The sequence below is a fragment of the Rhinolophus ferrumequinum genome, chromosome 13, assembly GCF_004115265.2.
Source record: "Rhinolophus ferrumequinum isolate MPI-CBG mRhiFer1 chromosome 13, mRhiFer1_v1.p, whole genome shotgun sequence".
Lineage (NCBI taxonomy): Eukaryota > Metazoa > Chordata > Mammalia > Chiroptera > Rhinolophidae > Rhinolophus > Rhinolophus ferrumequinum.
The window spans coordinates 66,841,162-66,985,340 of record NC_046296.1 but is presented as its reverse complement, the minus strand read 5'-3'; positions in this window follow the sequence as shown (position 1 = coordinate 66,985,340).

Genomic DNA, 144,179 nt, shown 5'->3' with positions numbered 1-144,179 from the left:
AGCCACATCTGGAGTGCTGGATTCTGCACTGAGAGCCACATTTGAAGAAGAAAATTTGCAAATTGAAGCATATCCAACAGAGGAAATTGTGATGGTGAAGGTCCTAGAAACCATTCCAGATGAGGAAAAAGTGAAAGAATGGGAGGCGTTCCCCCTGAAAAAGGGAAGTCTTGGGAGGTATAAGGGAACTGTTGTTAAATCTGCAAAAAGCTCTCGTGAAAGAATAATTCAATTCACTCTGTTGTTTCAAGGAGTAAATCTGAGGTCAGTAGGAGGAGATGCTATAAGCTGTAATGCCACCGAGAACGGTGTTGGTCAGTTATTCTTGCCAGCCCACCTCTCCCACTGTGCTCACCTACATGTGCCCCGGCCCTCTGTCACAGACGAGTCACTCTGTGAACCCCTTGGACCTGCATCATTCTGGCCCTTCCCCTGGAATGGCCTCCATTAACTGTCTGCCTGATAACACCTACTCCTTACTGTGGGCTGGATCACCTCTGCTGTGAAATCCTGGCCCTCACACCTCCTGCAGTGTCAAGACTCCAACACCAAGGCACTGCTCTCTGCCCCCCAGGACCCCGTGTAATTTGCCATCACAGCGTCCTCACTGGGGGGTTAACACCTGTGCAGGTCTCTGCTTTATTCACTGAGTATGACTAGGTCTTCCTGATTTTCTTATCCCCCAGCAACAAACAGGTCCTTAAGAAATGCAGAGAGGGAGAGAGATAGAGAAAGACAGAAAAAAAGAGTTAGGCTAGGGTCCGTAGCTGATTTAGTTACACCTCCCAGTTGTGAATTAAATCAGGGGTGAGACCCAAACTAGAAGATTCACTCTTAGAAAAGGCTTTCACGGCACGACTAATGAAATGTGTTGGAAGAGATCAATCTAAAGAGATGAGAACTCAGTCTTGAAACTCTGCCATGACCTCTCTCTCTATGAAAACCACATGGCAAATTGGCAGGGATCTTGGTAAGAGATCTCCAAAGAGAAAGAATTTTAATGGTGCTCCTTTGAATTCAGCAGTGGCCCCTAACGCAGAAGAAACACAATCTCGATCATTCATATTCCTTCAATTCTCTAATTTGATCACTAGTATTTCTAAGAGAAACTAGGATCTTTATAATTAAAGCTGACTTGTCCTGAACCAGTAGTGTTGTATTATATATAAAGACAGTATTAGGAAAACCAAAATTACTCCAATCAAGTATTATAAAATGAAAACATTAAAGTTGAAAATCTGAATTGTATTGTGTTGCCCTGCGTATGTGTAATGACAAAGAACGCTTTCTCATAAAAGTAGTTACATATCACTTATTTTTAAAAAATAGAGTCAGGGAGTAATAAAACTGGCCTGTCGTTAATCGTACTGCATTGTACTTCCCCAAATCTCCAGACTTGAAATGATTTGCCGATTGTCCTACCCTGGAAGGCCACCAGACAACAGGAGACAAATGGAATTGTGGTGTGACTATGACATGTATCCCAGCAGAAGAAGCTTAAGAGAGAGGCAGAGCTCTCCAAAGAAGACACACAAAGAGCCAGCGAGCACGTGAAAAGACGCTCAACGTCATTAGTCATGAGGAGAATACAAATCAAAACCTCGATTATATACCACTTCATACCTTACTAGGATGGCTCTAATCAAAAATAAAGATGATAACAAGTGCTGGTGAGGACATATTAGATAAACCAGACCCCTCAGACGCTGCTGGTAGGAATGTAATATGGTGTCGCCACCTTAGAGAACCGTCTGACAGTTCACCAAATTATTTTACATACAGTTACCAGTTGACCCAGAAATTTATATACCACTCCTAGGTATATACCCAAGAGAAATAAAAATATGCCCACACACAAAAAAAACTTGTAAACAAGTGTTCATAGCAGCATTATTTATATTAGTGGTGGAAAGTGTTCCCAAAGGTGGAAGAAACCTAGTTGACCATGACCATCAATGATGAATGGATAAACAAATTATGTCGTATCCACACAATGGAATACCATTCAGCCATAAAAAGGATTGTTCTGACACACGCTTCAACATGAATGAACCTTGAAAACGTGATGCTGAGTGAAAGAAGCCAGACACAAAAGACCACATATTGTATGATTCCATTTATACAAAATGTCCACAATAGGCAAATCAGTAAGACAGAAAGTAGATTAATGGTCACCTTGAGTTGGAGACAGGAATGGAATGACTTGGGGAGTGATAGCTAAAGGGGACAGGTTTCTTTTGGGACTCATGCAAAGGTTCTCATATGGTTTTTGACAGAGTTTTCATAACTCTGTGAAAAATTAAAAACCATTGAACCATACATGTTAAATGGGCAGATTAAATGGTATGCAAATTTTACCTTGCCAAAACTTTTATAAAAAAATAATCAGAAAACTACAGGCCAGAAGAAATATATGAAGATATTTTTCAAATATTGCAATTTCCTGATTTTTAGAGAAACTATTGGAGAGATATGATTCTACACAGAAGACTCTCAACAACTTTGCTGAGAGTTTATCTTAGTGTCTAAGAAATAGGGCAAGTGCTCCCATTGGAAAATATCCAGTGCACCAGATAAGTTTTCAAACTTCATTCAAAAGCTAAAAATAAATCTGAAATTCAAATATTTAGGAGAAAATGTAAATTACCTGGTAAACGATTAATACTAATGTTCCTAGAGAACACACAAATTACACAACCATCCCAGAAAGCCTCAGAGTGAGATCGCTGTAACAAGAAACTCCATCTGTGCCCACCCAGGTGAAGTCTCCTGGATTAAAAATATTTGTAAAACTACTAAAGCCACGTGAAGAGAGAGATGATCTTTTTATCCTTCTAAGAATCACAGGATTTGGGGATGGAGAACCGTCTCCATCAACCGCATATTTTCTAAAGCAGGATCCTGAGGCCCGCACAAAGAGCTACCACTGCTGTTGGTACCACCCGTTAGGGCACAGCTAAGATTCGGTCCAGATCTCCACCTTTCACTTCCACTTCCTCTCGGTCTGAGCCAGGACTTGTGAAATACCTGTCTGCCACATCTGTCTGCAAAGAGAGTACTTCTGGTCTTTGCAGCATTTGCTCTCCACTCTGAGAGCTCTGGGCCTGCTGGGATGGGAGACAACTGGCCCAGACTTTACCAATTCCCAGAGATGTCCATCTCAGGTTTCCCATAAGCAGGACCCTTCTCTCCCTTCCCTGGGGCTGTTTCTTCATCTCTGCTCTGTGAAAACATTTATCCAAGGCTGCAGAGTCCCCATCCATCATGCACTTTGTTTCTAAGAGGGAACAGACCACAGCATGGAAGCGTAGGCGCTGATGTCCTGCCCTCCCCTGGTTCCTCCCCACCCACACATATTTAGCATCTTCTGTTTAGCTTGTTTTCCACAGACAGCCAGGCATGCGTGACGGATGAGCAGGTCTGCTATCTGTCTGCCGTGGGACACAGGAACTCACCTGCCCGCTCTCGTCTGTCTCCACCTCGGCACCAGTCAGCATCCTGAACTGCTCCCCAGTTCTTGGTTACATGGATTGAAAGAAACACTTGCTCACAGCGATGGACGAGAGAGACACTTCACTTGCGTAAACGTTTCATTTGTTTTTCCAGCCGCTGTGTGAAGCTGCTCATTTCATAGTTAAGCAGCACTGCCCTGGTAGTACAGATGGCTCTGCCTTCTGGCCCGCCCCCAGCCCACCCCACCCCACCCGCTGCTTACTTGTGTGTTGCCTATACCACAGTCCTCCCAGGAACTCTGACCAGGACCATGAATACCACATTCCCTACATGAAATTCCCTGGTTCCTAGTGTTTGCTGGATCTCCCATGACTCTTCATCACCATGGACATAAAAGTGCCCCTTGCCATGCCTGTCCCTTAAGATAGAGACTCTGGTGCTGATGGGACAGCACCCCTGTGCCATGTTGTACCCACAGAGCTGGCGACGAGTCTGTGTCTTGTTTATGACAAAGAGCTACCTTGCTTCTCACCTGAGACTTTCCACTAGCATGGAGATTGGTGATATAATGAGTCTGTGACTAAGATGGTCAGGTTTGGAAACCAAAAATTCCTAAGGACATGCAAGCTGACTCCAGCAAAGAACAGGTTGTGCCGGTGTCCCAGTCTATCCTCTTGGGAATATGCTCCCATCCTGCTGGAAACATCCACAAGCTACAATGTGCTAAGGATAGTCACGGGTTCCGTCAACAGCCAGGTTTGATTTCAGGATTTCTAAGTCCCTTTGACCTCTAGAACCAATGACATTACAATGACATTACAATGTCTAGCAATGACATTACAATCAGAATTATGGATTGCCCATATGACAATTTTAAACAAAATGTTAAACTTACACCCACAACATCACAGAAGTCTATAATCAAGCCAAAAACTTAAAAGAAAATAATGATTTTTCTATGAATTCAATTAAGCTACTGTTAAATAGCTGCCTTTTCCCAGATTTTTGTGCTCAGCAAAGGAAATACAAAACTGAATGAAGACATGGTCTCACCCCTAAAGGGCTCACAGTCTAGCAGAAGAAACAGTACACACACACACACACACAATCTAAACATGATGCCCTCTGGCAGTTAGGCGGATGTACACAGTATAATGGACGTGGAAATGGGAGATCACTTCTCGGAGATGCTCCCAAAGGAAGTGACATTTGAGCAGGTAGGAAATAACAAGAAAGTCTTGGTCTGTACCGTCTGCTCCTACAGCAATGCTCCCACAGCCCGCTGCACTGTCAGCTCCACTGACAAATTTTTAGAACTCCCAGGACTCCCGCACAAGCCACGTCCTTATGCCCAGCCTGCTTTTGTGAACACAATCAAAAGAACACTCCCTTTTCTGACAAGAAGAGAATCGGGAGTTTTCAAATCTCCACATGGCCCTTCAAAGCCCATTAGATAAAAACGGCCCATCAATGACATACAGTGCCTTTCTACGTATTCAGATATGTCTTATACACTTCATTAAATGTCTAGCATATTTTTGTTTAAATTATCATCAGTAGATTTGCTATTGTGAATACAATTAGTATCTTTTATTAAGTTTTCCAGTTGGTAGTTGCTGGTGAATAAACATAGTACTGATTTTACTGATCTTGTATCTGGATACCTAGAAAACTCTTTTATTAGCTTTGGTAGTTCCTTTATTCTCTTTTTCCTTGTTTGTCTAGGTCTATGATCATGCCAACTACAAATAATTACAGTTTTAATTTTATTTACACCATTTTTTCTTATCTAACAGCACTGACCATCACCTCTAATACTGTGTTAAACAGGGTTGGTACCAGTTAGCATTTTATTCTTTTTTCTGTGTATTAGTTTCTAGTATTGAATAGTTTCTAATATTAGTGCTTCCTTCGTAATTCAAGCACTGATTTGAGCGGAGGGTATCAGAAGTCTCTGTCGGTCATGAACTTGACAGCTCTCTCTTGCTATTTGCGCTTCTTCACACTGGCCTTTTTATTTCCTTCCGTTCCTTGAAATCCCCTAGCTTCTTTCTACCTCTAATAATTTGCATGTATGGTTTTTCCCCCTTTCTGTGTCATACTCCTTATTTTTATCTTTTAGAACTTATTTCAAATGACACATTTTTTAAAAAGACTTTCCTGATCTGCCCTTGGCAACACCAAACTGCCTCTCTTCCACAGCTATGCTCTCTCAACACTCCATTGCTGTATAAGTTGAATCAGTTTTAATTAAGTAATAATTTCCATTAAGTTAAAATTCAATTAACTAACAATAATAGTTTAATAATAGCTTAATATTGTCTTTCCTACTAGATTGTGAGGTCCATAAAAGTGGGAACATGTTTCACTATGATTTCAATATTTCTGGTTTCTAGCGTAGTACCATTTACGTAGTACTTAATAAACATGTATTTAATAAGAAAACAAGGGAATAGTTTAATAGAAACTTAAAATACAAATAATTTTTATAATTTAATATGTTTTACTAATTTAGTTCTTTTTAATATGTCATTCCCACATTGAGTGACTTCTCTGAATTTTTAAAGTCCTGAATTAAGTTTTACTATACATAAATGTAAGTCTTACCTATGAGTTTTCCAAAGGCACACTCCACTTGCAAATGGCAAAGTTGGGGTGCTCTACACCAACCTGCCCGTACTCAGACGCATGCATCATACCTGCGTACCTATTTCCACAAACTTGTATTTTGAAACATTAAAAACAACGCTTTCTTAGTTAAAAGAATAATAATAAGATTTCCAGTCAAGATGGCGGAGTACGTAAACGCCGTGCTCACCTCCTCCCATGACCACATCAATTACAACTAAAGCACAGAACAACCATCATTAAGAACCGCTTGAAGTTTAGCTGAACTGAAGCCCTACAACTAAGGACATAGAAAAGAAGCCACCTCCAGACTGGGAGGAGGGGCAGAGACACGGAATGGGCTGGTCCCACACCCACGTGTGACCATTAAAAACTGGGAGGGATGTCTCGGCTGTGGAGGTTCCCCCCCACCCCTGCCCCGAGGAGTAAGGGCTCCCAGCCCCTCCCCAGCCCAGGGTTCCAGCGCCAGGAGAGAGGTCCCCATAACTTCTGGCTGTGAAAACCACTGGAGATAGTGGCTGAGTGAAATGAAGGCAGCTGGAGCTCCCCCACCCCCCAGGTGCTCCTCCTAACAGGCCCGCGCACGGACTCACCTGCTGACGGACTCACTCGGCCAGAGCTCCACTGCTGGGGCAGCGGCTCCAAAGGCGCCAGGGACATAGGGTGTGGAACTCAATGGTCTGGCTTCAGGGTGACGGCTGGAGTGGCAGCTTTGTCCCAGGAGGCGCGGGCGGGAGCCACTGTTTCTCTGTTGAGCCCTCCCCCTCCCTGCACGCCGACGCAGCACGCACGCAGACGTCACACCTGAGTCTCCATCACACTGGCTATCACCTGTCTCCTGTCCCTGCCTGATTCCCTGAGACCACGCCCCACCCAGCTTATGGGCGCACCCAGGCCGCTTCCAGTGGCTTCTACATACAAACCGCCTGCCTCGGTTCATGCTGCAGACTTTCCTAAAGTCTCTCAAAGGTTCCCCAAACCCAGACAAGCAGCATCTGACTTTGGTGTGTCCTGTATCTCAGGCTGAGCAGCCCCAAGCCCGGCACCAGCGGCAGCTGGCCTTGATGGGGTCTGGGCCTCTCGAGACACCTCCAAGCACAGTGCAGGTGGCGGCCATCTATGGATTGCTTTGTGGCTCATGCCAGGTGGCCCGGGGCATGGCACAGACTGGGGCTGAACTTGGCCTGCAGCAGGTCGTTTCCCAGAAGGCTCCGGGGCTGGTAGGCCCAGTGGCCATGTTTGGATGGGGCCAGAGCATCACCCGGCCACCTCCAAGCATGATACACCCCCAAAGGGCACACTGGGCAGGCACCAGAGCCCCACTAAAACGAAGCCTGCTCTGTAGAGTCAGCCCCTGCACCACAGCTCCTCCACTGTGGTCACGGCCAGTCCTCGCAACAAATCAGCCTAAGGGTCCATTCCTCCCATTGATGTGCCAACAGCAATTATGTCTCAACTACGGCAGGTGGGTTCATATAACACACGCAGGGGCACAGCTGGAACAACCAGCTCTGGTGCCCAGGGAGACTGTGCCACTGGACCCCACAGCACACCTACTACATAAGGCCACTCTACTAAGACCAGGAGACATAGAAGCCCTACCTAATACATAGAAATAAACACAGGGAGGCAGCCAAAATGGGGAGGGAAAAAAAAAAACATGTCCCAAATAAAAGAACAGAACAAAGCTCCAGAAAAAGAACTAAACAAAATGGAGACAAGCAATCAACCAGATGCAGAGTTCCAAACACTGGTTATAAGGATGCTCAGTGATCTCAGGGGGAACTTCAACAAAGAGATAGGACATGTGAAAATGAAGATAGAACACATAAAAAAAGAACCAGTCAGAAAAAAAGAATACAATAACCAAAGTGAAGAACACATTACAGGGAATAAACAGTAGACGAGATGAAGCGGAGGATCGAATCAGTGATTCAGAAGATAAGGTAGCAGAAAACACCCAATCAGAGCAGCAAAAGAAAAAGAATCCGAAAAAGTGAGGAGACTTTAAGGGGCCTCTGGGACAACATCAAGCGTAACAACATTCGCATCATAGGGGTACCAGAAGGAGAAAAGCAAGAGCAAGGAATTGAAAACCTATTTGAAGGAATAATGACAGAAAATTCACTAACCTCGTGAAGGAAATAAACACACAAGCCCAAGAATAGCAGAGGGTCCCAAACAAGATGAACCCAAACAGGCCCACAGCAAGACACATTATCATTAAAATGACAAAGGTTAAAGACAGAGAGAGAATCTTAAAAGCAACAAGAAAAAGCAGTTAGTTACCTACAAGGGAGCCCCCAAAAGACTGTCAGCTGATTTCTCAACAGAAACTTTGTAGACCAGAAGGGACTGGCAGCAAATATTCAAAACGATGAAAAGCAAGGACCTAAAACCAAAATTACCCAGCAAAGCTATCATTTAGAATTGAAGGACAGATAAAGAGCTTCCCAGACAAGAAAAGCTAAACAAGTTCATCACCACCAAACCAGTATTACAAGGAATCTTAGAAGGACTTCTTTAAGATGAAAAGAAAATAAGATAAAAAAAAAAATTGTGAATAACAAAATGGCAATAACTACATATCTATCAACAATTACTTTCAATGTAAGTGAATTCAATGCTTCAATAAAAAAATAGTGCGGCTGAATGGATAAGAAAACAAGACCCTTACAGCTGCTGCCTATAAGAGAGTTACTTTGGATCAAAAGATACACACACACTGAAAGTAAAGGGATGGGAAAAAGATATTTCATGAAAATGGAAATGAAAGGAAAAAAAAAAAAAGAAGGCTGGGCTAGCAATACTTATACCAGACAAAATAGACTTTAAAACAACTGCTGTAATAAGAGACAAAGAATGACCCAATAATCCCACATCTGGGTAATTATCCAAAGAAATCCAAAATGCTACTTCAGTGAGGACATGTACATCCGTATGTTCATTGCAGCATTGTTTACTATGGCCAAGCTGTGGAGGCAGCCTGGGTGTCCATCAACGGAAAAATGGATAAAGAGGAGGTGGTACATATACAATGGAATATTGTTCAACCAGGGAAGGGAATGGGTTCTTTCCATCTGCAGCAGCATGGATGGACCTGGAGGGCATTGTGCTAAGCGGAGTGTCAGACAGAGAAAGACAGATGCAATGTGATTTCACCTATGTGTGGAATTTAAAAAGCAAAATTAACAAACAAAACAGAACCAAACTCATAGATACAGAGAACGTTTTGATGGTTGCCAGATGGGTTGGGGTTTGGAGGTGAGTCAAAAAGGGCAAGGGATTAAGAGGTACAAATTAGTTATTACACAGTAGTCATGGGCAGGGGGGGGACAGCATAAGGAACACAGTCAATAATATGGTAATAACTACGTATGGTGCCAGATGGGCACCGGATGTGTTGGGGTGATCACTCCCTAAGGTATATAAATGTCTAATCGTTATACTCCTAAAACCAATATAATATTGTATGTCAACTGTAACTGAAAAATAAATTGAAAAAAGTAAAAAAGAACAATGATACGTCATGAACAATTTTTTGACGACAGCACGTCTATTATAAACAGTTGCTTGTCTCTTAGCTTGAAAGCCCTCAGTAGACAGGAACTTGCCCAGATAACACGGAATTTGCCCATCTTTGTTATTCTTCATTGCGGTAGCAATGTCATTTGCCCTCATTTATATTGTCAGGGCAATCAAATATGTCACTGACAGTGTCGGTCACCATTGGTGTCCATGGTTCTTTGCTGTGTTTCTCAGAACCTGTGTCCTTGCTGCTGTTCCTCCCACCTCCCCGGAGCAGGGAGGGCAGACGGGCAGCGCCTGCTCACCCAGCGCCAGGGTCGCCTCTGTCCTCGACATGGCTCCTCAGGGGTAACTCTAAGCGCTTCTCATGCATTTACTCGTTTAATCCTCCCAGTGACCCATTTTGCTACTGAGAAAATGGAAGTAGAATGAAATTAAGTGACTCAATTAAGAGACTGCATTCTTACGTGCTATCCTAAATTAAATAGGATAGTTATATAGAGAGCCCCTAAATAGCACTCTATAACAACTTCAAATACCCATCCTTTTAGAAACACATAAATTAACCCAACATTTTAAGAGTGGTTAAATAAATAAGTAAGCTCTATAGAAGAAATACACACACACACACTCGATACTTTACAAAGCATCCTTCTCTCCATACAGCACAAAAGACAACTTTTTTTTTTCATTATTATCTTTAACTCTAAGAAAAATGTTTTAGGCACAAACCAAATTGTAGACAATTTGAAGAAGAAAGTTTAGATCTAACTCACTCTCTACTTATTACCCACAAGAAATCTCACCTAAGTTCCTCAATAAACAAGGAGGCCTGAGAGATTCAGGAGTCGATAGAGTTTGCAGAAAGTGAGTGAATTCAAAAACCCAGAAGCTAGCCCAATTATCTCCCTCTACCCTCTCCCTCCTCTGCCTCTCATTAACTGAACATACAACCTGTAGATAAACAGAAAAAATTATGGTAGCAAACCTGAGATCATGGCCACGTCTATTCTTTTGATATAGAGATTAATCATATGTGAATGTCAGATGCATATTGTATTTTGGTTATGATACCAGCATGATAAAAATTTTAGGTTTTTTCTGGACTCCTGGCCTAATTATGAGGATGTACGAATATATAACACATTTACTGAAATTCAAACACACTCACTTATTTCCACCAGCAGTTTAAGTCCAAGAAAGCCCTACTTAAAAGATTAAACCTGACACTTCACCAGGTACACAGGTCAGGGACATGTTCCTTATTCTTCCTTGTTGAGGACATTAGCCAGCATCTCACTGGAGAGTCTGTTTAGCGTAATGTCTATTGAATCTTTAAATTAGCAAGTGCTCAGCCATTAGTTATGACTCTGACACACCCAGAGGCACACGGCATAGATGTAAGCAGAGGTCATTTCTGAGACTAAATCAATGCAGTTAGTTAGCTGGAAGTCATTAGGGCTGGGCAGTTGGCTGACTCTGCAAAATTCCTAAGGTTTCGCCTAGTTCTATACCAGCTTTCAGCTGTGCTGGGTACAACTGTTTGTGCACTAATTTTATTTTGTTGGTTATTTGTTTATTTGTTTTTGATAAATGTTGCTAAAAAGATTTTGGTGTTTCAGCCTTTGTACACACAGCTAGCAGGCAAAGTCTTCCGTAAACGTGTTCTAAGCTTTTGGCAAACGTTCGTCAGGAGCAAATATTAACTCCAGATAATGTTTATTAGCTTTTATAAAACAATCACCGTAATATTGGCATGTAATTGTGAGACGTAAATGTGTATCTAGGCCATAAATTGATGGTCAAGTTTGAGCTCTTTAATAGAATCTGGTCAGAAGTAATTCATTTCTTGCACAGTTTACATGTTTAAATAACCACTTGATTCTCCTCTGATTTTGCTTTGCTCTCGTAACAGTGACTTCACAGAGATGCATTTCATCCTGCCTGTGCTGTCAATGCAGAAAGACAGAAAGTGAATTCTGCATTATAGGACACAGATAAAGCTGGGGGAGGCGCCATATTGGCTTCTCACCCTACATCTCCAGGGCTGACTTAAAACTCATATTCTCCCAATTTAAACACTAATTTATGTTTTCCTATTTTTGAAGTATTGTTGCTACTTTCCTGAATATTAAGAAGTGCATCCTTATATGAAACCACTGCTCTCTACAAGTCAATCCTGCTATAAATACCCATGCTCAGGTTCTTGCGTGGACATAAGTTTTCAGCTCCTTTGGACGGATAGCAGGGAGGGCAATTGCTGCATCAAGTGCATGTTGAGTTTTGTGGGAAACTGCCAAGCTATCTTCCCAAATGGCTCTGCCATTTTGCGTTCCACCAGCCTTGTTTCAGTTCAAGTCCAAAGAAGACCAATGTCTCAGTTCAAGCAGGCAGGCAGGAGCGCCTTCTTCCTCAGATTTTCCTTGTGCTCTCATCTTCAGCGGATGAGATAAGCCACATCCACATTGGGGAGGGTGATCTGCTCTAGTTACTCTGCTGTTAATATCATCCAGAAACTCCCTCACAGCACACCTAGAATAATGTTTGACCAAATGCCTGGGCATCTGGTGGCCCAGTCAAGTTGACGTAAAACTAACCAAACACAGATACTGAATATCTCTTGTTTGATTCTCAGGACAAGCTCTCCCTCTTCCAACACCACTTCCACCTTTGGATCAAGTTCTAGACAAGCGGTACCCCTCAAACCATTCACCCAATCAGAAGCCACCTACTGAGTGCTCACAAGGCACCCAGATCATGAATGAGCCTCATGGCATTTTTAAGGAGGTGGCACTTTCCTCTTTGGACAGACGAAACCTGTCGTACACAAATTGGGCTGCCATGACAGAATATCACAGCCTAGGCAGCTTTATTGTCTCACCTTTCTGGAGGCTGGAAGTCCGAGGTCAGCATTCCAGCACAGTCAGGCCTAGTGAGAGTCCTCTTTCTAGCTTGAAGACGGCCACCTCCCCACTCTGTCCCCACATGGTGAAGAGGCACTAATTCTAGGCTCTTCTTACAAGGGCTCTAACCCCATCATGAGGGCGCCACCCTCATGACCCTGTCTAACCCTAATCACCTCCCAAATACCATCACACTGACTGCTGGGTTTTCAACATATGAATTTGGGGGAGGACACAGTTCAGTTCAGAGCAGAACCTATGGGGACTTAAGTCAAAGATGCATGAACAGTGGGTTTCAGAGAAGTCACTCGGTGTCAATGTGGAGGAGCTTGGGAGACGGGAAGCCTGGAGGCAGGACTTGGGGTGGGGAGCAGAAGAGTTGGAGAGGGAATCACAAAGAAATTTAGGAAAAAAACATTCAGGGCACTTAGTGGCCAATTGGAAGATTGACATATGAATGTATGTGGGGCAGGGGTGGTTAACTGTGTGAAGATAAGTAACATAATCAAGGCCAACATCTCACAGAATTTGACTGGATGCAAATTAGGAGTGTTGCACTGTTTTGTTTTTTTTCTTTTTCAGTTTCATGGAAGTATAAAGTTAGTACAAAGTGTAGATTCTGATTCCATAGGATGGGGCCAGAGCCTGAGACTCTGCATTTGTGACAAGCTTCTAGATCATAAGAGGCTGGTCCATACACTAGGTACTTTGAGCAGGAAAGACATCGTGTGTGTTGGGGGTATGGGACTCCACATGGTTGTCACCCTACCTAGTTATGCTGTGTGTCATGGAACAAAATGCTAACCCTCTCTGGACCTCGTTTTCTTCATTTGCATGTTTAAGGTGTTGCTTGCAGGTGTATAACTGCATAACCTCAAATATAGTAACACATATGTGTACGTTCTGGGAAGAAAGGGAAGGAAAGTCAACTGGAGTCAGTCAGCCCATGGCATCAGGTCCCAGGAGCATGGTGTGTCTCCTTAGGCTTATAAAATGACTTCTTTGTAAAGGGATATTGGTATCAAAAGTAACTTTCAAAATGGGCCAGTGACAACCTAGGTTAACACAACTAAGTCAATTTCAAAATCAACCTTGACTTTGCAATCATCCTTGTCTGTAGGTCCGTGGCGCGGGCAGAGCAGAGGCTGGCCCTGGAGAGTGGGTCACTGAGGGCTGCATTGACCAGCGCCTCCTTCAGGAGCCCAAACATGGGATGGCTGGGGGCTGTGGTGCTTCCACTGCAGAGGGTAGGCTTCGTGTTGCGCAAATTAGGTGAGTTTCTATATCTGCAAGGACCTCTAGGAATGGCAAGACCCTTTGGTTCAGAAGAGCTACTTCGACTCTTCACTTCTTTAAAAATGAGGGTTGCTAAATGGGATGGGGTGGGGATTTGGGAGAAGGTAAAGGGCTTAGAAAGTACAAATTGGTAGTCACAATATAGCCACAGAGATATGAAGTACGCTTTGGGGAATATAATCAATAATGTTGTAAAGATTGTGTAGAGCATCCGATGGACACTTGTCTCATTAGGGAGAACACTTCATGGACCGTGTAGGTGCCTGACCTCTGCACTGTACACCTGAAGCTGCCGCTGAATAATATGGAATGTCGACTATAATTAAATATGTATAGTCATGGGATGTGGAGTACAGCATAAGGAATAGAGTCAGTGGAACTGTAACAGCTCTATACGATGTCAGAGGGTAGTAGATTGGGGGAGGGGGTTACCACTTTGTGAGGGGTGTAAATGTCTGACTAGTACATTGTTTGGTACACCTGAAACGAATAAAATGAAAAAGCAAACAAGTTGCTCACAGGGTCCAAATTACGGGGTCCTCATCACCCACTAAATGAGTTGTCATTCTAATCAATTCCCTTTGTGTTATCCCAGGATCCATAGGTGAGGTGGTATACGATGTAGGCCAAAGTCACTGTGTGTAATTTATTTGGTGTCAAGAAAAGAAATCATCACATAGCAGAATTTACATCGAGGGTGTGATTTACATGCAAACTTGTGCTTTTCACTGGCAATGTGCTGTGGGCCATGCAAAATGTGGGGACTCGGTTTCTAATACTACTTTCCGACCCGGGCTGGAAGGCGGGGTAACTCCACGTGGTTCAGAGCATGTGCCGAGACAACATTCCTAGAGGTCCTTGCAGATACAGAAACTCACCTATTCCTGCCACCACCGATCACCAGGTCTCAGGTGATGCTCACATCCCCAGCGCCAGGAGACGTAAAGACGGGCAGGGTGGTTGCAGTTTACATGAACCCCACCCTGCACAGGCCGTCCTTCCTACCCCAGTCTTTATTGGTGTGGTCTCTCTCTTCGGGTGATGGCAAACTGCTCTCGTGAGCAATTTAGCCGTAGTGTGCAGGTAAGCATTCTCAGAGTACGTGAGACTTTCAGAAGGTTCTGGAAGCCCCTGAGAATGAAATCTTGAACCTGGAATTATAGATGGAGCTGGTCAGCCCGTAAGACACAGTCTCCCAAGGGGCAGCAGACAGCAGGAGGGAGAAGATTCTTGTTCCCTCCCAGACGGGCTCTGGCCACGCCAGTTAGCCTGATGCCATTCCAGACAGAAATAATCACAGTAATAGATGTCGTGAGTGCTGAAACCAAGGAAGTTTTGTAGGTGGGACCTCACCTAATTTAATCCTCACAACACGCTTGTTCAAGGGTTAGAAAGTGGTGGAGAGGGAACTCAAACCAGTGCTGGACTGCGATCCCCTCGCCATTCCCACCAGGCTGCAATACCCCTCCCCCCACGGCTGCTCAGAGTCTTCCCTCGAAGGCTGTGTCCTCGGCTGAATGGCACATGGCGAACTCCCGTGGTGCCCTCCCTGCTTGGAGCCATTTCCATGGCTTGGCTCAGCTCCAAGGACCACTACCCACCTTCCTAACTGGGCAGGGAAGAAAATCAGCTAGATCACAGTAGATTTCTCACAATTTCTGGTTCAGCTTGTCTTAACAGTGTAAGGATTAATAACAAAACAGGAATTCATAAAGGCATTTTCAAGAGAAAGCAATGAGGAGAGTCATCCAGTATGACAGGTGTCTTGAGGTATTTTACGGTAATCACACAAGATATTCCTGATACTCCCCCAAACACATACGTCTTAAAACAATCCCTACGTGAAAACACAATAGTTGTTAACCATGCTTTGCACTCCCCGATGCCAGATGGCAAAAAGAACAGAAAGATGATAAAGAAAAAAAAAATTAATGTGTCTTTAAAATTTCTCCAGCCTGAAAAGCAGTGTCTCTCTGATATTACAGACAGCAGCTCCAAGCGTCATCAGAGGAGAAATTCATTTGCAGCAGCTGTGGGCGGCTATGTAAGGGCATGGGGCCAGACCTACGCTCACTAAGTGACAAAATTTGGATTGTAAATTCCCAAGGTTTCCTAGTGTCCCCTCTATGCGTCTGCGGGAAGTGCATCCTCTATATTGACTGGCTTCTTTCTGTTTTCAATTTTTGGAAAGGAGATGTCTTGACAGAGTGAAGTCACATCTAGCTCCCTTTTGCCCCAACAGGGAAAAGAGTGCCATTCCAACCTGGAACAGGATGCAGCAAGGAAGAGAGTTGAGATGTGGAAGGAGCATATCTTGCCTTCATGTGGCTTGTGCCCCAGACATAGCTTGTAAGATGTGGACAAAGCGGGGAATATGCTTGTGCCACGTTTGCAATGTACCTGCTTTTCCAGAGTAGACACGGTAAGCCCACGAGCTTCTCTGAGGCTGTGGCTGCCCTGCTTTGTTGCCGGGCGGCTCGTCTCACTGACCCCCCGGGGGTCTGGAGCAGTCTGTAGCCTCCCTCACAGAACAACCTGTGTTTGCTGACTGCCTGCTCTTTGATAAACCTGCTGGGCAACAAAAGAAAAGGGAAAGACACAAAATCATCTCTGAAATTCTACTACACACAGCTTCCATCAGAGACACAAAGAGGTCTTCCAGGCTGGATGAGGAAGAATCGAGAAAGAGGACGGACAGGACCGGGGAAAACAGTCTGTCGGGATGGTCAGCCATGGAGACGGCTTCCTGTACAGTTTATCCCGTGAGCCCAGAGTGACCGCAATAGTACAGCACAGGGCCCAGAGAAATGGATGAAAACGAAGCCAACGAGCCAACAAGTAAACCAGCAAACAAAACAACAGCCCTGCCTCATTGTGTCTGAGATTACTCGCAGAGGAGGGGGACAGTGAGAAGGATGCTGACACTTATGTCGGCCCCCTCCCTTCCCGCTTTGCGCGTGGTGCACCAAACATTGTGCTGTGTGCGTATTATCTCGTCTCTCCCTTCAGGTAACCCTTATTTAATGAACTTACAAGACTGGGTATGGGTGGGGTACTATCCCCAATTTCCAGATGAGGAAACCAGAACTCAAGAGATGAAATAGAGGAGGCCACGGTTCGAGACCAGCCATGAGCTCTCTGTGCCTTTGTCCCAGCTTCTGTGTGTGGACGATCTTTCCCTCCTTTGCAAGCCCCTGTCAATCTTCCAACACTTCCTGTCCGCACCACCAACTCAGGAAGGCTCAGCTCTCCACACCCCCAGCAGATGTCTATCTCTGCACCCAGAGCCTCTACAGCTCAGTCTGACCTGCAAGGTCGTCCCCTCCCCTAGTCTACCAGCTGCTACAGAGCAGGGCTGTGAGTGTGTTTATGCCCCAACTCCAGCAGGACGCCCTGGAAGTCTGAATCAAATACCCTTTCCACCGCACCATTCCTCCCCATGACATGGGACAAGGAGAAAATGACACAGCGAAACAGGGGTCACTGAGGGGTACTTGAAAGCAGGCTAAACAAGTTTTCAGTTCTGCCTAGAGCTGGTTCCCTATCTGAGCTTTTCCAACAGTTCTCTCAGCAGGGGAGCATTTGGTTCCTTGTTCCTGAATTGCTGCTTCTCAAATCTATGTGAGTTCACTTGGGTGAACTGAACGGGATAAAAGAAAGCTGAGTCCTTCCCTGATCTGGGGAAATTCAGAAGCTTTTTTTGTTGATAATAAGAATGACTGGCTGTATTTGTACTGGTTGAAAACATTTTGCTCAGATTAGCCCTAAAGATTTCAACACCAACTGCATCATTGATCAGAGATAGGAAATGTAAGGCAGCTCTGCAAATCAGCCAGGATCTGAGCCTTGGGAAGATTAAACAAAGGGAGTGTCACAACGTTTCCTTAGCCCCAGACCCACGCGCCACTGTCTAGTTAAAAACTATATTCAGAATAGCCCTGATCTGCACCTTTGGACGCACCTTTCCTGTAAACTGTTCCGATCATGAACTTAAAGACAGATCCACAACTGTGACTAATCGTTTTCAGTTCTCACGGATTGTCAAGACTCCTGACAAAATGCTCAGAAATAGAAACCAAAATGGCTGCATTCGCAAGGCTCTCTCAGTGAGTATGGATCGTTTGCAATACAAGCCCCTTTCCGTCTGGTTGGGGAACCCCTGAGAGAAGGCACGGTGGTAAAGGAGCACCAGGATGAGAGCAATAACGACTTCCTCCAGGATTAAAGATTTCCTTGGTTGAGGTGAGGCCAGAGGTAAATATATGCCCATGTGAGTGCATTTGGAGGAAAACTGGAGTCAACCAGGTAAAGCTGGTTTTTGAAAGAATATAATTCACTCGGCCAGCTGCAAAATGAATCTGAGAATGTGATTACACCACTCCGAAACAGCTGAGACTGTTAAAGTTCAAATTGGCAGACTTCTCCTTCTTACTGAGGGAAGAAAGCGAGCCAGGTTTTAAACAATTACAGTTTATCACTTTAGAAGGTGTGCAGGTCTGCCGTGAGGTACCTGTGTGAATTCAAGTAGAAAGATCGCCCTCCGGTGCCTTCCTAAGCTCTCTAAACATTGATCACAGGAAGGCAGGAATGGAGACCAAGTGGAAATCAGTTTGTCCTTTCAAAAGTCCAGTTATCCTTTCCTGGATCGAGGGGAACTCCCACTCTATTCCAGAAGCTACACGTAAGAACTCTGAACCTAAGCTTTTGTAAGAGCAACCAATTCAGATGTTAGGATTCACAAACGTACAACCTTTTGAATTTGCAACAAAGCCTTGGTTTCAGTTCTGAAAGCAGTTGGGACCCTAGGTTGTTAATTGTTGGTGGTCATTAGTAAAAGGAAAAAAAAGTACATACACATACACACACATACATATATACATACATGTAAATATATATACACACACACACACACACACACATATCTGCAGTCACACTCAAATTCGCAAATAATCTGTTTTAATAGCAGTGTTTTCCTTGTTATGTGAACATGTTCATATAGGAGGGAAATACTAGGGAGGAAATTGAGCCTCAAGTTGATCTTTGTAGGCCAGAAGCAAAGAGGAAGGTAAATTAATAGGTGAGAAGTTCACTTCCATTCCTGATGCCTGGAATTCAACTAGAGCATTTTGTGATTATTTGGGAATTTTCATGTATGGACCAGGGACTGAATTTGCTAAAAACATGTGCTGAAAATGTATACCTGGAATTCTATGAAGATATTTATGGGTCACATGTTTCACTACAACACGTAGTTCTAGAAATCCATTCTTTAGGATGTTCATTCCCATCATATCATCGTGGATGGAGCAGTCTGGACATGGGGTGTTCCTGGCTGACACCTCTCAGGTGGACCTTTAGATACCTCGATGGGGCCCCACAAGCTCCAGGTCTACCCATCAGGGGCACTGGGTCAGGGCAGAGGGTGGGAGTTGGGTGCCTGAAAGGTAGACAGAAGAGAGGAGAGTGGGGGTGTCCACTGTTCCCGGAGCAGCTGAACTTGTGTTTATTTTACATATAAGGCTTTCCAATGGCAAGTCTTTTGAAAATGAGTTTCACAGTTTAACCAGAGGGAATTTGGGAATCCAATGGGCGAGGTGGCTTTATAAGCATTCAAGCTTAAAACATTCTTACAGTTTCCATCTTACTGTTTCCTCTAGATAGTCTGGCTTTCTTAAAGCATCAGAGAGAGAGAGAGAGAGAGACAGAGAGAGAGACAGAGAGAGACAGAGAGAGACAGAGAGAGACAGAGAGAGACAGAGAGAGAACTCTTTATAACTACAATGGCCACAAAGTATGAAATTTTTTAAAGCATCTGAAGGTCCTTTGAGAGGCAAAGTCTTAATTGGGATTGAGTTCTGTCATCCAGAAGAGCTACTGTTGTGGTGATAACATTTTGAACCTACTGACCAATGTCAACACTCAAGTGGAAGATATACTTGTCACTTTTTAAGGTCTCCTTTCCCATTGGCACTTGCCAGAAATTTCTAGAATGAATCATTTTTTTAATCACCAAGTTTCATCATTTTCTCCCCAGATGTCCCTATGTTTCTGATGGTCATTTGACAAAGTGGACAGTCATACACAGCTTATCAAATATATTTACACATATTATCTCATTTAACTTTCCATATTATCAAAGGAAGTATCAACCACGTTTACCACTTCTCCAAAATTATCTCAAGTCTGAAAAAAATAAATTAAGAGACAAGAAAAATTGTTGGAACAAGTATTAGACTTCTTCTCCACGTCTTATTATCTTTACTAACCAGCTGTCTGGGACCTGCTCCAACCTGACTGTGAGGGTCCCTTTGACAAAGTGGTTTCCAGGCAACATTCCTGGGCAAGCCGTGTGTTCGAGTGGTCAGCTACCACCTTGGGACTTCAAACAACACATTTATTTTGCCGCGCATGCATCACAACTGATGCTTGTTTTGTTTAATATCCATTTTTACAGCAGATTTTTCAAAGAGTACAACTGAAAATGATGCAAATTCACAATCCCTCCTGATTGACATTGCCATCTGTCCGTCATACGTCCTTGACCCGACAATACAATAAGTCTCATGATTTCCCTTTAAACACACGAATAGCTAACTTGTCAGGCATTCACGGCTCATTTTCAAAAGCACTCTTCCATGAGATGCTGCCCAAACCTCATGTAGTGGGGATTCACTAGGTCTTTTTTCTGAGGGTCCTTCCTGAGAGTCTGAAACCACACACCATGGAGGCGTCGGTCATTTCTGCTCAACAGTTGCTGTTTCTGGACAAATCTCGTTGGGCACCCAGTGCCATATATGGCGTCCAGCAGCTCATCCTCTACCCAGAGCAAGTCTGGAGGGTCTGGGGTCCTGGGATTTTCTTTAACATCAAAGCCAGCCATTGATAATAATGGTGATTTCGGTTTTTATGGCATTTACTAAATATCTACTCTGTACCGAGCACTGTGAGGCTTATTTCTTTTAATATTCACAGCGGTTATAAGCCTTGAGATGGCTTTGAGACAAATATCATCATTTCTATTTTAAAGACAAGATAAATGAGCTTAGAGGAACTAAATAATTTGACCAAGGTCTCATAGCAAGCAGTCAGACCCGGGGGTTGAATTCAGAGATGCATGACCCCAAACCATTGTTCTAGTCACCCCCTAGACTTTTGGATCCTCTCCATGGGACTCATTGCACTGACAGCTAAACCATGAGAACATTCACGAAGGCCCTTCTCGTGCACTGCTGATACCGAGTGTGCTTTTGGACTTAGAGCTCTAATAAAATCATCTACAGTGCTGCCCTCCCTTTAAGGAGGAGAGAAAAACCTCCTGTACATAGGTTTTTTGGTTATATTGACTTGTTCTACTTTTCTATAAAGTCATTTGTCTTTTTTATGGGTAGAGTTTGCAAACAAATCCTTCCCTGAAAAAATCCTTTTATCATTTTACATTCTCAGGTCCTGAAGGCACCTGCATTTCAACTCTTTAGGGAAGGTGGGCGGGAACTCAGTGCATTCTTTCCAGCTGAACGAACCCTCCCTGAACATTCAAGAGAAGAATCCATGTCGGAGCAATTTACTAGGTCTCCCAAATAGTCTACCATCTTGGTATTTTGACAGACTCGATCCCCTCTAAACGGGAACTTCTGGGTATTGTATTTTTATTTTCAAATTTGTATACATGATTTTCTTATTTATTATAAAATTCCCACTATATCCAGGAAATCGCTACCTTCTATTTTCCCCTTCTTTTCAAAATACCCTTCTCATCCCAGAATCCTGTAACAGTGTTTTTCAAATGGCAAAGCAGGAACTGTTAGTGGCTCAGGAGATCAATTTACTACGTTGCAACCTCCTCTTTTTTAAAAAAGATAAATAGAATAGCATATATTAGGTTGGTGAAAAAGTAATTGAGATTTAAAAGGTTAAAAATAATTGCAAAAACCGCAATTACTTTTGCACCCACCTAATAGAAAAGTATAGAAAATGTGAGTGTGTCATCTATGGCATTAGTTCTCAACCAGGGCTGGTGTTACCCCAAGAGAACATTAACAATTTCTGGAGACATTTTTTGGTTGTCACAACTGTGGTGGGGGGTGTTACTGGCATCTAGTGGGTAGAGGCCACGGGCACTGCCCACGTCCCACGGTGCCCAGGACAGCCCCACAACCAGACGATTATCCATCCCACATGTCAGTTGTGCTGAGACTGAGAAACCCTGATCTATTGTCAGCGTGAGTATTGTTTCATGAAACTTTTATGATTGTGTGTGTGTGAGCAAGCAAGCACATACTGAGTTGCAATGAAACATTTAGAATGAATTCTTACTATGTGATGAACTCTAAAAAGTTTGACAAATACTATTTTAGAAACACATGCAGATGCTCGTCTGTCTCGCTAGGAGAAAGGCTTGAGGCAGCTGGGGGCGGGAGGAAGAACGAGGGCTCCACACACATAGGTGCGGTAGGCGGCCGCCCTCCTCCACGTGCGAGGATGCTTACCTCCAATCGTTTCCTGACAGGCTGCTTGTGAGAATGGAATGAGGCCACACGGGGCTTCGCTCCATGCTCAGGAAATGCCAGCTACTGGCGTGAATATCTTTTGGACCCTGTACCTTCAAAACAAAACCAGCCACAGGCTGAAGTCAGTAGGCTCCCGTGGGAAGGGCTAGGATTCGGGAATCAGGAGAACCTGTTCTCAGATGTTGCCACTGACCACTTCCTTCTTTATCAGGCTGGCCGGGGTCACTTCAGTGATCTGCGGCTTATCCGTTTATTCAATGGTGAGTGACCGAAAAGAACACCTAACCTCAGGTAATTTTAGGGAGAGCTATGTGAAAAAAAGTCCTGTGACAACGCAACACACACACACACACACACACTCTCTCTCACCCAATAAATATTAATTCCCACCCCTCTTCTTTGAGTAGTGAGCACCAAACCAAGTAATTGACACCTGGAAGTTGTTCAAGAAGTAAATACCTTGTCTGAAACTTCTAAATTGTAATCTATCCTTTCACCATAACGTGTAAGTTATGACTACAAGTGAGGGATGAAAAGGCACCACAAGGGTAGGAGAAGGACGTGAGAAACAAGAGGTCCCCTCTCCTGTGTGGTCCTTTTACATGCAGGGCAGTGAAGTTAGGTTCCTAATGTGCTTCTCTACCTCCAGCTTATTTGACCTTCACCATAACCAGTGTGGCAGGCAGGGAAGGAGCTGCTGCACCCTTTTTACAGATAAGGAGACTGAGATGAATCGGGCAGGAGAGAATGAGGGGAGCCCCTGGTGGCCCCGGGACTCGGGTCCAGGCCCAGGTTACTCTCACCTCACCCAGCATCTCGTCTGTCTCTTCCACCTTTGAGTGTCTCCTCCATACGATAAAGGAGCAGACTAAATTATTTCCAAGTTTGCTTTAATTTTAAAAATCATAATCAAAGCAGGTCTGAGACTTTCCACAAGCAAGATGGCTAGGGAATGGCAGAGCCAGACCTGGAACTTGGACCGGCAGCCAAAGCCACATTCTTTCCTGGACATTCATGCACGCCCCACTCACCTAAAAGCCTCCTGCAAAACACTTAAGTAAAAGTCATTCAAATTTTTACTCTTAAAAGAGACAAATGTGAGTGAGATGGCGCTTTGAAAAGAGGCAGCAGCGTCCACGAAACCCCACCATGTGCTTCCTGATTGAAAGCTCGAGGCTGCTGGCCACAGACCACGCGTGGCTCAGCCCACCCTGTAAGAATCGAATTACAGCTGTATCAGCAAGCTCTTGTCTGTGTCATTTTACAAGAGCGCGTTCTTAATTTTTGAGAGAGCGGCCGACTTCATGATTATACTTCTGATAAGATGTAAACCAATTGAATTCTGAAATTTTTCTGTCGCGCAGGAGGACCCAGCAGCACGGGGCCGTGGTTTTGATGATGACTTTGCCTTCTTCTCAAAGAGCACATCACAAAATCGCCAAGGCCAGACACTTTCCTGCGAGTGACTTCCTCAGGAAGTCACTTTCCTGAGGAACCATCTCCCCAAGAGGTCGCTGGTCTAAAGAGTCCAGCCCCTCTGGAAAATCCGCAGGAAGCACACATACTAAACTTGACTTCAGCAGTAGCGGTGTCCCTCCCATATTTTACATCTTAAAATTCCCCAACACACGCAGCGCAAGAACAAACCCCTTGGCTGGGCCTGCAGGTCCCCTCCCGTCTCACCGTTTTGTGCCGCGGTTGTCCTGGACCCCCTGCCCTCTGTCTACCACATGTGCATTTTCATAGCTTCCACTTCAACCATGATATTCCCTCCACTAGGAAGACCCGCTCTTCTGCCTTCTGACCCCTGTAGTCTCCTTTCAATAGGCTCTTCTCCTCACCCCACCGTGCGAAATGAATGTCGTGGCTCATGGGAGATCATAGCAACCTTGTTATGTGTCTTAGAAATGCCACACTGCACTGTGACTTTCAACGTACAATTCTGTCTTCTCCATGGAGCTGTGACTTCCAAGAGGGAGGGACCGTGTCTGTTTTGCTCAGCACTCTGGTCCCAGGACTCAGCTGACCTGCACCATAGTTACTCGCTTGATGCTGTCTTTTCTGCTAGACCATGGGCTCCCTAAAAGCCAGGGTCCGATGGAGCGTGTTTTCCTGCTTGGCACACAGTCGGCGCCTAATAAGTATCTATGGGTTTTTATGAATCAACAAGGAGTTTCTCGAGCGCAAGAGAATTTCTCGATTGTATGTGTGTCCACCAGCGCTCAGCACAAGGCCTGGCACCTGAAAGTGCCCTCGGCATCGGGACTCACAGACTGCAGGCAGGGCGAGCCCTCTGATGACCTGGCCCGGTCCTGGCTGGACCTCGTCTACCTTGGCTGGGTCGGGCCTCTCAAGTACTCCTCACTAAAGAATTCATCGAGGCCTCTTGGCGGACTCCGAGCTCAACAAACAGCTCGGCTTGGCTTGACTAATGCTCTAGTCTATTAAGAATTCCTTCTGCACAAACGTCATGTCTCTGGGGTGAACCCAGGGCCTGATGGAGAGGGCAGGCGACCAACGGCCTGTCCTTCTAGAACACGCTTCAGGCCCTTGCCAGGAGTGATACAATCTTCGCATCTTTGTTTTGCCACCACCACGCAAAGTTACAAACCCTAACCGTTCCAGAAGAGATGAGGCTCCGTTGGGGACATCTCAGGTTGTCTCTGTCCCCTCCTTGCAGCAAACCCACCAGCACTGGTATCTTCAAAAGCTGACTTCCTATAAGTTGTGACTTCTGCCTGTCCTTTTCTCTTTCAGATTTCAACTGGGAGACATGCCTGGGTATTAAAATTCTTACATCAGCATTTCTCACAGAAAAATCTTGGGCCATGTGTCCTTAAGGTGATCCGTGCAGAAGGAGCTCTGAGGTCAAATAGATTTGGGGAATTTAGGGCCGTTTGGGGCCCTGCGGGAACAGCACAGCTCTCTGTCTCACGTCGCTCAGCCCAGCGTTCCCCAACCCACTGGCTTCCTGTTGACGCCCTTTCTGTAGACGCACGTGGGAAGCATGCTCCAAGGTGCAGGTGGACAGAGTGCATCTGCTCAGGGTCGGGGGGGAGACTTTAGGCTTCGTGGGGACAGGGTCTCCGTCTCACAGTCTTCCTCTTGTTTTGCTTTGCTTTACTTTTTATTTTCTTTTTACAACCCTTTAAAAATGTGAAACCCACTCTTAGCTCACGGTTCGTATAAAAGCAGGCGAGGGCTGGATTTGGCTGCAGGTAGCGTTTTGCCCATCCCTGCTCTAGAATATTTTTCTCTGACAACCAGTTGCCAGGGTGAATTTGAGTCCAATACGCCTCTAAAAGAACCCAGTTTGAATTACCCTTGATGATCTCGTACTCTTTCCCTTCTGGAATTCTATGGCAATTGCTGGTTCTCATAAAAGCATTGCCTTGCCACAAACTGACTAACAATAAGCATTATTGTGAGACTCCAAACAGCATTTCCGTCTCTCCTGAGTGTCCATCGCCGTCCCTGTGTGACCACAACCACCCTGCGGGGCGGAGGCTGATGAAGGTGGTTTTCGAAACCCGCTCTCTCGCTGCAGACTGCATACCCTGCCTGCTGCACAGGCCGCTCTCATCACTACAGGGCCAACTGGCTGCAGACCGTGGCCGATTCGCCCCAGCTTGGCAGGAACCCTGGCGTCCAGGGCGGGGCCACCTGCTCAGAGCACCACCCCTGGCTGCAGGCCAGCTGCTCCTGCCGGTCCTGGCTGTGGGTTGTTCCCATGGACTCACGTCCAATCAAGGGCTCTGGAATCAAAACCACCTGGGTTCAAATGTTGTTTCCATCATCACACAGTTTGTGTGATCTTGAACATGTTAATAAATCTCTTTAAACCTCAGTTTCTTGACCCCAAGTGTGGCCGCATTGCTGGGAAGGGCCTCCCGAGGCCAGGTGGGAAAGGTGTGCACCAGCTGGACACAGATAGGACACGAGTGCCGCTCTCCCTTCCCCTCACAGGCCCTCTTGGGACACCTCCCGTACTCTCTGCTGATGGGTACGGGAACCCCTGCCTGCCCTGTCTTCTCAGACAGCTGCATTTAAAGAGGACATTTCAATAAAAATGTATGTGCAAGGCTGGGGGAGCCCCTGGGTAGGAATGCTTAGTTCTAGCCAAAGTGCTGTGGAAGACTTCACAGATACCTCCGACCTAGAACCCTGCGGAGAAAGTACGATTTGACCCATTGGAGACTGGAGGCAAACTGATCCCCCGCAGAGAACAGCTGGCCCGTTTGGGGATGGCAGGTGCCAGCAGGAGACTGGTCTGTGAGGCTTGGGTGATCAAGTGGCAGGAAGGCAGGCCGGACGTGTGCCTGGAAGTACATTCCCTACAAGGCTCCAGTGTGATTTGATCGGAAGAAGTCAATCGCAGCTTTCTTTCCATGTTTCTTCCTAAGGAGACATGGCTGGTGCCCGATGGAGGATCCCGCTGAGACCCCATCACCTTTCTCTGCACGCTCCTCTCACTGTGCCTCAGTGGGCTGCTGGAGTCACTGGACAAAGCCCATTCCGCCAAAAAGTACCACTTTCTGGTGTGCAAGGTCTGTCTGTCCTTGAAAACGTAAGGCCCCAAGGACGCGTCACGGCTTCCTCATCTCCGTGCCGCACAATGGGTAGAACACGGTACGCCTTCTGTGCGTGCTACCTTCAGACTTGTGTGGTGAAAATCAGTGCAACTGCAGGTGAAACTCTTATAACAGAATATTTTGGATTTTCTCATCGAAGAAATCTTAGATCCTTCTGCTGAATCTCACATTTCTGAACTGTACTAAGAATAGTTGCTGGCACTCCACTGGACTCTGTCATAAAACCTTATTTTATTTAAAGCTCAAGGTAATCGTTTTTTCCTCATTTTATAGGTTAAAAAATAAATCAACCTCACATTGGTTAACGTGCCCAACGGCATACCGCTCGCTCAGGGAAGTGACACCCAAATTTCAGTGGACCGTTTACTTTCCTGCAATGAACACATATAATAGAGAATTTGATTCCAAAGCAACAAAGCAGATACGAATTCAAACTTTGTTCTCCCTATGACCCCACCCACAGGTTGGTGTATTTCTGTCCCGCCTTCAGACACACACACACACACACACACACACACACACACACACATGCTCACGCAATTCAGAATAGTAACGATGTCTCCAATTAAGGTGGGTTCTTTTGTTATGAGGAAGCAGAAGAAAAAGCAAGATAACTTCCCAGTGTTTGTTTTCTGTCATTAACACAGAGGAATAGACCCATTCGTGCTAATAATTCCAAGTACAGTTCATTTCCTGCTTGTAAAGGCACCAGGGAGAAAACAAGCCCCTGCAGACCCAGTCCTCCCATCGCCCTCCCTGACCTTCCACGAGTCTGTCATTCCCACTCATTTTCCTGGAATTGATGTGGCCTTAAACATTTCCAATTACAAAGCATCATACGGAACTAGGACATCCCAGGAGTCTGTGGGTCCCGGCTATCCTTGAGCGTCCTGAAGTGCACTGAGGTGGGAAGGGGTTCAATTAGGATTCTTGGTTTTGCCCCGTATTTTTTAACCTGATTCTTTGTGCAAACTGTCCAAGAACCCTCCCCCAGACGGACCTCGTCTGAACTGAGGAAAGGCCATGGGCTCTCTCTCCAAGACAAGGTTCCTCTCGATGATGGGGCACAGGGCACAGGTTATTAAAAGCACGACTCTGCGGTCCCATGCATTCTCAGAAATGCCCCTGTCATTTGTTTACCCGCAGTAGACGCTAACCAACGTTCAGATAAATGAAGTCGGCGCCTGCAAGATTTATGACCCACTCCTGCGCTTAGCACTGCTTAATCAGGAAGTTAACATATTACGGTGTAAAATCCTTTACGAGCATGTACAAACAGACAGCCCCCATTAGCACTGTGCCAGGCCCGGGGTCACACAGCCCCTGCCTCTCAGGAAACGCAGCCGTGAACCCACACAAGGAACCACTCAAACGGCACTAGCAAACAACGTCAGCGTTAACTGTATTTTCCTTCTGCTTTTTCTTTTTTTTATTTTTATTTAATTTTTTCCTTCAAGGATTCTCATTTCTGAAGAGGCAAGGTGATAAGCAAGCACCCATGTGACTGTCTCCAGCCCCCGCTCCCACCCCCTGCCCCCCCACAGCCAGGACTCAAGGAAGGTAAATGAGTGTCAGCAGGGGCGGAGAGGCCGGTGTGGAGTGCGGAGTGTTTGGACAAGGCCAGCCTGCGTGTGTGTGTGGGGGGGGGGCAGCATGAGGCATCACACCTGGACGAGGAGACCCCGGCCGCAGCCCCAGTGCCATAAGCCTGGCTCCACGAAGTCTAGCCAACATCTGGAATGGATATCAGGAGACACAGGCGGTCTTGCTGGCGCGCAACTCTACCTTTGTACTTTTTGCTGCAAATTGAAAAGCAAAACAGACATCAAGGATATATTTATATAACTGTCTTCAAGTTGCATTTTCTACTCCCATCTGCTGCACATGATAAGTTTCAAGTGTTTTCTAATAAAAAAAAAAAAGTGGGAGGGCGGGTGGAGTGGAAGGGAGTTCTGGGTGTGCACACGTGTGTACGCCCGAGGGCACGCTCCCTTTTTGGGGTGGAAATGGTCTTTTAAGACGGCTTCATTTAAAAGGAGAAGTTAAAACATGCAGGGTCTGAAGGCATCACTGTTTTAAGATGTTCCGACGTTTTTTGCATGTCACACATATTCAAAAATGTGCATTGAATCACTTTAAAGAAAAAAAGAGGGTATATTTCTGAAACCCTTACGCTCATGGCTTGGGTGGAGACTGTTGAAGGGGCAGGGGAAGAAGCACATGTTTCTGTTGTTCAGTCTTTGGAGAAAAGAGAAACGTGAAGGCAGGAGATGGCGGGGCGAGATGTTTGGGGAAAGTAAGACCGCATCAGATAGAAACACATCAGGCGGATCCAAGACCATTCGGGTTTGTCTACATTTAGGTAAATATGTGAATCCAGATGTGACTGCTGATTATTCATGAGCAAAGCTGGAACACCATCAGCCAAGTTTAGTGCAGAGCCGGACAGCTCGGTTACCAGCCAGGACTGAGCCCAGCCTTCCTCTTTTATTTTTCCACTAACGGGGTATGGGAGGGGACACTAGCATAGAGGGATTCTGTAAGTTTTCCTTTACCACTGGACCATGCTTAAACATTTAGAATGAAGTAATGACACACGAGGCAATGATCCTAGTAATTTAGGATTTATTGAAACAGACACACACTGAGACCATGGGTCTCGGGGTGTATTGGGTAAAAGTAAGGTGTTCTCCATGTCTCGATTAGCTGAACATTTTTCCTCGCTTTTGTCACTTTGAAGAAGACAGTCCATGCCAAATATTGTCAGAGGGAAGGCAGGATGTCCATGCATTGATTGTTCCCAGATCCATATTTCTGCTGGAGACTTCCTCTAAGTCCAAATGAGAAGGAGCTCTGCTGATCAGGAAATGGTATGCCCCGGGTCAACCCTGCACAAAACGCCCATCAGTAACGTGGGCTGGACTTCTCAGCAGAAACAACAGCTGACCCCTGACTGCTGCCAGCAGAGAGTGTTGGAGAGAACAAGACTTTGAAACAAGACAGATTGAGGTCAAGCCGAGGCCCTGCCACTGAACTACCATGTAACTTGGAAAAGGCACTTAAACATTTTTTAAATATATTTTTTTATTAGTTTCAGGTGTACAAAGCAACATAATAGTTAGACATTTAAAATCCCTCCTAAGTGCTAACCCACGCCCCGAGCTACTACCCCTCTGACATCTTATATAGCTGTTACAGTACCATCGACTATCTTCCTGTGTTGTACTCCACATCCTGTGACTATATGTTTAGTTATAGTTGACCTTCACTATTACTCTACTTCAGCTTCAGGTGTATAGCGCATTGGTCAGGCATCTACAGTGTATGACGTGATCCCCCTGATAAGTCCAGTGCCCATCTGACTCCTTATATGATCTTTACAACATTGTTGATTATCTTCCCCAGACTGTATTAACTACCAATTTGTTTTTCTTAATACCTTCACCTTTTTTCACCCTGTCCCCAATCCATTCCCATCTATCATCCTGATAGATCTAGCACCTATCTGGCACCACACCTAGTTATTACAATATTACTGACTATATTCCTTATGCTATAACCCACATCCCCATGACTGCTGTGTAACAACCAATTTGTACTTCTAAGCCCCTTCCCCTTTTACCCATCCTTAACCCCCCTCCTATCCTAAAGAAATCCCTCTAAGATTCCTTGTAATACTGGTTTGGTGGTGATGAACTCCTTCAGCTTTTTCTTGTCTGGGAAGCTCCTTATCTGTCCTTCAATTCTAAATGACAGCTTTGCTGGGTAGAGCAATCTTGATTGTATGTCGTGGCTTTTCATTACTTTGAATATTTCCTGCCACTCCTTTCTTGTCTGCAAAGTTTCTTTTGAGAAATCAGCTGCCAGTCTTATGGAGGCTCCCTTGTAGGTAACTAACTGCTTTTCTCTTGCTGCTTTTTAAAGATTCTCTCTTTGTCTTTAACCTTTGGCATTTTAATTATGATGTGTCTTGGTATGGGCCTCTTTGGGTTTATCTTGTTTGGGACTCTCTGCATCCTGGACTTTTATGTCTATTTCCTTCACCAGGTTAGGGAAGTTTTCTGTCATTATTTCTTCAAATAGGTTTTCAATTCCTTGCTCTCTCTCCTCTCCTTCTGGTACCCCTGTAATGTAAATGTTGGTACGCTTGATATTGTCCCTGAGGTCCCTCAAATTCTCCTCAATTTTTTGAATTCTTCTTTCTTTTTGCTGTTCTGGTTGGGTGTTTCCTGCTACCTTATCTTCCACATTGCTGGTTGGATCCTCTGCTTCATCTAATCTACTGTTGATTCCCTGTAATATATTCTTCATTTCTGTTATTGTATCCTTTATTTCTGACTGGTTCTTTTTCATCGTTTCCATCTCGATTTTTATGCTTCCTGTCTCTCTTTTGAAGTTCTCTCTGAGATCACTGAGCATTCTCATAACCAGTGCTTGGAACTCTGCGTCTGATAGATTACTTATTTCCATTTTGGTTAGTTCTTTTTCTGGAGTTTTGTTCTGTTCTTTTATTTGGATATGTTTCTTTGTCTCCCCATTTGGCTGCTTCCCTGTGTTTGTTTCTGTGTATTAGGTAGGGCTGCTATGTCTTCTGGTCTTAGTAGAATGGTCTCACGTAGTAGGTGTGCTGTGGGGCCCAATGGCACAGTCTTTCTGGTCACCTGAGCCACATGCTCCAGGTGCATCACTTATGTGGGTTGTGTGTGCCCTCCTCTCGCTGAGCCTTGGTTGATAATTGCACATTATGGGAGGGACTGACCCTTGGGCTCACTGGTTGTAAGGACTGGCCTTGACCACAGTGGAAGAGTTGTTGTGCAGGGGCTGACCCTATAGAGCAGGATCTGCCTCAGCAGGATTCTGGTGCCTGCCCAACCTGCCCCTTGGGTGTGTTGTATTTGGAGGTGGCTGAGTGATGCTCCAGCTCACTTTGAAGCTGCCCACTGTGGGCACTAGCCCCAGGATCACCTTAGACGGGATCCACTGTAGGTCAAGTTCAGCCACAGCTCTGCCCCAACTGGGGCCACCCGACAGGAGCCACAAAGAAATCTGCAGATGCCTGCTTCCCGTGCAGTACTTAGAAGCACCTTGAGAGGCCAAGCCATGAACCAAGGCTGGCTGCTGCCAGTGCCAGTTTAGGGCTGCTCAGCCAGAGGTACAGGACGTGCTCCAGCCAGATGCTGCTTGTCTGGGTTCTGTGAACCTTTGAGAGACCCCAGGAAAGTCTGCAACTTGAGCCAAAGCAGGTAGTCTGCACATAAAAGCCACTGAAAGTGACCTGGGTGTGCCCGAAAGTTGGGCGGGGTGGGCTCTTGAATCCTCAGGGCATGAGGAACATAGGGCAGAGACTCAGATATAGTGGCCACTTGCATCTGCAAGCAGGGAAGGGGGAGGGCTCAGCAAAGAAACAATGGCCTCCACCAGCTCCCCGTTCAGGAGAAAGCCGCCTCTCCAGCCCCCTTCCAAAGCCGGACAATCCAATTCCCCACCGTTTGTCCCTGCCACCTTTCCAGCTGCTGCCCCAGCACTGGAGCTCAGAGCGAGTGTTTGTTGGTGGGTAGGTCTGCGCGGTCCCTTTAAGAGGAGCACCTGGGAATGCCGCCACACTCAGTCTGTCACAATGTCCACTGGTTTTCACAACCAGAAATTATGGGGACTTCTCTCGTCAGTACTGGAACCCCGGGCTGGGCTGGGGCTGGGATCTGTCACTTCTCTGGGGGACGAGGGGGATCCCCACAGCCGAAGTACCCCTCCTGATCTTTAATGGTCACACGTGGGTGTGGGACCAGCGTTTTCCACGTCTCTCTCCCTCCTACCAGTCGGGAGGTGGCTTCTCTTGCATGTCCTTAGTTGAAAGGCTTCAGTTCAGCTTGATTTTAGGCGATTCTCCATAATGGTCGTTTGGGAGATTAGTTGTCATTTTGCTGTGGTTGTGAGAGGTCAGTACAGCGCTTACCTGTTGCGCCATCTTGGTTCTCTCCGGTACTTAAGCGTTTTAGTTCTCAATGACCACATCTGGAAAATGAACCCTATAACACGTATGTCACTGGCTGGTATAAACAAGTCATGGGTTAATATTTGTAAAGTATCGAGTGTGCACTTTGACTGGGACTTAATAAATGACATCCGTTTTTACTATCCCGCATCACTTGTCACATGTGCCCTCTGCATGCTGCCTTGTAGCCCCCGCTTAGCCACGGAGACACCCGAAGCCACCCTGACCGCCTCCCCACTGAAGTCGCAGCCTTAGCATCCTTGTGACCATAGCCCTCCACGCAACCACTACCAAGTGGGGAGACTTTCATACCAAGCGGAATCTCTCTGTTGTCTTGGTCTTACCCGGATCAGATCCTCACGTCAGCAAGAAGATGGAAGTGAGCAGTATTTGTTGAACAGCTACTACACACCTCACACTATGACAAGTGCTTCCCATTTGCTGGGGCTACATTTCTCTTCTACTGTTCCTATCCGAGAGGCAACTGGATGCCTGTGTTCTTCCTCTTACTGTTCTTTCCCTACTGCATTTCTTCAACTTTACTTCCTCATATAAGAGCCCTGACTTGGGCATAAAAGCAGACAGCAGGGTGGAAGATGATAGACAGAAGTGATGACAACTCAGTATTAGCCCTCGTCACTGAAGACACCAAGCCATACATTTGCACAAAGTATTTAAACTGGGGAACTGTCATCATCAGGCCACATGTGTACTGTTTGACTAAAATAACGCGTGCTCTCACGACATTAGAGCTAATGGAGTGACATTTCTTTGACAAGGCATAGAATTCTACTTCTACACTTCTCCTTACAAAGTGAAAAGAAAACCTCAGTCCCAAAGTAGGACTTAACATCTCCTTGTGCTTGTAAGGTACAAACCAACAGCATAAACAAGTCTATGGCTTCGCAGGGTCATCTAAAGCCCTGGCCTCCCTGAGGCCCCGTCCCCATGCAAGGCCCTGCACAGCGGACACAGAGGCTGGAGAGAAGGACCCCTCCCAGCTCTGTTCATGGAGACTAAGCAGAGGCTCTAGCAGGAGACCCTGTGTTCATTTCCTTGGGTTTCACTTTTCTGAATAGAAGGAAACCCAATGGTAAAGAGGGAGAGTGACATCTACGTTGCCAGTGCCAGCAATGAAACCAAAATCCACTCTCAAACCTCCTGACTGGTGTGCCGTGCCTCAGTTTCCCCCTCCATAAGGCAAGGATGATAAGAGCCTGGACTCTGTGGGTTTGTGCTGAGGATTAGAGGAGACCAAACGTGTGGGGCCCTTAGCACAGCGCCTGCCACGTAGGGAGAACATGTGTGCTCACATTACGATGATCACCTTTGTCACTTGAGGGGCCTCAAGGAGGAACGTGGGCCTGGGAGCTCGCTCTGATAGCTGGACCGACACACAGACAACAGGACACTGCCAGCTGCTCACCTCGTAAGCAAACGTGGGACAAAACCTAAACCCCACTCAGAACCGTAATGATCTTTAATAATTCTATTTAAAAAGCTACTTTTGTTTTATGAGAACAAAAATTATTCCTGTTGGACAAATCAATAAAAACAGTAAGTCCCATGACTCTGAAATATGAAAAGAGCTAGGTCTATGCATTTATAAGAAGCATGTATATGTGTTTATAGTAAAATAAAGTTATATTTGTATTAATGTATTTGTATTTATACACACACAAAACATTTTCAGCCCTGGGTCCTATCCTGTTTTCTGTTGCCTTTTTAGCTGGGGGGCGGGGAAGAGGGTGGAGGGTTACAATTATATCAAATTTATAACCAAAAAAAAATCTTTTTTCCCCAAGGTTAAGCAAACATATTGCTACTTGGCCATGAACTTTGGTTATTTCTCACTGACAAAATTTCCACTTTTGCTCAACTTCCAAAAGAATGTTGCGAAGCATTTAGACTCTTACCTAAACCCTGTTTGTCCAAAGAGGTCAGGATGAAACCTAAGAGATGCTTTGGTCCAAACAATAGTGGTCATGTCTTCAGTCATTCTGAGATAATCATGGAAAATCACAGCACGGATGTTACTATGGGCTGTCTCCTCTGTTGCCCAAGGCCTCGAAAGCTCCAGGACAAAACCGGAAGGAGAAGGGGAAAACTGAAAAGCCTCATGTGGTCCACGAGAAAAGAGGGCAGTATCACCGTGGCTAAGCCATGGCCCAAAGAGGGGCAGGACAGCCAGGAGCAGCGTCGGAACAGAACACACTGGACGAGAACTGGCCAAGTGTGTGAAGAGCACAGATTCCAGAAGGGCCAGAATGTGTCAGACAGAATCCTCGCTCTGCCGTTCACCAGCTGTGTGACAGTGACAGAGCCCCACTGCCTCAGTCTCTTCACCTGCAAAGTGGGAATAAAAGTACTAACTCTTTTATAGTGTTGCTGTGAGTTAATACCAAGCATGACGAGTGTTAATACATTTTTGTAAATAAAATAAAATAAAAGGACTGAAAGGAATTTTTTCCAACATCCACCATGTTAAGACACAAAAGCCAACAGTAGCGTGAGAGTGGCTGCCAGGGGCTGGGAAGGGGACCTGGGGAGCGATTGCTTAGGGGGTATAGGGCTTCCTTTTGGGGTGATGAGAATGTATTGGAACTAGATAGTGGTGACGGTTGAACAACATTGTGAGTATCCTAAATGCCACTGAACTGTGCAATTGTGCACTTTAAAGTGGTTAATGGCTAATTATATGTCATGTGAACTTTACGTCAATGGAGAGAGGGAAGGGAGGAAGGAAGGGAGGGAGGAAGGAAGAAGGGAGAGAGGGAAGGAGGGAGGGAGGGAGAAAGGAAAGAGGAAAGGAAGGAAGAATAGAAGGAAGGAAAGAAGGGGTGGAGGGAAGAAGAGAGGGAGGGAGGGAGGAAGGAAAGAATGAAAAACGGGAGGGCGGAGGGAAGAAGGAAGGAAAGGAGGGAAGGAGAGAGGGAAAAAGGGAGAAAGGAAGAAAGGGGAAAGGAAGGGAGAAAGGAAGAAACTAATGGTAGCTGTGGGCCTAAATGGACCAAGGAAAACAGGGCTTCTGAGAAGAACCCCAACACTCAAGATTAACCCTAAACTGACTTAAGGGTCAAAGCCAGTGGCTCAGCCATTGTCGGCTGTTCCTCGGCCCCTGGCCCGTCTATGGGTGACAGGGAGTCTCGCCAGGTCAAGTCAATGTTTCTTCGCTGCTGTTCATTTGGGTCCCCTCAGAATCATAAAATATTCCATCTGGAGTAAAGATGCTCACAGATCTGGTCTGTCTGCCTCAGGGCAAGACGTAGGACCCAGGACAAATGATTGTTTTGGTACGTCCTGCAGGGGGTGGAAGAACAGAACCCTACAGGTTCCTTCCTCTAGAGCATATTGTCTTCAGATTCAGATGAGATGCCTTAGACCGCCCTGTGCTGCTGGTAGAAGACCCACAACTCAGCTCAGAGAAGCAGTGGAGGCCCCCTGGCCCCCTGAACACCTTTTCTCCAAAGGAGAAGAGGCAGCAGCAGATGACAGTGCACCTGGTGGTGACAGGGGCCTCCCCAGATGGGGAGTGAGGCCCGGATCCAACAGGCAACCAGCAGTGAGAGCCTGCAAGTGCTTTCTACAGCCCTGAGCCCTCACAGGAGCAGCAGACAGTACGTGCCTTTCAGCTGACGCCCCGCCCTCTGAATGGCGCCCTCAGGGCACAGCCTGCTCAGCGCGGGTCCCACTGCGAGTCGATGGGCGGGGCCAAGCAGGGAGCTCCCAGCAGGCAGACGTCCATATCCGAGACCGCCACTAAAGCATCCTGCCTCTTTTTAAAACTGTTCTGAGGTAGGTTCCCCTTTTACTTTGGTTGTATTTCCCCAAATCATTTTTGTTGTTAGCACAGTAGCTCATTTAATATATGTTTGCTGAGGACTGCCTATGCATCAGTAAGTAGCAAGGTAAACTTAGACTGTGAAAAGAAATTACAAGTGGTCATGAACCAGTTTGGAGGGGAGGAGCTTCGTAAAAATATTTGTTTGTATTATAGTGTGACAGCTGTGCTGCCACCAGGCTCTAGAGGAGGCTAGGCCCAAGATCTGGAAAGGAGGGCTTGCATTGTCTTGAGATTTAGTAGAACAACAATAAACAGGAAAGGTGTCTCCTAACATGATTTCCAATAGAGGTGGTCACCAATATTAAATGATTTGAAAAGGATGCATTCTAGAATATTTAAACGATTTTCTCATTGCTGAATTTTATCCATCCTTTAGATGGGTAAATTATTCATGGAAAAAGAAAATAAGGAGAGAGTGAAAGAGAGCAAAAGGAGAGGGAGGAGAGGAGGAAAAGGAGACTAATTTATGACTCTGTTCTAATATTATATACAGAGGGGTCAGCAAGCAAAGAAATGTAGGAACGACCTTATTGTTAGTGTAAGTGAGATAAATAGGGATAGAAAAATTAACTTTCAGGATCTAACCACATAATTTCGGGTCAGTTAATGGCCAGGACATTGAGACTGTGTGTGTGTGTGTGTGTGTGTCTGTGTGTGTGTATATGTGTGTATGGATGTGTGTATCTGTGTGTATGTGTGTTGTGTGTTGTCTGTGTGTATATGTGTTATACGTGTATATATGTGTGTGCATCTGTATGTATGTGTATGTGTTGTGTGTTGTCTCCGTGTGTGTACGTGTGTGCACGCGTGCATGTCTGTGTAAATGGAATTGATTGTGACTCACACGATGATCTCCTTCCAAAATGTGTCTTCTTATGCTATTTTGCAGCTACATAAGGTTCTAGATAGTATTTTCTCCAAAGCTGCAAAGCATAGGAGTGATAAGGAGTCTAAAACGAAGCCACAACAAGATAATTGAGAGAATGATGTGTTTAGGATGGAGAAGAAAACACCCATGGGAGGCATGATGGCTGACCCCTAACCTCTACCAAAAGAACTCCCAATAGATATTTAACCCCAACAATAAGACCAGATAAGTGGAGTGAATGCCTTTTGGAAGACTAAGCTTTATGTTCATCTGAAGGTGATCAAAAAGGGGTCAGGGGTCACCCACCGTAGAAGGCAGTTTTATGCTGGGGGAAGTTGAACTCCAGCTCTAAGATCACTTTTAATTCTTAACACTATAATTCTTAGATAGCCATCGTACAGGAACCTTTATAGCCTCAGTTTACACCAGAAATGAGAGGCTAGAAGCGAATGCCGTTTTCAGATGATGGGGGCTGCTGATTTCATTCAGGAGGTGAGTCTTGGGGTTACCGCAGACGCGGACGAGTCCTCACTGCCAGAAGGCATCCATGATGAAAGGGAGCATCTGCACGGACTTGATTAAAATTCCAGTAAGGTTTGGAAACCCTTAAAATATGTTGGTTGGGTTGAGAGTCTGTCTTCCCTCCACCTCCAAGTTTCTACTGGTCTACAGTTCGGACAGAACCCTCACCCCCACACATCCCTCTGAAAAAACTGCCCACATATCCCTCTGCAAAAACATCCTGCCTCAGTCACAATGTCACACAGACGGTGCCATGGGAAAAAGTTCTCACTTTAGAAGAACAATAGTCTGCTGCAGAAATAAAGTGATGCCATTCCTACGAAATCTATAAACTCGAAACAGGGACACAGAACTAGTGGTTGCCAATAACTGTAACTTCATTTATCTATATTTGGCAAAAATTGTGCTGCAGCTGGAGATGAAATGCTGAGCTAAATAACTGCAGAGACGTGAGCTCCAAAACAGCAATTATTGAGCTGTGCTGCCTTGTGTGAGATTTCACTTTTATTTATTATATTTAAAGCAACTCTCCAACTGTGGACAGCGCAGACAGCATTGTCTATCCAAGCAACAGCTTCGAATGAGGGCAGCACCACCTTCTATTTGTCCAAAAACATGCCTTGACAGAGGCGTAAGATCTGTCTTGTGGCCACATGAACGCAACCGAGGTGGCAGCTCGGCCACCAAACGTACCTCTCTTTTGTCCATAATTGGAAGAAACCATTCTTGTCTTCAGCTCCAACTTGGCTTATCACATACTGTGCACAACTCTGATTATGCCTGTTTTTGTTTTGTTTTTTGTTATCAGTGGAGATATTGATAATTATAATTGGCAGGCTGAGGAAGGGAGCTATAAATATCTCATCAGCTGCCACAGAGTAGAGAAATGGGGGGAGAGGTGGCAACCTACGCCGATGGAGGAAGATGGATCCTCACAGCCATTGTCTACCAACCAACATCTGTTTCTTATAGTGGGTGATGATTTTCATAGAATCATAGAAATTAGAGATAAAAAGGCCTATTAGGTCATCTCGTACAGCTCTCTGCCAGTGTGGAATTATTCTCCATGAGAAAGACTACCTCTGTTCTCATAAAAAACTCTGATATTCACAAATGGCTTCCCAACGGAGGATAGCTTTAAGTGGACTCCAGAGGTAAAGGAGTTGAAAAATTATTAAAAACCTAACTCTGTGCAATAGCCTTTTATGTGTTTATAAAACATGGCAAGATGGAATGTTAGCAATTTACAGAGCCCCGGACGAATTCCACCAGGAATGTTCAAACTCAATTCAGAGGAAACTTGAATTTTTTTTTTTTATTCAAATAAAAGAAAGGATAAAGAACTGGCCAGGCTATTATTGAAGTTACTTTTTAATTTAGTTCTAAAATTATTTCCAAAATTTGAACTCCTTGGGATTGAACACATTGTGCGTATATGAGTGAATATCATTCAATTTTGTCATGTAATGACAACCTAGTTCATCTTTTGACTTACTAATAAGTTCATTTCTATTTTTGAAGCAAGTTTTCTGGGATGTGTCTGATACTGCTTTTGCTCTCAATCTTTCCTTGCAAACACTTGCCTGAGTTTCCCCCTTATACGTCTTAGTTTATCAACACCACCAGGAAACACACTTGTCTTTGTGTTGACTTGATTTCTAATTCAGATTCATGCTCTTTTCTTTGATGGAAACTTTACCTTGAGAAACTCTCCAATGCTTAGTCCTCAATCTGTGCTTTCTAATCAATCGGAGGCAATATAAAGATTCCTGTGAGTGAGTACCGTCTTGGAAGGGTCTAATTTTAGAGGAGGAGTTTATGATTAATTAAGATAATTCTTTTTGATGATTTGGATTGGTTCTGTATCTAATTCTGCAAAGTTTCTTATGGGCACCTAGTCAGAACAAACCAAGTGGCCTTACAAGGACCTCTCTAGCCAGGCACGGCATCAATGTCCTTTCTCACCTAGGAGGAAACTGCCATGTGTTCTGCTGTGACTGGGGTGGTTCTCTGGGGTGGCCTCAGTAACATACCCCTAACCCAGATGACCAAGAAGCTTTGTTGGCTGCTTCTAAGAGAGTCTGTGAAAGAAGCCACTACATTCAACTTCCAAATGGATTTCCCATCCCAAATCAATTTGGTCCCAACACGTTTTCCACCTGGGAGGTCATATATAGCCCACAAACAGATTCTCTTGGCCTCTGAAAGAGTCTTACATACGAGGGTCTTCCTGCTCTCCTTTTCTCCCTACAGAAAATGCAGTCCAACCTGAAGAACTCTGGAGCATGCCCCAGTAACATTCTCTCGTTCACTTCCCACTTCATTGGCTTGGGAATAGTGCTTCTGGGCTCTTTCCTGATGTTTCCTGATTTTCAAGATGGAATCCTCAACTCATTTGCGTTTCAATGGAAAACTACTGCAAGGATACCAAATGGTTGTGACCTATTTGCAGAACAAGCAAAACTGAACCCTGGCTGAGGTCATGGAGACACTGCCCTACCATTTTGGGGACAAGAGCCAGAAATTGGGCCATTTTGCCAACTGCTTTCTATGGTTATTTCACTCTTTTCCTGGTCCTGTTTCTTGTGTTCATGCTACTTTGCCAATTGACTTTGAGTCCCACAAAGGCAAGAACCGTGTCTGATTCATCTCCTAGCATTCCTTAAAGTAGAGCTGTTCTGGAAAACGCCCACTACATGCTTGAGGGTGATTTTGCACTGATCCAGCTGCACTCCCACCATTGATCTTTTGGGTTATGAGCAGGTGAGCATGCAATTCATCACCAAGGGACAGATGGAAGCCAACTCATCCATGAGGGAATTGAACCAAGGATCTTTATCTTATCAGCACCACTCTCTAAATGACAGAGAAGACAGCCACAGACAAATGAATAGACCACATCTGAAAACACACAATTCTAGACACTTGCAGTATCACTATGTTTCGTAGGCTATAAAGCTTTGGGAGGTCATTACTGATGAGCCAAGCTACGTGGTACTCTGGGGCAAATTTCTCAACACTTCAGTATCTTCAGCTCCATGAGAAGATGGGTGAATAGCCGCTATCCAATGGCTTTTTTAGATCTGAAATTCTTTCATTGCGTTTCTGTCAACAATCACTAAACATTGATTGATTGGCTTGAATGAGCTGAAATACACAGGTTTATAGTTTAATTCATTTCTGCAAGGCTGTATTTTATGCAAACCACAATACAATGTGGTAGAGGAGTTCTGAGAAAGAGCATGACAATGCTTGTGTCTCCAAGCAACTGGTGTTCCTACTCTGGATGGCATCATAAAATTATCATAAAATTCAGTAAAAGACACGGGCTAGGGTAAGAGCAGTTGTTAGCAATTATGCTACTGCTTTCTCATAATGACATGAATCATGCATAATTGCAAGTGGGTTTGATGTAGAAGAACTAGCTTGAGTTGGACAGGTCTCACATCCTTTATCTCATGCTACTCCCCTCCCACTCCCAGGACACAGAGACCTGCAGGACACCAAACTTCCCCTGCTTCCTCCATGCCCAGCAAGGCTCCCTCAGGCTCTGCCCTCTTTCTGGGGGGCTTTCTTCCTCTGCTTCTCCCAGAACTCTTATTTATCCACAGAATCTGCACTGTCTTCCCTGCCACCCATTAGCTCTGGTCCTTCCCTGCCCTGTGCCCCCATCACCCTGGCACGGACCTCCAGTCCAGAAAGGTGATGGCAATGAAATTGGTTTTTAGGTGACGATTTCCCTCCCTAGGTGCTTGGTCTCGCCGGTTCACATGTGTCTGTGCCCAGCTGACTACAGATGGGCACATACACCTGCTATGAAAACGCTGGCTCTTCACTGAGCCAGACCGAGTGCCACAGATCCCTTTGTAGTCACACCTCTTGTGACTCCGTTATTGAATATGCATCAGCTTCTCTGTGCAAAAGCCAGTCTCACATCTGGGAGGCAGACATACCCTTAAACTCACCCCTCTTACGACACTAGAAGGACCTAGATAAAGGCACTGACTTTGAGTGGCAGGTCAAGGTGCCAGAGAGCGCACACGGTCAGCCCACTATCAGCACTCTTCCTTTTCTAGGTCTCTTTGTCCTCAGTGTGTTACAATTGCCATGTGCACGCCCGTCCCTCCCACTGGACTGTCCTCTTCCCGAGGGCAAAGCGTGTGCCGGTCTCAACCTCATGTCCCCCGTGCCCTCGCCTCTCAGAGCGCGCATGCGGAGCGCATCAGTTAGAACTGGATTTAACGTAATCGCTAACACGTTGACCGCTTACTCTGCGTGAGGCTCTGCTCTATGAGCCGCAGATGTAATAACTCACTTAATCCTCAAAGCAAGCCAATGAAATGCATAGCAGTGTAGTAGTAAGGCTTCTCCAAACAGAACCAATAAGATCTATAAGCTATTAATATATCCAAGAAAGAGAGAGAAGGGATATTTTAAGGAATTGCCTCATGTAATTGTGGGGACGGGCAGTCTGAAATCCATAGGGGAGGCCAGCAGGCTGAGGTCCAGGAAGCGTCAATGTTGCATGTGGAGTCCAAAGCCTGTCTGTGGGCAGAGTTCCCTGTTCCTCTGGGGAGGTCAGTCTTTTCTAGTAAGACCGTCAGCTGATTGGGTGAGGCCCACCCACCTGATGGAGCGTCCTCTGCTTTACTCAAAGTCTCCTATTTTAAATGTGAATCTCATCTTTATGTGAAGGTAACAAAATACCTTCACAGCAATATCCAGACTAATGTTTGACCAAATATGGGGCAGCATTGCCGAACCAAGTTAACATATAAAATTAACCACCACAGGAAGGTACCAGCATTACCCTCATTTTATGGACAAGGAAAGGAAGGTGTAGATTTAGCCCCAATTGCATGGCGATGTGTGGCACAATTGGGATTTGAAAAGGACAGTTGTTCCACGAGCTTATGTTCTGAAGCCCCAATCTCTGCCACCTTCCCATGAATCACAGTGTGGTATTCGATTTTTCGCCATGAGGCTGTGTGAGAACAGTGAAAGTGAACCCCCTCTGTCTCCTATTGTCAAAGAGGTAATGCCGTAGGACACCTGTCCCACTGAGCCAGAAATGCAATCCAGAAACAGAGTCCAAGATGGCTGCAGAGTTTGGGCACACGGGTCTAAGCCCACCATCACCCTGAACTAATTCCTGGGTCCCGCGTGACTCACAGAAAGATGCTGCCCCTGGAGGTTCCTGGTTCAGCTGCCTGTTCTTGGTTTTCCTTTTGGGTTCCCTGGGGACACTGATGATGGATTTCTGTATTTCATCATCTATTAATATAACTAGTTCCTGCTGCATAGGACTGAATCCTAAAAGGGTCCTGCTGTTGTCCCAAACCCCCAAAGCAGTGTCAATTCACTGTCATGGTTAAAAGCACTGGCTCTGGATTCAAAGAAAACTAGGTTAGAATCCCGCCTCTATTAGCGTGAGAGCCTTGGGGAGAGTATTGAGTGTTTCCACGCTCCAGTTCCATCCATATAGTGGGCTAAGCAGGACTCCCACCTGGGAGGTCACTGTGGGACTAGAAGCACTGAGACATGTCAGGAACGCAGCCCAGCACCTGGCATGGGGGCCTCCTCCGTGGGTGTCAGCCATTGTTTTGAAGGATGGTTAATGCTTTATCATCAATAATTCCTCACTAAAAATCTTTTCAATAGAAAAAAGTGCCTAACCACAGCAATCTCTTCATTACAACTTTCCGTACGCCTCATGGACCGCAAGAGTCAGAAGGGTCACTCTGGCGGAGAAGCTGTCTAGCAGCACCTCCCTTGCTCTTCCCACGGCCGGCTTTTGGTGGCTGACCTCACCCCAGGCCATGGAATAGGTGAAGCCCTTCACATCCTCTGTCCGTGCAGTGGCCATTCACCTGCAGTGGTTCATTCTTGCAGTGCGACAGCGTGGCCCCAGCTGGCGCCCCGCGTGCAGCTTCGCAGGGACCCCGCAGACTGTGGTCAATGTCGCAGTCGTCCTGGAAGAGACATCTGAACCCCACTTGCCCCGCGTTTGTTCCAGGATGCAAACATTGTAAGTGATCTTCCACGGGCACTCACGCGACTCAATCTTCGGTAAGAGATGAAGAGACTTTGTCTTCTCCGCTCTGACATCGTTCCAAATGGATGAACATCGGCCCGAAGCTCAATGCATTTCAGCCATCGTGCAGCCTCAGCGTTTGCTTGGGCTTCAGTTCCTAACAGAAAAACAGTCACGGGCCAGATGAAAGCAGTTTTCCCATGAGGCACCTTCGTTTTATTTTGCAGCCTCTCAGTACAAGACTGCACCTCTCACCTCCAGTGATCTTGGAACACAGGGAAACGTGGCCGTCTCCGTGGACCTCACAGGAAATCACATACATTCCCCACATTCCTCGCAGGAGAAAGGGCCTCCCTGTGTCTGCCCCACATTGCGCAAACACAGGACATGTGCAGCCGCAGAGAGGGAGAGCAGAGACTGCTACGCGAGTCTGTGTCGCTGGGGTCAGACGCCTTCGGGGTTTGACTACTAGGAAATTGAGCACCTACTACGTGTTGGGAAATGTGCTAAGTGCTGGGTTTACAACCATCTCTCGTGGGTCTTACATTTTTTTCAGGGCTACACAAGCACTGTAATTGCAGTTGTGATACACGCTGCTAAGCAGAAGGGCAGGGTGGGAGAGAATCCAGAGCATGGGGGCTGGGCCTGGTCTGCGGGGTCAGACCTGGAAAGTGAGGTGTTCGTTGGAATGTGAAGCATGATTAAGAGTGAGCTCAGTAAAGAGGAATCCAGAAGAGCTTTGTAGGCTGCACTACAAATGCTGGGGACTGATCCGTCGCACAGTGCTGTGTTCCAGGGACTAAAAGAAGTGCTGAGTGGCTGAAGTGCACAAACAAGGACAGAAACGCGGGCCCATGCAATGGGCAAAGGCCGGAACACCCCGGGCCTTGCAGGCCACGGTCATGACTTTTGATTTCATCCTACAAGGCAAGGGAAGCCACCAAAGGTTTAAGGAAGGGGGTAAGAAGACCAGGTTTGTCTTCTGCAAGATGACCTTGGCCATCTGCAGAATGAAATAGTGGGATGGGATTGCCGATGAGATTCAAACAACAGCTTGCATACCAGCATTCCCAGCAGCATTACTCGTAATAGTCCAAAGGTGGAAAGAGCCCAAGTGTCCATCAACTGGCGGATGGACAAACAAAATGGGACATGCCCACACCATGGAACAGAACTCAGGCCTAATGAGGAAGGATGCGTGGACATGTGCTGTAACACGGATGAACCTCAAACCAGTTATGCTCAATGACAGAAGCCAGACACCCAAGGCCGCACATTGCATGATTCTGCTATAGGAAATGTCCAGAACAGGCAGCTCCTCAGAGACAGAAAGCAGAGTTGTAGCTGCCAGGGGCTGGGGAGAGGGAGGAATGGGGAGTGGTTTAACGGGGACGCCTTAACAGGTGTGGTTTTTGCATGTGGGGTGATGAACAATTCTGGAACTAGATAATGACACCAGATGTACAGCAGTGTGATTGGATGTAATGCCACCAAATTCCACACTGCTCCAGCTATGGTCACCGTTCCCTGAGGCTGCACCATCAATACTTCAGCCACACTGACCGCCCTCCCCCAGCTCAGGCCTGGCCGCTCATCAGCAACAGCAGTGGGAACGCCAGCGTGTCCAGATGATCCCACATCTGGACATTCAGGTTCGTTATGGACATTCACGCGTCCACGTCATTATGATAATAACCTCTTACCGCATACAGCACTTCAGTGGTTACAGAATAGACTCACAACTATCACTGTATTTCTTCTACTCAGCAATCCTCAAAGTAGGTATTATTAACTTCATCTTACAGAAGAGCAAATGGGGTTCAGAGAGGGTAATTAACTTGCTTAAGATCCCACTATGAACAAATATCAGACCAAAAATTGGAATACACATCTTTGACCTGCAAGAGCAATATTCTTTGCACAGTATCCCCAGTTCCATCCTAGAGAAACAGATCTCCACACCTCGGCCCAGCCCCACCCAATAACGTGGAAATTCTGTCTCCCCTCAGTCAGAGGGACACAGTGGTCCCAATTATTCACAAAAAGCTGTGCTTTTGGCTGACAAATCATCCAGCATTTGACCATATGTTTCATTGGGTTCTTAATGGGAAAACATCACAGACATTTCCCAATGATTTCCTTTGTAAGTTCTCCAAGCTAGAAGCAAATATCCTTGAGTTCATTATACGAGACAATGTCTGTGTACACATGTGTGTGTGTGTATTGGTTCCTTTAATCCCCAAAATATCTGTCCTATTGATAAGCACATCACAGACCTATGATAAATGCTTGTTCAAGTGAAAATAAAATGAGTATGAATTCACTTGAACTTCACAAACAACACTCGTATAAGCCACGTAACACTTTAGAAAGAGCCAAATGCCCTAAGCGCAAAATGAATGCCTGTAAGCTAGCCACCAACCTCAGGAAATGTTCCGATTCACTCAGGAAAATACTCACCTCCCACTTAGACGACACTCAGCTCCTCGCTGAGCACCGTGTGCAGCGTGAGTGCAGGCTGCGCTGCGATAACTGGACTCAGCTTTCACATTTTATATCAATTGCTCCCCCCCCCGGATTCATGGAAGATAAAGGGGGAGGTCAGTGCCAGCAGGAGCAAGGGAAGCTAAACCGGTTCCCCCTCTGACCCTAACATCTTGTCTCCGCAGACTTGGTTCTCAGGGACCATCTAAAGGGACGAGTCTAAAGGGTCAAGGGGAGATTGGTTACCGGAGCTGGACATGCCTACTCTACCCCTGCCACCGCCACCAAGGGTTATCCCAACAAGAGCCACCATTGAAGAGCATGAAAAGAAAGAGCATCGTAGAGACACAACGAAAAGAAAGGGACGCAAGTGTCCCCACAGACAAGCTCAGAGGTATGGGAGTAGACACGAGGTGAGCTGCAGGGTCAGTCGATAAGCTTCACGCGCGTGGGTCTCTCATTGCCAAGGTCACGCCACTGACCATTGTGGAAAGAAAAACTGATGGACGTGGTTTGGGGTTTCAACTCTGTCCACCAGTAATAAACCACATGGCACTGAGCCAGTCATACTGGTTCTGTGACTCAGTTCTCTCATCTGCATCGTGCAAATACATAGGTATTGCATAAGATTTTATAGAGATTCAGTAAGATGGTATGTGCTAAGTAAGGCGGAAGTGCTTAGAATATTAATTGAATAAGAATGTGGCTGAAAGAGGTGTGTTCATTGAATGAAAATAGTAATAATTACCATGTTTTTAACACCTTCCTACATGCCCAGCTTCCAGGAAGAGCTCACATGCATTTTCTAGTTCATCCTTCACACAATAACTCCATGAAGAAGGAATTATCATTACGCCCTTCTTAGAGGCAAAAACACTTACAGAGATTCAGTAACACACCAGGTCCCACAGCTAAGGGGTCCTGGAGAACAGCTCTCACACAGGCAGTGGGATTAAGTCCTCATTATTAACTACATAGTAATAAAGAGGAGGAGGAGCAGTAAGCCTCAGGATGGTCTAGTTCGCTCCCCATACTGAGCCCATGAGGTAGCTACTGCCATAGCCCCATTTCACAGATGAGAACATTGAGGGGAGGGAATCGGTGGATCAACTTGTGTGAGAGGCACAGAGGAGAAAAAGGAGGTATATTTGGAGACCACAAATAGTTTGTTATACATGTTTGAAAAGCAGCACAGGGACGTGGACAAGAAAATGGACCTTTAAGCCAGATTCCCTGCGTTCAAATACCAGCTCTGTCACCATCCTGTGCCTCAGTTTCCTCATCTGAAGAGTAGGGATAACAATAACACCAACCACACAGGTTGTGAGGAGTAAGTTAGCATGTGCTCAGTGCCTGGTCTGCAAAGTGTGACCTACGCATGAGCAGAGCATTAGAAATACAGAGCTTTGGGGCCGCTTCAGACACTGAACTAGAACCTGATCCCAGGCACTTGTCTGCACCCTGGCTTTTGGGAAGAGCCTAGAGCAGTGCATGGTAAGGGCTATGGTAGCCCATGTCTCTACTGTCATTATAACTAATGACACAGAGCATGGGGGAGCAGGCACAGGTAGGAAGTGAGCCTCAAGGAGTAAGTTGGGGTAAACTGTGAAAGGCCAGGAAACTGAGTGCTGTGCGGCAGGTGACGGAGGACAGAGGAGGCCCTGAGGGCTGGCAGGGGATGCCGGCAGGACTGCCTTTGAGAATTCTTCCCCAAATGAAGCCAACCAAACCAATGACCAAGCACTAAACAAGCAAGCACTGCAAGATTCTCTGGCTGCAAACCAAGCTCCTGGGATTCTTCCAGAACCCAGGGAGACCCTGAGCACTTACCTGGAAACTGGGGGATGGAGCCTTGCACTGGCCCCGCCCGTGTCTCACGCAGGCTCACAGAAGGACCAAGGAACCAATGAAAGTTGCTCCTTTTTCTTCCCCACTAGTGGGTCAGGACCTAAAATTAGGCAAATGAGACGATTCGTGTTAAAGTATAAACGGGGAAACACTATACAAAACTGAGGATTTCTTACTGGAAAAGCAATTACCTTGTAAATGGAAGAAACATCAGACTCACTGTAAGATAACCTAGGCATCAGACTCAGAACTTATGTCGAGCAATACCGGTGAGATTCCGATTGAATAAACCCAGGGTGACAGGGGTGGGGGGAGAAAATGGTAATTGCTAGAAAGAGAGTCCAGAAGTTCGTTTTTAAAGAAAACACCCCCAGATTATTCTAGTTGGATCTAATGATTGGGAGCAATATTTCTCTAACTTGAATTTGCAGCAGAATCTCCTGGGGCATTTTTCAAACAGATAACTGGGCGCTACTCTCAAAGTTTATGAATCAATAGGTCTGAGTTGTATCACTTTGCCAGGGCCGCTTGGCAAGGCACCGCACACTGGGTGACTTAACAGAAATTAACTGTCTCGGTTCTGGAGGACGTAAGCCCAAGATCAAGGTGTCGGCAGGGTTGGTCCTTCTGGGGCTGTGAGGGAGAATCTGCTCCTGACCTGCTGGTGGTTTGCTAGCAATTCTGGCAACACCTGGTTTGCAGGTACATCACCCTCATTTCTGTCTTCATCTTCACCTGGCTTCTCCCTGTTTGTGGCTGGGTCCAAATCCCCCTTTTTTACTAGGACGCCAGCCACAGTGGATCAGGGGCTCACCCTACCCCAGTGTGACCTCATCTGAAGTAATGATACCTGCAATGCCCCTATTTCCACATAAGGCCACTATCTGTGGTCCTGGGCCTTAGGACCCCAACACAGAAAATTTGGAGGGATACGAGTCAACCCGTAACACCTTCCTCAGCCTGCACATAACTCACAGCCCCCAAATCCGGATGGAGCCACATCATATTGGTGACAAGTGAGCCATCATCCATAACTTTCTTTCTTCACTCTGTTCAGCTCCCCTAAATACAGGTTTCCCTGCCCTTGTGTCTTCCTTCCTGGACTTTCAAATTCTCTGGAAAGAAAGCCCTAGGCCTGCACCACAAGCCGTCTCGGAACAGCAGCCATGGATCCCACTTCCACGATGGCTGCACGCAGCAGCTTGGTGGCACTTTGTCCCTGCAAAGCCCTGCTCCCTCCCAGGACTCCAGTGAGGCCCACAGAGCAACCGCCTCCCGTCACATCCTGCGTAGAACTGAGACCTGCGGTTACCATGGCTAATATTTCCGACTTGATTGGCCCCAGCAGTAACTGAACTGCGGCCTCTCTAGTGCAACACGCTCTGTTCATTAGATGCCATTGTGTGGAGCCACTGCCTCCAACCGCACGATTGCTCTGCTTACAAAAAGGAAAGAATGAAAGGAAGACCGAAAAAGAAGGAAAGAAACTGAAAAGAAGAAAGGAGAGGCAGTCATAAATACAACGCTATGTTGCCATGTGAGATGTTGGTGCAGTTTTACGGCGAGGCAGAAATCATTCTAGAAGGAATGTAATGTTGTACCAGCTCTGGCCCCATCAAGAATGGTGAGATGTAAAGTGAGAAATCTTAATTTCGGTGGCACAGTCGCACAGAATCAGAGCTGGAAATCAAAACTAGCCAAGTCCCAATGTTTGTTCACGGAGGCAACTGCTCACTTGTTTACCATGCTGTCAGCACGCTCGGAACAGTCTCAATGCATGGCTCCCTCACGGCTACGTACACCCCGCCCGATGCCCCACGTCCGTTCGAAAACCTCTTGTGAGCTCTGGGAGTTTTTCTTAGGCGAATTAAGGAAGAGTGCATGGATGTGCAAAATCCTGGGGCTTTTATCTCAGGTTTCTACTTTGAATAATCATGACAACGTTTTGTTTGTTTTTAAGCTAGAGACACTTCACTTTTCTTCACTGTAATTCCACTTTTTCTTTCTCTCTTTTCTTTCTCATGTACCTCACCACGGATCCTGGGGACATACTGATATCAGACTGTCTATCTGTGCACACAGTGACATTATTCATAACAACAAAGACAATGCAAAACAAAAAGTAAAGGTAGGTTTTTTTGGTTTAGTTCGGATTTTTCACATTCCAGCATTGATTTGTAAAGCTACCCTGTCTCCCCGAAAATAAGACCTAGCCAGACAATGAGCTCTAATGAGTCTTTTGGAGCAAAAATTAATATAAGACCCAGTCTCATATTACAGTAAAATAAGACCCAGACTTATATAAGACCCAGGCTTATATTATAGTAAAACAAGACCGGGTCTTATATTAATTTTTGCTCCAAAAGACACATTAGAGCTGATTGTCCGGCTAGGTCTTATTTTCGGGGAAACATGGTGTTTTGGTTTTATTATTTCCAGCTGAGGAGATGGGAAATTGTCAGACTCCAAAAACCGAGTGTGACCATCCTGACTCACCTGCTTTCGGGGCCCACATCACTGAGTGCTGAGAAAAAGCTCTGCTAGATGGATTGGCATCCCGTCCAACCTCCTTTCCCTCAAAAGTGGCCCTGGTGGGTGCTGGTGAATAACGTGCGGCTCTCACGGAGCCTGTCTTCACTTCCTGCCTCAGTTTGAGCTGCCATTGCGTTTCCCCGATGTCTCTCATTACCTCTTACGTGCCTTCCTGTGGACTCCCTTCCCCCGCATCCATACTTGTGCCTTCGTGCCTGGAGTCCCTGAGCCTCCCCTCCTTAGGTAGCTGCCTCTGCTCCCCCTCTTGCCTCAGAACCAGGCTAACTTCCTACAACCACTTTTACTTCATTTCCTGAGAAAGTTTACAATAGGACAATGCTCTCCTTACTCTTCCCCGTCCCCCCAAAAATAGAGTCGACCAATTCAAAGTCCACTGGCCACAACCGCCACAGTTTGCTTTTCCAGCACTGTGAAAAGTGAGTGTGCCCTCTCCAGGCTTGCTCTCTTGTTCCAACACCGCAGGCGTCACCGCTCCCTACCGCCCCACACGGCCTGCTTCTCGGGCTAGGACAGCCTCCCGATCCTGCAGGCACGGACGCATTTGTGCTCCCCGCTCTGCCCAGCTCAGCATATTGAAACGTGCGTGTCTCACTCCTCAGTCACCTGAACGTCGATGATGCCCTGTCCCACCTCCCTTCCAGCCAGGCTGCACTGGATTTACTCTCTTCTGGCAAGGCTGACCTCCAAAGCTATTACAGAGACAGAGAAAGACAAATACATACAAGCATGATCTCATTTATGTGTGGAATCTAAAGAACAGAATAAATGAGCAAACAAAACAGAAACAGACCCATAGATACAGAGAACTGATGGCTACAAGATAGAAGGAGTTTTGGGGAGGCTGGGTGAAAAAGATGAAGGGATTAAGACGTACAACTTGGTAATTATAAAATAGTCAAGGGGATATAAAGTACAGCGTAGGGAATATAGTCAATAATATAGTAATAACTATGTGTAGTGCCCAGTGGGTACCAGACTAATTGGTGGACAACTTCATAAACTATATAAATGTGTAACCACTATGCTGTACTCCTGAAACTAATATAAAGTAATGTTGAATGTCAACTGTAATCAAAAAATAAAGGAGGGGGGCAGAGATTACCCTGGGTGGGCCTGCCCTAATCAGGCAAAGGCCTTTAAAAGAGGATTTAGAGATTGACTATGGAGGAAGTCAGAAACACTTCTGCTGGCCCTACAGAAGCAACACTCATGTGAACTACCTGTGGAGAGGGTCATATGGCCGGCCTCCGCCGGCGTCCTCCAGCTGCTGAGAGTCTGAGTCCTATGGCCACAGAGAGCTAACTAATCGGGACAAGGATTGACTGAACTCTATGAAATTGCCAGTAGTTTGCATGTCAAAAGTGGTCACACATGAGAAATTTCATATGGCCCTACCTGTGCATCCAGTGTATTCCAAAGAATGTGGCTGGGGGTCTGTATCAGCCATTTGTTGCCGCATAACAAATTAAAACACACTTAGTCCAGCACCATGTCTTACCTCACTGTCTCTGTAGGTCAGAATTGAAGGCACAGGCCCATGGGTTCTGGGCCCGGGGTCTCACAGGCTGACACCTAGCGTTGAGGGGCCTGAGGTCCTCCCCTGGGGCTCAGGCTTCTCTCCAGCCCCCATGAATCTGTCTATGACAACTACCCCAGCAATTTTAACAGTGCTTTTCATTAGCTATAACTTAAAGAAGTACTTCAAATAGAAGCACAGATAGAAAGGTCTTTATATGATTATAATAGATGCTGCCTTATTTAGCCACATAGGCCAGGCAAACAGCATTCAGTAATGAGAGGCACCCTAAGATGTAGTCCAGCAGAAAATAAATTACTTTTTGTTTAATTACATTGGATATTTAGTGAAGATATTGAGAAAAATAAAAAAAGAAATATCAAAAACTCAATAAAATAATCTAGAATATGGTGGGTGTCTATAAAATGCTAATTGTTCTCCTCTCTGTAGGAAATATGAACTCTGATACGATGACTTTCCAGGTATTTTAAATAATAATAAAGTATTTCCAGCCAAGGAGATATTTAAACGTGTTAGATTCCGAGATCAGTTGTCACTGGCGTTCAGTGTTGGGACCTCTCGGGCTTCCGCTGTGTGCACTCTGATGAGCCCGGCTGGCACTGAGCCCCCAATGAGGTGAAGGTCGAGGCGTTACTTACATCCTTGACTCCCTCCCTCTGCAGCCAGCAGTGGCCCCAGCCCAGTAACTGTCCTGTGCACCTGCCCAAAGGATCGCCGTTCCACTTTCCATCCAGGCTGGCAGCTCCGCATCAGGCCATCAGGTGCTCACTGTCCACGGCACATACAGCAGGGGCACAGGGGTAGAGGGCGTGGTGGGGGACAGGAATGATTAGGTCCCAGCACAGTGGGCAAACCCGCCTGTGGTGCGTGCTGCCCGCCTTTCCTTGCCTGGCCAATTCCACAGGCCTGGCTCGTCTGACCTGGGCACCACTTCCTGTCGGAGCTCGCTCTGGAATTGTGTTCCATAGAAAGTTTGGTCCTGTGTTCTAAATCTTCCCTTTTCTCTCACATATGACTACATCGTGTAATTGCACACACACACATGCATGTGTACACACACACGCACGCAAATGCACCCCTATCTTCCCCATCTAAGCACAAATGCTCTTTTACGTTCTTATTTTGGAGCCCGAACACAGGTTGTCTAACGCAGCCCTCCAGGTAGTCATCATTTCAAGAATAATAGATGTAAATCTATTATAATTTAAATAACTTCAGCAGTATTTTTGACTCATCAGACCAGATTTTATCAAAGCCCAGAAAGACTTCGATTTTTTTTAATTATTAATATATGTGCTACTTCAAATACTACGTGTAGCCATTCAGCATTAGTGTAACGCCTGGCGGTAAGACCACCGAGCTGCTTTCAAACCAGGGGGCAGCTGCAGGACTTAGCAGCAGGTAACTCAGTGAGCAGCCGACGGACAGCCCGTTCTCCACTCTCCTGCTGCAAGGATCCCTTGTAAATGTTCTAATTCCCAGGCCGTCACTCTGGGCGCTTTCAATATCTACATAGTTCAGACTGAAGAATTTAATTATTTTTAACTTTATTCAAAGATTTAATGTAATGTTCAGTTTACAATTAAGAGTATGTATAGATCATTATTTATAATGCTTCTAAAGCAAATTATAACCTGGGAGGTGTTATTGAATAAGCCCCTTTGGTCAAATTTACATTCTGGGGGAGGAAATGCGCCTCCAGGCGCAGCCAGCTGGGAGCCGGACACTGGGAGGCCTGTGCCTAGCCTTCGCCTCTTTGTCAGGGGTCGGCCTCACTGAAGTCATTTGGGACCTTGTGGTCATCTGGATGTTGTGCTCGCACCCAAATGTCCCCCAGACATTTTCGTCAGTCTGTGTTTCCCGTGTCTTCAGTGAGAAGCGCGGATGACGGTGGACATGCTGAGAAGAGTGGGGCGGCTGTCTCTGCGCTTTAAGGGCTTCCCGAGATAGGCCGTGAGGTGTTTCCCTCTGCCTGTCCTCCTGTACATGCACCCAGGAGTCTGGAGTCAACGTCCGCTTGGCCCTGGGGCACCTGGGGTGGACAGGCAGGTGGCTGGGCAGTCACCCCACCCAGTGTACAGCTTGCACACACACACACACACACACACACACACACAAACACACACACACACCCGGCCCGCTCCACCTGGGGAATGGACAATCCCAGGATACCCAATGCCTCTTCTTTTTTACTAAAAGCATACTTAGAGTTTCCAGGATACCAACTTCTGGAGAACCTTCTAACCTCCCCACTTTCAGTTTCTTGGAAAGAACTATTTACCTATATTCTTCAAGCCTCTTGCTCTCCACAAATGCCTCTCCCAAGCACTCCTGTTAAGGATTTTATCATTTTTCCAGAAGAAAAACATAATGTAAACAAATTTTAAACAGAGAATTCTAGCTTGGTTATTTCTCATCTGTCTCCAAGTGTGTGGAGGGGGGAGAAGGGGGGAGTGTGACTATCTCAGGAAGCCATAAAACAGCCCCTTGCTGTTCTTCCCCACCCCTAGGCCCTTCCAGAGTCCCTTGGGGTGCCAGGAGCTCAGGTCCAGTTGTTTCCTGACCTTAAGCTTTCCTTCTCATTGGCCAATATTCCCAATACACAAACAGTTGCATTTTAAGAATAGAGCAAAATCCCTGTCCTGGTTTTGATATTCTCAACTTCTGGCAGAGATATATTCCCGGGACAGCTTTTTAAAGTCTGTCTGCAAACGGCACTGAGATTAAATGCGTCTCGGGAGCGCGAATGGGGGCGGCGTTTCTTGACAGCAGGTCAGGAGGAGCACAGCTCGAGCTGCATCCCTGTCAGGAGGTCTAGACAGCGGCCCTTCTAATTCTGGACATGCAGGCGATGAGTAAACCAACAAATAGTATGACGGTGGACCATCTATTGTGGACACGCTTAGGTAAGTGTGATGCATTTATGAATTCTGAATGGCTTAGTCATTCTGTAACATCAGAGCTAAAAGGCCAAACCAGAAATATTCCTACTGCTTCCCCTTTGAAGTTATAGGGTGTAGATGATGTATTACGAATGAAATATGTTTCTAGAAAGTGAGACACATTCTTCGTGTTTAATTAGCACATGACAACGCTGTTGTTCTTCAATAGCCTACATAGATACGTGAGGTCTAATGGAATTCCTTGCTGCACAGCCTTTGCTGTGTGTCCCGGTCTCTTGCCTGTACTCCCGCTGCTCTGTTCATTACAGTGCTTCTGTCTTGGCCCCACACTCGCTTCCAGCCGCATGATGGGTGTGATCTAAGAACAGTTAAGGAGGAGAAAGGCTTCTCTCCCCACGCTTGTGCTTATGGCGACAGCACATATGTTAACTCTTTCTAGTTTTGGACAAGAGTGGGTGAACGCGATACTTACCATTGGCAAGACTGTGCAGATTTTTTTTTTTTGCAATTGATCTGACAAATATCTCCTTATAGTTGCACAATGTTTCTGCAGGTGGAAATAGTAACAGCCTCTGGTTTTACACCAGAAGGGAATATTTGCATGAAAAAAACTATTGTGAATGTAGACTGGAATATCATACAGCCAATGAAATAAAGTTTGTAAAAGTAGGTATATAAATGCATATTTAAAGTAAGAAAAATTCTTATGGCATAACAGTAGAAAAATACAAAATAGTCTGTAAAAATAGAGTTGAGATTATATCATACATAGAAAAAATTATACAATTTTTATATCTGAAACTATATATATATGTGTATGTGTGCGTATGTATGTATGTATCTATCTATCTATCTACCTATCTATCTGCATATATAAACAGTGATTATGTCCAGTGGGAAGATCAGGGTGACTTTTAAATGTGTTTAAAAGTAAATTTATATGTACTAATATGTTCTTATAGTTTCTGAGCTTTTTCAAGGACATCTTATTTTTCTAAGCAAAAATATCTTAACTATCACATTTCAAATAAAATATATTTATTTCTTCAGTCCCATTAGCAATAAAGAAACAAAGCAGGATTGCCTACATCTCTAATTTAGAGGATATTTTAGCCGTCCAGTTACTCTAAATAACATCCACATTGTACTAGAAGTGAGAGAGACTTCCCAAGAGGCTTAGGAAACCTAGTCTTCCCACCACTTACGATTTTTAAAATTACAAGATACAGTGCAGGGGGAACAATGGAAGCTCTGTTGTGTGAACATTTTCCTTTTCCACATTCTACCATACTTTAGTATGTTGTAAGCAGCCACTATAAATAAATCGATGCTATATTTTCTTGTTGCCATCACAGTTCGTCGAAAAGCAAGAGGCTCAGTCAACTCAACACACAACAAATACCTCTCGGCTGTCACCCCGGAGCCCTGCACCTGGCAAAGTGAAGGTGCAAAGATGCAAAAGTGGGGACCCACCAGATGGTCCAAAGGCCAGTTGGCTGAAGGGCACCACTTTTGCATTTCCTTTAGAAGGTAGATGTTGTTCCCTAAGGATCTGAACAAATTAACTAGCTGCATGACTGTGCATATCTTGACTTAACAAGCAAATCTCCTAGCTTGCTTTCTCTGGTTCCCAGATAACAATCCAAAGCAAACAAGCCCCAAATCCTTGACCTGTATGTGTTGTTTTGTTTCGCTTTTCATTCTTGGGAAAGTCTACTCAGTGCAAAGTCCGCAATAGAAAATATCCCAAATATGTCCCAGTAGAATCTGACCGAACCCTCCCTTTGTCCCCACGTGTGACAGCTAAGGTTGGGATCCTGCCCTCTTCTCCCTGTGTCTGTTTTAATTCCCCATCAGCTGGAAGGAAGGAAATTAGTACAGGGAGAGGGAACAATGAACACACTGTAATTTTTACAATACACCAACAGTAATATTGTGACAAACAGTTCAACAGTGTAATTCAGTGCCTCCAAACATTCAGTTTAGTGGAGAACAAGATCCGTATTTCAAGAGCTAACAAATGGTTTAGGGCGCCCAAGGCTTCGAGCAGCCTAAATACTCAACAGTTATGCGTTGAATGAACAAACAAAGGAATGCATGAATGTGTGAATGAATGAAAGCAGATATTATCTGAGAAAAATTCTGGGAATTTTTTCTGATATATTTTTTAACGAAACTCTTTGTATACCTGTTGTAAACATTTTTTTTTTCAAAAGTCTTTTATTCCCCATCATGAGCAATAAAGAAATCTCAAATGGATACAACACAGTAATAGGGTCTTATATCAGGAGAAACCCTGTAAAAATCAAAGTGCATTTCCCCAAATACATTTTACTAAAGACAGTGGAGTAAAGCATTTATAAGCTTGTTGAGCAATTCCAAATTTAGATGCCAGTTCCTGAGAAACAAAAAAATACCTCTTACTGACCCATGTTTTGCATATATTTTCTGGAGTAACGTAACCCAGTGAATTCAGCATTTACAATGAAAGTAATAATGGTTATGAAAAATAGAGACCTAATGAGGAATTTGTTGCACTCTAAGTTCTTCCTTTTTAAAGTAGCAAAGATGAAATAATAAGAGCTAAAACAAGCTGTGTAGCAAGTAAGCTATAAAGCAAGAGACCGTCAACCAAGTTCAGAGTACATTTTTAAGTAGCATTTAAAGTATTTAAATATTAATTCCTCTTATCAAATTATTTACATGTACAGAAAGATGGTCTAGAATCAACTAGAACAATAACAAAACTAACACAAACGCTCTTTCCTACAGACTGAACAGTACTTTTTAAATACATTTGACATTCGGGTACTTGCTAATTTTGTCTAAAACAAGATAAACAATTAAGTGCACTTCCTTAAAAACGGCACCCCGAGCAGGAAAACCCTGGCTTTGTTTAGATAGAAAATGTACTTGAATGTTAGCCTTCCCTAACTATTGCAGTTTGAATCAGTATATATTATGATTATATTTCATAATATAATTCCCTGAAAATATCTGAAACAACATTAAAACAGAAGTCATAAATCAGAGCTAGCATAACTCCTGCAGCAGCAGTAGTAACATTTCAAAAAGCCCAAATTTCCTCTGTCATCACAGGCATGATACACACCACTGAGGAATTAAGGACCACACAGGTCCCAGATACCTATGTGAAAAAACAGCGTCCTCGCTAAGCTTAACGGCGTTGAAGTTTTCTCTTGTTTCAAAAGTCTATTCCTGTCATTATAAAAATAACACCTGCTGATGTAAAGCTTTACCAAAAATACAAAAAGAGTAAAGAAGGAAGAAAAGCCACCTTTGATACTGTCATCCTTTCCTTTTTAAAACCACACAGGGATCATACGTATATAATTTGGTATTTAGTTTATCTTTTAATTGAACATATTTTAGCACGTCCCAGAACAGTCAATGTTCTTGAAGGACATAAATTACAATTATTTAACTGCCTCTGTACTCTTGGACATCTAGGTGGTTACCACTCTTTTGAGATAATAAATAACATTGTAGTAAATGGTTGTGAAACTTTTGTTATCCTATTAAATTATAAGCAACTGGACACAATTGAATTTGAATTGATTTGAATTGATTTTAAGTATTTAGCGAGAGTATTATAAATCCTAGTTCTATCCATTCCATATTTAATGATCCAAAAACTTAGTAAGCATGGCTTTGAATGCCTTCCCGATGACAGTGATCAAATCACGGACCCCATGACGCTTCACCAGGAGTTGCACTCAAGTTCGTTTTAATCAATGTGTGACAACTACACTTAAGTCCTGTAACACCGAACCCTCTTGTATACGAGAATTTAATAAAGTCTCTAAAAGGTAATGACAATGAATATCGTTGCTCCAGTTTGCTAATCTAACAACACTATCCAAAGAATAGCCTCAGACCGGGGGTGCCAAAAACATGTATACAAGTGGACACTTTGGTCAGCGACGCTCAAGCAATGGTGCTTCATAATCAGAAGTGTCTGGACGCTGATGGGAACCACTTTGGGCACCTCTTGTCATTGCAGAAGTCAAACGTCACTTGTATTCATTTTTTGTTATTTGGTATATATTGAGTATTACCATTTTAATACAGTTTTTTTCCTTTCTTAAAATGTGTCTACATTTTTTTGGCAGCCTCTGTATTTAGCACAGATAGAAAATGTATGTGAATTCCTAGCGGTCACTTTTTTGTTTGTACATATTCATTTACAAACTACATATTCATTTACAAACTATATAAGTCAAGACAAACTACTTTATACTTCAGTTAAAAAGAGAAAAAAATGCAGAAGAAAAGATCAAGACAAAAATGACAGTGGCTCAACCAAGAGAGGTTTTGTCACTCTCCAGGGCGGCAGTCCTCCGTGCATTAATAGCTCAGAATTCCAGAATAGTTTGCTCTCGTGGCCCTTCCACATCGACATGTATGTCTGCCATGGGTAGCAGGGCAGAGTGGGCTCAGCTTTGTCCCCCAGAAAGTGCTTCCTCCCAGAACTGACATGTGTCACCTCACACTGCACACCCATACTGAACTCCTACGAGGCAGAGCTCAGTTCTCTGTCCACTTGTTGGGAGAACCAGATATTGGTGACAACTATTCATGCCTACCACACAGATCTTCTAGAACCTTGTCTGGAATCAACATCGCCTCTCCCTGTCTATAGATACTGAGGTGTCCTTTTTCCCCTTGATAACGCGGAAGTCACCTCCTCTGCGCTGGTAGGAGCTACATTCAGCTACATGACTGCTCAGATACTCTCAACAGTGGTCCAAGCCAGGCCTTATGACATTGTGTTGAGCTTGATTGATAAATCAAGTCCTGGAGACAAGGAGTCAGTTAATCAATTAGGTTTTACCTTGGTTGCATAGCAATGGAGGTCTTAGGAGCAGGGACTGTAGTGTGATGGTATTCAGACCCAGCTCTGCATCACAACTGGATGGATGGTGTTAGAAAGCATGCAGCTCTGTCAGGTAGAAATGAACTAACGCAAGGTCATCTTACACTATAACGTGAAGATAGGTACCGATTCTCTGTCAAGCAGTCTTCCCAAAACTCTGATTGCCCTACACAATATTCTCTCAGGACTATCTAGTTCCTCAAGGCCTGATAATAAAATAGGCCTAATCACAGCAATTACACATGCTTACATAGTAATGTAATGTTATTAGATGCCACGTGCTGTTCTAAGCTTACAGTGTTCTAATGGTACGTATATTACTTATTTGCTTTTCACGTCAACACTTTGAGGTAAGTAGTATTACTTGCCACATTCCAGATGAGGAAACTGAGGCACAGGAAAGTAAAAGAGCTTGCCCCAAATCGCTCCACCACTAAGTAGTGGAGACGAAACCCAGACCATGGCAGTTTGGCTCCAGAGACCCGGCTGTCTCTCACTGAACACTTGCAATGGATCGAGATGCTTGAGGTTGGTTATCGCATGAAAGGGTCATTATTGCCATTTACAAGTGCACATCTAGCCCCAGTCGGCACATGTGAGCACCCAAGTGGGGATTTGAACCGAACATGACTACGCTCCCAAGGGCATTGCCACTCTGTCACGGTGCTGTTTGCTTTACGGTCCTAATACACACCAAGCTGTCTTCTCCAGCTGTATTTCTGCCAGTAGAAACACTGTTTCTTCCCACACAGCTCTCTTTTCATTTCATTTCACTCTCCAACTTCTTATAGAGAACATGCCATCCCCATACAAGCACTTCCTGGGGTCGTGCAAATGCTGCTTACTGCCCTTGACCTTCTTTTCAAGACATCATTGTCCACCGAGGAGTCTTAGCGCTCCTGGGGGAAGCTATTTAATTCAGACCCTCTCCCGTAAAGAAGCCTGAATTCCTGAAAGCTGACACTCAGATTCCTGTGATTCACTGGATTCTATGTCCTCTGAATGCTAAAGTGCCCTTGAGATTCCCCAAGGGGCAGTTGGGTGGTGGCCTGGGCAGAAGGAACAGCACAAAAACCGTCTCTGCAGGACAGAAACTCTCAGGCAGCCCATGTCAGTGCGCTAAGGGGAACTTCGATGAGCCTCCCATTAGCTGGTTGGCTTTCAAACCCCAGTTTTACCTAGTATGCCCTTTTCCTTGTAGAAATGTGGAGCTATTACCGTCACTGGCAAATCAGCTTTTGATGAAATATGCAGGATAGCTAGAAGCTAAGCAGCATAATTGAATTCACAACTATTTGCTATAGGACCATAATTTAATGGGAGCATTATAATTTACTAAATACCATCACAGTGGCATCAGATCCTGCTAATCAAAAAAAAAAAGAAGAAAGAAAAAGCTGTAGGGAGCAATTTGTCTTTACTATTTGTAGTAGTTTATTACCGGGTGCTTATCTCCAGAGTAAAATCGATACTACTTTTTTAGCTTCCATATTTAAATATCCCAAAGTCAAACTAGAATACCTCAAAATTTAGTTCCTCTAAAATCTAGTTAGCACCTCAGAATTGAAGTCCAAATTCCAAATGTCTCATTTAAAACATCATATTCACCCAGAGGTGGCAGCTCCCAAACGAGCCTTTAGTTTTTATAAACCAATAAACAATAAGAATTATACATTGAGGTTCAACTATGCAACAGACTGGATGCATTATATCCACGTGGAAGGGACAGTGGGAGTGAAAGTTTGTGTGTATATGTTCTAAAGGGAACAATGGTCCTGCAATAAAGGTATTATTACGTCTGCTTTAGAGATGAGGAAGTTGGAGTTCAGAGAGGTACAAGGTCATCTAGTTAGCTCGGTGGGGAAGCCAAACCTGGGGCCCAGGGCTCTCTTACACGGCATTACCTGTTCTGTCTTCATCTACTTGGGTGTCATAACAAAATGTCATTGACTGAGGGGCTTAAACCACAGCCATTTTTTCTGGGGGTTGGAAAGTCCACGAACAAGGTGCTCACAGGTTTGGGACTTGGTGAGGGCCCCCTTTCTGGACACAGAGGTGGGCTTCACGTGGGGGAGAGAGGAAACTCTGGCTTCTCCCTCTCTTTATAAGGACATTGTCCTATCACGGCGCCCTATGATGACCTCATCTAAACCCGAGCACCCCCAAAAAGCCCACTCCTAATACCATTATACTGGGAGGCAGGGATTCAACACAGTAATTTAGGGAGCGGAGGGAGAAGCAAGCATTTAGTTCATAACAGCCTGCTTCTGTGGGGCTTCTCTGATCCCACTGTAAAGAAAACAGCTAGTGTTTCTCAAGGTGCTTCATGAACCCCCGCAATGGGAGACTTCCTGCCGACATCACTGATTAATGACCAAAATGGAGGCGGTCCACAGACCAAATGGTAAAGCAGCCAACAGCAGCTGGACACCCTGCCCCTGGAAGCACCTGGACAGGGCTGAATTTCTGCTTCCTCCGTTCCAAGGGAAGAGTCCTCAGATTTCTACAGGAGAGCCACTTACTGTGAGAATTAACTATTTTAGTCAACACCCCCATCTGTTAATATTTACATGGCAATGTACTCTTTAGGCAGAATTACTGAGATTTTGTAATTTGTGATTCGTTTTGGACTTGTGAACCTTCTAAATACCTGCTCCTTGGTTTTATTAAAAACCCACCACGATTTCCGTGGGGACCTGAGCAAGACCATGTGTAGCGGGATTCTCTCTTCCTTCCCAGCTCTTATCATGCTTTCCCACAGCCCTGCTCCACTTCCTTTTCTGACAGGCCACAGCCCTGGAACAGCGCAGGCACACACGTGGGGGCAAAGGCAGCACATTCTGAACAGTGCTCGTCTTGATACAGTCACAGCTCCAGTAACACACGCTGTGCGTCCAACGTGGGACAATGCATGGAACCCAAGGATTTTCAGGCCACCTCAACTTGGTATTGAAAATGGGGCCAAGAGAAGAAGAATCGGGTGACATTATCGATGAAATTTACATTGCCTGGGCTGTTGCCCTACTGCACAAAGCAGGGATTACATCCCCAGAAAAGTTCTCTCTGTTATTTCTGGAAGAGCTCAGAGGGTCCTACATAAGCTTTCAGAGAAGTACGTAGGTTTCAGCCACCCTGTCTTCCTGTCCGGTACCAAGCAGCCTTTATGACAAAGCTGCTGACACCAGCCGGCAAACCATGTGAAGCAGCATATTATGGCTTTTGGTGTCACTGAGCCCAAAAGTGTATCCCAGCTAAGGCCGAGATGTCAGGTACCAGGGGAAGCACACAGAGGACGTGTTTCCACGAATCCCTGATATGCAGCATTAGAAGCAGCATTTCCCCCCACTGCCAGGAAGGACCCACATTTCCCTGCAGCAATTCCCACTCCCCGTGCTGTTCTCCCAGCACCCCCAGCATTCACAGATACCCCCTTCTTGCCACGCTGCTTGAATCTCTTGTCTCACAAGAGATCATCACACACTCACGATCATCCTTACTCATCCTGCCCTCCTACCTGGAACTTCAGCCTCACCGCTCACAGAGCAGCCAGTGAGTCTTGTCTTCCAGGAACCTCCCTGGCTGGTCTGTTGTCTCTGCCCCATTTCCACCACCTTCAGCATTGGCCACTGCTTCCTGGGCCTGGTGCCTGCCCTCGAATCTGCCAACATGTTCTGAGCCAGCTGGTGTCCCTGGGGCTTTGCACCAGGAGTGAGAGAGTGCCCCTCCCACCTCACGTCACACCTGGTCAGCAAGCCTCCGGAGCCAAGCCCCAAGCAAGCCCTAAGGTGGCCCTGACTTCACGGTCTTCTTACTCATGAGGCCGTGACACAGTAGAATTTTCCACACAGACAGCATGCTGTCCTCTGTCTTCTCTTGTGCAGCTCTGCTTTACCAAGCTCATTCTAGAAGGTGTATGTAGCATGCACAGGGGTGGAAAAATGGGGACCAGAACAGCTTGAAAAGGGAAATCACAAAGCCACAGATATGTGTGGTGCTCTAGAAATGATGATGAAGGGGAGAGGCAGGGTGCATTTTAAAGACGCATAAACTTGACTTAAGTCCTGGTCTGGTTGCTGACTCCCTGCCTGTCAACATCCAAGGGGCTTAATGTTGTTGTCCTCAGTTTCCCCATCTGCGAGAGGACGGGACTGGACCCAGATGGCTCTCAGATTCCACAGAATTCTGACAGTCTAGGTCCTTAAACCCCAGGACAAGGCCTTTAGAATAACCGGGACAAAATGAAGTCATGATTGGAGGTGAGGGCGCAGATATTCTCCTTTTTCAATAATCAGACGTTATGAAGGGTGTTGTTGGTAAGGCGTTCACAAAACGGCGGCCCACAGAGACACAGGATGGGAGGTGAGGGTGTTCAGATGAGAACTTAATATTCAACTGGAATCCTGATAAAAACTCAGCTATACATAGAAATTTAGTATGTGAAGATGTTTACGTGGTGTTTTCTAACCTTTACGCAAAGAAGCATTTTCTAAATAAGTCTGAATAATAAACATACACAAAGGAAAAATTATATATTCAACTTCAAATACAGCTTTTCTGTATATAAATATTCTTATAGAGCAGGATAAAACAACAAACATTTTAAGACGAAGGGCAAACTAGAAAATGCGTTCTCAGGCCTACGCTAACAGTCAAAGCGCTAATGTCTGTACTACATAAAGACATCAGTACACCTGGCTTCCACATCCGTCAAATCCGAGACCTGCTCATAGGATATTTTCCGTGAAAGTGTGGAAGGTGCCCCCTGGAGTTTTGCAATGTATAAGCCTAAAGATTGAACTCTTTTTTTTTTTCTTTCCGGTAAAGTATCTTTGGAAGATGTTTGGTGAGAAAGAAGCTGGGCTGCCGTGAGGTGATGGAGCATAGGTGTTGTACGTGAGATGAACCGGAATTTCGAGGAGGAAACTGGAGGAAAGAGAGATCAAGAAGTTGAGGAGAAAGGGTTGAGTGCCATGGCAGAATGCGTGAGCCCGAACAGAAGAGTCCCCCAGTACTGGGACTAGCCAAAAGATTGCTGAGAAGAGGGAAATCTAATGTGTGGTTTCAAATTGCCGGCTGGGCTCTGGTGTGAGTTGCTATTGCGCTAACCTACACCTCACTCCTCCCAACTTTTGGAAGAGTTCTCTTCTTCCTATCATTGAGCAGTCATGCTCTGTGAGACCAAATGTAGCAACTATCCTCCATCTATATAGGAAGTGCAGAAAAACCCAACACACACAGGAGGTGACACAGAAATTAGGCTCTGAGAACCCCAAGGTAGCAGGAACACAGCACAAGAAGAGCCCAGGGGAAATGACAACCTCTCCGGCCCAGCCTCAAGATTCCCACGGATATTGGGGGGAATCAGTAAAAGGGATGTGAAAGCCAAAACGTATGTAAACTTAAAGCACCAGACGATGCTTAAAGCACAAGGAAAAACTACAGGAATTGAGGAGCAGATACATAGTTTTCATAGGAAAGAAAATCTCCAACAATAGTAATAACAAGAATATCAAATTAAAGCAAAGATAGTCTCAGCTAATATTATTGTCAAATCCAGCTGTGTTTGGGGAAAATTTTATATCCCCACCAGTTGAAGAGGAAAGACTTTGTAATACATGGAAACTTCAAGACAGTAAGGCACTGGTAATGGGCCTAAATGAAGCCCAGAAGAAAGTCTGCTTATATTCACCTTAAAAATAAGCACCGTGGGATTTTTTTTTTCCCTCAGGAAGAGGGAGTACACATCCTTTTCCCTATTCCTCTCACTAAGTCCAACTAAAACCCTGAACATTATATATAAAACAAACATAAGAAGACTGAAACGTGGAGCGATGGAGGCAGACCAGGTAGGAAGCTTGGGACTCAAAAACCAACACTGCAGGGAGCTCCTTGGGTTTTCGTGTGGCCTCATATGAACCAGACTGAGAGAAGGTGAAGTCAGCAAAACAGAAATGTCAACAGGTGCAGGTTTCCAAAAAGACGCAAAGCCCAGAAGAGGCCCCAGGAAGAGGCAGCCTAGAAAGACAGAAAACTGTAGACACTACCTGCTCTATTGCAGGCAAACACCACAGAGAAAATGGCGATCCCACACCAGCAAAGGCGAAGTAAAGGGGCTCGACCTCCATCTCTGCAGGCTGTAACCGGGCCCCCACAAACCCTCACTGGGAGTGCTGAGAAGAGAGTAGGGAGCCAGGACTCTCATCCCACCAGAGGTAACGAGCCCCAGCCCCAGCCCCAGCGTCCTCAAAGTCAGACAGCAGGGACCACATGGGAGTCAACATGCCCACCAGCCTGGCAGTAACCAGCTGCCCCTCTCCCTTACCACACGTGTGGCGTCACAGGAGGCCTAGAACAGTGTTAGGAGTTTTACAAATGCTCACTGGTCAACCCCTCATGGTGGCAGATGAGGCCACAAAAGGAGTAGGAGTGAGGCGTTCCTAAGCCTGCCGTCCTGGATGCTATCAGGGGAGCCCAGGGGAGGGCCAGAAATCCCACCCACATTCAGCAGGACTGAGAGGCCCCTCCCCCACTCATGAGTCATTAGAGGCTGAGTGGGGATCCTGAACTTCTATCCCCACCCAACATGAATGAGCTGTTTTCACCCCGCTTCCCCTAGAGGAATGGTGTTAGAGGAAGCCAGATATAACAGAAGGTTTATATAAGATCCAGGGTCTCAAAACACAATATTCAAAATGTCCAGGTTTCCTTTGAAATGATTTGTCATACTAAGAAGCAGGAAGATCTCTGAGTAAGGGGGGGAAAAGTCAATAGACTTGAACACCAACGTGACAGAAAAATTAGAATTATCTGACAAAGATATTTAAGTGGTCATAAAAATGCTTCAAAAAGCAGTTATAAACGTGCTTGAAGTGAATTAAAAAATAGAAAGACTCTGCAAAGAAATAGAAGATATAAAAATGAACCAAATAGAAACATTCTAACTAAAAATTACGGTAACAAAAATAAAAATTCAATAGATGGTCTCAATCACAGAACAGAGGGGTAAGTGGAAAAGAAATTAGTGAACATGAAAAAAGTAGAACATTAGAAACCACTCAACCTGAACAAGAGAGAAGATAGACATATAAGACGAAGGAGGAAGAGGAGAAGGAGAAGGAGGAAGAGACAGAGCTGCAGCGGCCTAAGGGACTACAAAATAACATTCAATATTCATGTCATCATTAAAAAATGGGCCAAAGATCTTAACAGACATGTCACCAAAGAAGATACACAGATGGTATATAAGCTGATGAAAAGACTCTCCACATCGTATGTCATCAAGACAAGGCAAGTTAAGCAATGGGACGCCACTGCACAGCTATTAGAATGGTCCAAATCCAAAACACTGACAACACCAAATGGCAGTTTGGGGGCTTCTTACAAAACTAAACGTACTTTTACTACACAATCTAGCAGTTGTGCTCCTTCATATTTACCCAAAGGAGTTAAAAATTTAATCCACACAAAAACCTACACACAGATTTTTGTAGCAGCTTTATTCATAATCGCCAAAATTTGGAAGCAACCAAGACGCCCTTTAGTAAGTGAATAGGTAAATAAATTGTGATCCATCCAGACAATGAAATATTACATAGCATTAAAATGTGAGCTGTCAAGCCATGGAAAGACACGGAGGAATCTTAAATCAACACACATATATAAGTGCATATACAAACTAAGTAAAAGAAGCCAATCTGAAAGGGCTACATATGTATGATTCCAACTATATGCCGTTCTGGAAGAGGCAAAACTATGGAGACATTAAGAAGATCACTGGTTGGTGGTGTGTGTGGGGAGAGGGATGAATAGGCAGAGCTCAGAGGATTTCAAAACTCAAAGGCAGTGAAAATACTTTGTATGATACTAAAATTATGTATGTATGTCATTGTACATTTGTCCACCCATGGAATATACAACAAGTATGAACACTAAGATAAACAACCTGTGTACTTTGGTGGTTATGATGTATCTATGTAAGTTCATCCTTTGTAAAAAAAAAAAAAAAAAAAAAAAAAAGGTACCAGTCTGGTGCGTGTTGTTGATAATGAGGCAGACTATGCATGTGTAGGACAATGGAAATCTGGGAAATCTCCGTACCTTCCCCTCAATTTAGTCGTGAATCTAAAACTGCTCTAAAAATAGAGTCTCTGAAAAAATGAAGTGGGAAGTGTCAGTCTACCTAACGTCAAGACTTATAACAGTTACAATAATCAAGACTGTGTGGTGTTGGTGGAGAGAGAGACCTATAGATGAATGTGAGCATAATATAGAATGTAGAAATAAACCGAAACATTTATATTCAACTGATTTTTGACAGAAATGCAAAAGCAATTCTATGGAGGAAGGCTAGTGTTTTCAGCAAATGGTGTGGGACAATTCGACAACCATGTGGAGAAAGAAAGGAAGGGATGGAAGGGAAGGGAAGGGAAGGGAAGGGAAGGGAAGGGAAGGGAAGGGAAGGGAAGGGAAGGGAAGAAGGAGAGAAAGAGAGAAAGAAAGGGAAGGAGGAAGGAAGGAAGGAAGGAAGGAAGGAAGGAAGGAAGGAAGGAAGGAAAGAAAGAAAGAAAGAAAGAAAGAAAGAAAGAAAGAAAGAAAGAAGAAAGAAAGAAAGAAAGAAAGAAAGAAAGAAAGAAAGAAACTAGAACTAAACTACATCTTATACAAAATTAACTCAAAATGGATAAATAGATCATGGACTTAAATGTAAAACTATAAAAATTTTAGAAAAAAACATGGGGAAAATGTCTTCAGAATCTCAGGATAAGCAGAGTTCTTAGACTTGTCTCCAAAAGCACAATCCATAAAAGGAGACATTAATACGTTCAGCTTCATAATTAAAAACTTCTACTCTACAAAGGACTATATTAAAGAAATGAAAAGACAAGCTACAGGCAGGATAAAATATTTGAAAATCACATACTCAACACAGAACTATCCTCTAGAATACATAAACAATTCTAAAAACTTAACAGCAAAGAAAGAAACAATCTAATTAGAAAATGTATAAAAGAATATGGACATGTCAATGTAGAAGATATATAGATGACAAATAAAGACACGCAAAGCTATTCAATAGTATTATCCACTGGGAACATGCAAAATAAAACTACTCATCAGAATGGCTAGAACTATTAAAAAAGCAACACCACCAATGCTGGCATGGGTGTAGAGAAACTGTATCATTTATATGTTGCTGGTGGGAATGTAAAATGGTACAGCCACTCTAAAAAAGTTTGGCAGTTTCTTAAAACTACACAGTACATACAATTGTATTCCTGGACATTAATCCTAGGGAAAAAAATTCAAACATATGTTCACTCAAAACCTGTACACAAATATTCATAGTCACAAATATTCTTTAGTCACAATAGCCCAAATTTGGAAACAACTCAGATGTTCTTCAAAAGGTTAAATAACTGTGGCATATTCCACACTATGAAATACTACTCAGCAATTAAAAAGGAGCAAACTATTCATACAGACCACTGCCAGCTGAATCTCCAGAAAATTATGCTGAGTGAAAAGAGCAAAAAGTTACATACCGTATGGTTTTATTTATACAGTATTTTAAAATTACAAAATTATAGAAATGAAGAGCAGATTATTGGTTGTCTAGGATTAAGGAGGAAGCATGGTTGGAAGGGAGCTGCGTGTTCTATCAAAGAGCCACACAACAGATGGAATAGTCTATATCTTACTGTAATGATGTCGCCATTATGTTTATGACACTGTGCTATGGTTTTTCAAAATGTTACTGTTGGGAGAAACAGTCTAGATCACGTGGAGTCCTTTTGTAGTATTTCTTACAACTGCAGGTGAAGTTATGCGTTATGTAAAGCTCTGGTATATATTACGCCTGAAGTATACGAAGAAATCTGCATGAGTTTACAATGACAAGTCACTAAACAAAACATATGGTTCCAGTCAAAAGAGAAACAGCAAGCCTCAAAATGATACCAACTGATATTAATTAACTTAATGACATGAAAAAAACAAAAACCCATCACTGTTAACTACACGTACAAACACCAAAATACAGCAAACAACATGACACTTACAATATACAACAACCATTAAAAATTTATCAGGCTTGCAAAACAGTGTAAATTTTTCCATAACTAAAAGAAAAAATAGAAACAGACCCAGGCATGACAGGGTAAACAAGTGGACTAACAAGTTAAAAAGCTAACATAATTTTATTCCAAATGTTCAAAAAGTAGAGGAAAGCATTACCATGATTAGAAGGGGAATGATCTAAGATACAAAACAACAACAACAACAAAACAAACAAACAAACAAAAAAGACCCAAACGAAGCTTTTAAAAATATATATATATATATATATATATATATATATATATATATATATATATCTTAAATTAAAAGTAAAAACACAGGATTAACAGCAGATTAGATACTGCATAAGAAAAGATAACTGAAGAAATAACAATAGAAACTATCTAAATGAAGGACAGAAAAAAGAATGAAAAAATAAATTACCATTGAACTGTGGAACCATGCCAAGTGCTCTAGCATTTGTTTAAGTGGAGCACTAGAAGAACCAGGAAAGAAAAAGGACAGAAAAAAATATTTTGCAGAAATAGAGACAAAAAGTTTGTCATCAAATTTGATGAAAACTATAATCTGCAGATCCTAAAAGCTTTACAAAGCCAAGTTAAGAAAAAAAAAAAAAAAGGATAAAGGATAACATGCATAGTCAAAAATTTCCTAAAGTAAGTGATAAAAAATTCTTTAAAAACAACATCAAAAAAGATACAATAAATAAAAATGTGCAGTATGCAGATACCAATTATAGCAGACATCACACCAGAGACTATGCAAGCCAGAAGACAATAAAGAGACACATTTAAAATCCTGAAAAGTTGTCAACCTAAAATTTTTTGCCCAGCAAAAAATGCATTTTGTGAAGATAAAACAAAGACATTTTTGAGCCAAAATATGAGATAATTCACTATTGTCAGACCTGCTCTACAAGAAATTGAAATGGTGTTTCTTTAAAAAGAAGAAAAATAGTATCAAATGAAAATTTAGACATATAAGACGGAATGAGGAGTGCTGAGAATGGTAAACATGCTAATTGACTACTTAAAACAATAAGAAGAAGAAGAAGAAGAAGATGACAATTATGATAATGATAATGTATTGTAAAGTATAAGGGATAAGTAGAAGTAAATGTGTGAAAATAATAATACAACAGAAAAAGTATTATTGGATGTATACTGTAATAAGATTCTTACAACTGAAACTGAAGTAGTAAGATGTTATTTGAATATAGACTGTAATAAATTAAAATTGTATAATGTTAACTTTAGCATAACTGGTTTAAAAAATAGAAGAGAAATAACTAGTAATCCAAAGTACAGGTAAAAGGGACTCATAAAGAAAATTCAGTTAATCCACAAAAGGCAACAAGCAAGAAAAAGAGTAGTAAAGAACAGATAAAAAATAGATAATAAGCGGCAAGAGAGTAGACTTAATCTCTAAAATATCCATTAGTACAGTAAGTGTAGATGGACAAAACTCCCCAAGTAAAGGTAAATATTGATAGATTGGATTAAAAGAAGAAAAAAAAACAAGACTCAACTATATCCAATATGTTATCTAAATATAAAGACAAAGATAGATTAAAAGGAAAAAGAAAAAGAAGTATAAATGCAAACATTAATCAAAAGAAATATGGAGTGTCTATGTTAACATCAAAGAAGTAATTCAAAATAAGGATTCTTACCAGAGATAGATAAGGACATAGCATAATGATAAGTAGCCCTCACAAATTCTAAATGTATAGGCACATAATAAAAATAATTCAAGTATACAAAGCAAAAATTTATAGAACTGGAAGGAAAAATAGACAAATCTATAATTATAGTTGGAGATTTTAATAACTCCTCAGTAATTGATAGATCAATATAACAAAAATCAGTAAACATTATAGAAGACCTGATCAAACTATCAATCAAATTGACCTAATTGATATTCATAGAATACTTCATTCAACAACATGGAACATTCAAAAACAGACCATACAATAAAGTCTCAACAATTTTCAGAGAATTGAAATCATACAAAGTAACTTCTATGACCACAGTGGAATTAAACTAGAGCTCAGTAACAGAAAGATACCTGGAAGATCTTCAAATACTTGAAATTATATTACACACTGATAAATAACCCAGGAGTCAAAGAAAAAATTAAACAGAAATTAGAAAATATTTTGAACCGAATGAAAATTAAAAACCAACATATGAAAAATTTTAGATTGCAGCATGCAGCTAAAGCAATGATTAAAGAAAACTTTATAGCATTCAAACGCTTAGATTAGAAAAAAAGATCTTAAATAAAATGATCTTATTTTATACTTTGAGAAACTAAAAAACAAAGAACAAATTTTACTCAAATAATAAAAGGAAGTGATTTTTTTTTAAGCAGAAATCAATAACATTGGAAACAGAGAACCAATAAGAAAATCAGTGAAACTAAAAACTGGTTTATAAAAATATCAATAAAATTGATAGCTTTCTAGTGAGACAGATCAGAAACTAAAAAGAAAATATGTGAAATATCAATACTAGGAATGAAAAAGGAGGCATCACTACAAATCTAGATATAGAAAAGATAAGGCTAAAAATAATAGATTTCGATCCTTTAGATACAGAAAAGGTAACAATGATAGGTAATAACTTATCTTTTCTTGGTCTCTTTGTTTGGATATATTCCTTAAATATCTCCATCTTCTCTCCCCACTCCAACTCAACGTTTTGTTAGTTTATTATTAAACTATTTTATAATATTTACATTCTATTTTCTAATCATGCTTTTCACAGTTATTCAACTTCATGTCTCAGTTCGGTGGATTCACTGCCACCACCAGGCCTTACAATTTTTTCCTTTGCTCTTCCAGGCACAACTATGATTATATGGGATATCCTTTATTTGTCTTCACTAGCAATGATTTCTACTCAAACACTCTGTAATTTGTTTCGTTTCTACTTTATTTTGCTCATTTTCTCAACCTTACTTTTTAAGTCTCGGAATATGTCTTTTACCATATATATTTTTTGGCTTCTTGTAGTAACAGTTTTGTTTCCACAATGATTTTGATTATTTTCTCACTTTTATGATCTCTACTTTTAGGCCCTACATTTCTCCTCTGAGTTTTCTCTTAGAAAGGTATCATTTTGGTTACCAGCTTTGAATCCGTGGAGAGTTATCTGTTTATCCCTGTTTATCTCTTGGTTTACCCCTTTGTGGTATCATCAGTTCTGGTACAATGCTCTATGTGCCTTTTACTTTTCATGTCCTGACTCTCCATTTGTGTTTGGAGTAAATCCACAAAGGTCACATGCTTTTTGATCACACTTTTTAATGACTTGCCTATTTGCAGGACAGTGTTGGAGACGGTGTATGTAGCTGGAGGTCTGAACCTGAAAGCGTTACCTCTAAGCACTTTCTCAAAAACACTCTCCAGGGGTATGATGTCTCTTCTTCCCTGAACATCATTGGTTCTACGTAAGGTTATTTCAGCTTTATTCTCCTAAGTTCTCCAAGACCACTATCTACAGGGCAGTATTTCCCATCTACCTTCTGTAGCAATCGCCTGCTTCTTTCAGAGATGCGATCCCTGTGTAATGCCTCATTCACTTTTATCTCCCCTCCCATTTCATGGAGCCAAACAGAGTGGTAGAAATCACCTAAAGGCCACCAAGGTACCCAAATCTTGTCCCTCAGCATTTTCCACCTCATTTGGGGGATGCATCCCTCTGTTCACTGTACTTCCGGTTTGCAGAGGCGTACAACCTCCCCCACTGTTCTTTCTTTCCATGGCTATTACTCAGTCATTGGTAGTTATAGCCTTAAATAGATTTTAGTGTCGCAAGGAAATGTTTTTGGCAAAATAGCAAATAATAAAAAGGATACAAAAATCATATAATTAGAAATGGATAGAAATGATCAAAATAGTAATGATGGTTATTATTTCTGAATAGCAGAATTATGGATGATTGTCATTTTTTATATTTTTAAATTTCCTACAAAAGCTACGTAATTGCTTGTGTAACCACAAAAGTATAATGTATTAAAAAAAGGATGGCAGCCTCTTGTCTCAAGGAAATGCTATGTATTTTTACAAACTCCAGGCCGAGGTTCTTCTCCATCTTGAATGGACATGCTCTGCCTCCTCTGTCCCTGATCGAACTAATGGACCAGAAGGCTGAAACCAGAGTGCCATCGGGCTCTTCAGCAATGTCACAAAATAGTGAATATAAAATATCTTGAACTCGCTGTAGGGGAAAGGTCACACTATCATTATGAGAACCATTCTGACCTTATCAGACAGATTGTTCATCCCTGGCTCGTTTTCTGCCTTTTGCTAAGTTCAACATCTGAAATGAATTTTCTTCGTTAGGCAGAAGCACTGCAAATGGACATAGAAATCCATTTCTAGAGGAGAGAACTCCCATTTGGGGGTGTTAGAACGGCCTCCTCTCAAGGCTTTCAGCCTAGATCCCTCCTTGCTCAGGCTCACCTTTCCCAGGGGAGGTGACGAAGGAATCGAAAGCAAAAGCCCACACTCTCCAGAAACATGTACAAAATGCTGAGAGTAGGATAGCTCACAGAGAAACAGCCAGATGGAGACTGAGAAACAAAAGTGACACATGTGACGCATGTCCCTTCAAAAGGAAGGCGTCGTGCTGTGGCTGTATCGTAAGAAAAGACGGACACAGGAGCTGAAAGAATTTGGGGCAATTTGTGAACTAAACTAAATGTTCAAAGGTTTAAATGCACCTAAAATGCCACCATCATGACACCCAACACACACACACCCACTCACTTGCATAAAATTTACAGCAATTCAGGTTTGTGCTCAATATAAGGGAAACTTTAACAAGCAGAGATACCGCAAATGATACAGTGAGGTGACTCAAATGCCCCTTTGCCATGCGGAGTTCAGTCTATTGTATAGAGTTCTTCAAAGTACAATCCGCCTGGACATACCTGTGTAATAATATACCTTTAAACGTTATATTCATCGTTTCAACTAGAATAAACCCAACTCACCCGCTTATTGCCTGTCATCACAAACCACCCAATCACAGAGTATGCCCAAGGGCAAAGGTCACCTCTAAATGACCTCTAAAAGATTTCTTAGAAGGCCTGCTTGTAAACAATGAGGAGATTGAAAAATCTGAGATGACTGTAGATGGCCGAGATTCCAACTGTTGGATCTCTTCCTGGATTTTCTGTGCAAAAACCCCACCAAGTTCCATTTACAGATGGAAGGGGGGAAAAAAAACCTTTCAAAATGCACCTCATGTCATTAGATTAATTTGCTATGCACCTTGGGCAATTATATTAGTGGCAAAGCTATTCTTCCAGACCTTGTCCCCTAGCAGGCACTATAATTAGAGGAAGGCTACGTCCCCCCAGAACCTCTGCAGCCTGGAAGGCAGAGTCCTTTACATTGGCCCTGAGTACCTCTGAGTCTCTCGCTGCTGAAAAGGAGGCGAATGTGCACTCTGAAAATTAACACAGCCAGAAAGGAAACGTCCCACAGGGTGAATCAATACCCAGCAAAGGATAATGGGATTCCTGTTCAGGCAGCTGTGTCCTGCCCCCTCCCATTAGCACCTGTCAGCCAGAGCAGTCAGGGCCAGTCAATGGGCAACTCGCCTTACAGCTCAATTCTCAGGATGATCATTAGCTCCAGCAATGCTGAGGCACCCCACGCTGCCAAATAGTGTCCCTTTCTCCTTAAATGCAGACAAACAATGCCTTCGCCTCTAACAGCTGGCACGGACCTTGTTAATCTTTCTTGTTTCACTTCTGTTTTGCCCTTTGTACAGTGTGTAAGAAGAGATCTACTGGAAGGTGGAAATTAGGTTATTCAAGTTAATTTCAGGACGAGCTCTGCTCAGGGGCTTAGAACCCATCTAAACTGGCATGAGTCACTTATAGGCAATCACAGGATGGAAATAATGTGCCACAGATTGTGTCAGCTGGTAAATAATCAATATCTACCCTTTGGAGCCTTGTTTTTGTAACCGTTTGCTAAAAGGAGGACTGAAAGGGCCCATGTGGCTAAAAGTCTCTCTCCCTCTCCCTTTCTGCCTCTCCCTCCTTATTCCCCTCCCTCCATCTTCCCTCCCTTCTTTTCTTCCTTCCTTCCTTCCTTCCTTCCTTCCTTCCTTCCTTCCTTCCTTCCTTCCTTCCTTCCTTCCTTCCTTCCTTCCTTCCTTCCTTCCTTTCTTCCCTTCTTTCTTTTTCCCATCCTCTTTGCACTTCAACGTAGAAGTTTCCCATTGCAAGGGAAACTGGACACTGATATCAATCCTGGAGAGGGGTAAGATAGAAAAAAACAATGTTTCTGCTCACAGAGTTAAATGCATTCACAGACGGAGGACCCAGAATAGGGTCTGGGCCAGGCCAGCCACTGCTCATTTATCTCTAGAGGTCAAGTTGCTTTAGAAATGTCTGTTATGATAAAAGGCCAGGAAGCCTAACGTCCTCCAGGAAACCATAACAAACTGAGATATTTTATACTTTTTAAAATAAAAACCCAGATATTTTATATTCTATTCAGGAGAATTAAGAAGATAATTCTGGACCAATTCAGCGGTCAATTCAATGTTTTTGTCTTTTTCAACAGACTGGATTTTCCTTTTAGCATTATATGTATGTGGACTTACAATTCAACCACATTCTATTCTTAGGACAAATCAAGTCATTTAATAGTGAGGAGGAAAGAGCAAAATTTCAGAATGTACTACACAATAATTATTTAATCACTCTCCATCTCCTGTTTTCACTCATTCACAAATGTTTTTTGAGCACCTACTTCAAGCCAGATACTGGCACACAAAAGGAGATCTCACAGGTTACTTGGGGAAATCTACCTGAGAAGGGAAGATAGGAGAAGAGAAGGAAAGGTGTTTCCACTAAATCTGCTGATTTCTACAGCGGTCCGGAGACCAGAGACCAAAACCCTTCAGATCCTGTACTAACAAAGAAGATGAGGTCCAAAACCATCACCTCTCCACAATGAAAGGTTCTGCCTCTGGAGCAGCTACAAAAACGTTCTTTCTCTCTCTCATTAAAAAAGTAATGCACATTCATTCTCAAAAATATAAATAAGAAAACTAAATAATTTTAAATTACCTGCGATCACCATCCAGAACTTTCAGTGTGTGTGTGTGTGTGTGTGTGTGTGTGTGTGTGTGTGTGTGTGATGTCTGTATGTGTGGCGTGTATACATGTGGCATGTGTGCATATGTGTGCTTTCTCTTATACTTTGAACCATCTGAAATTGCTGATATCAAAGTATTTTGACCTACAAAATGGCAATTTCATATGGCTCAACCTAATACTACTGACAGATTTAAGAAAATGGGACCATAACATACATACTATTTGTATCCTGATTTTTTTTCATTTAACTGTATAGCAATCTTTTTCTGACATTAAACATTTTAGTAGTTTAAAATTAAACAAAACAATTTCTAATAGCTTACGATTTTCCATTACATGGTTGTAACATAAATGTTTAATTATACCAGACTATTTCAAGAAAATTTTCTGACTTTCCCCCATTTTAATATTATTGTAAAAAGCATCCACATCTCAAGCTTCTTCCAGGCTCGTCAATGATGCTTTGAAGTCAAACGTGAAAGATGTGCCCGCCAAGCAACGAACAAACAGGACCACTTAGCATTTTGTAAATTAAGCTCAATTTTTGAATAATGTCGATAAATCAAAGATTGTTAGTATGTGCACTTGACCCTGGCTCCCACAAAATTAGTTCTCGCAATCAACAGCTTGTACTGCCTAAATATTTACTGTCCGCCATCACTTAGATACACGCCGCCATCTATATGATGAAACACTCTTCCTGATTTAACGATGTCCTCCCACTCAGAAACAGCGCCACTGCACCAGAGTTGGGGGCTGTGCTCTGTGTGCCCAACAGAATCCATGAACACGTAAGCGAGCATAGCCCTCTGCAGCCCCTGGACAGGGTTGGACCTCCATAAATAAGACCAAAAATAAAGGAGATGGGATCAGACAAAGACAAAAAAAAACAACGAGGAAAACATTTGTTTAGAAAACATTTCTGGGGTGATTAATTTGAAAATCTGAGATAAAAGCACATGCTTCTGTTTCATTGAGACAAAAGATTCAGCAGGGTACAGAGGAGGGAATTCTGCAAACTGAACGCACCTCAGCCTCCCCAGGAAATCTTACATGGAGATGAATCACCAGCCTTCCATATGCTTGGCCAGATTTCATCAAGCACGTGATGGGAAGCAACTTAGCAAACCCCTACCAGCGTCACGCCAGCTCTCAACCAGCCCTATCCAGTTTGAAAATGGTGGCAATGGGAATCCCAATGGTAGATTTCACTTTCTTGCCATGATATGTTTTTCAATAGTTAAAGTAAGACATAAAAATTATTTTAAGCAATTTTAATTCCAGGAAACTATGAAGAATAAGATTCTGGAGATGGTTGTGCCTTAGGTAGCTCTCTAGGTTCAATGTGAATTGAAAGGCGTTTATTTGCAGAGTTAAATTCGCCCTCTACATCCTCCCCAAAGCTGGAGACTTCTGTAGCAGATGTAACCTGCGTTTTCTTACTCTCTGAAAGGGGCACTCCTGGTCCAGGTGACACATATTTCCTTCAGAACATTTTGAGGCTGGTGTGGGGGCTTATTCTCTGTCTCATTCAGACGTGGGAGGAAGAAAGCGGCTTCGCTGTTTGTAAACAGAAGGCAGTGACTGAGAGGCAACGGGAGTCATTTCCACATGGATAATATTTGCATCTGAAATTTCAAAGAGCTTCACAAACTTACAAGGATCATTTCCCTCATTTTTACTGGGAAGAAAACTGGGGCACAACCACCCTACGTAGTAAGCTAGCTGCAAAGCCAGTAGTAGAAGCTGTAAGCCTTGAGACTTCTTGTTCTTGAGGACCCCGTAAGTCACCAAGCACAGAGAATGCACCGCTGGGGACAACCCCCTGGCAGGATGACTCGGACTTAAACGCTTGCGAGCACATGGAAATCATTGCTGGTACTGGCAAAAGTCCTTTGTTGTTCATGAGTGATTGATCACATGTTCGCAGCTGGAGATTAAACAGACCCAAGGATGTAGTGGTTGTCACCTTGTGCCATCATTCCGAAGTATAATGAACGGAGGACCCCAAAAACCCCTCCTCCACACGCCCAGCTGCTTCTCCGATCCGCCCTCTGCTGAATGCTCAGTACTAATTACATTTTAAATGTCAAATGCTATTTATTTTAACATTAAAAAAAAATGTTTTCCCAGAGTCAAAACAATATCTTTAAAGATGAGCAATCCTAGGAGTAAATTTACACTTTTGAGTCAACATGCATTTCTCCCTTTGCTCGGCTGCTGGGTTTTGAAGCCTTCTGCAGAAACAAGAAGTAACACTGGTCTTCACAGGTGATGTTTCAATACACTAACCAAAACTTAAAGTAGCACTCACATGTTTACTTGTTTACTTCCAGGAGACCATACAAACATACACGGTCACATGTACATCATAGAAAATCAATAAACGTGTATGCTGATTCTGGTTTCTATTTTTCAAGCAATGTAGCAAATTAAACACAACGTCAGTTTGCTCTGTAGGACAGTTGAATTCATTGGGACACATTCAGCCTGCTGTCTATTTTAGTAACTAAAGGTTTCTTGGCAGCCAGCCACAACCGTTGTTTTATAGATTGTCTATGGGCTGCCTTCATAGTACTCAACATCAGAGTTGAGTAGTCAAGATGGAGACTTTCTAGCCAACAAAACACCTGAAAATTTGCTGTCTGGCCCTGCACAGAATAATTTTGACAACACCCTGGTTTACTCTATGAACTAGATTAGCCATAGACCATCCTGGAAAATTACAAGAGAATAAACAGAGCAGATTCAGGAGAGGTGACATGAGTAAAAATACCTTTCCTGATTATGGCTGTCATCCACGGTATCTACTCCCCTCCATCTGGGACCGCTGAATTGTCCATTCGGTGAGCATCCATTACTAGGGCTCCCTCACTAAAATACATACAACCTTGAAAATGGGGGTGGAAGGCTACAGCCAGAGGTCAACTGATCCAACCTTCTGTGCTATGAAGGAATCACAGCCACAGAGGCCACGGGATGTAGTTATGGAAACTCTGCTATAGCAACACCTTCTGCATCAAACACATCCCATCCCATCCCTGGGCAATTCTAATTGTTAGTTTCCTTAATGTTGGGCAAGAGTCTGCTTCCCTATAACTTCCACCAACATACTAATTCGGTAGATATTGGAAAACAGCCCCCAAGCCACAGGTCCTCTCTCCCCCAGGCTAAGTAGCCTAGTTCCTTCCTCTGTGGCTCATAGGTCACCGTCTGAACACTGCACACTCCTAGTCACCTCTTCCGTCCACAGGCCAAGTTGCCTTTCCTTCATTGTCACCCGCTCTCTCTCTCTCTCTTCCTCTTTTCCATTAGCACATAAGCATAGTCAAGCCTTCCCCCAAAGTGGACATACCAAAGGGGAGAGACTCAAGACATTAAAGCGTTTTGCTTTGTTGTGGTGGTACCTTTACGTCATCGCTTTTCCTCATGGTCACACCTCATTTTGACTCTGATCTCACTTACTAATGAAATCTGGTTTTTACGACTCCGTGTAATCAGCACTGGACGAGGATGCCAACTGCAACTACCTAGTTTTGATGAGCTCAGGGAACTTGTCTAATCAATGTGGGTCATGGTTTCTTCATCTATAAAATGTCCTCATCAGAAAAGGACAGTAGTTATTCCCCTTTCTGGGGCTAAAGACCACACTGGGAACCCAACAGATTCTTCAGTTCCTTTCCCTGGGGCGGGGGGTGGGGAATGTACGTAGATATTCTGTGGACTGAGAGCAGGGGAGTGAGAGGCAGGTGAGTTTCAGATCACCAAAACTGCCTTGTACATTCTACCAAGCATCTTGTACTTTGTCCTGAAGACGATCCCTATAAAAGTTTTTAAACAGGACAGTGGCATTCTCATATTTTTGCTTTTAGAAATGAGAAGGTTCTCAACATTGTTGAGAATGATTTTCGAGCATAGGGAGGTGCTAAGTATGGTGGAGGGGAGGGAAGGGGACGGGAGGGTGAAAAGACAAAAGGAGAGGGACCTGGGAGAAGGGTATTACTTGTTGGGACCATTGTTATTTAAGGTGACGTCCAGGAACCGGCAGTTGCAGCTTCCCTGAGAGGCTGGTTAGAAATGCAGACTCTCAAGCCCCAGCACAGACCTTCAAAATCAGCATCTACAGTTTATCAAGATCTCCAGGAGACTTGTACTTTGAAAATACAAAATGTTGAGCTACATTGTGGTTAACAGGCTTTAGAGATGCTAAGGGCAGAACCAAAATATGGCATTGCAATTGGAAAAGAGACAATAAATTTAAAAATTTGAGGGTTATGTACAAGGAAGGGCTGACGAAATTTGATAGCACTGGATGTGAAAAATGCAATAGAGAAAAGATCTAGGAAATACCCACGACTCTAGCTCATAGTAGGGAGTAGATGGTCTTGCCATTTGCCTGAAATGGGAAATGCAAGGGGAGGAGCAATTCTGAAGACATTGTCACATTCCCTTTGTGGCATGTTACCTCGAAGTGCCTATTAAACTTTGCTAGGGTGGTGTCCAACGAGCATTTGGAATTACAGATTTAGAGCTCAGCAAATAGGTGAAAATGCAGAATTGGAAGTCGAAAGGTAGAGATGGTACTTGATAATGGGAGATAATGACATTGCCCAGAAAGAACATAAAAGTAGTAGAAAGGATGAGCTAAAAGAAGAAAAGAAAGAAAGAAAGAAGAGAAAGATGTGGGTACAAATCCTAAGATAGCCACCAATTGAGGTGAAAATAAAGGGAGAAAAGAGGAAGTTGAGTCACTCAAGAAGACTCATATTGGTGGAGCTGACCCCGCCAATTGACTGCTGATATCCACTTGCCCTTCTCCTTCTATTTCTCTAACCTCCCCCCACCCCCCCACCCCCAGTTTTAGCTCCGCTCGTGGCAGCTCAAGCTCAGTCACCACTGTTAGTGCCTGCAAGGTCCAGTGAGATGAGGACGAAAAGTCTCCCGATTCAGGAAGGTAGTGATACCTACACACAGGTACAATGAGGCAGCAGCAGAGTGGGCTGAAGCCAATGGATGGTGAACAAGATGGTAGGTTTAGAAAGGTTTGCCAGCTTTTTGCAAGAAAGAAAGATGGGGGCTTGTACCTTGAGGAGGAGGTGTGTTAAAAGAAGGATGGTGTTTTCTTTTAGCTGGGTATGTATTTCACGTGTTTATAGGCTGAGAGGAAGGAGTCAGAACAAATCAAAGGTGAAAGTCACAAGAGATAAAACAGATCTAAGAGGCAGAGCAAGGCCTTAGAGGAGTTGGGCCAAGTGGGATGAAGAGAACAGGTGAGGGGCTTGCCTTTAATACAGTGGCACGTGGAGTCCAGTCACAGGGCTCATTCTGAACCATCGAGCAGGTTAATGGGGTGGTGAGGTTGTCCCCATGCAGCCAAGGTAGTCACATAGTTAGGCAAGGGGCCAAAATGAAATCCTATCTGGAGCGACAGGTGAGTGTGCAGGTACCCAATGGCCTTCTGGAGACTCTCAGCCTTTCCTTTGCCTTCTGCTTCCTGGCACTTCGGTCTCAAGCCTCCAGGGGCACCTGAGACACCTGACCTGTCATTCAAGAAGCTCTGTACATATTTTCCAAAACCACATTTGTCTTCTAATTAGACTTTAGCTCTTTGGCTTGTAAACTCATCCAGTGTTTTCATACCCATACTTAGACAAGATACAGAGAAAGCTCCATATTTCATAAAAGGTGAAAAGCCCGGAAACCAAGAGAACGCTGACGCTGTCAGAGGAGGACGTACTTTGGGGGGTTGACACCAACTCACTGTTTACAACAGAGTTCGTTCGGGAAACCGTTAATGATTCGTACAGAAAACAAACTAAAGAAATTACTTTGTCAGAATGTGCAAATTCAACCTCCAGGGACTCGGGGAGGGGCCAACAGGAGCAGTTCTGTAATTACAAGTCGTACGGAGCTACTTCATCCTTGGCAGTGATGAGACTGTGCAAATTGAAAAGTATGTAGTGACAGTTGGTGGCAGAAATCCTAGAGAAAACAAAGCCTGCCAGGTACCAATCCATGTATGACAAGATCATCAGAAATGCACGGATGACTCACATTTCCCCGTACAATTTAATGTTGTTTCTACAATATGTGATTTGTGAAGTTTTATGCTGATAGCTGGTGTCATACATGGTCTCAGGTGATACCAGCAACTTGGGTCCCACTTCCTTTTTTTCAGGTCAAAGATCAGGGGGGCACGGATAGTCAAAACATTTGGGAGGTTAGAAGTTTGGGGTTTTCGTTTGTTTGTTTTTGTTTTATGAGAATACAGAGAGTAAAAATCTTTGGTTTTGAAATTAACGATGAAAAATAAAACAAGCAAACAAAACGGGGTGTACATAAGACACCATATCAGCGACCTGCACTGAATGAGCCCTCATTCCAAGTAAAGGAAAGGGCCATGTGATTCCGTGTGTCATTCCTCCCTCTGTGCAGGTAACAGGTAGTATTTGTCAGGCATTGTGTTATCCTTCCAGAGCCGCCGTCACAAAGACCACAGCCTGAGAAACGACCGAAATCGACTGGCTCCTAATCTGGAGACCAGACGCCTGAGGTCAAGGCGTGGGCAGGCCTGGCTCCTTCTGAGGCTGTGAACCAGAACCTGGCCCGTGCTGCTCTCCCAGCTTCCGGTCACTGGCTGGCAATCGTTGGCGTACTTGGACCTGTAGATCCTTTTACGTTCACATGGCCTCTCTCCGTGTGCGTGTCTGTGTCCAGATTTTCCCTTTTTATAAGAAGGCCTGTCATACCGGACAAGGGCCCACCCTACTGACCCCGTCTTTACGTGATTCCACCTCTAAATAGGGTCGTTTTCTAAGGCACTGGGGTTTAGGACTCTGACATGTCTCTTTTTAAGGGGGAGGGGGACACAATTCAAGCCCTCACACGTGATTACTTTGATCTTGACACTATACGAGGAACCAGGTGGGGTGATGGTGAATGCGAAAGAGACTGTGACTGTCCCCATAGAGCTCCGAGTCAGGGCGAGGGGACAGATACTTAACAGGCACTTCAATAGTTACCCAAGTAACGAGCTAATTACACTTGCGATGAGGGCTAGGAAGCGCTATTTGAAAGCGTGTGATGGAGGAATGGAAACAATATAGGGGTTCAGCACACCTTTCCCCGGGGTGAATGCAGTGCTGCCACCAGTGGGGTGCGTGTCGCAGGCAGAGAGGACAGCCTGCCCTGCGTGGAGGCCAGTGGGCTGATGGGCGCGTCTCGACAACTTAAAGGATGGAAAACTGCAGGAACATGTGTCTGAACGCTACAGCCGTGAACGTGAGACAAAGAACTGACCACCTCCCACTGACGCTCCCTTATCTGCCCACAGTTCCCCAGGGACCCACTCCCACTCCCTTCCTTCCTCCTTTTAGATCATTCAGAAGTGTTGCATTTCGTATTTCATTTTTTAGGAATACATTCATGAAATACCGAATGGCCTGTCTGTAGAAATAGTGAGTTCCCCGTGCCCAGTTCCCTGAATCCACTATACAGGAAGCACGCTTGACCACCCCCGGCCCCCAGGCTGAATTAGGTGCCTCTTCACTATGTTCTAGCATCTTCTAAGCATAGTCATTAAAAGCCCAGGTTCTGGACTCGGAGTGCCTGGGTAGGCATTGCCCTCTGCCTTTTGTGAAGTGATAGAGTCTCTCCTTCCTAGGCGGCAAGGCAGGAGTGATAATAATACAGCCCTCCAAATGCCCTCTACTGCAAGGAGCAAATGAGTTCATACCTACAAAGCACGTAGAACCTGGTTTATAATAAACACACAGGACACACATGATACAACAGCATTTAGTGCAAATGCTGACTGCTGCACGTCTCTTCCACGTGATGTCCAGTTTCCTGAGGATCACTTTACCCAACGGCTAACAAAGCACATCAAACTTAGTGCATGCATGATAAATACTTGTTGAGTGAATGAATCAATGAATCAGGGAATCAGGGAATCAACAGTGCATTCAAGTAGTGCCTGAAATACTATAGATTCCACTTCTGCTTCGAGGGAGAGATGGCTTCAGAGTAAAACCTAAGACCCTTTCTAACTTTCCTTAAAGATTTATATTATTTGCAGTCTATCAACTTACAGATTTATACCTTGAGAAGTAATCTGACCCCAAAATGGATGGGCCACAGTTATTGAATGAACTTTTTGCTTATTTTATTTAAAGAGTTTTAAGATAATAATTATAAGTTCACATTAAAAAAAAAAAATAGCATGACCATAAAAAGCCAAGGGACACTGTGAAAGCCCCATTGTGAGAAGGCCCTGGATCATTCAGATGGATTTGAGGTTCACTCAACCAGGTTTACTAAGCACTGTTCTATTCCACAAGTGCGTCGGGTGTTACAGACACAGTCATCCATCTGTAGAAATGTAGAACTATCACACACCGCGTACCAGTCCTTGCTCTACTGTTTTTTGTTTTTTTTTTGAATTGTGAAATGCTATTTATTGATCATAGGCACATTTAGGTTTCAGAGATGTTAACATGTTAAAAATAAAAAGTACCCAATAGAATCAATGAAATACTATAGTGTTGGGGCAACCACCTGAATATTAAACATGAATTTTTTTTTTTAATTTATTTTTAATTTATTGGGGGTGACAATTGTTAGTAGAATTACATAGATTTCAGTTGTGCAATTCTGTATCACATCATCCATAAATCACACTGTGTGTTCACCACCCAGAGTCAGCTCCCCTTCCATCACCGTACATTTGATCCCCCTCACCCTCATCCCCCACCCCCCAACCCCCTTACAGTCTGGTAACCACCAAATTACGTTCCCCAGATTAATTTTCAAACCCCGTGGCCATCCTGTGGTCACCGACTGCCCTCCAATCCCCTCACCCTCCCCCCCACCCCCCACCCCCCCCCGCCCATCTAGCAACCCTCAGTTTTTCCTCATTGTCTCCCAAACTGTTTCTGATTAGTTCATTCACTTATTCTTTTCTTTAGAATCAGCAAATAAGTGAGATCATATGGTACTTATCTTTCTCTGTCTGACTTATTTCACTTAACATAATGTTCTCTAGATCCATCCATGTTGTTGCAAATGGTAAGATTTCTTTCTTCCTTATGGCTGCATAATACTCCATTGTATAAATGTACCACAGTTTCTTAATCCAGTCATCTACCGATGGGCATTTTGGTTGTTTCCATGTCTTAGCTATTGTGTATAGTGCTGCAATAAACATAGGAGTGCACAGAGATTTTTGAATTGAAGTTCTGGATTTCTCCGGATAGATACCTAGGAGTGGAATTACTGGATCATAAGGTAGTTCCATTTTCAGAATTTTGAGATACCTCCATACTGTTTTCCATAGCGGCTGCACCAGTCTGCAATCCCACCAACAGTGCACAAGCGTTCCCTTTTCTCCACATCCGCGCCAGCACTTGTTGTTTGTTGATTTATTGATGATAGCCATTCTGACTGGGGTGAGGTGGTATCTCATTGTGGTTTTTATTTGCATTTCTCTGATGGTTAGTGAGGTTGAGCATTTCTTCATATGTCTGTTTGCCATCTGTATGTCCTTTTCAGAAAAATGTCTCTTCAAGTCCTCTGCCCATTTTTTAATTGGATCGTTTGTTTTTTTGGAGTTGGGTTGAGTAAGTTTTCCATAGATTTGTGATATTAATCCCTTATCAGATATATCATTGGCAAATATCTTTTCCCATTCAGTAGGATCCCTTCTTGTTTTATTGATGGTTTCCTTTGCTGTGAAAAAACTTTTTAGTTTGATATAATCCCACATGTTTATTCTTTCTCTTAGTTCCCTCGCGCGAGGGTGTATATCAGTAAAAATCTTACTCCGGGTAATGTCTGAGAAGTTTCTTCCTATATTTTCTTCTAGGTATTTTATGGTTTCAGACCTTACATTTAAGTCTTTAAGCCATTTTGAATTTATTTTTGTATATGGTGTAAGGAGGTGGTCCAACTTCATTTTTTTTGCATGTGTCTGTCCAGGTTTCCCAGCACCATTTATTGAATAGACTGTCATTACTCCATCGTACATTCTTGCTTCCATTGTCGTAGATTAAATGGCCATATAGGCGTGGATTTATTTCTGGACTCTCTATTCTGTTCCATTGATCTATGTGTCTGTTTTTATGCCAGTACCATGCTGTTTTGATTACTGTAGCCTTGTAGTATAATTTGAAGTCAGGTATTGTTATACCTCCCACTTTGTTCTTATTTCTCAAGATTGCCTTTGCTATTCGGGGTCTTTTATGGTCCCATATAAATTTTAGGATTATATGTTCTATTTCTGTGAAAAACGACGTTGGCAGTTTGATAGGAATTGCATTGAATATGTATATTGCCTTAGGCAGTATGGACATTTTAACTATATTAATTCTTCCTATCCATGAACATGATATGTGTTTCCATCTATTTATATCTTCCTTCATTCCTTTCATCAGTGTCTTATAATTTTCTGAGTATAGATCTTTTACTTCTTTGGTTAAATTTATTCCCAGGTATTTTATACTTGCTCTACTGTTTTTGATCCTCATAGAATCATGGGAGGTAAATTTTATCATCACACTACAAGGGAAGGGAAGGATGCAGGAACTGGCTCAAAGCCAAGTTCCTCTTCAGAGCCCTTCCTTCAAACTGCCATTCTGGCTTTTTCCTGGCAGTGTACTTTGTAAGCTCTATTTGAAATTTGGTTCACAAAGGTATACGACAGGGTCATTTTGATTCCATGCCATAAAACCCCACCTTTGCTTTTCTTCAAGGATGGTGCAGATATTGAAAAGGGGGGAAATGGAAACTACACTTGGCACCTGGTGGCTTCAGTGGCTCCAGGTGCTACATCAGGGACAGGGGGAAAGAAAGTTGGAACTCAGCCACTGGGAACCAGGGGGGAGCCACTCACGCTGGACAGTCGGGGGTTGGGGCCAGGAGGACAGTCCCTCAGATGGGGTCTGCCCTGGCTGCCCCCCCCGTGTCGTCCATGGTGGTCCTGTGTATACCAAAGTCATTTCCCCAGACACCACTGAGCCCAACTGTTAATCTCCAAGATGTTCAAGAGTAAAACAAACAAAACAACAATCCAATTACAAAATACGCAAAAGATACAGGCATTTCACTGGGTAGAATATACAGATGGCTGAGAAGCTCATGAAAAGACACTTAGCGTCATTATCCATTAGGGAATACAAAACAAAACCACAATGAAATATCACTACACTCATCCAAATGGTTCCAAAAATACTGACCATACCAAATGCTAGCAAGGATGTGGAGAAACTTCATCAACCAGTTGCTGACCACGGCAGTGTAAAGTGATACCACCACCCGGAATACAGTGTGGCCATTTCTTGAAAAACTGCACGTGTAACTACCATACACCCAGCAATTGCACTCCTGGGCACTTATCTCACCTTCAGGGTGTTGCCTAGAAAAGTCAGAAACTTGCTGCAATCTAGTAACACTATAAAGAGAGTTTGAATTGTAAGCCACAGGCTGGTATTTATATGAATGAATGCATGAATGAATGAATGCATGAATGGATGAATGAATGAAGAGTAAAAACTTTTGGTGCATGTCTTAAGAAAACCAGTGTTATTTATTTATAGTGACACAAAACTTAAAATTAAACCATATTGTTATTTACTATAGCTCTCTCTCATTTAACTTTCTTCTAAAGCTTTTAAAAATAAAAGACCACCTCACTACTGTACTAAAATCTACTTTGGTATATAGAGTGATTCATAAGAATTAAATTGCAGAAACCACTGAACTATTGGGCAGAGAAACTATGGCGTCCTCTGAACCTACCCCTCAGGGTTCTCCCAACTCTGCTCACCACTCGGAGAAAATTCCATGGGCCACAGATTACAGCCAATCCAAACCATCGAGCAGCCTCTATGCATAGCCCGAAGTACCTTAACTACAATAGCTCGTTGGAATTTCTCTGCAAATCTTCCTATGACTGCCCCCGAGACCCCACTTCATCCATGCAGATTAAGAAACAGACCTAAGACCTCACCACTGGGAAAGTCAAACTGGAAATCAAACCTACACCAGACTTTTCCCGACATCCCATTCTACTGCCTGGATGATGACTCGGAAACGGAATGGGGTCACCTGCAGGTCAGTTTCAGCAACTCCTTATTTCTCCTCCAGAGGAGTAAGGAGCCAGCAAAATGGGACACGCTTTCTTCTTGATCTGAGTGCAAACATCACTCGGTCACCTGTCACAAAGTCATTCCCTAGTGGATTAAATTTGAATATTGAACCTAACTTTCTGTCAACGGGAAGTAAAACTATCCTGAGCCAGCAGTAAGTGACACCCCCACATCTTAGGCAATTGTTGGTCTTGGACCAAAACTAATTGAAACCCTCCCCAAAATATAGACATTTACATGTTAAGCCTTTTGCACTTGAATACTCATTTGTTTTCAATTACTTCTCTGGGGGGAAAAGTGCTGCTTTTTTCCAATAATAGGATAATAATGGATAACATTATCTTATTAATATTAATATTAATAATGCATAATAGGGAGGAAAACATTAGAGACACTCTGTTGAATTAATTTAATTTTCCAACGACATATTTAAGGAATTTGGGTACCAGTCACCTTTTCCCAGATGATAAATCCTATCACCTCAAAATGCTCTTATAAGGAGCTACTTTTCCTTTTTTCAATTAATCACAGTAAATTACTTATCTTCGCTAAAGGCAGGCTCCTAAGTTGTTTTTCCAAAGCTGGAGCTGCTGGCACTCGTTAGTCATAACTCAGTGTCAATATGCAGATTTCTTTCCTAAGATTTTCCTGCACCCAAGGCCTAATCCTTCTTTGAATGTGCTCCAGTCTGTTTTCATTCCCTTCCCTCAGGAACCAATAAAGGATGGCAACCCCCAGGGTGGGGTCCCCCCAGCCCAAGAGCAGTGGTGGGGTGGCGTCTCCTGGGGGCTGTTATGTTTTAATCTCCTCCTTCCAGACCGCTCAAAGTCACAGGAGAAGACATGACATTAGGGTCAGGGAAGGTCTCTGGAAACTATAAATTGCCTACAAATGTAATTGATCATCACTGTAATCATCAAGATAACCTGATTCCTCCATTCCCCGTGCTCCCCCGTGTTCTCTGAAATCCCCATGCAGCCACCTGGCCAAAGTCACTATAGAGCTGAGCTGTTGACGTAAACATGTTGAATTTCTTTTGTTATTTCAACCAACCTCACATTCTAAAAGCCTTGAATGAAACAAGTGTTTACTAATTATTTTTCATATCCCAAACATTTGAGTCTCACTGTTATAGAGAGCCATATAACCTAATGTCTAAATTGCTACAATTTTTAGTGAAAGGTGACGCTATTAATAATTATGCAAGAACTTGAGGCAAGAACAGAGAGACTCCCCAGAGGCCACCAGTATGTGAGGTCACAGTGACTGGAAGTCCGTCATTGCTAAAACTCTAGTTCAATTCACACATTATTTTATGATAAAGAGATGAAACCTGATTAAGTCTGTGGCTTATTTGTTTTCTTTCCCACTCTTTGGCACTCATCTCACAGGTGTTTCTAGAGAAGAGAAAATTCTCTCTGGTCACTTCCACTGTTTTTATCTCTTTGGTCAATTTTTTTCTCTGTGAGTTAGCTGCTGCCAGAATTGGGTCGCTTTCGACTTCTCTTTGCCAATCCCTCTTTAATTGTGCCTTTATTTGTTTTGGGGTTTTTTCACTACTGCAGAAATGTTATTCCGTAGGTGTTTTCAGAATCATGTCATTTTCATTGGCTATGGCATCTTTTATTTTTAAAAATCTAGGGTGGCTATTTTGAGACCTAATTGCATGACACCGAATGTGCTCATTGCTCATTTGTTTTTAGGAAGCATCCTTACACCCAGGCTTCTGCATTAGGACACACCTGTTTGGAAACATTCTGTTCTAGCCAAAAGTATGAACGGGAGAGAAGAGGGAAAAAGTTTGTCAAGTATCACGTGGAACGTAGGGAAGCAGGTGTCCCCCCCAGTGCCCCCAACACACACACACACAGTGCATGGAGCCTGACCTTGGTTTCAGACTCTTTACACGATAAAGGGAATTTATGTTCCACAAAACTCACTTAAAAAAAAATAAAAACAAGTTTGGGGAAGAATAACAAAGAAAGTGATGAGAATTTGATTGAGAAATCCAAATGGAGATTAGATTTTGGGGAGGAGGAACACATTTGTTGGGGAGAATGTAGACAACATAACTTCACCCCCAAGGACCACCAGATGAAACAACCAATGTAATTTCACTGTCTTGCACCTACCCCCCCACACACACCAAAAAGTCACAAAGGGACAAAACATTTTGTAACTCATAAACAGAAACAAACAGAAAGTCTCCCCCGTGAGAAAAAAAGTTTAAAACAACTGGACTTGTTTATATTCAAACTAAAGTCTCCACAGGATACGTTTCATTTTTAATTCCTCTCAAAAAAAAAATTGTGGTAGGGAAAGTTGTATTTTTAAAGAAAAAAAATATATTGGTAAAGGTTTTAATAACATAGGGAGGACTTAGTTCAAAAGTCAGGATTCAGATTAAATAGGTAATACAATTTCAGAGAAGTTGATTTATACACACACATACCCTTTATAAATTCCCTCCTCCAAAGACTGGAGCTGAGTAAACCAAAATATTCCTCATGCTTACCTCTTCATGGTGCAATCAAGATTAGTTTTCCTTGTATTCTTTATACTTCTTAGAATGTTCCACACTTTCTGCCGTGAATACACATTACTTTTTAAATATTTTTATTGCAAAAAAGAAACAAATAGGAAAAGGAAGTAATAGCAGCCCAAAGAATAGAAGCTCCCTGAAAGCACGTTAAACAAAAAGTTTGGGTAATACTATCTGTCCATTTAGTCCTTGCCACCTACTCCCCTCCCAGCTGAAAATCTTTGATGTTTTTAAAATTATGGGCACCCCATACACAATATGATGAGAAAGTCCCTGGATTCACTTGGCAAACTCAATCGGACCTGGAAAACAGGAGGGGTGTCTTTGGGTAGACCCCGTCTCAAAGCTGGGTAGAGGGAGGTGCGCGGTCCCAGAAGCATGCTTTTCGATGGCTTATATTCTTTGGGCAGCTGTGAGGAGTGCTGCATCCTTCTGCTAAGCCTGCAGTAAGCTGCCCCCGAGTCACGTGCCCCAGCCCATCACCTGCACCCTCCCTGGCAGAGAGCACGACATTTCAGGCACAAACCTAATGGACTGTATTTCTGAGCCACTTCCTCCAGCCAGCGAGAGAGAATGTGCTCTATTTTCAAAGAACCACATGAAGTCTCCGTACTAAAGAGGGACATGCTGCCAGCAGGGCCACCACCATTCCCTGAGTGCTCTGTGCGTCTAGAAGGATTCAGACCCGCCTGGATTGGCAGTGTCTCCCAGTCCTGGGAAACAGTCATCCAGCTTGTGCCACGTGCTCAAGGCATTTTTGTCCAGAGAACAGCTGAGCCTCTTCCGAGTTCCAGGAAGCAGTTAGTGGAAGGGATCCTCTCTCCAGCCCCTGCCGCCACTTCTATTTTAATGACAGACATGGACAGAAGGAAGGCAAAGTGACAATGGAGGCTCCTTTGTCGAACGAGAGAATAGCCACAACAATGTCTCTTTGCAAACCTCTCTGGTCTCCTGGTGTTAACGAATCTCATTAGTATGTGCAGGTGTGTGACCTCTGACTCCCAAGGTTTTGACTCGCAGGCGTCCTGGAGGGGGGTATTTCACTTACTGAAAGAGAGGGCCCTAACCATTAGTGCTCTCCTGCCTTTCTCTTACAGTGGCAGTTCAGGAAAAGCTACAAGCCTACAAACCGAATGGGATTTCATCACCCCAACTCAGCCCCATCTGAACACACCTGAAGAATCAAAAAAGCATGAACCGTATAGATGAGTTTTTCCAAAAACCATTGGTTCTAGTAGCTAAAATTGAAATAATCAGGCCGAGCTGGGTGGGCACGTTCTACTGCCCATATTTCAGAGATAAATAACTATAGGATCATGAGGCCCAAATGGCCAGCAAGAGCGAGGGAATGGAAATCTAGTTCTCTGAAATGTTCCTGGTACCAGTTTCCAGCTGGGCCACTAGCTTTATAGAGAAACACCAATATTCAACAAACTCTTCTAGCCAACACACACATCCTTTAATCTGACACTTACCGTCTACTTCTCTGACCCCGGCATCACATGCCGTGAGTGCATACCGTCCCGTGAGACTAAAATCTTTCTGTTCTGTCATGCTTCTGTATGTCCTCTCATAGCACAGGCACCAGAAACATCTGTACACTGATTTTTTCTTTTACGTTAAATCGTACGTGTAGAGGAACACAGGGAATGAAAATGGTAAGCGGCATGGTTTACCAAAAAGGTCACAGCTTCGGACTCTGAAAGTCTTAGGTCACAAATCACGTCTCAACTTAGTACATTCATTCCTCTGATTGGGACTTGGGGTGTTCATCTTTACAATGGGAGAATAATACATGTCTTGCAGGATTGTTGAGATTGTCAGAGGTAATGGGTGTGTGTCACATAGCTGTGGCTACCATGCCATTTTCCCCACTAGAAATAAAGCTTATTTTCCTTGGGGAAAACTTCTCATCACCTGCACATCACTGTTAAGGATTTCTTCGTTTTCAGTTCAGTAACTATTGTGTTGTTATCATTATTATATTTTTAAACACTAAGATAAACATTGACTAAAACCGCAGTTGGCTGGGTACTGTGGATACAAAGAGAAGTGTCTGCGCTCCCACAAAGAGAAGTGAGAGAAGTGGGAACTCGGACTGTCCCTGTACAACACAAAAGGAGGCTACAAGAGAAGCCGAGAGTGCTGATACGTGCCAGGCCCGCAGGAAGCGTTTTGTAAATACTTGGTCTACGGAGTTGAACCGAGTCAGGTGACAACGTGATACAAGCACAGTGAGGACATGTGTTGGTCGCGACCAGATGAGAGCACGTGGTATTCATTTTGTTAACATCATTGTCCAGCCCATAGGGCCCGGGACAAACTGTCTTTGTGACGTGCGTTGGGAGCCTGAGTCCGTGGATAAGTGAGAGAATGAAGTGGTGTGTTCAGTGGGTCCCAAGTGTGGAGCAGGTGGTTCCATGAAAGGCAACCAGCAGGAACGTCACTTTCTGAGAAAAAAGCATTTGGGATTCTAAAACGCATGTTTTGCCTATTTTTCCTGGGGCTGGTGGTGGGTATGACTTCACCTAGTTTGGCCCTGAACACCATGCAGAGGACTCTCTCTGCTCAGCAGACCTTGTTCAAAACTGTGTCCCAGGGAGCTAAGATGCCTGTGGCGCATGTGCACCACTCCTGGCACAGACTGCCTGGCCGCAGCGAGGAGTCCAGGCCTGGCGTCAGGTCCTGGATGTGCCAGCTATCATGGAGACGTCCTGAGAAAAGGCCCCAGCAATGTGGCAGTTGCCAGGTGCCCAGACCAGCGCAGGCCCGGGGGGCCGGCGACCTGGTCTGGTTCCCACTCTGCCCACTGGCCACCCCAGCCCTAGAGCTGCTCCTGGACCCCATCTCTCTAACCTCACCACATGCCCACACGGCTCCCTGGAGCCAGCAGTGCACTCACGAGGCAATGGCACTGGGGCCTGAGAAGCGGAAGGCTACAGCAGCCATGGTATGGATCTCTGCCCTCCTGCTTCCCGGGCTGGAAGGCCCCTCAGAGGTCCCTCCAGCTTCACCGAGGCTGAGGCTGACCAGGGCAGCAAGATGGGCCTGATGGTGGCACACAGGGCACCACCGGCTACAATGCTGGCAGACGCTGCCTCGTTAGCGGGCTCGTGCGATATCATCAGACGTTATATTTAACGCTGCCACACTTGGGCCAGCAGCCGGCACACCAGACAGAGCCGGCTCTGAAACGTCCCCACAGAACTTCAAGCACAGTGCAGATACTGGTTTAGGTCACAGGCCGCAAGCACCCAGAAATAGGAAGTCATGACGCTGCAGAAACAGTTGGGCAAAGCCCGTCGATGAGAGAATAGATCTATTTATGGAGTCGGAGTGGCGGGCCAGGCACTGAGCAGCCAAGGGCTCCCTAAGGTAGGAAATGAAGCTAAATTCTACGTTCTCACAATCCCCTCTTCAATATGCAAAAGAACCAGAACTTGCCCTCAATTCTTTCTGAGGCTAATGCCAGGGGGCGTTTGCTTGTTTGTTTTGTTCATTTTGGGGCTCGGTACCAGTAAGACGCCACAATTACCTTTTATGCAGGACTGTCTGACTCTGCAGTTTCTTCTTGTGCTCCGTCTCTCCCAAGCAAGGTGTGTTCAGTCTAAGTCGTGTGGCCCCACTGCTGCCTAACTACCTGACTGACACAGGCTGATCAGGGACAGGCCAGCTCCCAGGTGGAGGGACGCACAGAGTGTCCCAGCCCTGAGGGTCACACAGGAACTCCTGGACGTGGCAGAATGTCTGGATTCCTTTATTCAAACCAAAACGGGATGAGCAGGAGAAAAGGGCTCTAAGGGCAGAGGAAGGGCGTGAGGAGAAAAAAAGACCCCAACAACCTGGGGCCTCAAGGACCCTTTTGGGGGGCTGGCTCTGATGTTGCTGGTGCTTCTTCGGTGTGTAATCAATGAGAGAGCATGAGACTCGCCCCCTGAATCCGTGTGACAGGAGAAGGCAGGTCAGGGACACACGGGGGCCTGGCGTGTCGTCGCCTCCCCGTGCATCACTCACTGTCCTACCTCCTGGCTCCTTGTCTCTCCTCCAGCTCTGTCCCAATCCTGCCTAGTCATCAAGGACACTTGTGTGTGCTGCTTCTTCCCGGACGTATCCCTACCTGTCAGCTGGAATCGATTTCCCAATTTGCCGTGAGGACCATTAATCCTTGAAGGAAGGCGCCCTCGTGTCCCCCCTGTGGCTCTCGTGGCTCCTTCCCACTCAGTCCTTGATCCCTAACAGGCGAGGGAACGTGCGCAGAATTTCAACAAGCTGAACTCCTAGAAATGCCGCCAGCGAGTAATGCTCACCAAGAATGGGATGGATGGTCGTCTACCTGAGAAATGGGGATTTGACCACATGGAAGGGGAGAGCGAGCAGTGTTTTAACAGAGCCCAGCACCATGTGGGAGGCATGTGTGGGAGCGAAGTGAGGGACATGGGCGCTCAGGAGACCAGGGTGACAGGCCGCAGTCCACCTCTACCTAGCTACAGAATGGAAATAGTAATAATAACACTATCGTTTTCACAGGATTTTGTGCAGGTTGAATGAGATAATATGTAAGAAAAACACTCAGCACATTCAAAAGTGCTCTATCAAAGCTGATAGAAAACACGGACAATGTAAATTGCGACCGAGAGTCTTAGAATCACTGATTCCTCCTCTCCGCTGGCTCCAGGTCACTGATGGCTGAAGCGACAAATAATAAATCTGCACTCAGAGTTGGCTCCCTTGATGCTAAAGGGTGTCTGGCCTTTCTGTGGGGCGGAGGAAGGCGCTCGGGGCTGGGAGTGGAGTGGGAAAGTGTCCCCGCCGGCCCCGCGGTGAAGAGGCCAGCCCACTCTCTGCGCTCTCGTCCCTTTTCTCAAGTAAAGGCCTTGGCTTTGACGGCATCCAGGACCTTCGCCAATTCACAGATCCAAGTTCAAAAATGTCCAGGATGAAGGCCCTGGGTCTCAGGAAGTAGAACTGCATGTAGCCGTGGACATTTCCTGGCTTCTCTAATCCCATCCAACTTTTCCAAGACCAACGGTCAGTGACTGCCCCTTGCAATGCCATTTTGTCACATGCTCTGCTATCGCCGGACACCCTTCAATCCTTCTTCCCCACCCTACTTCCAATTTAGGGTAGCTGTGACTTTGGTTTTGATCCTCCCTACAATTGCTGCAAAAGAAATCCGGAGCCATGTCAGGCAGCCTCATCAGAGAGATGCGGTGAGCTCAGGCTGCCTGCGCAGGGTTGAATTAAAAAGCACACAGGTGAAGGTAGGTGTTACGAAACAAACTCCTAGTTCACTGGGGAAATGCTCCCCAGTGGGCACCTGAATTAAGGAAATTACTCGTGTTCAAGCTGAACCTCTGAACCACAGGGCCCTTTTTACACCCACTAAAATTCCTATTGTGCTTTGGACACGAATTCTGGGATGTCATCCCAGCAGAGGCCTGGATTCCCAAGGGGACCTCACCTGGCCCTGTGGGCTCCCTACCCTGCCTCCGTTGACGCACTCTTAGGTGATTGGGTCATTTCCAGATTTGACTGACCCACATTTTCAATCATATTAAATCCCTTCAAATCAATGCATACAAACCCCACGCCTCCTGTGTGCCAGGCTCTGGGCTCCACCAGGGAGCCATAAAGAAACTGGAGAGCCTTCTTGGACATAGAGAGGGAATTCACAATACCTGAGGTTTGTAAACTATCAAATCACATAAAGATTGTGCTGAAGGTTAATTATTGAGTGAGTCTCATGGTTAAAAAAAAAAAAAACTGATGCAGAAGGCAAGCACAGAGGCGGGGTCCATCAAGGAAGGTTCTAGAAGTATGGATTTCAGCGGAACCCCCAAACCAGGAGAAACTGTGCAGATGGAAAGAAGAAAATTAGATTCTCCAAACAGGAGCCTCACCAGGTGCAGCCTCAACAGACACAAGGAAACAAGAAGACCTTTTAAAAGCATGTCCACTCCACCGGCTACAACTTCACCAGCTCCGCGTGGTACTGGGGGCCTGGGATCTGAGGAGCTCAGAAAATTGCACATTTTTTAATCTCGGTGCATACGGCATGCCTGGAAGGGAAAGGCAGAGTAGTGAAAACTGCACCAGCCTGGGGTCGAGAGAGAAAGCAACTGCAGTGACCAGTGACCTCAGCACCTGGCACTGGGCATGCAAATTGTCTGAGCCCCAGTCCCTTCACTTGTGAGCTGGAGAAAGATACCAGCAGCCCTTCCCACTTCAGGGGATCCGTGCAGGAATCACGAAAGGAAATGGATGTGACAGGGAGCTAGGACCTGAGCTGCGTGGCCGCAGGGGAGCAGGAGTAGAGGCTGCAGGAGTGGCCAGGACGAAGCGCAGGCTGCATTGCTACAGGCACCTGCGTTGCAGTTGGAGAGACAGCTGCACTGTAATCCTGACTCAGCCGCGTACTAGCTGGGGGGTTATTTAACCTCTCCGTACCTCAGTGCCCCACCAGGTTAAAAGGAGATGATAAAAACTCCTCCTTTTCACAGGAGTCAATACCTGTAAAGCCCCTAGAGCATGCTCAGCAGAGAATAAGTGTTCAATTCATGTTAGTATTGTTATTGCGACTGCTGTTTTTCTTGTTATTGAGAGGGACCAGTTATTTTTAACACTCAGAAGCCCAGGTGGACACACACGTCCTGGCTAGAGACCCAGGGAAGCGTTGATATGATAGTCTGGAGTGGGTGAAAGCAGTCTGGAGGCAGAGGTCCCTCTTCTTCAGGGAGAACAATCTTTTTCTTAAGGCCTTCAACTGATTGGCTGAGGCCCACCCACATCATGGAAGGTCATCTCCTTCCCACTGGTTTAAATGTCAGCCTCATCTGAAAAGACCTTCTCTGCAATGTCTAGACTGACATTTGCCCAATATCTGGGTAAGATGGCTTTGCCACGTTGACACATAAAATTACCCACTACAACAGGGCTGGGCCTCTCTTGTGGACCTCTGTTGCCATCACTTGGCAGAGGGCCTGGTACTTAGCAGGTGTGCAGTTAAATGAACCAACAGATGGATGGATCAGTGGTTCTATATAATCACTTAGAAACTATCGTATGTCATAGATAATCTTTTTTTAAAAAATCCACGTCTGTTTTCAGCATGAAACAAATGGACCTTTGGAAAAAAAGCATTTGCCATTCTATTTCGAGTGTTCCCCTGTGGACCCCAGAGGCTGACGCACCCCCAGAGCAGCCGCCCGCCCCTCCCTGCGCTGGCTGACACCCATTACAAAGAGCAGCACTGTCCGCAGGGCAGAATAGGAAAGGGCGGGAGACACCACGTCCTGCCAAGAAACCAGCCGTGTGCACGCGGCTCTTCTGCCTCAGGAAACAGCCAAGACTGAGAGGAAGCCACTGCAGGTGGCCCTTCCAGGGGCCTCTGTTTATGAGGATCCCCACGAACAAGGAAAAACAAGATGCAAACTGACCGGCTGGCCAGTGCTTACAAGTTGTGTAGAAAACACACGTGTAAATGTCTGATCCATAATTTACCTGAATGTGCCTCAAATTAAGAACGACCCTGAGCCAACCTGGTGCAGCCCCGGTTCAGTCTGTCTCTTCTTTCCTCTGTGATGTCTGAAGCAACGTGGGCGATGAGTCATGGGATGGCTGAGGCTGACTGTCCAGGTAATTGCATGTTTGCACAAGGAGAGAATTCAGATCAGGGACTTCCAAGGTTTCTAACCTGGAATGAGCCTTGAGACATCCAAACCCCAGCAGCAAGCCCAGGGCGAGGCGGCCCACTCAGTGGCATGGAGCTGAGGCGTCCTGGTCCTGGACCAGAGGCAGGGTCGGCTCCGCCCAAGCCTGGTCCAGACACTTGCACTACCCAGTGGTTTGCCATCATTCAGAGATGTTACTGCCTGGCGACCTGATATAAATAACCAGCTAGAGACTGCGGCTTGCAACAATGTAAAAATGCTTTCTCCTCTAAAATTCGACTCACAGTTTAGGTCAGAGATAAATTCCTTGATTTCCCCTGAGCCAAAACTCAGTATCTATGGCATTTGAGTGAGCCGTAAGTTACTAGTTTCAAGCAAAAAAAAAAAGTCCTTTCTACATGTTCACAAACATAGCAACACCTCCAATACTACATCACCATAATAAAATATATGACAAACTAGCTTATTCGATTTGGGATGATTGAATCAACTGTTTGACCTATATTCTACCAACCCACTTATGTGACTCATCATTACAGTGAATTGCTGCAAATCACTTCATGTTGATGGGCCAGCAGGACACTTCAAAATGGACACTGGCTGCATCCCTTGTGTACATGCTTCTTTTACAGATTATGAGAGAAGGATGCTATCTAAATGTGTAAAATTACATTTAACTATTATAAACTTTCCATAACAGTCAGTTTCAGAATGATGATGAAAAATTTAAGGATCCAAAGTATGTAAGAGAAAATACATTTCCGAGCTCCTTTATCCCATTCACTGAAACAAAATTCTCCTCAACTAAAAGCTTCATTTTCATACACTGAGTTCTCTAAAGAACAACAATTGTTTGTACGTTTGTGTGCCCGCGATCAGGACGTTGCTTGGTGTCTGCCTGGTGAGCATTTCATTGCAATGCTCACATTGCACTATTAAGGTAAGTCCTGTGGGGATAATTAGAAGTTGGCTTTTCTCTTAACACCTGTATGCTATGTTAACGGATATTTTCACAACCCTTCAAGACACTTGGGTTTGTTGGGAAAAGGCAGGCAGTCGGGCCCGGATGAAGAGTACATCCGCTGGTGACTGTGGCCTTGGGAGGTGGTTTAGTACAGACCTGCCCACACCTGGCTTCCTTTTTCCTCTTGTGCTGGGAGGGTCCTGTAAGGATTTGAGGACAGCTGGGATGATGAAGGGGTGGACGCCTGAGGTGTGACCTCCCCTTCAACAGTCCCTGACACCTTACCAAAGGGGCAAATCCTTCTCTCAACTACAGCATTTACAAAAGAGATTCTACTAACGGCTTTTCCTGGTCAACCAATTCTCCTCGGTGCTGTCAGTTTGCTAGAACTCCACAGCTTCCCAGCACAACCCTCTTGATTGGTTTTTTTCAGTTAGTCTGGTTGACCACAAAAAACAAGAATTTCACATCTAGCTGCTTTGGCACCCATAATGTAGCTTTCATTCTGATTGCCACAAAGGTGCAAAGACGCCTTTCACATGTCAGTAAATATCTCCACTGTTCACAGCAACACCTTCCCGTGACTGCAGATCACAAAGGGAGAAAAACTCAATCTTCTCCTAGTGAATTCCCAACAAATTCCATTACTCAACCAAAGATAAGAATCTGTGTTTTTATGTGGGAATTCCTTCACTGCCTTTCTCAGGAAATTTATGTTTTTCTGAATCCCAAATCCTGAAAAACATCAATTGTGAAAACAGGAATAATTATTATAATTTTACTACAAGAAATAATTAACAAGTAAGACATTACTGATTCAATGGACGCCACCGATGCAAGCCAAAAGCAAGAGCAAGAAATGCCATATGTGGAATCCAAGGTTAGGATCAAAGCTTCCAGAAACTGGGAGAAGAGCAATGAACATAGAAGTGTCACCATTTAATCAGTTGGTGCTGCTTGTAACTGTCACCATGTTATAAAAGTGTGTCCTGGACTGTCTGCTAAGGGTGCACCACTACTGCTAATAAAATAAATATTAATTCCTTTGTACACAAAACACACTTTACATAAATCCTATAAGTGGTCTTCCAAGAAAGAGCAAGTTTGAAAAGCAAAATAAATACTTAAATTCGCAGTAGTGACTCCTCATTTTGCATGGTGCTTCTAACCTTGCTAGGAGATCTAAAGGTTACATTATTCAAATAAAACCCAATAATATTCTCTAGTGTTTTCTAGTGTTTGAGTATTTGCTATAGGCTACAGTTCTTTGCAAATATTTCAACAGAAGAAATTCAAAGAGAAAATGTCAATGCCGTGGAATATTACGTAAAATCAGAAACTGATTAACATAAGTAATATTGATTTCAACCACAAAACCAAAATCAGAGCATGTAGAGAAAACATTATCATTGTTAAAAAAGAAAACAAGTGACATCTACACTAATATCCAAATTGTAGATGCTTTTAGACTCAGAATAATTAGACCAACTCAACACAAAATGAAAGAAAATTGTGACACAACAAAGATCAAAGTTACCTCTTAGGACAATTAATGACTTGGGTGTTTGAAAAGGTTGTTGCTTTCAAAAATGGCCACTTTCAAATGTTAAATAGTTGGGATAATATATTTTCATTCGTTTATTATTTTTATTTGGTTATATTTTGTGTTAAAGTTCTCTTCTTTTAATGTTTTCTATTATCAAATATTTCTATCAGGAAGACATCACTTTTACGTGTTATCAAAAGATATAATCTTGTCACAATATATCAGTTCGTAATGATAATAAACCACACATTTATTATTATATCTTTTGTTCATAAAAAGCTTCTGAAACTTTTGCTGTAACCCTATAACAATAAAAATTATTCACTGTTTATTATTATGGTCACTTATTATGAATTTAAAATACATATATAAAATATTGTGAAAAATATGAACTAACATGATTCCAGGAATTCCCTAGAATTCCCAAGAATTCCAATTTCTCATTCTGAGATCCAAAATATTAATATTTGTTGGGAGTTTGTAGACACTAAGCCCAAAGGGTAAAGAAGAAAGGGTATACAATTTGCAATGTATATTTTGGCAGGCAAGAGGTAGGATTTTTGCCAAATAACACTGTCCATCATTGTAATAAAAGTTAACATAAAAAGGCATCCCAAAGAAGTTTAATGAAAGATGAATAAAGTTTATGAAACAAATGCTACATTGCTTTGATGATGTAATAATGCAAAGGTAAAAAGTCTCTCCCAATTTATAACACCTCTTTAGAGCTAACTTCTATTTCACTTAGAAAGATTTGGAAGTCTTAGCCTTTAGAAATAATATTATTAATAATTAATTAATATTTAATAATAATTACTTATAACAATTATTAAGTAAAAAAATCCTTTGAAATTTGGGTTCTGAACTTACAAAATGCATTCTTTAGCTCTAAATCATTTTGCCTAACTTATCCATTGAGATTGGTGCATAGAAAAAAATTAAAAAGAAGCAATTCTTATATAATCTCATAAAAAATAGATTTCCCTGATAACTGTCTTTGAAATGAAGCCTTGGGTCCAAGAAGGTAAACATCCCCTGAGCTATTCCGAATTCATCTTGACTCGATGGTGGTTGCAGATTGACTTCTCCAGGAAGCAGATGCTGGCACGGGGGGAGGGGGGGAGAGCAACAAAAGGTTTATTGGGGAGTAACATCTATTAAGAAAGAAAGAGGAGGAAGTGGGACTGGGTACAAGAGCTGGCAGGTTGCAATGACAGATGACACGGCAGTCTCCCCCAGGGAGCTCCAGGACGAAGACTGCCCTTAGGAGAGCCCGTGTTCCTACGTCCAACAGAAATGGATAAGACCCTCTTCCACCGCTGTCGTGGGCATCGGCTGGGGCTGCCCCAGAACAGCCTGTCCACAGCTGGAAAACTGAGCAGATCGGGAGGACACTAAGGGCTGGAGGCTGTCCGCCAACCACACTCATTGCAGCGGGAAGCTTTCGAAAGGACATCTGAGCAACCCATCTCATCTCTGCCACACAGCAAATGTGACCAGAGAGGCAAAGACAAAAACTCAACAAATGTAGGCAAAATCTCCCAAAAGTCCCGTTGAATTTTAGCAGAGAACTCTTGTTTAAAGAAGTAATTTACATGATAGATTAAATAGGTTTTTACAACTTGGAGTCAGGGGCAAGTCAGAAAATATACCCCAGTATTAAGTTAGTTACTGAAAGGGCCGAAGCTTCTTAATGGGGTCTTCTATTCCTCTCTGAAAGCAAAACAACTATAATAATTACGCTCAGAAGCTTCTCTGAGCAGTAGAACACAAACATAGAAACTTTTTAGGAATTAGAACTACTGTTATATGGGTCATACTATATAGCAAAACTAGACTGATTCCTATATTCTTAAATATATCTCAATAGAATGAAAAGTGTAGGAATGTTGGCTGGATTACTGACATTAATTGGTGTGCAGCAAACAAAACTATATGTTTTCTCCATCTGTTCCTGGGGTCATCTTATATTTGCAAAGGCTCACAATGAGATAATAGGCCAGATTTGTAAAGGTTACTCTCCATTTTAGCCCAGGTAATTAAACAGAAACAGAAAAATCGTCCCCACAATTGCCTAATTGCAGGTACAATTAGTAGCTAGCAGGTGCAATTAGCTAGGACCCCTCATTCAGAGACTGTGAGTGACAGATCAAATATTCAGTAGCAGACACAATGATTTTCACATGCAATTTTGAATTCAAAACTATTCATAGACCCCAAAATTGATAAATAATGGGAAAGCCACATGAGAAATTTCTTTCCCAAACAAATGGTTTGTCATCCCAAAAGAGAGACTGCTTTGATTCTTGGCCCTACTTGTGATTCAGTCAACAAAGAGAGCAGTCCACTCCCTGTTTTAACCCAAATTCCTTTAAGGCCATGTGAAGAGAGGAACATTCAGGAATACCGTGGGCCTTGTAAGGCCACCCCTGGCCTTAGCCAACCTCTAACACTCCTCCCGTCTAAACTCATGCCATTGGAATGAAACTCACCATGTACGCATCATTCATGCAACAGAAATTATTAAAAACAGTGTGTGTGTCAGGGACTGAGATACAGCGTTGATAGGACATGGTCCCTGCTGAGAAGCTCAGATTCTCCCAAGACATAGAGATTCGTAAATGAGCAGATGCAATAAGACGTAATACTTGGGGAGAGGAGGGTGGAAACAGAAGACAAGTCACCTCACTTGCCCACAGGCAACTGGGAGGACCTCACAGGGTGACGGGGCATCGCGTAGGCTTCGAAGTGAAGGGATGTGTGTCACGTGAGAACATAATCACCTGCCAAACAGCGAGGAGAAAATGCCGTCTAACCATGGTGCGTCTCATCTACAACTTGCCTTAAAAAGAGTAATTAATTTTTTTTCCTCTTTTTAAGATTATTCTCCTCTGTCAGTTAGGTTAAACTCAATGCTTTAATAAACAAACCCAGACATATATACTGGCTCAAATGCCACGGAAATTCTTTAAACACGATAACAGATTTTAGGCCAAATAATCAATAACTTTATTCAATATAGACTACAATTAAAATACAAAGATTGTCAGACTGACTTTACAAAACAAAAAAAGAATTCAACTATATATGTGTATGTATACGTGTGTGTGTGTGTGTGTGTGTATATTTGTATATATATATATATATATATATATATATATGTAAGTATAGGCTGCCTACAAGATACATACCTTAAAAACATAAGGATACACAAAGTTTAAAAATTAACAGATGTAAAAAATATACATCATGCAAACACTAATAAAAAGAAAGCTGTTCTGATCATATTAATAACAGTAGAGATAAGGATAAAATTTTATTTTATTATCCATTTTATTAGGATAATAGGATCAATCTAACAAGAAGATATAACCACCTAAGATTTGAATACACTAATAATATAACCTCAAAATGTATAAATTGAAAAAGTCACAGAACTAAAGGCAAATAAAAAGATAAATCCACAATCACCGTTGAAAGGTGTTAAAACACCTCTTCAGTACCCAATGAACAAGTCGCCAGGAGTATCAGTAGAGACACTGAAAATATGAACAATATAAACAACAAATGGTCTCAGTGGCGTGTATAGAACACTACACTCAACACGTGAAAACACACATGCAAGTGCACTTCCTTCTAATACTAAGGATGACTCATTTGGTGTCTCTGTTGACTGCCCCAGGCATTCGTCTGGAACTGTCCACTTTCGCTGGTTAGAGCCTGGACCTCTTCTAGTCCCATGTAAGCTCTAGGAATTATTCATTTTACGTCTCCTCAGTTCTTCTTGCCTAAAATCATGGAATTTCATATTCTTAATCAGCAAAGAGAACCAAGGGGTGGGAGTGGGAAATGTGGGTCTCTGGCACTCTTTCTCTGTACAGCTTCTGCCTCTCTGGTATTTTCTAGCACCGGTGCCAGCCTCCACCGGCCTGAGCCCTGGCCGCTTTTTCTCAACTTAGAAACATCACCACTCTCTGCTTGGAACCCCACCCTACACTGTGGTCTAGCAAGTGCCTTCAGGGGAAACCCAGGGCTATTGCTTCACCTCATTTGTTTCCATTATCTGCAGTCTGTTCTCCAGGGTCTGCAAAGAGTTGTTTCATAGATTTGATTCCATTTTCCACTTGTTTATGGCCCCAGTCACTCCATCATGATTACCTGTTTTATTAGATTTTTTAAAAAATAGTTTATTTGTCATTGATGTGTCTGGACTCATCGAACTATCTTGATGAAAGTGTTCCCGTTTAATTTCACCCTTCAGGTACTGGTCATCTTTCATATCACGGAGAATATATTTCATCTTTGCTGTGTTATAATGGATCACACAAGGTCATGAGTCCACGAAGGGCAGGGACTTAGAATCTTGCCGTGGTGAATTCAGATTAGAAGCGGACCTTAAAAGGTCAGGAAGTCCAGCCCTTCATTTTTAAAGGTGGAGTGACTAGTTGTTCATCAAATCTATTTTGTCTTCCTGGCACAAAACTAGAATGCAGCAAGCAGCCTCAGGTACAATTAAGTATGGCCATGTATTGAGTTTTGGCCAATGAAATATAATAGCTATGATATATGCCTGTTAAAAACTACTGTCCCTGTAATCTTCAACCCTTTTTTTCCTCTACCTGCCAGCACAATGGCAAGGATGACAGGCCAATGTTATAACATGGAAAGGTCCTTGATCACCGAATGACCGTGTGGAAGCCTGGAGAGCAACAAGCACACGCAGTCTGCCTCTGCGCAGACAGGACGCCTGTACTGTGTCACGGCCCTGGGATGGAGGGTATTATCTCCAATGGCAGCTAGTGTTACCTTAACAGAGGCAGAAGCAGAAACTCATGCCCAGGAAGGGGAAATGACAAAGTTTGTCACGCACAGATTTTCTTCATACCAAGTCATTTCCAAGTTGGTTCTATGGCAAGGGCCACGCTTTGTGTCCTACTGAGTCACTTTCAATACCTACGATAGTTTCTTTTTCATGTAGCTTTTCATTTTTGTTTAATATATGCCACTAGAGCACGATGAGGGTGAAAAAGCCCATTTAGTTTTCCAAGCACCTGCAAGTAGCCTTGGCAACGAGGACATTTATCCAAAGCAGACTTGGGCCAGCGCATGAGAAGGAAAGAAACCTTCACCAGAAAACTGACAGGAAGTAGACTGGTGACTCCTTTACTGTCACCTATTTGCCAAATAATTTTTTTAAGGCATAAGTATGAGGCTAAGAGATTATTTCAGGCAAAAAGAATATCGATGTCTCAGACAGTGAGTGGCTTGCTTCTTCCTAGACCCCTGCCCCTTCCACTATCAAACATTAGCGGAGGAACGGGGCCACATTCAGCCTCTGTGCCAGTTACTAATCCATTGCCCTTCAGCTCCAAAGCCACCTGTCTTTGGCCTCCTTTGTAGTATTTTAAGACTCAGTGTCCTCATATGAATGATGAGAGATGACATTGATACTTGCTTCCTATGCCAGAGGATTATTTAAGATCAAACGCAGTTGAGTGCTAGAATTCCTCATGCAGAAGGAATTCTCATATATAACAATTCTTACAGCTAACCCACCACCTCGGATGATGTGGAACTATTTAATGTCAACACTTCTGTCACCAGAGGGGTTTTTCTCCTGAAAACATGTCAGTCCCTGATGACATACAGTCATACGGAAATAGGAAGCTAGTAAGTGTTTGTAATCAGCTGTTTTCTCTGCCCCCTGCTTTTGCACCTGCCCCAGCACTGCAAGTCATGTGGAAAGTCCACCCTCCCGCCCAATTCTACAATGGGAAGAATGAGAGGAAGGAAGGAAACTCTTCTTCAGGCCCATCTGACAGGTGTGGGGACCCAGCAAGTGTGACACAGTTTTCCCTCCCTCCTCTTTTATTGAAATAAAGTCTCCACTCCCATCATGAGGAGGTAAAGCTAGCGTTGCAGTACATTTCTGGGGTTATTTATCCACTCCCAGCACTCCCGGGTGTGGTGTGGCTGTGAGTACCAAGTTTATCGATCGAACTCTGACAAGGTTGGCTGAACACTTCCCCCAAATTAGTTCTTTTCACCTCACAGAAGTGCAGGTGCTCAGCTTCCTGTGCCGAGATGACTGGCCTGACGAGGATGACTCAGTGACATATGTCGTGGTTATCTGACACAGTCGCAGAAGGTCTTCAACCACAAGCAAATCAGACTGGGGCTGCGTGTCCCAGGCTCCCCCCACGGAGCCCAGACTCAAGGACTCTATAGGAACAACAGGTGTGGGGGGGGATGGTGGTGACATGGTCTCTATTGTCTTTATAACAATCCCTTCTCACTTTCTCTATTGCAGCCTTTAGTCCGTTCAGTGCAATGTCCTGGCATCGCCCAAGCTTGCCAGGCCAGCTGTGTGGGCCTCATGTACACTGAACATCAACCCCAGCCCCTGCGAGTGATTTATTCCACTGGCGACATGGAGACACCCTGTGTGCTTCCTCTCTGAGAGACTGGCTTTATTGTTCTCCCCGGGCTGCAGTTGTGAAAACATTTCCTAATGCACTCCTCTCCCCCACAACAAAACAAGTCTGCCCCTGCTGGGCTTTCACACCTGCATGGAGCACAAACGGGGAGAGGTCCTGTGGACCTGGGAGAGCCCACCGCTCTCAGACAGTCACACTGATGATATGCAAGTCCCTGGGATTCCTCCCAGAAGGAGACCACACGGACAGGGTTTGAACTCCCATTTGGGGACCTGCAGTGACACTGAGAGCTGAATTCAGTGCTGATGGTCACATTTCAAAGTAGTCTGTCTGTCTGTAAGGGACCTGACGAGGAGGCGTGGCGTTCCGGGAGCACAGCAGGAGACCGGCAAAGGCAGCAGTGTTTGTGGCCGAGCTGGGAGCAGCAGAAGGGATAAGGGACATGAGCGCTGGGGTTGACCAGAAGCCTTCAGGGCTCGGTCACTGCAGCATTGAGCGGTGACAGTTACTATGGCCTCTAGGTTCTTTCCTGTTCTTATCTGCATTGGCCACACTCGTTATCCAACTTCCTGAAACCCACGGACATGTGGCAGAGGGACAGGGCACTGCACTAAGACCCAGGAGCCCAGAGTCCTTCCTGTTCCTACTCTCCCCTTAGCCAGCGGAGGCCTCTCACCTTTCTCGGCCTCAGGTTCCTCACCTGTTCAAAACAGGAATAATAGTCCTGAGCTGCAACCTCCAAGTGGTGGCAAGAACCAAATGAGATTAGGTTTTAGAAAAGGTTTTGGAAAGGTCAAACACCAGGCAGATGGAAGAAGTGGTGTGTTTTTGGTATGTTGATGTTTGGTGTTTGTTTGTTTATCAATTCACCAAAATGACCAAAAAGTGAAACAGATTATTTTGGTAAAATCTGAATTAGCTAAAGAATAAGAGCTCTCCACTGGAGTTCTTGGTGACGGTTTTCCCCAAAGCCCTAGGACACCAGTGGTATCAGCCACAAATGCAGCATCCCCCCCCACCATCCCATTTCAGTTTCCTCCCGGCGTTTTCCACGTCCAGAACCAGATAAAGCACAGGCTCTCCCTCCAATATGACTGGCTAGCATCAACTAAGCTTTACCAGGATGAGGCTGCCAACACACACCTGCATATCGATGGAGGTTTCCAAGAGACCCCGCTGTCTACAGAACCCAAGGAGTGCGGTTGTGATGCTTGAATGACATTCAATAGGGCGGATATTTCAGACAGACGAACTGTCGTGTGTCCACGCATGTCAAGCACACAACTCCTCTGATAAGATAACTCTGAATACACCCGCATTTCAGGAGAAACACAGCAGGAACAAAAAATATTGTCACGTGAAGCTCTTTCATAAGTAGATTCCTCTGGAAGCAAGGAGTCTGCAATAATGGTGAGACCAATGACGCCAAAAGAAGGGGAAAAGAGCCCAATTTTTGTTTTGACACCCAGGAACGCTTTGGAACGTCCAAGTCAAAAGTCAGTGTGTGACAAGAGGAAGACTGCGTGACCTGGTTCTTAAACTTACTTCATTGCTGGCGTCCTTCGTGTCACAGTGTGCCTGTGCTAAAGAAATATCTAATAGTCCTGCTTACCAATTAAATAGAATGTAAGCATTTATGTCCTAGGAAGTTAGTAGGCATAGAAAAAATAACACACAAACTGAAAGGAAAAAAACTACCATTTGTTTTCATTCTGAAATAGCCATTCACAAGGGGGCGTGCGCCTGCTGAACTCAGCGGCCCTTCTCAGCCCTTGGACCCAGGGTGAGCATCGCCACGCTCATTGCCTGTTTCATACTGATTTTCCTGCAATAGTTGCTTTTTATCTTAGCAACCTTTGGAAACACAGCTTTGCAAAGATATATCATTAAAAGGTCTGTGCTTGACCCAGAACTGAAACTGAACTATCTCAAGCTAGTAGTTCACACCTTGTCTGACAGATATAGAGCATCGCTGTGATTCTCGAGAAAACTGAACATTTTAAACATCCTACAAGGCCAGTGTGAGTTCACTGTAACACCATGGGGTGCTTCAGAGCTCAGCGTGGGAATCGCAGATCTAGTGAAAAGTCCCTGGGCTGAGCAGCCAAAGGCCTGAGTTTAAGTCCCGACTTGGCCCCCAACAAGCTGTGCAACCTTCAGTCAAGTAGTGAACCTCTCTGGACTTCACCATTTATAGAAGGGAGGTGAGAATCCCTAAAATCACAACTTACTGAGATTTCTCTTCTATAAAGAGATAAGCCCAAAGTAACCCACACACATTTTCCAGAGGATATAGGGATGACATGACTCAAACAATGCTCTGGTCCCCAACACTCAATCCAGAGAAGTCATTAAAAAGAGAGACTTGTGCTGAGCTGCAGGGATTCTGATTCAGATCTGAGATGGAGCCCGGGACATGCACTTTTTTACTGACGTTTCTCCAGATGATTGCCTGACTCATTTGGGGATCATTTCCTACCGACAACATAGCAAAACTGAACACCTCGTGCTCCAAAGCACAAAGTCAGCACAAAACGTTTGTGCGTGTGAAAGCCTACCTCATCATTTGTTTTCACTGATACGTCATCACATGCTCTTATCCCTTCCCATTTGGTCACATCATCCGAGTGAGCTTAATCCCCAGCTTCTTCCCAAGATGGCCATGAGGCCTCTCCCTGTCATAGTGAAGGACATGAAGTCACCCAGCGCGACCGACGCCTAGCCTCCAGCTGTCCGCTGGCAAAAGCTTTGCATCCACTTTCACTTGCATAGTACTCTTTTTTAAGCTTTCTCCAGATATCTGCATTTTCTTTGACATTTTGGTTTCTATGACGCACAAATTCAGGGTCAAGCTTTCAAAAAATAATGAGGAAAGGGCAGTGGCTCTGTGCTGGTTTCACTTTCCCCACTGATTAGTGCAAAAGGAGACATGAAATTCTGATGCAGAGAAAGTGCTCCTTTCACACTGAATTCAGCTGGAAGTCTGCAAGGGACCTTGGGAAGAATGTCATCAATGAGTGGTGGTGTTTTTTTTAAGGTGAAAAAGAAGAGAATCTTAAAACAATATCCACAGAGTCGAAAGTAAGCTCCATCATAAAGCTGACCCTCATGGGTGAGATAGGTGCTGGTGACAAAGTTCAGTGTTTGTGTTTGTGTTTGAGGATTGGTTTTTGTGTTGTTTTCTGTTTTGCTAGTTATATAAGAGCCATAATCCATGAAATTCAGCATATATCTCATGGGCCTAGTTCTCCATGCTTGCAAACATTTAAAGTTGCACTTGTGGTGCATAAAAGATTTATAATGATCTCACCCACAAATACAAATTTTATCCTACACAGGATAGAGACCTAGAAGCAGAAGCAGTGAACAGCTGAATGTGAGCACCGAGTCATAAATTCATAACACTTACAGCTTTTTAACAACCCCCTCATAAATGTGACTGATTTCAATTTAATTTATGGGATTTTGCAGCCAGGTCCAGGAATGTCCCTTGAAAACTAAAAATTTTAGGAACAACAACACATAGTTTGGATTTCCATGAAAATGTCCATGGTGTCGGGTAACTGACAAGACGACACATGGCAGTCCACTGTTGGTGGGGAAATCCCTAAAATCATGACAGCAAACGACAGGAGTCCAAAAGGCTCAAGACACCAAAGTCAATCGTCCACATGGGAGGTATCTAGGGAAATCATCGAGCAAGAAAAGTCCTCTGTTTTGTAGGACAGACAAATCTGGATTGAAAAGCCTCCCTAACTAAGCGATTAGCCAGCTAAGCCACTCCTCTCTAGCAAAGTGATCACATCTGGGACTTAAATCCTTTGAACCTCAGTTTCTCTGTTTTAACTAAGGTTTTCATTGAGTCTTTATTATGCACAAAGCACTGTGCTAAATATTTGCATATATTATCTCATTTTTGCTTCACTACAACCTCATGGTCCTTTGTTTAATCCCCTCTTACACATGACACAACTGAGACACACAGAGATTAGCCCTTTTCCTAGATCTTGCAGCTAATGACTGTGAGAAGGTCTGCATGTAGACGGGCTAAGCCCAAGCTTCCTGTATGGACCCTCGTCTTAATGTCCTTCCCTGTAAAATGCAAATAACCTGACCCCTACAGAAAATGATGTGTTGCTATATAGGGTGTCCAGGACAGTGCTTCTCAGATGCCCTTTCTGAAATAAAATGATATCCCTTCCACTATCACTTTCAGTAATTCATCACATTGGACAAATTTAGGTGACAGAATTACCAACACTGGTCACTGATCCACCTAAGATTTCTTCCACTCAACCAGGCACCACCCTCCCCAACCTGAGAATCAGTGTGATGGACATTTGTCCCAGGCAACCTCTGCACAGCCCCTCAGTCCGAGACTTGTAGGGTCACAATATTCAGGCTTTCAGTGAGGGTCCATCTCATCTTCAAATAAGAGTCTGTGTCTCCTCTGGGAATCCCACATAAACCCAATAATTACTTACATGAGGAACAAACAGATGTTGGTCGAGCACCCATGACATGTCAGGTACTATACCACATGCCAGAAATATTAAGGCGAACGTGACCAGACATCGCCCGTAGACCTCACGATTCATGAGGAGACAGACAGGAGCACGCAACAAGACGATGTGAAATGTGCTCCCCAGGGAGGACGCTGAAACCTTGGGTCAGAGCCTAAGGTCCAGGAACGATTCCTAGGATGTGTGACCTGTGAGCTGGCACAAAGCCTGGGGAGAGAACTGAAGAAGATTCACCAGAAGCCACACAGGAAGGCATGGTGACGGTGCCTGGCTAGCAATCAGGATGAGAAGACGCAGGCTGAGCACCTGCCAGAGAGAGCGGGTCGGAGGGGAGTGCTCAGAGGAAGGAGTCCATTCATTCCACACAGTCCCAGCGCAGGAGTGAAGATTCTTACTAGGAGTGTTCGATCCTTTCAACCACTGAGAGCAGGAATGAGACGGGAGACAGGCAAGACAGTGAGTGACCCAATGTCTCTCCAAGATGAGGCATCATTTATTCACTCGGCCAACAACCCCACGGAAGTGCCATACAGTGAGTGTGTGTTAACACATTCTGTGACTTCACCATCTGCTCTGCAAATGGCAGACTGGGTACAAAATGGCAGCACGTCTCTCGGTCGGGGTACAGCCCAGTTAGAGCTGAATAAGGAGGCTTGAGAATGAGTCAGGAAAATGATGAACTAAGTAAAACTTCGGGTATCAATCACATTTGTTTTGCAATAAAGTGTAGGAAATTTCAATGGCCTTTCCTTTCTTTCCCCTCAAACCCAGCCCACAAGGAGTAAACATTCTACATTCTAAACACGATTTTGCAAATAATACCTGTGTAGGTCTGATTAACATGCTCAATGGATACGTCTGTATGCACAACGCGAAATTCCCCTGAGTAAAATGTACTCAATATCTTAGGAAAAAAAAGACAAAGAATAATAACTTCTCTTTCCTCTGAGTCTAGCAGTTAATTTCCATGCTGGACAATTTTTTAATAACATTGGATACGCCCTGGGATTTTCAGAAGTCCTCATTTAGTTTTGAACCTAAAGTTACAATTTTCTTCCTAGCTCAGATGGATCTTTTATCTGTTGTATCCTTAATACCCCTGCTAATCTTAGTATAGAAAAACTTCATAATTTGAAAAGGAGAAGTTTAACAAGACATGACGCTGATTGTTTTCACAATCAGAACATCTAATTGAGCTACAGTAGTCTAAACCATGCTTGCGTGCAGGGAAATCATTTTTCCTTCATTTCCCATTTTATCAGAAAATTAACCTTCATTTAAAACACTGTGGCTTGAAACACTTTTATAGCTACATTCTCTCCGCTGCTTACAAGAATTTGAATTTTAAATGTGCCATTCCCGTCTCTAAAAATGTGGATGCTTCCAAGGCCAGGTGTTTACGATCAAGCAGACATCAGATGTGACCAGTGTCCAAAGCACTACAACTACCAGCCAAGAGGACTATGTAACCAAGTCTCTTCTCATTTGTCCAACCTTTGGGTGAAACAATGAGGCTCTGACTTTGCACAGCCATCTTTTTCGTCTGAGAAACTAGGAGCCCCACAGATATTTTACTTAATTGTCTGAACACTGGAAGCATTTATAAAGTGTCTGTCTGCATGGAGAACTCAGTTTGGCCCTAGCCAAGCTGGACTTGAGTCTGGTGCTGGTGACGCAGAGTTGGCTACAGTACAAGTGAAGTTAGGTAATTCATTTCACAAACAGTGCGCTAAGCACTAACCACTCATGACACATATGTGACTAGAGTGCACCCAAGGTCATCTGGAGTTACCTTGTCTGGGCATATTCTGATAAAATACCCAAACTTCCAATAATCAATCCCCCTTCAAAATATTTCTGAAGATTCGAAGAGAGAGTGAGAGACAGAAGGGGATACACTCTCACATCTGACCATCTGTTATGGGCTGAATTGTGTCCCCCCAAGAAAAGATATGTTTGATTTCTAACCCCAGTACCTCTAAATGTGACCTTATTTAGAAATAGGGCTTTTGCAGATGACTCACGTTAAATGAGGTGATAGGGTGGACGCTACTCCAATATGACAGGTCCTTAGAAGAGGGAAATTTGGACATAGGTACACAGGGAAAATGCCATTTGATGACAGAGGCCGAGATTGGAGAGCAAGCCAAGGAACCCCAAGGATTAATGGGCACCACCAGAAGCTAGAAAGTAACAAGGAAGGATTCCCTGGCAGGTTTCAGAGGGAGCGTGGCTCTGCCAGCACCCGGTTTCAGACTTCTAGCCTTCAGAAGCATGAAAGAATAAATGCTCATGTTTTCGCCACCCAGTTTGGGGTGCTTTGTCACAGCCGCCCAGGAAACAATACACCATCTGAGCTACATCTCGCGTCTCCTACACTCCGCTCTGAAGGTAAATGTGGACCCAGGTTTTCAATTCTCCAGAATATTCCTAACCCAATGTTGTTCTATGGAACAGACATTTACTGAAGGTTTGGGTCTAAAAGAGGGGAATTACTGCACAGAGTCGGAAATAATATCCAACGTGCCTGTGCTAAGGTCATCGCCAAGGAAACGGGAGGTGGGGGGAGGCATGCAGGCTTAGGGCCCAGGCTGTCACCTTGCTGCAGGGCCAGCTCCTTCCCGGGAGAGCGTATCGCAGGCTCACCACAGTTCTCAGCTGCACCCCCATTTTAGGATTTGCCCTGAAGACGCTCCTAATCGTCTTATAGCAGAACAACTGCTTGATCCCAACGTGGCACCTGGGGTCTTTCTATGTAAAACAGTGAAACCCATGTGGTCTCAACCTCCCGGTGCTAGACCCTCCCACAACTGTGATCCAATCCAACAGCCAAAAGGTTCCCTCACATATTTCCCTAAATCAGCAGATAGTGAGTCCTTACCACAGGGAGTCTGGGAACAGGTTTACAAATCGGAGTGGAAGACCCCATTGCATCAGAATTACCTGTGGTGCTTGATTTTTTAAAAAATGCAGATTCCTGGATTCCAGCCCCAGCCCCATGAATTATAATTTCTGTAGAGGAAGTTTAGGAACCTGAATTTTAAAAGGATCCTGGTGACTTAGAGCCACAGTTTTAAAGCCACCAGCACAAATTACAGCCAACCTTTAAAATTGCGTCACCTTCCTCCTTCTACATAAAAATGGCCCGAATGAATGGAGAGACAGATAAAACCTGGCAACAATCCCTTGGGCTCACGCAGACCAGTTCCCTCTCTAAGTGCAGGGACTCTCACACAGTCTCACCACCAGCGTTTCCTTCTCCAGCACACTGAGGGCTTTCCAGGCATCCACCCTAATCCTCTGCCCAGGGGCCTTTGTCCCACAGCAGCGGCTCCCCTTTGCTACTGCACTTGACCCTATGCCACTTCTAATGGAGCCTGGGTGCTCTCAGTCAGAACAAACGACTGCCACCCTGCTCTTTCGTACTCTGGGTGCCCGTGACACATCACCATGGACACTGGTCAGTCTACACGCGTGTAGATCGTGGACTCCATGTATCCAGAGTCCAACATCACCCCACCTTCCCGTGCCCCAGCATCTCCAAGGCTTGGTAAGATCACCAACATATAATTCCTACATTAATTTGATGAACCAATTCAGATTATTTGACCTCTTAGAATTTAACATTCAGAATAACTCTCATCCCGCGGTGGATGTACACTTCTCTAGTAGATGTGTTGAAATACACTGATGGTGGCCCACTGATGTCACTTGTTTATTCTCTTCCTTTTCTCTTTCCCTCCCATTCACCTAAGGAGTCACACTCAACAACATTCACTGAGCTCTAGGCAATGGACATAAATAATTTGGGGCTCTGGCATTGAGGAAGTGGCAGACTTGCAGAGAAGAGAGAACTGAACCAACGATATGGGATAAATATGAACCCTGTCCTGTTGGAATCCAGAGGAGGAAGCCATCCAACTCTGCATGACCCGGTCAAGAAGGACATCCCAGAGGTGACAGGAACCCAGACCTGCCAGGACCCTGGATGAGGCACTAGGGTGGACGATCCATTAAGGGTCTTTTGCTCACAAGCTACGGAATCTGACATGACTGAGGCTGAAGGTCTGTGGCACAGGCTTTAAAACACAAACTGTACTTGTGTAAAGGGGTCACGCAACCTTTTTGAGATTCAGTTTCCTCATCTGCAATATGGACATAAGAGGTTTTGAAACAAAATACTGTATGTAAAATGCTTAGCAAAGTACACAGTCACCTAATCAGCTCTGGGTAACAGCCCATTATTGTGAAGGGAAAGGGTGGACTTTACAAAGATAGGTCCCAGAGCAGATAGCAGGGCAGCTGTCCACAGGGTACGACCCTCAGATGGCCCTGCTCCAGGCATCTGCAAGTCAGATGCAACTAACGTTTGCAGTTTGCAGGAGAGAGATTCTGATTGGCCAGCTTGGGGCAGAAGAGGTGACAAGGATGAGGCCCAGCCGTCGCACTCTGCAGGGACCCTCCAGACAAGGGCACTCTTAGGCCAAGATTTCGGGGGTGACCCCGAGGTTTGGTGCAGCGGGAATGGCAGAACAGAGCGGGGTCTGGATTTCATCCTGTAAGGGTGACACTGTATCTTGTCTTAACCCGGTAGCCATCCTGTGGCCCACTGAGAGAAATGTGGCTGGGGCGGACCATCCCCTAGCATGACAGAGGTCATTTCTAAGTGACACTCGTCTCTGAGGTGCTTGTAACTAAACTGCATAGAGATCCTGGGATTCGAGATACAATTTTCAATCTACTTGGCCCCCAAATTCAACAGAATTTGGATCTGTTGAAGTGTTTTAAAAACAATCTGTGCTAATGGCACCATGTTCTTGCTAATGCCCTTTAAGGGCCAAATTTTCAAAAATGGCAAATAAATTTGTCGTTTCCATGTGTAGTTTTATGGGTGGGTATAAATACTGTAGCTGAAATAACAAACCAATCTTTCCTTGTAAACCTTCACCCTCGGGATCGGACCAGGGTGTCGTCCACGTCCAAGGAGAAAGGGCAGGACCTCAGCAGACAGTGAGAACGGGGCTGTGAAGGCAGACAGAGCAGAATGTTCTCCTCATGCCAGTATTAGAGAGAAGCCAGGCTAGGCTGTCTACACAGCCGGCACAGGAACACCACATGTGGCCTGTCTCCTGCCCTCCCCTCCTGCCCCACCCGGCCTCATACATGCCACCAGACCTCCGTCTCTAGACCCTGCATCTCCCAGGCTCTCTGGTCCCAGAGGTGCAACTCCAGCTGCCTACGTTTGCCCCAAGGCTGCCTCATTTGGGATCAGACTTGCAGCCTCAGTGTACTTCCACCCACATCGCCCGTGGCCTCAGGTTTGCTGGCTCCCTTAGGGTCTGAGGTGCCAGAAGCCCCAATAAGGCCGCCCCTGATGGCCTGAGCCCCTCAGACTCCCACCCTGCTCTCATGCAAAGTCTTGTAAGTCAGGGAGGCAAGTGACTTGCATCCTGACTATTCCTGACTCGAAGAGTTAACACGAACGAGAGGAAAGCACACGGCAAGCTCGGACATTAGGGTGTGGGTCTTTGTGTTTCTCTGCTCCCGAATGCACTAGATGAGGTCACAAGCAGGCATGCCCGGGGTGCGGCAGGATGGCAGGATGAGCAGCTCACAGCTGGCTGGCGTCTCTTCTCACCGACGGACCCTGCCCAGGCTATACCAGTTGTTCCATATTTTAAGGGTCACCCATCCCGGCTGCAGCCAGTTCAAGGTGAGAAACAAGCCAGAGCAGCAACGGTCACCGTGGCGTTAGGTTGAGGGGGACGGGCTCTAGGAACATAAAGAGGTGACACACATCACAAGGCTCGGGTGTGCAGCCTCTTGCGTCCGGGGCTGGAGGACGAAGCCAGCTCCCTCTGTGGCTGTCACTCCAGGTGGCCGGGCAGGGTCAGGAGGGAGGAGGTGACAGGGCCTTAGACAGAGTCTCAGGCCTTCCCTGCCACATGAGGCTTCCCTCCCTCCAGCCCCAGCCCGTCCTCCAACACACTGCCGTCCATAGTGTGGAAGCTGGGTCCTCATCCTCAACAACCCACCGAGTCACTGCCACCCACACGCACCGCTCACCTGTGTGCACACAGGGCCAGGAGGGAGAGGCCCTGCCCACCTTCCTTTCCTCTGCAGAATGGAGCACAGACAAGAATGCTCGCTGACGGAAACACATATTTCATTTTTTAATTCCGTCTATGTTCCCGGCGTGGAATGTAAGCACAAAGCAAGGACTGTCTGTGACTCACTCTTGTATTCCAGCACTCATTCAGCATCTTTTGGGATATTAAAGCTTTTCTAAGACTGCAAAAAAAAAAAAAAAAAAAAGTCTTTCACGCAGGTAATACCTGATACTCAGATCAACTTCCTATTTTATTGTCACCAATAAAAGCTCTCGCTTATTTGTACAGCAAAGATTAGATTTTATTGGATGTCTACACTCAAATTAGTTCACAAAGAATTACTCAACGGACGATTGCATTAGTGGATATGTTTAGTTTGGAAGGTCCTGGCTTCATAAAAGTTAGTTTCGGTTACTCGGAATTTTCCAGTTCATTTTCTTGAGCTTAAAAAACAGATTTGATCCAATCATTATTTCTCTCTCCTCAGAGTTTCTACATTTAGCTTCAGGATTTATCAATGACATTTTCTCTAAGCAAAAGAGACTCCTCAGCCAACAATGTATCTGTTCTAGAAATGAAAAGTTGAAACGTTTTCCTTTTTTGGAAGCCGTTGGTTGAGTGTCTGAGAGCTCAGAGGCTCACCACCAGCTTTTCTGGGGTGGTTTTGAGGGAAACGGTGAGCTCAGGCTCCCTGCGGCCTGCCAGAGCCTGAGACAGGCCCCACAGGTGAGCAGAATATCGCCGTGCTACGGCATGGTCATTCAGCAGAGACAGTCTAAGTGTCCTGGTCAGCGTAGCCTGGCGTGTGTCCCTGTGCAGAATTTGGACCGGCTTTGGGTGATGAGCTGACCTCCCGAAGTTCAGGTTTTCACCTTCATGGGCTGTGTCACAGAGGAACTGGCAGCATAATGTAGAGAGTGACGTGCTGGAGGGCACGTCGCTGCCAGCCACCCGTCCTGGCCAGAAGCCTGGCTGAGTCACTGGCCGAGCAGGGCTGGAGGTGATGTCAGATGGCCCTGCCTTCTGACTAAACAGAGCTCTGGGTAACGGAGGTGCAGCTCTCCGTTGGCTGCCACTCTGAGTTCTGCTGAGGACGTGCACCCTTCAGGAGGCACTCACTGGTGTTTGCCGGAGACATAAAGGTCTTACCCTCATTGGGACCTAAACAAAAAGAATAAACACTGCTGAATCTACCCTAAGGCTGGTCCCCACCTTGACCCACTGTGAATTCCTCTGGACAAGCATGACCAGAAGAAATGCTTGTCTTATAAACAGTCTTATTTTATAAACCAGTACCTCGAAAACTACCCTGTGAGAGTTTTCTGCATCTTGGAATTTTAAAGAAAAGAATTATTACTCCTTTAGTACACTACTTTGTACTAAATTTTGTACTTGAACTTCCTTTGCTATTGAAAGAGTAGACCCAGCATCCAAAGATAAATTTAACCAAAGATGAAATTTTGCATCCCTACATGAAATGAATTCCGACACCCAGAAAAGCTGTGAACTTACATGAACTGGACGGGGATGAGAAATGCACTGGACAGGAGGGGCCTCCATGAGCTCATTTCCGAAGGCTCAGCCTCCTCTCCTACACAGCTACGACCCCAGGCCACCATGGGCTGACCGCCCACCAAGGCAGTCCCTGTCTCAAGGTCTGAGAATACACTGGGGAAGACAAGTGAATAAAGCAGAAGAGCAAACAAACATGAGAAGTATCAGATGCTTTGACATACACAAATATAAACGTAAAAACCGCTGCTACCACCAGATTCTTCCAATGCTTCTCTGGGATTTCCCTAAGGAATCTGACCCTAAAGCCCTACCTCCTCTAGTTTCCAAGTCAGGCTCCTTAAGGAAAACACTAAGGCCCGGCTTCCTCTGTGTTATAATATAGTCCCATGCATCACACGCACTCCGGAGGCTGAGTGGTTAAACAGTGCTCAGAAAATGCGGTGGGTTGTTTTCACACACAGCATTTTTCATTGAAAAAAGTCCTAAAAGCTAACGAAAGCCACGGGGGCCAACTTTTGCCCATAGACTTGATTCAACCGCCACCCATCTGACAACAGAGCCCAATAACTCTAGGCAGAGTCCTCCTCCTGGGAAAACCCAAGTGTTCGATGCTTTGTAATGAAGTGTCACAGATTGTCAACTTGCAACCCGTGATGGAGAGACGTGCCTCTCTCTCTCTAAGACACAGTTCTCCACGACTTTCGCAGAGCCAACAACTCCTGGGAGACCATGCCAGCTTCCCTCAGTTTCTTTTCAGCATGCTTGCATACAGTTGGTCCCTCTCACCGGTGATTGAGGTATGGGGCAGCTTCGCCGAAGCATTAGAGCTGGAGAGAAAACGTGGATCACAATTTGGAGCCCAGAATTTTTACAAAATAATAGTACTGCCTGCCTCTGACAACGGAAGCTCCTGCAAAAAGCAGCAAACATGGTACTGAAAGCATGAGCTTCAGACGCAGTAAATCTGGTTTCCAGTTCAGCTCCAACAATTACTACCTACATGTGATTTTCCTCTGGTGACTTCACCGTATCAGAAAAGTAGAAACGATTACAACAAATGAGAATTAAATGAGATACTACGTGCATCTAGAATAGGGTTAGCCCTCACCAAACATTGAACAGCAGCACTGTTAATGAAATTCTTGAGGCTGCTTAAATCTCATTTTTATCTCAGTTTTGATCATTTAAAAAGACTTAGTTGGTTGTTGAAATCACTTGGTACGGTAACTTATGTGCATTTTTGTGGTGGGAAGAACCGGGCTCTTGGCACCTAATGAGACCTAATATTAGATGAGCCTCGTGATAATCTGGCCAGGAGCTAGGCCGTGTCTGATGTGCGCTGTAGCCGTAGGTACCAGGCACTGCAAATTCCCCTCGTGTTCTTCTTCGTGCCTCCTCTCCAGCTTTGGGCTTCTCTTTGATTTGGCTCTCAGGGAGAGTCTGTGTCTTCCGAGTCTTTCCACTTAATCCATTGTTGTTGTACTGGATGCTGTCGGTGTTTGGGAGGGAGTGGGGAAGAGGCGTAGGCGCTAATGTTTTTTTCAGCTTCATTGAGGTATAATTGAAAAATAAAATTGTAAGGGATTTAAAGTGTACATTGTGGGGACTTACATATGTGTACATTGTGAAAGGAGTCCCACAATCCAGTTACTTAACACATTCATCACCTCACATAGTTACGATTTTTTGTGTGTGTGACACCATTTAAGTTCTACTCTCTTAGCAAATTTCTATTACACAGTACGGCGTTACCAACTTTAGTCACCATGTTTTACACGAGACCCTCAGACCTTATTCATCGTAGAGGTGAAAGTTTGTACCCTTTACCAACCTCTCCTTATTTCCCCACCCCAACCCCTGGCAACCATGTTTCTACTCTCTGTTTCTAGGAGTTTGACTTTTTTTATATACATTCTGCACATATAAGTGATAGCCTGCATGTCTGTCTTTCTGTCTGATTTACCTCACTTATACTTGTATATGGGATCTGACAACTAAGCTCCCGAACTTGTTGCTAACCATTTTTTTTTTAAATATCAGAGGGATTATTCATTATAAATCTGTACCAACTGGACAAACAATTAACCAAGTTTACTATTTGGAAATGCTGAAAAGGCTGCATGAAAGAAAGAGTTAGACGACCTGAACTTTTCGCCAACAATTCATGGCTCTTGCATCACAACAATGCACCAGCTCACACGGCACCGTCTGTGAGGGAGTTTTTAACCAGTAAACAAATAACTGTATTGGAACACCCTCCCTACTCTCCTGATCTGGCCCCCAATGACTTCTTTCTTCACCCGAAGACAAAGGAAATACCGAAAGACATACATTTGGATGACATGCAGGACATCAAGGGTAATATGATGACAGCTCTGATGGCCATTCCAGAAAGTGTTCCAAAATTGCTTTGGAGGGTGGACGAGGCACTGGTGTCGGTGCATAGCTTCCCAAGGGGAGGACTTCAAAGGTGGCCATAGTGATATTCAGTTATGAGGTATGTGGCACTTTTTCTAGGATGAGCTCATGAACTTGATTGTCTGAGCTCGTGTACATCTGCCACATCTCTATTCATCCATCCACTGATGGGCACTTAGGTGGTTTCCATGTCTTGGTTACTGTAAATATGGTGCCATGAGCATGGGCGGCAGATATGTCCGAGATACTGATTTCGTCTTTGGATAAAAACCCAAAAGTAGAATTGCTGCGTCACAGGGTAGTTCAATTTTTAGTTTTCTGAGGCACCTCGCACTGTTTTCCAGGCGGCCGCACCCGTTTGCAGTCCCACCAGCAATGCCCGACGCTTCCCTTTTCTGCAGCCTCAGCAGGTGACCTCCTCTCGGTGCGCCTAGCTCATGGGGCCGAGGGGTTTCTGTGTTGCCCAGGGACACAGCTGTTCCATTCGCTGCTCTCTCCTCCATTCCCTGGCTGTAGTGGCCCCCATCTATTTCCTTAAAGCCATGTCCCTTGTTTACAAGGTTTGTTAGTTTGTCTTTTTCTGAGGTGAAACGGGGAGGCTAGAAAGGGCTACACATCTGCTGTCCACTGCCACTCAGCCATGAAGCCTGGGAGGTGACACATCTGAACAACATCTCTTCTACTCAGCAACACCCATCAGTGGTCCCCAAGCTGAGCGCAGTTCACCCTTGAACAATGCAGGGGTTAGGCTGCTGACCCCTCACTGATGAAAATCCTCCTTCTATGAGTATAACTTGTCAGCCCTCCACACCGGGGTCCCCAGTCACAGATCGAAAATACTCATTCTGCGATGCGAAACCCGGCTACGCAGGGCTGACTGCATGTTTATTGGAAAAAACAAACAAACAAAAAACCCCCAGCATATCCTCATGAGTGGACACATGCAGCTCAAACCCATGCTGTTAAAGCTTCAGCTGTAATTCTCAGACTCTGAATAGCCACAGAAATCCTAAGAAAGAAGAACAAAGCTGGAGGTATCAAGCTACCTGATATTAAATCATATTACAAGGCTACAGTAATCAAAACAGCATGGTACTGGCATAAAAACAGACACATAGATCAATGAAAGAGAATAGAGAGCCCAGAAATAAATGCATGCCTAGATGGTCAGTTAATCTATGACAAAGGAAGCAAGAATTTACGTTGTGGTAAAGAGATCTATTCAATAAATGGTACTTGGAACCATTGTATCTGTCCAAACTGGACAGATGCATGCAAAAAAAATTAAACTGGATCATCTTTTTATGCCACATACAAGAATAAACTCAAAATGGATTAAAGACTTAAATGTAAGACCCAAAACCATAAAACTCCTAGAAGAAAATATAGGACATTACCCTTAGTAATATTTTTTACTGATATATCTCCTTGGGTAAGGGAAACAAAAGAAAAAATAAACAAATGGGACTACATCAAACTAAAAATTATTTTCACAGCAAAGGAAACCATCAAGAAAATGAAAAGACATCCCACTGAAAGGGAGAAGATATTTGCCAATGATACATCTGATAAGGGGTTACTATCCAAAATTTAAATTTAAAAAAATGAAACTCATACAACTCAACACCAAAAAAACAAACAATCCAATTAAAAAATGGGCAGAAGACTTGAATATACATTTCTCCAGATGGCCAATAGACATATGAAAAATGCTCAGTGTCAGTAAAAATCAGAAACGTGCAAATAAAAACCACGATTAGATATCACTTCACACCTATCAGAATGGCTATCATCAATAAATAAACAGACAACAAGTGTTGGTGAGGATGTGGAGAGAAGGGAACCCTCGTGCACTGTTGGGATTGCAAATTGGTACAGCCAGTATAGAAATAGTATGGAGGTTCCTCAAAAAAATAAAAGTAGAACTACCTATGACCCAGCAATTCTACTCCTGGGTATTTATCCAAAGAAATCCAAAACACTCATCTGGAAAAATATACACAACGCTCTGTTTATGAAGCACTATTCACAATAGCCAACACGTGGAAATAACAGAAATGCCCATCAATAGACGATTAGATAAAGAAATTGTGGTACATTTATACAATGGAGTATTACTCGGCCATAAAAAAGAATGAAATCTTACCATTTGCAAGAACATGCATGGACCTAGAGGATATTATGCTAAGTGAAATAAGTCAGACTGGGGAAGACAAATACCATATGATCTCATTTATATGTGGAATCTAAAGAACAGCATAAGCGAACAAACAGATCAGAAATAGAGTCATAGACACACAGAGAATAAACTAATTGTTACTAGATGGGATGGAATTGGGGGATGGGTGAGAAAGGGGGAGGGATCAGGAAGTATGAATTTGGAGTCACAAAACAGTCATTGGGATGCCATGTGCAGTATGAAAAATATAATCGATAATGTAAAACTGTGTAAAGTGTCAGGTAGGTGCTGGACTTGATGGGGGATCACTTCATAAGTTGTATGGATGCCTGGCCACCGCCTGTACACCTGGAACTGATATAAAATAGTACTGAATGTCAACTCTATATATATATGTAGTCACAGGATATAAAGTACCGCACAGGGGATAGAGCCAATGGTACAGTAATAGCTATGTAGGGGGTCAGATGGGGTAGACTTGTTGGGGTTATGAACTTGTGAGGGGTGTAAATATCTAACCACTATGTTGTCTTGCATACCTGAAACTAATAATTAAAAAAAAAGCAAACGTAATTTTTTTTTTTTTTAATTAGGGGAACAAATTAAAAGGAAGAAATGAAGTTAGTGTTGAATGAATTAAGAGCAGGTAGATGGCTGGGTGAGTGTCAGGGCAGATAAGCATGGAGACGGTGCCACAGGAATTATAATTAAAATCTGGCTATTGTACTATAAGCTGAGGGTGCATAATCTACTGTGAGTTTTTTTCTGAGGTGTGCAGTACTCTTCCTTTCTCCCTCCTTTCCCCAAAGGTAAAGCATATCCCAATACAAATGCATGCTTTTACTTTCCCTATTCATTTCTCACAGTGTTCTCAAAAGATTTGATATGGCAGGGTGAGTTCACACACACTCCATTCTTTAAAAGCGTGAGGACACAGAAATGATTTTCTCTTGACCTTGATTTCTTTTTGGACAGGGCTCTCTTTCTCAATGCATCTCTCTATGCCTCCCTTCCTTCTCCCGCCCCCTTTTCCAAGCTGATATTACATGATGTACTCTGCTTCCCAGATCTGAAAATATGTGAAAAGCTTGAGCTCAGAAATGCCTGCAGAGGTGCATTCTCTATTACCAAATAGAAAATGCATTTAGAGGAGAAAAGAGAAAACAGGCAGTTTAAGTTAAAAAAAAATTAGATTTACTCATCGCTCTATTATAAACTTAGAGAATTTTCCCCCAATTCATCTCTGTTGTACAGAGAGTTATTTTAGGGGTCATTGTAAGAAAGAACATTGCTTTTTCTTCTATATCCAAGTATGCCACAAATGCAGCTTGTGCTGGGGGCATGGGAGGTGGGTAATAATGCTGCCTCTTTTCTATAGGGAAAAGACAGCTTCTTATTTTTATGTTAAAGACTTGTCAAGACACTTATATTTTTCATAGCATTAAAAGTTATTATTTTATTCTGCTTAATTGTTCACTGAGATTTCAAAACCAAATCTGCCTTCTTGCCAAATATTTTTGTAATATGAACATTTCACACAGGCTTATTATAATAGGTTTTCTCATGGGATCTAGCGTTCTGGCATCTGCTTTGTTATGATATTATAACAATAATTAACATTTAGCACTTACTGTATAGCCAGCCTCTGATCCATATTTTTAACAAAATGTAATAACAATGCTCGTTCACACAGCATCTTTCATCCTAGGGCCTCAGAGTAGCTGGCAGCATCATATTATAGCCTAAGATAGTTGTATTCTTTCCCCAAACCCTCCCAACGCCCCCATGGGGTCTGTACGCAGCAGGCATCTTCCTTAGGGGAGGAAGGGAAGGGAAGAAAGGTCAAGTGAACTGCCAGCCTGAAAGACAGCAGCAGCAGAGCCAGGAGCAGAACCCAGTGCATTCGTCTTCTTGGTCAGACTCAAAGCTTCAATGCACCTATATTTAAATAAAGAAGATAGAGGAATAAAAAAAAAAGGAGGAGGAAGAGGAGGAGGAGGAGAAGGAAGGAAGGAAGGAGAAGAAAAGCGAGAAGCACTAAGTTTATTATGACAGAGATTTGGATAGATCCTGAGTGAGGCTATGTTTTCCGAAATGAACCTAGAAACAAATTCTGATTAGATTGTGAGATGCCTGTTCAACAAATATCGATGAGCACGTGCTTTGTGCCCCCGCTGGGTCTCTGCTCAGTCTTCCCTTCAGAAATGTGAAGAGGAGGTGTGTGAATGACTTCGAGAGTGTCATTCTCAGTCTCCCTATCAGGGTAAAAACAGACTCCAAGGCCCAGTGCCGACACTTGCCATTCTGTTGAGTCAATGGCCAACATAGATCAATGGCACCGAAAGCTGCCCTTGGATCAGCTGTCTTATCTTTTCTGCTGTGCTCCTGTGGATCCCCACCCTTAACTCCTAGGCATATTTTCAGGAAGAGAAGCATATGGCCACGTTAAATTTGGGGGAATAATTAGTGATGATGCCAAACCAGAAGAAGCCAGTTGCCACTCAAGTTTGAAATGATGAGCACGGCCAGTTAGGAAAATTAATCATCTGTATGTTAAGGCCTGATGGACGTGTAAAAAATGTCCTCCTATCTTAAGTTTCATTCCAATTTACAGAACCTCAGGTAAATGTAAAAGTGTAGATCTAGGTCAGAAACCGACATAAAAGGAGTGAGGTAGCGTGCTTGCCACAAAGACACTGGATGTTCCTTCCGAGGGAGCTGCAGTAAGAGCTGCAGAATGAGTGGGAACGACAAGTGACGCCAGCGAGAATGACGTCACATCGAAACCACCATTGCTAACCCACGTTGACATAGCACTCAATGTGCTAAATCATTCACTGCTCCAACAACCCGATGAGGCAGGAGCCGTTATTGTGACTCCATTTGTGGGTGAAGACTGAGGTTGACCGAGTTTAAGTAAATTGCCCCAGATTCCAGAGCCAGCAAGGAAGGAGGGAGGCAGTCTGCGCCAGCTGCACTTGGAGTCACCGGCTTACGCAGCTCCCACAGGAAACACCCATAGCCTCTGGACCGCAGTTTGGACACGAGGTTAATGGCCTGATGACTGGCAGGGACAGCAGTGTGGCAGTTAGCAGACGTTCGGTGCTCACCCTGTGCCAGGCACTGTTCTGAACGCCTCACGTCTGTCAATTAGCCTCACAACAACTATGAGGCCCAGTTGTTATCCCCATTTATGCTGAAGAAACCAAGTCCCAGGCTACTGCAGCCTGCTAGTGGTTTCTTTAATGGATCCGTTTGCACAAAACCATCTGCTGTGTCCCTCTTCCCTTTTCTCAACAAGAGAGGGAAAGGGAAGACAATATCAGTGCATCTGATTGATTCTGGAACAGGGTGGCATCAAGGAAGAAAGGCCTATGTCCACTCTAGACAATGCCTGGTCCCTTCCAAGTGCATGAAATGCCACAAAATGCGCTCTTCTCTGATCTTGGCTGGTACCCCTGCTTCTCTCTCCACAGAAATAAGAACAAATACTTTCAGAAAATGAGTGATTCTATAAAGTGCATTCTAGGCCAGTCCATAAAGAACACATCCAATTCAATTTTTAAATGAATTTAGTCCAGATCTGCATTTTTACCAGCACCATATGCATCTTGCTAGACCTTCATTTTAGTACATTCTCATTCCAAATGTAAATAAAAATAATAGCGCCCATCAGAGCAGGTCTCTGAGAAGGAGACTTTTTTGCAACAAAACACAGAGCAAGAAAATGTGTTTGGCTGTGCTCCAATGCCCCGGAGTTGATGTGGGAACCACAAACATGCGTCTATATAAACTCCTCACAAAGCTATTATCCCACGCAGGCCAACAGCCATTCTAAACGGAAAATCAGAGACCACGGCGTTGAGAAACCCATGCAGAATTCATTTCTTGTAACTTGGGGCAGTGAGCTCGGAGAGTCAGAAATAATTTACAGAGAACTATCAAATGGAGCCCTGGCACGTCAGCACCAACAGGGTGGCTGAGCTGAATCTCGTTTCAACTTAAGATTTTGTTTGCATGTGGATAAATTTGAAAACGACTCAAATGAGACCGATGTAAGTCATTATAACTTGTCCTATACAATGATGTGCTCATGGACCCAAACAGCATATCACTGCCTGGAATAGCTTTTATGGCAAGGGTCTTTGTACCATTGCCATTCCAGAAAAGGAACTCATCTAAGGAACAGTGTTTGATATAAAAGTCTCACTACGAAAGCAATAGAAGGAATCATGGATTGTCTAAACAAGAAGCAAATGCTCTTTGCATGGATTCTGAAACCAAGGCAATGGTGAGAGCCCTGGTCCATGAGCACATTGATAAATCAATTCCATCAGAAGAAAATAAAGCGTGCGTAGAGTCAGATGCTGAGATGCAGGTGGTGTCCAGAACGAGGAGTCCTGATCACATGAAGCATCTCAGCATCATGTGTTCACAGCTAAGAAAACCACAAGCTGGCTTCAGAGAGGTGTTAAGATTCTGTCCCCAAAACACAAGTCAGCTAGGGTTTCTATTTCCTGAGCCAGCAGCACCTTGTCTGGAACCTTCCAGGGCTGCCTCTTACTGGGTGGTAGGAGTGAAATAATCGTACTGCTTCTCTGACTGCTGAAACATTCTAGGGAAAAATGCTCCATCTAAAGCATGTGTTGGTGGTGATTTCGCTCTGTAACCATCCACATTTACGTTTCCCCAAACTCCCTATGGCCATCAGGTGACAAATGTTAGTGAGCAGAAGCAAAACACAAAATAAAAAATAAAAACAAGGAGGGGAGGCCGCTCAGCGATTCGGAGAGTGTATAATCCACTTGGAAAGCAAGAAGCCCCTCTCCTGCCCCTGCTCATAAGTCTAAAAAGGAAAAAAAAAAAAAAGCCATTTCAGATTTCAACCTCAGGTTTGCAGCATTATTTGTTCAGGTAAAATGTTGATCAAAACCGTTAACAGCTAAATGTTAGAATAAGAGTAAAATTGCTTCCATGATGTGGGAAGCTGCACATGGTTAAATACGGACTAATCTGGACAAAACTGGAATTTACTGTCTTTGGAGGCTTCCTCACCTCCCTCTCCCGACAGCTCACTCAGGACGCAAGCTGTGGGAAGGGTGCAGTCAGTGAGGATTAGCCCCGTACCTGCTCACAGAGCAGCTTGATCAGCAGAACCCAAGTCTGCAAGATCACATCCATCCTCGAGTAGCCGGAATCTGAGAATTAGGAGCTAGCTCGGTATTTTGACTAAAAGGGAAGCTGAGTTTGCCTCAACCCTGATTTGAGATTTGGGGAAGAGCAGGAAACCACGATTCCACTTTACCTCCTGTATGAGACAAGGACAAGAGGAGAGCTGGAATGAACCAGAAAGAAGGAGACTCTACCAGCTCTTCAGCACAGGATCTATTAATATGAAAATCAATGTAAAGTGATCGGCTGTTTCTCATAACACAGAGGAGAGAGAGCGGGGAGAAATTATTTTGCAGAATGACAAACTTCCATATCTAGTTCGTAACCCTGGGGAGATCCAGGAAAGTATGAATTTTGATTTGAACAATAATGAACTGAGAAATGATACAGCTTTTGGCCGTATAATGACTGTATTCATTTGCCAGCCCTGGTGTTAAACCCAAACGGAGGCCACAAAGAGATCCGACTGTTGTCTAAGCAACAATTAATATGCTGAACGTGCTTGCTGTTTAGAAACTGCCCTGTACTTCTGCTCTGCTATCCTGAGCTTAAGTTTTATTCCTTCAGCAACTTGAGGAATTCTCATAAAAAGTAAACAAAAGTGATGTCATGTAATGGAGAACGGCGTTGTCATTACAAACAAGTGCCAGTGTCAACTCTAATTTTAGATCTCATGTTCAAAAAACACATCAAAAAACACACCCTCCCTATATTCTGACCAACATTTATTTCCCCAGTTTAGGAAAAATGACTTTGCTGTGATACAGAGATTGAATTTTTACCTCTGCTTGGCATTGCGTCAGCAAGTGGACCCTTATCCGTTCATTTGCCAGTGACATGATTTTTTCCAAAGGGACTTTTTCTCCCCACAGTGAAAGAAACCCTTTTCAAGTTTAACTTGATAGTTGAAAGGCAGTAAAGGACAACATTGAACTTTGTGCATATTGAGGATTTAGCACTCCGTTTGCCTGGCTTCGAGTCGGCTGTGTAGCAGTGCTGTTACAATGGTTTGAACTTTATACAATTACAGGAAAAAGACTCCCTGACCAACACAAGGGACGGCCTCAGTTGCAGCTGAATTGCAGCCGAAACGGTGTAATTATTCTGTATTTGTTGGGGGGAAATCCCGGGACATTCTGGCGTGAGGCTGTGTTACGCTCAGGACTCACTAGATATTTTGGGGCACTGGGTGCTGAGGCGTGCCATCCAGGGGGTGTTGGAAGCCTTGTCTGTGCCCCCAGCCCAGGACCGCCGCTCTGTTGGCCACGTCCAGGGTGCAGTGGCTTTCCCTGGCCTGGTAGCCACACCAGCCTGTGCACCCACACAAGCCCCCACACTGAGTACTGCTCGGAGATGCCCACTAAAAGGAAGGCCACCACCAAGCTGTGTTCTCAGGTTGCCACGCAGGGCTGGCAGGGAGACGGCAGTTTCTAGACTTTTCAGTCCTGCCGCAGCATCTCACTCCAGAATCTGTCTGTGCATGAGAAACAGTATGAGGAAACAAGAAGCATCATCTTCCTCCCGCCTCCCCCGCTCTCTAGCCGCAGGGCACACGCTCCACCCCACCCCCATCTACAACAGGACACCTGTAAAACTGCGGCCAGGATGTGTGCCCTGCAGCAGACACGCCGTGAAACAAACCCAGACTGGCTGCAATTTGGTAATTGTGTGACCTGAGGCTAGATTCTTTCACTTCTTAGTTTTCCATTTTCAAATCTGTAAATAGGGGTCGTATAGGTGTGTGCTGTGCAGTGTTGTTTGGAGGGGTACACGGTTTAGTCTATGGCAACCCTCATGGCGGCCAAGACTGGGCCTGGATTGATGGTACCTGCTGGTTGGTGTCCCCTGTCACTTTACAGACTTGTGTAACCCCGTAGTTAGGGGTCATCCCCCTCTCACTGAACTGGACATTCTTGGTGGACCTGGACCACGTGGAGGGCAAGACTGACTTAAAGTGGGAGCAGCAGGGTGGACAGGTCCCACTTCTTGAACAGAATATGTATGCTTTCTCTACCCCAATGTAAAAAAAATAACAAAAACACAAAACGAAAAAGGATGTTCCGAAGGACCCACTAATACCAGCCACAAGGACCACCGAAAGGATCACAGCCTGGTAACAATCAAGGTGACCCCACACATTCAGAGTGCTTTCCAAATGCCTGGGGCACACGCACGGGCTGGTTAATTGTGCCAATTGCTGATACTGGCTCTTGGGGCTCCCGGGGCAGGGAACATTCCTTGCAAAGAGGAGACCCTCACGAGCCTCCCAGCTGCCCAGAGTGAAAGACCAGCACACTCAAACGGATTTCCCTCCACTTCCTCCTTCTCTGTATGTACTCTGCTCATCTCTGTAACAACGTCTTCTCACAAGGTCCATTCTACCTTGACGACCTTCAAGCATTCAGCTACACTCAGGGACTTGAAGGAATCCCACTCTCAAAAACGTGTCCCAAGCCACGTTGCGTCCCCTTTGAAAGGGCACACTTATGGTCATTCCACAGAGCATTCAAAGGCATCAAACAGGAAAACATCTGCAAAGGAAAGGGCCCTCGTGTTGTCTGCCAGGTTGTTCTTCCCGGCAAGGCTGACAATTCTCACATCAAGACCTCACTGAGCCTACACCAGCCCTAGGAGGCAGGTATTCTGCTTGGTTTTGTTGGTGGTGAAACTGAAGACAAAGAGGTTAAATGACCTGCCCGCATTCCACAAAGGCTCATCAGGGAAAGTCACCTTGGAGCGAACAAAGGCCTCCAGAGAAGGCGAGAGGATCCCCAGGGGGTGTGGGCTCGACCTCCCCACCTACAGCTCCGCTTTCCCCAAAGGTGAAGATAACAAGCCAAACCTGTTTAGGGAGCTACAGCCTGAAGAGAGGACGCAGCCCTTGGGAGCTCTTGAGCCCAATGTGTCATAGAGTCTACAAGAAAAATCTAAGAGTGACACGTGGGCAGTTCCAGACCATCTTCGAACGCCACGCTTGGGAACCCCAGTCGGCAGGAAATCCCGTAGAGCAGGAACGTACCTCAGATTCCTCTGGCCTCTCCCGACCCCAGGCCGTTACGTGCACCGCTCACACCGGTGTTCAGTAAGCAAACACCCCTCTTTAACTTCATAGAGACCTGCTGGCTCCCTGCTGCCCGGGAACCGCCAGAGGCTGGAAATGAATGTATACTAGGAGCCTCCGGTAATAGTCCATCTCACACTCAAAGCTCTCTAGCCTGCAGTGCTTGTCCGGCAAGGCTATGGCGTCTCCCTCTCTTCACCCAAATTCTCTCCAATCCCTAGCACCTGCTCAGGCTTTATCTCCTCCAAAAAGGCTTTCCTGATCCTTCCCTTCCAAGCTCCACTCCATCGACTCTGGGTTCACTCTCTCAGTAGGTAAGTCCATTTTCTCAGGTCCTCTGTTTGCCGGGCACAGTGATGGCGGGGCACGCAGGGACCCTCCTTACTGATCACCTCCCTAGAGTTTTATGTGTGGTACGTGATACCATTCAGCTTTGTGTCTGTGTGCCAAATACTGCACACAAATGGCAGTGCTTCTTTTCTCTGAAAGCCCAGAGTGGTGGACACCTGGGTGGAGAAGTAGGGCAGCGAGAAGCAAGGTATCAACGGAGTCGCAGCTCGGCGTTGCTCCGGGGTGGACCTCTCCACGGGGCGCAGGTCCCTGCCCGGAGTGCCTCGACCTCCCCACCTACAGCTTCCATGGCTGTACGCCGCCGCACCCTCTGATTAGCTTCTGCCTGGTTCCTGGCAGACTACTGAAAGCACGTGAAAATCACCAAGGTTTGATCACTTTGTCGGCTAACACTGTGACAGAATCCCATCATTAGCTGACCTTATTATCGGATGGCCCAAGGCATGCCTCTTTGTCTTCCAGAAGGATGGGATCCAGGGGATTGACATTCTCCAGGAAGGGAGCTGGCACTTTATTTCAGGGTGTTTTTACAGATGGATGTAGGATTCAGCAAGGATGCTTAAACATATCCTGTCCTCTCACTGGAAGGGGACAGAGTTGGGGGGGCGGAATCAGGAAGACCCCCCCCACAGGCAGCAGGAAGTAAGAGGACAGGTATTTCGAGTCCCATCTATTTTTCCTGTGACTTGGTGGGGTGGGGCGGATGAACGGGTCTTACCTGTGCCCTGTTACTTTCTTACCTTACTATTTGGTCACACTACCCTGTGGGCCATTCCTGCACCTAGTACACACGCACACCACACACTCACTCAAGCGTGTTTCGTACTCTCCAGGATCTGTGCCTGCGTGCACCACTCCTCTATCGGAATGTACTCGACTGCCCCGTGCCATCAAAATCCCACCCACCCGGCATCGCCAGCACCAGGTACCTAAGTCACGTGCACCAGGCATCCTTCCTGGCCACCCACAACTGGATGTGCCTTTACTTTCTTTAGTAAAACCCCAGAGGACTCTGTGAATCTCCTCCTTGCATTCATGCTTTCTCTTGTCTTTCTGTGCAAAGATCCCTTCACCTACTCACCCGCCACCACACACGCGTGCGTGCACATGCACATGCGCACACACACACACACACACACACACACACACACACATGGGTCTGTGCAAAGATCCCCTCATCTTCCCTGAGCAACCTCCCGCCACACACACACTTGTCAGCATATCTTGAGAAGTCAGCGACTGCATTTCCTACTTATTAAAAAAACCAAGGACATTCAAAGGGCTGACAGGTCCCAAGGCTCCCAGGCTGGCCATGATCTGAGCCACCCTACACCTCCCCAGGTGTGCCCAGCCTAGGCTGGCTCCTGCTCCTGCTCAAGCATTGGGGTGCCAAGCAGGCACCACTGCTTCCCTAGAAAAGAGGGGTTACTCTAATAGGATATTTCAATTGTCCCTCCAGATCTAAGGCTTCAGAGCCAGACAGCCGTGGATTTGAGCCCACTCTTCTTCACTAGAAAGATTAATCACAAAGTTGGGACAGGTGTTTAAGAAGCTCAGGCTGGGCTGGGGTCCGGCCGCCTAGCTGAGGTCCATCCCAGTATCAGAAGATGTGCTGCCCCGTATCCTAAAATGTGACGCCCCAGGCTTTTGTCAAAATCCTGGATCATGTTTTACTTTGTAACTCTTCAAATATACGATTAGTTTAAAGTCGGAGTTTTAAAGTTTTCCCCTCATCCAGTTTAAGAAGTCAGAGGATGCCGTATTTCCCCCCAGGTCGTCCAGTTTGGTACAATGATCATTTTCTCCTACAAATTTTGGGATTTGCCTTTACTTAATGGGCTTTGGCAGTCGGCATGTAACCTTTAAAAAATTTACTGAAATGTCAGCCTTGAAAGAAAAAAAACAAGATTATTTGATGCATTTAATCCAAGTGCCCGCCAAGCCCGGACGTTCCCTATGGACCTGTTACAACACGGAAGGTGCACAATTGACTGCTTGAGAACGAGCACGAGTGCAGCAAAATATTTACTAGCTAAGCAAGAGTCACCTCATGTGTACAGAATGTTTGTCCAGAGTCACACCTGCGTCCTGCAAACCAGCAAAGCCTGGAACTGGTTAAAATTAATGAGTAAATAGGAGCAAAACCACTGAATGTGTAAGATAAGAACAGCGTTAAGCCAAGAACATGGATTTCATCCTTCAGAAACACAGAACTAAACAAAATCTTAGACCACACTCAGGCTTAGCTCGGTGCACAATTGTGTTGCAAGAAAGAAAAATATAACAATATGACACTGTCAGCAAATGACTTCAGGTGCCATCTGCATATATTCCTGGCAGTATTAATTTGCAATTAACAAGGGCCTTATGTTTGATCCCCTGCAACTCAATTCGCCGTCTTGAAGTCTGGGGGAGGGGGTTTGGCGGAAGGGAACATGCCGGTGGGTGGGGAGCCTTCTCAGAAACAAATAACTCTGCTTTTCGATACTGAATCACTGGTATGTAAGCTGCTCTCTCAGACTAATAAAAGGTCCTTATTGAAGGGAAATGGAACATTTCCATTATGTCATCGTGTGAAGCAACTCCTCCAGCAAGGGGCAGTACCTTACAGAGATGAGCCCTGAGGCGGCTGGCAAGCTTTTATTAACTTCAGACACAGTCCAGTTTGAAAGCCCAGGGTGGTGGGCGAATTCCTAAAGTCTTGAAATGAGCAGAGGACAGCAAAATCTGCTGAAGGCCTGTGGGCACTAGAACAGAGCAAAGAGATTTGGTCGCCCCTAGTTTTTGAGCCCGAATCTGCCTTTCACAGCTGTGTGACCTTTGGCAAGCTACTTAACCTCTCTGTGCCTCAATCTCCTTATTTATGAAACATTTTTTTAAAAGTTCCTGGTGAGGATTAAATGACGTAATTGTGACATGCCTGGCATAAAAGAGGTACCATAAATGTGAGTGACTGCATGTCAGGTACTTTGCAAAATCCTTACTTGCTTGTCTCAAAGTTTATTTATAAGGTAAATAAAGGTAAAAAATATTTCAGCCAGCTATCAATGAGCCATTTTTTGGTAAGGAGAACAGAGCTATTGACGCCCATTTTACCGAAAAAGAACTGAAAGTCCTGGTGGCGTTGTCATACTGTTGTACACCGCCCATGGAAAAGCTTGCTTGGTCTAAATGGAGAGTGACTTTCCTTGGCCACCTCTGCAGGACAAATTCCTTCAGTGTCAAAAAGGCAGCGGTAATTCTCATGCTCCAAGCCCATTGATCAGAAGGGCTCAGTGTCTGACTTATTCTTGTTCTCAGTGGGAGCAGTACAACTTTGGGGTGGCAGAATTATGTGGGGAATCCCGCTGAAAGGGGATATAAAAGTGGGGAAGAGATGGAATGAAACCGCTCTTTTCTAGTTTGACATTCGATAACATACACAGCAACAGACATCGGCAGGAGTTGATTGCATGCTGATAATGAAGCAAAATAGTTAATCAATAGTAAGCTGGAAAATCATAGCTTCTTCTAAAGCAGCAGCTAGAGTTACTTCATAAAGCCAGAACAAGCAAGAATACCAACAATAAGGCACAGGGGATAATCCTATGCCCCCTCACTGTCTTGCTGCCCAGTGGGCAGACAAGCACGAACTCGGAAGTTTTTAATTTTAATTAAAAGTCTCCGTGACACTCGGGAAAATACAACTTCCTGCAAAGCTGATAGAGCGATGCAGGTGCCTTCTGCACATTCCAGAAATGCAGCCGCTTACAGAAAGAGCATTTCACGCTCGTTGGAAACCAGGACACAATTCCCTTGATCACCCACTCCCAGGCCAAGACCTAGGGATATGACTCATCTGCGTGAACAAGGCAATTTTCTGTCGGGAACATGTGTCTCCACCCCAGTTGTTAGCCAAGTTCTGCTTAATTAAGTAAAGTTCTGTGAGCCTGAACACGTACAAGCAAACGCTTTCAGTTCTCCTTTAAAAACGGTGGAGAAAATAATGGCAGACAAGAGGGAGAGACCCTACACTTGCAGGCTTGCTTGACCCGAAGGCAGGCAGTGAATTTCAATGATTTCCAGACAGACGCAATTGATTAGGAAGTTACCATGAACTTTGTGCAAAGATTCCATACTTCCCCAAAAGGTCAACGTAGTTAAAATGTATTTATTGATCATCCACCAGGTACGAGTATAAGAAGATTCTAAAAAAAAAACAAAAAAAAAAAAAGAAGTTTGAGGCTAGAGGTAGAAAGGTAGGAAGTTGTTATGAGAGGAAATAGCCAAAAGTGTCAATGAAAACGTTTCTCCCCTGATAAGCTTACAATTTTGTAAGAATCTGCCATGGCAACTATTATACAAGATAAAATAAATATGAGCTAAAGAAAGGTAAAAGAAACTTTCTGTAGATGAGTAGAGAAAGGACTGACTAATTCCGTCTGGAAAAAAAATTGGAGGGACTTCACAGAGACCGGTTTATCAATAGAGCCTCTACCTACCCTTTCATAAATACAGCTTTTTGAGGCACAGCTTCACTGTTTCAAACAAAGTATAGGTGTACCAGGAGTTACAGATTGAATGGTGTCCCCCAAAACAAGAAATGTGGGAGTCCTAACGTCCCCCACCACAGAATGTGAGCTTATTTGGAAATAGTCTTTAAGGAGGCCCTCGATGAGATTATCAGGGTGGACCCTAATCCACTACGACTGTGTAAAAGGGTCATAAAAAGGGGACATCTGGACAGAGACAGAGATACACAGAGGAAGGATGATGTGAAGACACGGACAGTGGAGAACGCCATGTGAAGATGAAGGCAAAGATGGGTGATGCTTCTAGAGCCAAGAACACCAAAGACTATTAGGAAACCACAGACGGGAGGGCAGAGACTAGGAACTGGGTCTCCTTCAGACCCGTCGGAGGGAAACAACCCAGCTGACACCTTGATCGTGGACTTGCAGCCTCCAAACTGAGACAGTCTTTGCCTGCCGTCTAAGTCTGTGGCACTTTGCTATGGCAGCCTTCAGACACCGAAACACCAGGTTGGCCATTTTGGAAGATATTCTCCTAGGATCTCAGGTTAGACCGATGTTCTCCAAAGACACACAAGAAGAGTCATTGAGGTTCAGGAAGAAACTTCTAGGACATCTATGCATCTCATTAGTTTAAGACTTCTATTTTGGCATATAGAGTAAAAACATTATATATTAGGGGTGCCAAAAAGAAGTACACAAGTGGACACTTTGGTCAACGTTGCTCAAGCAGTAGTTTGCCATAATCAGAAGTGTCTGGACACTGATGGGAACCACTTTGAGCACCTCTTGTCATTGCAGAAGTCAAACGTGACTTGTATTCATCTTTTGTTATCGGTATATATTGAGTATCGCAATTTTAGTAGTTTTCCTTTCTTAAAATGTGTCTACATTTTTTGGCGCCCTCTGTATTAACACAATGAGATAGCATATAGTTCATAAACAGTTATACACATATAGATCCTCCATTCAAAAATAGTTTCCTAATAGAAATGCTCCATCAAAAAATTGTACAACTGTTAAAAGTGATAAAAATCCAGTTAATCATAGTTATAAATGAGGTCAATGAGACACCTGATTGCCCTGAATGTATCACAGGGCAAGTGCAATCCCTGTGGGATTCTCATGTGGCTTTAACTGCAGTTAAATGACAAATGACGCTGTAACAACGTTTACAATCCCTGAGTGGTTTTCTATGAACAAAGGAGGAGAACTATCTCCCGTGCAAGGATCGTCCTTTCTCATCCACAGGTAAGGAGCCCACCACTGTAGACATACTCTACTCTATGTGAAAAATCGTATTTTGCCATTTCTATTCATGTGCCTTCCAAACAACTGCATATAGTAGATGCTGAACCAATCTGGGGGCCTTTTATTGAATGAAGTCCTATATTTACCCAGCCCTTCCTTTCTTCAGGCTGGTCTAACTGCCCATGTGGAAGGATCACCCCTACCACCCACCCGTCAACATCCAGACCCTAATTATACCCACAAGTGGGGGTGAAATCCCCTGACCCAGCTTTTCCTTGGCACTTGAAGCCACCATGACCCTCTCTGAACCTGCTGGGCAGGACCGAAAAGTTAGCATTTAATGATGACGTGGACAAACTTCACTCAGTGTGTCATGTGGATCCAGCCTACTTCAACCAGGTCACAACTGTGTCCCTGGAGACCACAGACAATGCTTTATACGTCTGGGAACCCCAAGTGTCCCCCCCGCCCCCCGCGCTACACTAAGGTTAACCTAAGTGACCCAGGTGAGGTCACTTCTCTTCAGCAGGGGCACAAGCTCAGACCCTGGCGTCAAATGGAACTAGATTCAAATTCCAAGTCTGACAGCAATTTCATAATCTTGACTACATCACTGAACCCTTCTGAGCCCGTCTCCTTGCCTGTAAGACGGGTGTGAGGGCGTCTCACCCCTCAGGTGCGTGAGAGGATTCAGCGAGGTCGTGCATGTCAGGCTGCCTGGTCCCCAGGAATTGCTCAACAAATGTCCAGCGTGTGCTTCAGAATCTCTAATTCTGTTGATTATTCTCATTCCATCTCTCTTTCCGGCTGGCCAGTGTTCACATTCTGAGCACCACCGGGTGGTATCATGGAAGACGACTTTAAAAATAAAACACAAAAAGGAACCCCAGTGTGCATGGGACTGTGCTCTTTCTCATTGCTCCTTTCCCCTTGGAGTTACTCGATTTAATTTTGACACTGCTGACAGAAACAAAAGACTTATGTCACTCACCGTGACAGCAGCATCTTTCTCTGTTATGCCTCCACATTACCCAGGGAGAGTTGTCTCAACTCATAGTCGATACGCAGAGAACCTGGGTCTATTCCTATCTTCTTACCTTCTAACCTTTCAACACTGCGCAGGATCCACCCTGCAGGAACGCGTGGAGGATCCACAGAAAACTGGTTCTCCAAGTCGGCAGCAGGGTGGGGGCGGACGTAGGTGCAGCACAGGGCAGAGGGGGAGAAATAAGAGCTCTGGTCTCAGCCACCAAGAAGCCACGACAAGGTGAATGTCTGAGTCATGACTTTCCTTCTAGAACCACAAGTCTCCTCAGCTGTAAGCAGACGGGCTCTGGTCTCACTAAGAAACTAATGGAAGGTATATGTTCTCGTGTGCTTTTCCTGACTGGCCTGTGATTCTGGGCGCATGGACCTTCCAGGGATTATGGTTCCATTACAGGCAAGCAGAGCTGTGCTTATGGGAGCTGTGCTATAGAAAGTGGCCACATAGCCTGGTCCCCTTCAGACGGCCTCCACGCCTGCTGGGAAGGGTAACTGAGTCTGTAAGGGGCGGGCAGTGCTGTCCTTTATTTTCAGATCATTATATCAATATAATCACTTTCTGCAAAATAATTGCAAGCCAGAGTATATTAAGTGTCCCCTTGAAGAGGCTACAGTCACAAATGTTCCACAAATTTGTTTTTCAACAAGATTTTGGGCCAAATCATTATTTCAGAACATAAGAAAACTTTGAATTTGCTTGGAAAGACACAGATGAAAAGTGTTAGATCAGACAACTGAACAGATATCGAACATCGACTATGAGCTAGGGAATCAAAAGTACGGATTGGACATAATCGCACAATCGTTTTAGAAAACGTGAACTAACCAACGTGTCAGGTGCGTCTGTGTAAGGCACCTCGTCCCCTCTGCCACCTCCTCCTGGGGAGCAGACAGACCCACTCACTGTTCCTTTCTGCAGGGCAGTGAACCTGGTGCCACAGGGACCGGAGGAAGTGACAGCACTGGGACAAGAGGTCTCCAGTAGCTGGTGGAACATGGCAGCCTTCGAAGAAGGAGAGCAGGGCCATAAACCACTGGAGTGCGCTTGGCTCTCACTTTCAGGTGTCCCTTGGGGCAGGGCTGCCTCTGCCTATCTCTGAGCACCACCAACAGCGCCCACTGGCTTCCAAAGCCAGTGGGGGGAAAAACTCCCCCCACCCCCAGCCTCATCCTGGGACCCCGCCAGGACTCAACACTCCAAACACACAGAACAGCCCACCATCCCGCCCACGAGTGCTCAGCAGCAATATGAACAAACGCCTGGTTGTGGAAAGCCAGCCTAGAACACAGCGCCCAAGGGGTGGCCCCAGGGAAGCCCCCCAGAGGCCACAGCCTCACTGCAGTTGTCACAACACCCACCTCCCTCTCTGCACCCCCAGCCTTCACCCCTTTGCCCCTGGAACATCCCTGGAAGAGAACACAATCGTTCAGGAGAGATGAAAACAGCCCTCTTGCTTTTTACCACAGCATTTGCATTTTTGGAAGAGGTTCTTATTTCTTTTTAGGGCTCAGAGCAAGAAGCTTTTGGAAAAGCTAAAAATATCTGTTAAGGAAGAAGAAGGAGAGAAAAGAAAAAGAAAACTATCCAACATTCCTTTCTTTCTGTGCAAAAGGCTCAGAGCCCACGGAGGAGCAGAGTCAGCTTTTCGATTGTCTTCTCTGAACACAGGAGAGAGGTCGTGGGCCTGGATCTTTTAGAACGAAAGGTAGGTGGAGATGAAGACAAAGGAAACCCAAGGGCGCGCGACAGAATCAGCAGCTGAAAGTCGAAAGTGGTCTGCAGAGTTCACTTACTATAAACCCCTCGTTTTACAACGGAGGAAACAGACGCAAACACGTGACCTGGCCTGTGCAGGCCACAGCTCCGAGTCACTGCAGCGGAGAGGGGACCGGCCACTGCTCCTCCTCCCCCGGAGCCCCTGGGCTCTCTGTCACCAGGTGCCTGGGACCTCTCTGCACCATCACACCGCTTGTACCCGCTAAGTGACTCGTGGGGATCTGGTCCAGCCACTGCCGATGGGAGGATGACAGTCCCACTCACACAGGGAGGGGGAGCCCGGCCAAGGAGCCCCAGCCAGGAGTCCATGGATGTGCCTCCCGAAAAACTGATGTTGAAGCCTAACCCCCAAGGTGATGGTATTTAGAGGTGGGGCCTTTGGGAGGTGATTAGGTCACGAGTCCTCAAGAATAGAATTAGTGTCCTTCGAAAAAAGACCCCAGAGAGCTCCCTCGCCTCTTCTGCCGGGGGGGACACAGCGGGAAGATAGCCGGCCATTAACAGGAAGTGAGCTCCCACCAGGCACCACACCTGCCCATGCCTTGATCTTGCACTTCCAGAACTGTGAGCGGTAAGTGCTGTGTAAGCCACTCAGTCTACGGTATTTTGCTATAGCAGCCCCAGCGGCCCAAGACAAACAACCCCCCACCCGCCCTCCAACTTTGCTCGTGTCCTCAGAGCCTCGTTCTTCTCGTCCACCCTCAGAAACACGACAGCAGCCACCTTCCTCTGAGCACGACCCCTCTGTGCGTGTGCATCGAACAGTTACTCAAAGTCCCTCCACGTCATGAGCTTGCAAACATCCATATGAAGCATCTGCAAGTTGTCACACGGCCAGCACTTAGCAGAATAAACAAGAACGATGGAGAGTAAGGAAATTCTTGTCCTGCTCTCCAACCTCCCCCTGCATCAGTAGGCTTGAACGTTAGAAATCTGTCCCGTTTTACTTAGAGGATCTCAAGACTTAACAGTGACCTTCCCTCTATACTCATTGGCCGTCCCCTCCCCCCACTGTCCCATGAGGAAAAGTCAGGAGAGACTGACCCTCTGTTGCTGCTTCTGCGTTGGGGACACAACGTCAGAGGTGACCTCTCAGAGGCCATGGCACAGCACACTGTGCTACCTGCTGGCCACCAGGCCGGCCACTCAGGAGCAGCTGGTGGGCACTCCCATCACCCCCTCTGACCCCAGCCAGTTAGCAGACGCCAAGCTCAGACAGCCCTCTCCCCGGCCCACCAAAATGCAACCCTCAGTTCCCACAGACACAGTTCGAACTGGAACCTCAAACATAGGAAGAAAGAAAAAGGAAAGGCAAGGAAAAAGTCATTGTTTTTGTCAACAACCCATGTATCCATCACTTCAGTGTCAGAG